This window comes from Sciurus vulgaris, assembly GCF_902686455.1.
Source record: "Sciurus vulgaris genome assembly, chromosome: 4".
NCBI classification, from domain to species: domain Eukaryota; kingdom Metazoa; phylum Chordata; class Mammalia; order Rodentia; family Sciuridae; genus Sciurus; species Sciurus vulgaris.
The window spans coordinates 2,922,071-3,066,249 of record NC_136464.1 but is presented as its reverse complement, the minus strand read 5'-3'; the positions used below and the strand labels follow the sequence as shown (position 1 = coordinate 3,066,249).

The 144,179-nt window shown below is 46.5% G+C and overlaps 2 protein-coding genes and 1 long non-coding RNA gene across 5 annotated transcripts; 1 reads left to right on the top strand and 2 right to left on the bottom strand.

Moving 5' to 3' along the window:
• Positions 1-42,058: 42,058 nt before the first annotated feature.
• LOC306659721 (uncharacterized protein C10orf143) lies at positions 42,059-86,938 on the bottom strand. Of its 2 annotated transcripts, none has more exons than XR_013763397.1 (4): positions 86,370-86,938; positions 57,292-57,456; positions 57,009-57,183; positions 42,059-42,663 (listed from the first exon to the last, which is right to left on the bottom strand). XR_013763397.1 is itself a non-coding variant. In XM_079137441.1 (4 exons), exons 1-4 carry the CDS (start codon positions 86,517-86,519, stop codon positions 42,634-42,636), a joined length of 408 nt encoding a protein of 135 aa, XP_078993567.1. In that variant the 5' UTR covers positions 86,520-86,938; the 3' UTR covers positions 42,059-42,633. The 2 variants fall into 2 exon arrangements, 1 of the variants encoding a protein (XP_078993567.1); XM_079137441.1 differs by having other exon boundaries at positions 57,121-57,183.
• A 2,180-nt stretch (positions 86,939-89,118) lies between these two features.
• On the bottom strand, positions 89,119-95,566 carry LOC306659723. 2 transcript variants are annotated; one of them, XR_013763398.1, is made up of 4 exons: positions 95,391-95,566; positions 95,028-95,151; positions 90,932-91,052; positions 89,119-90,850 (listed from the first exon to the last, which is right to left on the bottom strand). It is a non-coding gene; the product is annotated as an uncharacterized lncRNA (long non-coding RNA). The 2 variants fall into 2 exon arrangements; XR_013763399.1 differs by having other exon boundaries at positions 89,119-91,052; positions 95,391-95,565.
• A 6,290-nt stretch (positions 95,567-101,856) lies between these two features.
• GLRX3 (glutaredoxin 3) lies at positions 101,857-127,872 on the top strand. The gene is given in 14 exon segments (XM_079135982.1): positions 101,857-101,990; positions 107,458-107,474; positions 107,477-107,565; positions 114,299-114,325; positions 114,331-114,372; positions 115,057-115,258; positions 119,842-120,014; positions 120,325-120,386; positions 122,509-122,566; positions 124,300-124,352; positions 125,418-125,457; positions 125,549-125,581; positions 125,583-125,639; positions 127,625-127,872. Coding segments are annotated over 14 exon segments (1,002 nt in total). The 5' UTR covers positions 101,857-101,892; the 3' UTR covers positions 127,676-127,872.
• Positions 127,873-144,179: the final 16,307 nt, after the last annotated feature.

The window sequence follows — 144,179 nt, the reverse complement described above, 5'->3', positions numbered from 1 at the left end:
TCAGAGGGATTCTAGATAGAAAACCAGGCCAACTGCAGAGTATCTCATCAGCAGCACCCTTTCATCAGCCACAGTGGGGGGCAAGAAGACAATGGAGCTGAGCTTCAGAGTTGTGAGGAGAGCATTTTGAGCACAGAATACACGTCCAGCCAACCATCAAGTGTCTGGGGCTGAATTTCCAAATGTTCAAGTTTTGTGGAAGTTTTTCTCTTTTGTGCTTTTTCTGAGAACTTGCTTGAGGATGTGCTCCAATAAAGTCAATGATGACCAAAGATATATAAGAAAAAGAGAAATGGGATCCAGAAAACAGTTGCATTTTCCTGAGCACAATATGAAAAAAATGCTAGTCCGAGAGGCTGGAGGGCTGATGCTACAGTGGCTGTCAGTCACTCTCGCAGCACAGGAAGAAGCTAATGCAGTAAGGAACGCACATTTCTCCCATCAATATGGAAAAATAGAGGCAACTACCAAGGCCAGGAGAAACAAAGAGTCATGGATGCCATGGACCTGATGTGAGCTTGAGCAGCTCATAGATGGTTAAAAATAATCCATTTTTAGGTGGGCTCCTAGATCACCCCCTGCCAGCTGCCAGGCTGGGTAGCATACTATTTTATATTTTTCTTGGGCACAGAAAGGAATAATACAGATGGTCCCTGGCTTATGTTGGCTTGACCTATGATCTTTTGACTTTAGAGCATTCAGCAGACATTGAACTTCAAATATGACTTTTGATCTTTTCCCAGGTTAGTGATGGTGAGTCCAGTACTGTAACACAGTCACACAGTGACGGGGAGCAACTGATACTCCACAGATGGCTGTGTTGCCAGCATTTTTTTAAATATATTGTGGTTGTGTTTTTGTGTCCTGTCATGTGTGAGTACATGAGACAGTCCACATTTTATTGGAAAATAGGCTCTGTGTTAGATGATTTTGCCCAGCTGTGTCTACATAAGTTCTCTGAGCACACTCCATATAGGTGAAGTTAAGTTGCACTGTTTGGGAGGTTGGGTGTACAGAATCAATGCCTTCTTGACTTGTGACATTTCCAACTTCTGACAGGTTGTTGACATGCCCCTCATAAGTCAAGGAGCATCCGTGTTTACAAAATGATAATATGTGCTACTTCTTTAAAATTATAGATAAGCACACTGGCAATTTCAGAGTAGACTTAGTTATGGATTCAGAAGAGCATCAGTCTGTTAAATTGCTGCTCCTCACCTCTTTAGTTGTCCCCTCAGTCCTATCCCCACCTGATGACTGTACTGTCATGCACTGAGTTTGTTTATTTTCTGCCTCCTACTAACAGGAAAGAGCTCAGTAAGGCCCGGGGTACTGTGCTGTGCCCTGCCCACATCTTGCTCTGTGGCTTGCAGGTGCCGCTATTTTTTGCCGGGTGAATGACACTCAGCAATGTCAAGCTAAGGAGTATGTGACACAGGCTGGCCCAGGACATCTGAGCAAGGTCAAGCGAAGGGCACATGACAGGCCTGCCCGGGTGGGACCCTGAGCAGAACCCCACCCTGCTCCTGACACAGAAGGGATGGTGAGATGGCTCACGACAGGGGACAGAGGGACAGGGGAGGCCTCTGCGCGTGAGTCCAAGCTATTCGTGGAAAGATGGAGAAGCCAAAAATAATACAACTAACGCAATTAAAGGGACGATGTGGGAAGTGGAAATGACTTAAATGTCTCTTTCATACCAGGACATCAAGTGGAAATTGTCTAAAATTGATCAATCCAGAAACAGAAGTAAAAGCATTTTATTTAGAATTATGGTGGTAACAACAAGATCTGAAAACATAAACTGTTAAAATGGTTTTCTCCTGAGAGCCGCGCCAGGGGTGGGAAACTTTCCTTTTTCATTTAATATCAGTCTACACTGCTTTAATATTTTTACTTTGTGTGTTTATTACTTTTATAATTTTAAAAAATGTGGGGAAAAAGCCATGTACACAGACTTCAATATCCTTGTTTCCTGTAAAAATGTCTTCACTTATTTATGATTTAGTATTATGCCACTGGACTTTATAGAGGGTCAATATAAAAAACGGCCATCCGAAGAGTATATCTATACTGTTTGAAAACTGCAATAAAAGACGTTCATATCCATTATGTCACCTAATGTCCCTTACATGAGGATTCATGCTGCAAACTTCCAGAATTTCACACCTGAAAAAAGTTTGTCTCAACAGGGAGAAAATATTTGCCACAGATATGAAGGACAATGGGGTTGACATTCTCAATGTAGAAAAACTTTCTCAAATTAACAAGGAAAAGTCCTAAATACCTCAAAGGGAAAAAGAGAGAGAAGAGATACAAATGCTCTCACTAAAGAAGAAATTTAAAATAAAGTGGTCAAGTAATATTTTTACCTCTAGCAAAACTGGGGGTGGAGGAGAGCAGATCATAATGACGGAGATGGGAGGGGCCTGTCCCTGGGCTCTGGGGTGCAGGTGCTGTCCTCTGCCTGGCAACTGGATAACCATCAAACGCATGAACAAAAGATACTGCGGGTCTGGCGGTTCCTCTGTAAGAACATGGGCTCGTGGGATACTTGGGCAGGCCGGTGGACAAAGGGCCAAGAACAGGGCGACCCAGCAGCAGAGCCTGGCCCCTGCCGTCCCGGCGTCTGCAGGGTGCCTCCTTCTGCGACTGGGGCGCCCGCTCCTCACCCCCCGGAAGCGGGGGCATGTTGGCAGTGCTGGTTCCCTGCTCACAGTCTCTGGCTCTGTCTTCCACGTGTTCTCAGGAAACCAGAGGAACAGCCCCATCCAGCGGCAGCCCACAAGCGCCCGTGACCCGGAAGGATCCTTCTGCCGCTAACACAGGTGCTCTCCTTCGAACTGCTATGCTAGGGGCTCAGGGGACACCTGTTGGCATCACGGCAGGAGAGCGGCCTCTAGGGGGCCTTCTGGCCGTGCCGAGGTCTGTATCTTCCTTCCTAGTGTTTCCAGAGGTGGCCACATGACGACACGTGTCCTTGATCTTCTCAGCACCTCGACTAGACCAGGGCCCTGGAGCACCAGATCTGCCCACAGCTGGGCGCCCAGGGATCAGCCTAGAGGCCGCACTCAGCCATACACTCGCCCAGTGAAGGTAGCCAAAGCAACTGCCGCTGCCTTGGTTTTCGTCTCGTTTGTCTTTGTCTGGATTTCCTGTCTTCTACAATGAACACACATTACCACCTTCATGATGAACTGTACTGAAAGGCTCATGCTTTTTCCCCTGCAATTCACTGCGGTCCTTTCCTTTGGGAGAAGGAGTAGCTCCCTGCAATGGGCTAGTGTCTGGAAGACATCCGTGTTGATCGCTCCTCCTTCTCCAGGCGTTCGGGAGCATCCATCTACCTCAGAGGGCAGGGGTGGGTGTGAGCATCCCACCTAGAGAAACGAGTATCCTAGCATCTCGGTTCTGATGATCCAAACAGGATTTCTAGGCCACTAGTGGGTCTGAGAGCAAGTGATTATTTTTGGTGGTATTGTTTTGGTGTGTGTGTGATACTGGAGATCGAACTCAGGTGCTTTACCACTGAGCCACATCCCCAGCCCTTTTTATTCTTTTTTGACACAGGTTCTCACTAAGTTGCTCAGGCTGGCCTCAGACTTGCCCTGCCTCAGCTCCTCAGTAGCAGGTATTATAGGTGTATGCTCCTGCACCCTGCAGGATCCAGGTGTTCTTAAGAGCAAAGAACTTTCTACAATTTTTAAGCTTCTAACATGCTGAGGGTTAGGGTTAGGGGATCAGATCATGGAACTCTATTTAATGGAAGGTCCTTGAAGGACAGGAAGTAAGGGGAAGTCTGACCCTCTACCCCTGCTGGATCAAGGGAAGAAGTGGACAGAGCTAGTGAGTGGGGGAGGGGCAGTGGGCCCATACAACTTGCCCTGGACTTGGGAGGAACACTGGGAGGTGCAGAGGGCAGAGGAGCTTTACTCCAGGCCAGCCCAGGCTCTGGGAGCCCTTGGTGCCCGAGATGAGCCCTCAACACATGTCCCAAGGGCAGAGCAGCAGGATCAACAGTCCTCTGGGCCCCTGTGGTCACCAACAAGGGGGCACTGTACAGGCCAGTCACGAAGGGCAGAATATCCCCTGCAGGGTCTGCACAGGGACCCTTCTGGGCAAGAGACGGAGGAGAGACAAGGAAGAGACCGGAGGGCCTCAGCTGGGGCTGTGAGCATGTGGTTTTTTGTTTGTTTATTTATTTATTTATTTTTCCTGATAGAGATGCCCCATTTCCTGAGTTTGCCTGTCTGCAACTTAAGTATCCCTGGAATTCATGCCCATCTGAAACCTAGAATGTGACCTTACTTGGAGATGGGGTCTTTGCACTCGTGATTTCTAAAGAGGTGGTCGTCCTGGGTTAGAGTGCACCTAACCTAATGACTGGTGCCCTTCTGAGAGAAGACACTTGCCAGAGAAGGTCATGTGACAATGAGGGTAAGCCAGGGGCACTGCCACCCCTGGAAGCCAGGAGAGCCGCAAGGCAGGACTCTGACTCTGGAGCCTCAGAGGGCGCTGCCCCTGCCTACTTCGGGCCTCAGAACTGTGAGGGAAACCAGCTCTGTTACGGTAATCCCCCTCATCTGGGGTTTTGCTTCCTGTGATTTCACTGACCGAATCAACTTCCATCTAAAAATCTTAAATGGAAAATTCCAGAAAAAAACCTTTCTGAAGTTTTAATTCACACGCCATTTTTAGGAGTGTGGTGAAATCTCTGTGCCATCCCACTCCTTTCCCCTTGAATGTGAGTCATTGCTTTGCCCAGGGCATCCACTCTGTATATGGTGCCCTCCTGTTAATCATTCAGCAGCTGCTGTGGTTACCAGACTGACTGTTACAGTACTGCAGTATCTCATTTTACTTAATAATAGCCCCAAAGTACAAATATGTATTGCAGTATATTATTATAAATCTTCTATCTTATTGTTATTAATCCCTCACTTGTTTAATTTGTAAATCAAACATTATTATAGGTATACGTGTATAGGAAAAAAACAGTATATAAATAAGATTTGGTGATATATATGGTTTCAGGCGTTCTCTGGAATCTTGAAATATTTATGGATAAGGGGGAGGTCTGTATTATAAGCCACCAATTTGGGGTACTTTGTCATGAAACCCTGGGAATGGCTACACTTCTCTAACAGTCCTGAGGTGGGCAATAACTGCCACTAAGTTTCCCATCTCTTTGTCAGCAGGTGGAGGAAGAGGACATTGTTTGGGGCGAGCTACTTTTTCTTTTTTCTTTTTTTGGTGCCAGGGATTGAATCCAGGGGGGCACATCCCCAGCCCTTTTCAACATTTTATTTAGAGATAGGGTCTCATTAAGTTGCTTAGGGCCTTGCTAAGTTGCTGAGGCTGGCTTTGAACTTATGATCCTCCCGTCTCAGCCTCCTAAGCTGCTGGGATTACAGGTGTGGGCCACCACACCCAGCTAAGCTACTTTGACTTTAAGAGGCTGCTCAGGAGGGGCTGTCACTTCTGCATGGTCCCCCTACCTTGATCCTAGTACTCCAGCTACAGGGGACACCGCAAGGGGCAGTGTCAGCTGGAGACCATGGTCCCTGCAGGAACCCACAGGGCTCCATTCTGCAGAGGAGGACAAGACCTGGGGGTGGTTGGGGGCAGTTTGCTCCCTCTTCCATGCAGGCCTGGGAGATGGGTCAGGTGACTTCTGGGGTCCACTTGGGTCAGGAGGCTGGGTCTTCAAGGAAGAAGGACCTCCCCCATCCAGTAGCTGTGAGCACAGAGCAAGCACACCAGAGAGAGTGTTCGAAGTGGCCACAGAGTATTAAAACTGTGGTGTCCCTTTACTTCCTTTCTTTGAGATACAGGCCACAAAGGAACTTTGTGCCTCATAGAAGGTGATGCATTACTGTCTGCAGCAGCAAGAAAAGCGAGAGAAGAGGCAACTTGACCGTCTCTCGCAGGAAGCCACTGCATGCGCCTGCACAGAACATCACTGCCGCCCAGCGGGGGCCCTGGGGAATCCGGCTGGTTCTCAGCAATTTCCCAGGCTCAGCTGCAGGCATGTCCTTTGACCTTTGACATGGCCATGCAAAGGTGACCTGTCTCTTCCTGTCAGTAGGACTACAGTACCATTGTCCAGCCCCTTTGCTTTCTACTCTGCAGAGTGAGCTGGGAGAACTGGGCTATTCCAGCTGCTGTGATCTGGGAGCTGCTTGGAATTACCTAGCCCATCCCAGCAATGGGAACAACCTAAACTGACATCTGTCAGCAGAGGAGCCTTTAAGTCAGGATTGCAATGCCCATGCCAAGGACCCAGCAGGCACATCGCAGCCATGTGGACAGGAGAGGTGCCTCGGAGCTGCTGTGCAGCAGCCATGTCACATGGGGAGGGTTCAGGGTGGCCGCCTCTCCCAACTTTCCAGAAAAGTCAGACCTGCAGATCATACACACCACGCAGCACTGAGCAGGTGACTGGCACACGTTGGTGGTACCTGGGTGTCCCAGAGATGATGGTGGGCATAGAGGGACTGCCATAAGGCAAGAGAAGCAGTGGGTTACCTCTTTGCTTCCCAGCATGGCGGGTGCCCCAAACAGGGACACATAATCCCAGGAAAAACACACGTGCAGATTGGAAAGTGTAGAGAAAGATATGTGTCTGTTTGTACATATGTGGCTGCACCAACAAACTGTGGTCTGGCAGCTCAGTGGAAAATATTTAGCCATAAAAAGGAGTGGTGTGCTTATCAATGCTGCAACCTGGATGGGCTTCCCGAACGTTCTGCTGGATGCCAGTAAGCCAGACCATGGAGAGTGCTTATCATGACACAGGTCTATGCTGTTGAATGTTCCGAGCAGGGAAATCTGTGGAGACAGACAGTGTGCCTGGTTGCTTAGTGGCCAGGGCGTGGGGAGGGAGTGATGGCCAAGGGTGATGGGTTTGCTTCTGAGGTGCCAAGTGCTATGAATTGGCTGAGGAAATGGTGAGCAGTGAATACACTAAAAACCACTGACTTGTGTGTTTCGAAGGGGTGAGAGCCCATTAGGGGGACTGTACCTCAACAAAGCTGTTTAGAAAGAGAAGCCTGCATGTTTATGTGGACGCAGGTGAGAACCGCTAAAGCTTGAGACTGGGCTAGTCAGAGGGCCACTGCCTTACTTCTGTAATGGCTGGAGCAAGTAGTGACTGTATTTCTGCAGTAAGGATGACTTTTGTTATTTGGGAAACCAGCGGGGACTTTTTAAAGAAGATCCAGAAGAAAGAGATACACGATGGATTCCTGCTAGTGTGACGTTCGTGGGCTCACTGGCGCCCTCTTCCTGGTGTTGGGAGCAGTGCGCGCCCACGTGGATGGCTGGCTGTGAGCACCTCAGTGTCTGCTGGCCTGGTGGGGAGAGCACCTCTCCCTCTGCGGCAGGGCGGCAGGTACATCCTCGTCTCTCCTAAGTGAACACACAAAGCCCCCTCTCTGGTGTTGTGCAGCCATCCGTACGAGCCTGAGTCGAACGCCATGTCAATGGCAGCATTTTGAAAGGGGCTGATGTGGCCCTTGTCCCGGTGAAGGATAATAGAAGACAGAAGAGACAGTGCCGCTGCTCCTTCTCCGAGCAGAGAACTCAGATGCAGGCTTTGGCCGCTGGCTGGAAACCCCAGGACACGTGGGTCTTGGCCGGACGAGGCCGCAGAGCAGAAGTGAACAGCGAGACAGACCTGTGGTTGGAAAGGCGGCTGGGTCTGGGGGAGGCACCTCCTGTTCAAGAACGCAGCCCTGTCTCCTTGCGAGCACAGGCTGCGAGGAGAGCATGACCGCAGATGGGCTCAGTCTAGTGACAGCAGGACCTTGTGGACAAGCGGGAGACACTGACTGGGAGTGCAAATGGGGTCTTGCCAAAGCGTCTGTGCCCTCAGGAGGCTGAGCTCCACGCTCTGCTTTGCTCTTGCTTTTGGAGTTTGGGAAGGAAACATCTGCCGGGCGTACTTGGCACCAACGCCCAGCCCAAGGCAGAGGCAGAACATGTTCAGGAGTCCCCGAGGCCTCCTCTGGTGAGGCCCCTGAAGCCCTGGCTGACTCCCAGGTGTGCGGAGCTCCCAGCGCAGGGCCACTGCTCAGGCAGGTGGGAGCTGTGGAGGGTGGTGGGGCAGCTCTCTGGCATGACCAGGACAGGCCCTGGAATGGGAATGGGAACTGTTCCCAAAGCAACTGCCCCATTGAAGACTCCAGACCCAGCGGCCCTGAGCCCAGTGTGGAAATTCACCAGCAAAGCGATGGGGCTTCTCTTCTTGCTCCAAGTGCAGGCTCAGTGCTGGGGCAGAGCCATGGCCTGTGTCCCTTGGGATGCTACCCCAGGGGCACCAGGTGTCTCTGCCCGATCAGCCAACTGCCGCAAATGGCAGGCTGCTGGCCAGCCAGGGAGACTTCTCTCTTGCACATGGGCAGGATGTGACAGCAGTAACCCACACTGAGTGACGGTGGAGTGCTCCAGAGCTCCAAGGAAGGACACCTGTCCACACCTCAAGGACGCAGGCAGGGGCGCACACGGCATGAAGCTGGAACGCAGTGGGTAAGCCTCCACTCAGGAGCTCGGTTCCAGAAGCCACATTGCCTGTCGCCATCTGCCCTGCTTCCCAAGGAATCATTTCAAACTTAGCAAAACAAGTGGCTCATTCCAAGGCTTGCGTTTGTACCCAGGTTGGTTTTCTCCGATCACATGGTGTGTGCGTGGACGTGAATGAAAGTCTGGTTCAGAGACCAAGACTGCCCAGGAAGCCCGCTTCCTCTGGGGCTCTGTGGGGCACACAGCTGGGTTCAGGAACCACCCCAGCCGCCCGAGGTGCTGGGGGACAGGCAGCACCCGGCCAGCGGTGGGAGACCGGGGCCCTCTGGGCTGCTCTGCCCTTCCTCCTCCAGACTCTGCCCCCACCCTCTGTCCCACCAGCCCTCCACTGGCCCTTGATGGAGTCTCCCATGTGTCTCAGAGAACGTGAGCAACCTGCCAGTCAGAAGGACGGTGGTCAGAAGTGTCCCCACGCTTCCTGGGTGCAGATGCTCCTCTCCTCGCTCCACAGAGTCTCCCAAACTGGACAAGGAGGAGAGTAGACCAGGGACTAAGAGCGCAGGAGGCCATGGGCCAAGACAGGCCTGCACCTGGGCACAGGGACAATGAGGCCACCGGGGCGCCTGAAGCCCGTGTCCACCTCCTCTGTCTTCCACCCTTTCGGAGCAGTTTTGGGTGGGGCCGTGCCTGGTGTCCAGATTTGTCTGTGGCCTTCCTGGGGCAGTTGGCACAGCAGAGCAGGAGAGAATCAGGAACTAGACAGTTCCACAGAACACAGCAACGAATTCATCCAAAGTACAAGGTAGCGGGTAGCAGCACCTTGGAGGTCAACCGACTCTGTGAAGAGTGTGTTTTGAGTTCAGAATCTCCCAGGGCCTAGGTTCATTTTGACTGCTGGTCCCCGTTAGGTCCAGGGCTCTCCTCTGCATCACCCTCGTGATGGTCAGGAGCATGCCCACGTGACCTGTGGGGCTGGGACACATTCCACTCTTCAGAGGGGCCCTTCGGCTGGGCTGCAGCCGGCCGTCCTCTTTCCAGGCAGAGTCCCAGGGCAACAGCCATAGATGGGTCCTGGGTGGGAGGTGCCCCATTCAGAGAACCCACAGGGCAGCCCCTCCAGAAGGCCCCGGCCGCGCTTGCCCCAGGTCACTGGCAGTGTCATTCTTCGGACCCCAGCATCCCCCCTTGTGCCAGCGAAAGATCTGGAGACCAGGGAAAGGAAATGACCCTCCACGGCCTGCCTCGCACACGATGCTAACGGCCACGCAGGGCAAACATTCCCGTGTGCCTCTGCTGTGCCTGCCCAATCTCACGGTCATGGCAGCATCCCCCTTGGGCAGGAGGAAGCTGAGGCACAGAGACAGAGAGGCCGAGGTCCCCATCCAGTGAGTGAGGAGCTGCATCCTGCCCGAGGCCACCTGGGCTCCAGTTTTTATGAGGAGAAGCCCTCCACTGTGCCTCCTGGGCTCTCCAGGTGCTCCACAGGGACGCCTCCCTCCCTCCCACCCCACCCCACCCCAGGGTCCAGTGCAGCTACTCAGCAGGGCGTGGCCTTGCCTGAGGTCAGCCAAGGCATCACAGGGAGGTGAGGCAGCCCTGCTGCAGGGCTGGGCCAGGGCTGGAGTCAGGCTGCAGTGGTCCCTGGAAAGGGTCCTGGGGGGACCTGTGGGGCTGGGGAGGGAAGGGCCTGGCTTGCCTTGGAGCAGCCTCTGAGCCACCCGAGCAACTCAGCAGCAATGGGGTCTTCACGTCCTTTCTCACGGGCCACATGTTTGCTCTTTATTGATTTTGTTGTCTTGCTGCAGGAGACTTTCCCAGGACTTCACCGTAATCGTGTTTTCTAGTCAGGCTGATGATGTCTCCCTTAAGGGGCATTAATATTCGAATAAATTGTTCTTAAGGTGCACCTACTTATGAAATAAACCATAATAAGCGCACTAGAGTGTTCCATGGAGCATAGTATGCATCATAATACACAGAAAGCTATCGAATATTCATAACTTTGCTTTAACTTCCCGACTCAGTCTGCAGGGAGTGAATGCCTTCTAGAACAATTTCTATGAGAGAAAAACTCACCAGGGCCACTTTTGAGGGAGCAATGTCAGTGGCCAGCTGAGGTGGGGCAGCTTGCGAGGCCCTGCAGAGCCCTCCAACACGGAGGTCACGGACCCCAGCTGAGAGAGGGGCCTCTGTTCAGCCACAGCCAAGGTGCACCTCTGAGCCTCCTCCAGATTGCAGACCTCCTCCAGCTTGTCTGGACGTTTCCCTGCCTGGCCCAGGACCATGCCCGAGGAGGACTTCGCTGTGTCCAGAGCTCTCCTCTGGTGTAGGGGTCAAGTGCCTGGCAGCATCTGAAGAGTCGCTTTGCTAAGTGCCAAACATCTGCTCTGAGTGATGCTGTGAAATGTGTATTAAGCCCTGGCATGAAATCCACAAGCCACCCAGGCTTTTCAACCTCAGCCCAATGCCCCGTGCTCGGTGCTCACCCCCAGAGATGTGTCAGAGCTCCACAGACGCTTCTGAAGAGTCACAGCACTTGGGTTGTGGGTCCTACTGGAAAGATGGCAGGAGGCTGAGGCAGGAGGATGGCAAGCTTGAGGCCAGTCTCAGCAACGAAGTGAGAACTGTCTCAAAATAAATGAATAATTAAATAAATAAAAAGTCTGGGAAAGTAGCTTAGAAGTAGAGTACCCCTGGTTCAATTCCCAGTAATGGGGGGAAAAAAGGGAGGAATAAAAAAGAAAAGATTGCCAGTTATCCAGAGGAACAGAAAACCAACTTTGCTTGTTTTGTGCATCCCAAGAGAATTAGGTGTTCAGTTCAAAGAATTCTCAGGCTTCACCACACACGTAAGCCCCCTAATGCCCAGGCCCCAGGACTCAGTGGCTCCCACGGCCCGGGGCAGGGCAGGGTGGTCTGCTCATCGAGACCTGTGAGCTCTCCATTGGGTCGGCATCTACCAGGCCAAGTAGGGATTTGCAGAGGGGACTTGCCGGCTGCAGGGCCCCACCCTGGGCTTCGGGAGGTGAACCCACCATGCTTACCTGGGAATCATCAAAGCCAAGGGGACACAGGCTGGCCAGAGTCTGGAAGCCTGTCCTTCCTGCACAGGTACTCGGGACCATGTCCACAGTATCTCTGCAAAAACATGAGGGGTGCCTGGGCCCGGGCACACAGGGGCCTTGGACCCCGCTGGGTGGTAGTTGGCTGGTAGGTAGTTGACCTGGTGCGTGTTCTCGCCTCTTGGGCAGTGAGCCTCCCCCAACCCGTCTCTGCACCCATGTTCTCGCCGCCGTGCATTTCATCCGGGACACCACCTTCACGCTCCGTGCGAGTGTCACGGAGCTGGCACTTGTTCCAGGCCCTCCCCACACCCACCTTCTCCTCGGTGCGGCCTGTGCCTGGCTGTGCTCAGTAACTTTGGAACAAATGAGCACAATGCAGGCCTTTAAAGAATCCATGAGCTGTGGGCCCAGAGACCTCACCCCACCTCTTTCCGGCCGAGTTAGGAAGGAGTGGGAGCACATGACACGGGGTGGGTCTTAGAATCCACTCCGAGCACCACAGGGAGGCATGTGCTGACACAGCTGCAAGGCCACTCTTCCCCTGCCGGCCCTTTCCTGCCTGCTCCTGAGGCGGGCTGCCTGGACTGGCCTCAGGGATTGGCTGGGGAGGGCACGTGATTCCGGCTCTGCCTCCCGAGGCTTGGGGTCCTTTGCTTCAGAGCATCGTGGAAGGCTCAGATTTGTCACCGGGAGCCTTAAACAGGTACACTGCCTCTTAACGTGTTTTTGAGCACAACCTGCAGTGAGAAGCGCATTTCACATGGACAGTGCTCAACCCTGTGTCCCAGACGTGCTTCTTCTTGCTGGTTTGCTGCTGCTGCTGCTGCTGCTGTTTGTTTTGCAGTATTGGGGATTGAACCCAGGGCTTTGTGCATGTTAAGCAAACACTCCATCTCGTCACCTTTTAAAGCATCTCTGAAAATGTTGTCTTACAATTGAGACTGCCTGGACAAGGATCGTGGCTGGCTTGTAAGAACTTGGCCACAGCTAAAGCCTTGTCACCTCTCTAGAGCTCTGCCTGCTTTCAGTGCCACATGGGTGGAATTCGGATATTGTTAAAATGCCTTCCAAGAGACTCCCTGTGATTTGTACTGAAATTCGAGGACACTGCTACGCAGAAAGAGAGTAAGCAGGAATTCAATCAGTGAAGCAGATCTCTGGGAGAAGGACCCTGAGACATATGCCTTTTCCAGAACCACCTCTGAGTGTATGAGCAAGGAAAGGTGAGGGCACACAGGTGGACGAGGTCGGATTGCGTTTGGTGACAGAGACACATGCAAAGATGAGCTCCCACAACCCCATCCATGCAGCTGGAAGCACAGCAATGGCTGAGCCCCTCAGAACAGAGGAGAAGCTCACGAGGAGGCTGCTGGGACAATTCCGGCATCTCGAGTTTCTGTTGTGAATGTTTTGCATTTTCTTTTCCTGGCCGTTCAGAGGATCATGGTACATCTGACAACTTACAGTGCTTGTGTGGGTCAAACAACAGGCAGAATAGATGCAGGATTTGCAAGCAGCACCCAGTTGCAGTGTGTGATTCACAATGAACATCTTCTTTATTCTATTTCATTTTTTAAAATTTATGATCATGGTCTGCTAAATAGATTTCCTGGTCTGCTGATGGTCTGTGACCTGCACTTTGAATAAGAAGGTGTGGGTGCCATCAAGCACACCTGTGGAGGAGCCCGCTCAGTGAACAGGAGAATGTGTGGGAGAGGGCACGGACACACCTTTAGGTCAGCCCTGTCGAACAGAAGCAGATGAAACAGGAGTGCAGCAACCTGCAGCCTGTGGCCACCTCCAGGGCAGGGGCCAGCCAGCCTTGTGTGTAAGCCACAGATACCTTGGGCTTGGTGAGCCCGTGGCCTTTGCCACATCCCGTCACTCTGCCATGGGTGGGAGCAGGTAGGGAACACTGGACCCGATATCTCTGGCTGGGTCCCAACAGGCCACAGAACAGATCTGGCCTGGGGGCCATTGTCTGCCAATCATGCCATTTCTAGACTCCAGTTGCAGCCAACAAATCTTCTTTTTAAATCTTCCTTTTAAATTTGCTTAAGATGTCATAAAAAAGATTCCCAGTTAGGACAGCCATGTTTGCTCTCTCAGAGGGAGGCAGGCAGTTTCCTGGGCGCTCTCGTTAGCTCTTGGCCTGTGCCTGTGTTGGCTCCTCCACTCCCTCCATCGCGCCTTCCCTCAGCTTCCAGTTGCTGGCTAGGTCATCTGCTCTGAAGAGCATGTGGGGACATGGCGTTGCCTCCCCCGAGGCCCAGCACTGTCTACTCACGACCTGACCCTCCAGTGCAGGGAGGTGGGCAGTTGTCAGCTGACTGAGGGCAGGTGACCAAACAAGCAGAGGGGCACTCCAGGTGGCTTTCGGGTCCGGAGCAAGGCTTCCTCGGTGCCCTCTTGGGCAGGTGCAGCCCCTCCATTCCCAGGAGGAGCTGGTGCAGCCAGCACAGGGGCAGCTCGCACTTGCACACCCTGCAGGGTTAGCCAACAGGCTCAGAGGGAACCAGTTTCAAATGACAAACATTAGCCTAGGGGTGGCCAAATGCCGTCCTAGACACAGATGAATGCTGTGTAATGGCAATATGGAGTGAACCTTGAGGCTTTGCCTGCCTGTTCCTCATCCTCTCCTTGTTCCCAGCTGGCCCCTGCTGATTTGTACCTGACCAATGAGTCACCTCTCTAAGGGTTTTGGACTTGGGAGGGGGAGTCAGGCTGTTGAGCCCCTGGAGGGCCTGCTGGCAGCCATTGGACTTAGGACTAATCCAGTAGTCCTCAGTTCTCTCTACAGAACCCTTACATCACAGCACGTTCGGAGTGGACATGATCTGGGGACACTGCAACCCACTCTACACCCTTCAGGAAGTCTGTAATAAAGGGAAGCCCCAGCTCTCCAGCTGAGACCTGACATCCCTCAAGTCAGGTCTCTCATAGCCCCAAAGCATCATGTGATGCTAACAGACGTCACAAGTCACCACAAGCTGACTTGCAGTGAGAAGGCAGAAGGCAATGGCGGAGGAGCTCAGGGGAGCAACAGGTGGGGCAGGAGGCCTGGAATGTTCAGGACCTGAGATGTGGCCTGGTCTTGTTTTCCCAGAAGGGCTGTGGTTCTGAGAAACTTCTCTGAGTTCTCTCAGTGAGTTCCCTTCTGCTCTAGCCGGTTCCAATTTTTGTCTTCCACTTGCAAGCAAATACCTCCCATGAAGTCCCATTGAACAAGTCCACTCTAGATCAGGTTGTTGTTCCTGAAGGCAGGTGGGAGAGAAAGGGCCAGAAAGGAGAGTCCAGGGACCCAGGCAGCTTGGTCCTATAGCAGGAACTGGCCTGAGGCCAGCGGCTCCCTTCCTGCCCAATGCACATTGTCCTGGGTTTAGTTTGGGCTCATGAGTGGGATGCTTGCTGAGTCACAGAAAGGGGCTGTGTGTCCAGGAATTGAGGGGTGACCTGCCCACTGAGACTGTAAACCTAGGTGGAATTCCTTACCAGTGAGAGTTTTCTTTGAAAAACACTTGTGATATTCATCAGGATCACGTGATGCTTTGGTGACCTTAGAGGCTGGACTCTGGCAATGGAAACCTAGTCACTCCAAGCTGGAGCGCTGGGGGTGCTCCTGATAGCAACCTTGCTGAAGGAGTGGGGTGGGTTGGACAGTGTCTCCCACGTCACGTCCACCCAGAGTGTGGTATGTGAGGCAGGGATCCTGTAGAGCCAATTGAGGATATGCTGGATCAGGCTGGCCCGAAGTCCAAGGCTGGGGTCCTTACAGAGGAGGAGAGGGCACACACGGGGGCAGCCAGGCATGACAGAGGCAGGGTTGAGTGCTGCAGCCTCGGATGGCCAGCAAGCTCCACGCCTGGAGACAGGCGGGATGGGACTTCTGGCCTCCAGGCTGTGAGAGAATCCGTGCTGCTGTCTTAGCCATCGAGCTTGCAGCAACGTATCATGACAGCCCAGGAAGTGAATGCAGGGAGCAGTGGACACCAAGCCCGAGGCCAGCGCCGCCTCCGTAGCCCCCACCCTGCCACCAGCCCTGTGCTGCTGGTCTTGCTTTCTAAGCAGCAGGGGCTCCAGCCCTGGCTCTGTCCTTGTGCTCTGACAACTCCTCGCCTTCCAGGAAGAGCCCCGTCACCCGGGGAGGACCCCGCTCCTCCTCCAAGTCCCCTGCCCCACGGTCACACCACTTGTATGACGAAGCCTGAGGTGCCATCATCAGTGTCTGTGTCTGTCCCTCATGCCGGTCCAGCTCCCAGAGATGCCCAGGGCCAGGGCTGCCTCCACCCTGGGGGAACTACCACGCAGGCTCTTTCAGCAGAGCCAGACTCTGCGAGCAAAGCAGGGTTAGGGAGACAACCTGCAAGTTATGTCAAACTGCCCTGGACTCTGGCTGCCCAGGTGGCTTGTGTCTGCCTCCCCATAGCCAATGGGGAGACTCCTGTTCATGGCCCAGCGTGTCAGTGGGTGGTCCTGCCAGAGGGCTGTGACAGTCCCCTAGCGCCACCCCCAACTCTGGTCACACGCCTGTCCTCCCCGGAACAACCCAGCCTGCACCAGAGGGATGAGGCCAGTAGTAGTTTTCCTCTCGGGGAAACCCAGTGTCTGTCCCGGCCCCACCCTCAACAAGACAGCTGCTGAACACCTACTCATGCGACAGTTCCTGGATCTCTGAAATAGAACTCAACTTACCTAAACTTGAGTGCTTGTATGCTTCTGAAGAAAAATTGCCCAGTTGCAGAACAAGCTAGCAACACGTCTCCCGCCCTGCTCCCTCTTCACAGTGGTCCGCAGCCACTGCTGTGTGGGCAGCTCCGGGGCTGGCGGTCCTGGGAGCCTGGGTAGGCATGGGGTGCAGAGCTGAGCAGGCCATGGCACGATCAGAGCTGGGAGACTCCCACAGCTGGGGCGGGGGCGGCAGGCCTTGTTCCCAGGTTCGCTACCCACACCTGAGGCGGCTCTTGTGTCTGCCTCCTCCGAGCCCAGCCCAGCTCAGCGGTGGCCTCTCCTAGGGGATGCCAGCAATGGGGGTGGAGCTCCTCAGGGTCCCGCCAAGCTTAGAGGGCTCCCTTCGCCTTCTCTGGCTGCCCTCTGCCTCTCCCCGTCACCTGCCAAGCCCTGAGTGATCTCCCCTCCCCGATTCACTGGGGTCTCCTGGTGAGGTTAGCGAGTGTTTGTGAGGAACAGAGGTCAGAGGAGGCTGCAGCCTTGCCTTCTTTCCCATCCATCACATGACGTCACAGGACATCTTCTAAGATACTCATGTCACAGAAGGCTCCTGACACCCACCTCACACCGGTTAACATGATGTTTCACACAATCCACGGACTCATGAGGGCATGGTGCTCGCCTCTCCTCCTGGACAAGGCCAGTGAGGTCTCCAGCCCACCTGTCTCCAAGGCCTGGACACACTTGCTGGGCCTTGGGCAAATGGCCTCCTGGAGGCCCAGTTCCATCCTCTGTCAATAGGACCTTTACCCCTGTCTCACAGGTGTGGGAGGATCAGGGACAAGAGAGGGAAAACCCTGAGCATCCTACTGCGCACCCCACCCTCAGGAGTGTCACTTTCCATTCACTTGTCCCAGCTCAGTGAAAGGCGAGTCTCTCTGCAGGCCTAGCATGAGTCTGTGACCAAATCAAACCAAGTCAGGCCAACAGGGAGAGTGCCAGCAAGCGTTCCAGAGGGATTCTGGCCCCTGCTCTAAGCCCTAGGTCAAAACTCTAACTCCCAGAGTGACTGTATTTGGAAATGGGGCCTTGAATGAGTCCCTAGGGTGGGGACTACTGATGTAGTAGGTGTCCTTATAGAACGAGGAAGAGGCACAGGGACGTGTGCAGAGAGAGAAGGAGGAGGAGGTGAAGGTGGCCGTCTGGGCCAGGAAGAGCCCCTCCACAGCCAGCTGGGCCCGAACCTGTATCTCGGACCCCAGCACTGCAAGACGAGGAGAGGAGGTTGTCACGGCTGCCCAGCTTTGGCCTTCTTTGGTCAGCTTGAGCGGACTAGTACGGCAAGCCTCCTGGTGCCTGTTCGTGTGTCCTGGAAATGCTACGTGCTGACTGTTTTGTTGGCTGCCATTTCCTCTGAATGTTTTAAAATCTGTTTCAGTTCAATGACCATTGGCAGGCAGGACGTGGCACTGCCGTCCACCTGGTGCCTGCCCAAACCACACACGACCCGGGGTTCCAATCTCCAGGCTCTTCGAATCCTCCCTCCAGCATTTGGGACAATCCACGCGCCCCTCCAGAGTGTTCTCTGCCAGGGGTTTCAAGGGATATTCACGGAGAGTGATTTTTTCTCTCTCTCTTTGAAACGTGTCTGGAATGGTTGTGCTGGTGTGGCCTGGGATTGCCAGGGCGCCCAGGTACCAGGATGTTCTCCCTAATCTGAAACGTTCCCCAGCCCCCCACACTCTGTGCAGACGATCCCAGCGTGCAGCTTTGATGAGAGCGCAGGCTCTGGCTGGTGCTGGGGAGGAAGGGCAGGCGATTTGGGCATCGCATTAAGGCAGTGAAATCCTCTCTGCACACATCGGAACAGAGAGGAGCAGGGCATTGCGAGCAGCGGCATGGGCCCGCCCGCTCGCCCACTTGTACCCTGCACTGAGAAATGGGCCTGCTGCTCGGCTGGATGCTCCATGGGCCAGGGCTGATCTGCAGCAGCAGGTGACCCCCATGAGCCAGGACTGGGCCAGCTCCCTGGCACTGAGGACAAAGTGGGAGGCTTCCCTGTGTCTGGGGCTCTTTGACCATAAAGAACTGCATGCCTGGACTGACAACTAGGGACCAGTGCCCAGGGCAGACCCAGCTGCTGCAGGGGGTCCCACCTCCCAAGTGGAGGTAGGGGACTGACGTACTGGGACACCTGGCCTCAGGGCCACAGGCATTGCCTCAGCAAGGCGACCGGGTGAGGAGAAGTGCCCCCTTCTCTGCTCTCTACACCTGCTCTCACTGCGGGGACAGGTGCCGGCTGGAGAGACGTGTCCGCGCCCCACAGCCAGCACAGCCCGCCCCGGCCTGCCCTGGAGGTGCTACTCCTCACATTTCCTTTCACCTGTCCACACCGGGACCCTCTGCAGACAGCCCGCAAGTGTGGGCCCGACCTTGGGCCAGAGGAGCCCGCACCCCGCATCACATGCCCATTAATGCCCACCTACCACCCCTGTGCCACACACTGGGACAGAGGCCCGGCCAGCAGGGGGACAGGGCCACAGTTTCTGCTACCAAGGCTGCTGGGCAGGGAAGGAAGGCTACCTCCCCGCTGTGGGCCTGTTCCTTTTGGGATAAGGTTAATGGTGGAATCGGTGCAGATTCAGCAAAGCCAGGGCTAGAGCTGGGGTAAAGCTGGGTCATAGCTAGAGCCGAGTCTCTAGTAGGTTCCATTTCAGATCCTGAACGACGCCTCTCTGGGGGGCAACCTGAGTCTCTGCATGCCCCACCCCAGTCTTGGACATAGCCACCCCTGGCCTATGTGGTTTTATTTGAAGCTCTTTGGAGTGAGCAGAACATTCCTCAGAGGCTCAGGTGGTCTGGATTTCTCAGGGCATGTGCCCTTCCCTGGTGCCCTGTGGTGTCACACGCAGCCCGCCTTGTGTTTCCCTCCCCAGACTTGTCTTGGCAGGAGGGCCTGGCGAGGGGTCACCATGGCCCTGGCAAGGGGGATGCTGGACGCAGGGCTGTCCCGTTGAAGGGGATTGCTCCCGAGCATGCCTGAGTCCTGGACTGTGGTGTCCTCACAGTAAGAGTCTCCGCTCCCGAGGCCTGTGTCGCTCCAGATGTGTCAGCCCCAGAAGCCACAGACGGGACGCCCCCATCAGTCCTGGGCTTCACTTTGCCTCCCTGGCAACAGGGCCAGGACCCCCTTTCTCAGGCGAGCCTGGCCCACAGGCCGCACACCATCACCTTCCACCCTCCCAGATGCACCCACGCCAGGGTGAGAGGCGGGTCTGGGACATTCCCACCAGTGGTGATGCTGGAGCCAACCAGGGCAGGGCTCTCTCTTGGGCAGTAGGTGAATGTACGGCTCTCCCTGGCCTGGCAGGTAACCAAAGAAGCAAAGGCAGACACTGCCTCTGGATGGGTGGCCTAGAGTATGGGCCCAGAGTCCACATCCCCATGTCTGGGGCCCAGGTGACTTGGAGGTTTAAGATCTGGTGTGGCCCTGGCTGTGATGGTATTCATTCCCACAGGTGAGTTGCCCTGGTTCCTAGTTCTTGGGGCCACCATGGGTCAGGGAGAGCATAGGGCCAGAAGCCAGGCCAGCTCCTGGGCTGAGCTGCTACTAGCACTTGCTGGGGATGGAGTGAGTCCAGAGAAGCACAAGCAGGAAGCAGGTGTGAGTCCAGGGCCCAGCTTCTGCCAACTGGCCCTGGCTCAGCTTCCCCTGGAATTGCTGGGCACCTGCTTCTGGCTGTAATAATTCAGCCCAACACTCTGCCATATCAGTTTCTTGTGACTCAAAGCTCTGTGAATGTGTTCCTCACAGTTCTAGAGACTGGAAGTCTAAAGTCAAGGTATCATGGGGCTGGTTCCTGCAGGAGCTCTGGGGAGTGTCCATCTCGCGCTCTCTCCCAGTTTCTGGGGCTGCCGGCCATCCTTGGTGTTCCCTGGCATGTGGCCATGTCACTGCAATCCACGTCATAATCACGTTCCCTCTCTGGGTCTCATGGCAACATACACTCTCGCTGGATTTGGAGTCCATCCTAGTCCACTATGGTCTCATCTAGACCCTTGGATTGCATCTGCAAAGACCCTACATCCAGATGAATTCCTGTCCTGAGGTTGAGTGGACACAGAGTTTTGGACAGACCTTCCATGACCCATCACACTGGGTACCAGGAGTTCTTGTCTAGCCGATCGTGAAGTGCAGACTGCCACCCAGGCCATCCATGGCCAGCGTGGGATGCATGGTAGGAAACATGGCCCTCTCCTGCCAGACAGACAGGCCTTCAGTTGCCAGCTCTTCAAGTTTTATTTTTAATCAAGTCTAATCATTGAAACAACCCTAGTGAACTAAAATCGGGGGTCATTTAAGTTTTCTATTGCTGCCGTAATAAATTACCCAGCAACCCAAAAGTTATCATTTTGCAGTTCTATCAAGTCGGAGGTCTAAGCTGGGTCTCCTCGAGCAAATGTTCCCTCCTGGTGGCTCTGGGGAGACCCCACTCATTGTCCTCTCCAGCTGCTAGAAGTTGCTGTGCTCCTTGGCTTGTGGCCTCTTTCCCATCCCCAAGGCCAGAGCTGGCCCCTGGAGACCTTTACTACCTCAGTTCTGTGCCTCCTCTCTTCCCTCAGTCTCCTTAATGGACTTTGGCGATTTCATCATAACCCTGGATAATCTAAGATAATATTTCATCTTAAAGTCAGCTGATTAGCAGCTTTAATTCTATCCACAATCTTAATTCCCCTTTGCCATATCAGGCAACATATTCACACGTTCCGGGGATTAGGATATGGATCTCTGGGTTGGGGGGGCCTTATTCTGTCTACCACAAGGGTTTTCCTGGATATCTTATTGTTATTGATTGCGAAGTTAATTCCATTTTTATTAGAGTACACTTTCTGCATTATTTCGATCTTTTACATTCATCACGACTTGCTCGGTGGCCCAGCGTGCGGCAGCCTACCTTGCAGAATGCACGGTGATCGCTTGGAGGGGGCACTCTGCAAGCTGCAGAGTGCGGGTCAAGGTGACAGATGTTTTCGTATCCTGTGTTTTAACTGAATTTCTCTCCACTGGTTCCATCAATGGCTGAGAGTTGGTTTTTAGTTAAAACCTCTAAGACTGTAGAACTATTTCTTCTTTTACTAGACGCACACACATTTATGATTGTTATGTCTTCCTGACAAATTGACTCATGTCATTATGAAGTGTCTCTTGCTATCACTTTTAATGCCTCTGTCTTAAACTCTATTTTTTCTGATATTAACATACCCACTCCAGCTTGTTTGTGTTTACTAGTTGCAAGGTATGTCTGTTTCCAAGTATTTATGTTCAACCTATTGAAAGTAATAGATGAAATAATTATAAGAGCTACAACTTGCTTTTTTAAAAAAAAATGAATTGTGGCAGAATACACATAACATAAAACTTACCTCCTCAGACATTTAAAATGCATAGTTCAGCAGTTTCAGCTGCATTTACATGATTGTGCAACAAATCTCTAGAATTTTTTCATCTTGCAAAACTGAAACTCTCTCCCCATTAAGAACACCCGCTTCCTCTTTCCACCCCTGGCAACCACCAACCTGGTCTCTGTGAGTCTGACTGCTCCGTGAATGAAGCCACGTGTGGATCTTTTTGTGACAGGCTTACTTCCCTTGTACAGGGTCCTTCGGGTTACCAACCTTGAGCATGTGGCATGACTTCCTTCCTCGCTGAGCCTGAATATTTCACTGCATTTACACCATGCTTGATTCATCCTCTCACCGGACACATGGGTTGCTTGTGCCTTTGGTGATGGCGAATAATGCTGCTATTACCATGGGCACGACTCTCCTTATGACCCTGCTTCACAGTCTTGCTGCACACGCCCAGGAGCAGAACTGCTCCTTTAACTTTGTCAGGAACTATCATTCTATTTTCCAAGGGGGTGGCACCATTTTACATGTCCACCAAGAGTGTGCAAAGGCTTCCAAGTTCTCCACATCCTTCCTGAGGCTGTTACTTAACTCCCCCCTCTCCCTTTATCTTTCCTCCCTTTCCCCTTCCTTCCAATAGTAGCCATCCTAATGATTGTGAAGTGTAGGTCTTTTTAAAAAAATACATTATAACAAACTGCCTTTTAATTGCAGTGAGCTGACCACTAACTTTTAACATAATTATTGACATGGTTGGATGACGTTATGAATTTATTACTTGTTTTCTGTGTCTTACCTGTTTTGTTCTCCTTACTTTCTGCTTTCTTTTTGGATTGTTTGAACATTTTTAAAAGTTCCATTCTGATTAGTCTACTGTGTTTTAAAATATCTGTTTTTACTATGCTATCAGTGACTACTTAGGGATTAAAATATACATAGTATATATCCTTAATTTTTCAGCTTAATGAACCACTTTATATAAAGCACAGAAAGCTAAGAATGTCATTTGCCCATCTATTGCTCTTCACAGTTGTCATTATATATTCTATCCATGTACATAATGAACCCCACAAGTCAACATAAGGTTTTTTCTCTTTTCTTTCTTTCTTTTTTTTTTGAAGAGTTTTTGTGTTTCAAGAAATTAGATATTTAAAGTCTTCTAATTGCCCACTTCCTCTTAGTTTTGACACTCTCCATTACTTCCTTAAATTTGAATCCCAACTGGTATCATTTCCCTCCAAAATACCTCTTTCAGCATGTCTCATAAACAGTGACAAATCCTCTAAGCTTTCTTTCATCTGAATCTCACCTCCACTCTGGAAGAATAATGTCCCTGGTAGGCAACAACTTCTTTGAGAATCTTGAGTAAAAGGTTCCATGGCCTCTGGCCTCCATAGTCTCAATGAGAAGTCTGCAGTCACTTGGTCAGATTCCTCCATGGGCAACAAACTGGTCTAGTTTTTCTTCCTTCAATGTGCTCTAAGGACATCCACTTTCTTTTTTAGCAGTTTGCACATAATGCTTAGGCACAGGTATCTATATATTTGTCCCATTTGGGGTTCCCTGAATTTTTGAATCTCAGATTTATGTGTTTCAACAAATTTGTAGAAATTTTTGTCTACTATGTCTTGAACTACTTTTTCTGCTCCATTTTGTTTCCTCTACACCTGGGACTCAAATTGCATATATGCTATACTTTTTAATATTGTACTGCAAGATCCCAAAGCTGTCTTATTTTTCAATTGTTTTTCCTTCTCTGTCTCAGATTGGATATTTATTTGTATTCAAATTCACTGAGCCTTCCATCCATTATCTCCATTCTGCTAGTAAACCAATCCAGGAAGGTCTATAGTTTCAGACATTGTCTTTTTCAGTTCTAGAGGTTCTGTTTGGTTCTTATTTTTAGTTTCTATTACTCAGCTAGATATTTAAATCTTGTTTCACAGTCATCATGTTTATTTTAATAATATTATATATAATTATATGTATTATAACATCTTTTCTAAAATCCTTGTCTTCTCATTCCAACCGCTTTACTGTCTCAGAATGATCCTTGAAACCAGGGTACATGTCCCTGTTTCTTCATCTGGTAGATAGTTTTTTATTCTACTCTGAATATTAGATAGGTTATAAACCTACATTGGTTGGGGTATATTGCATTATGTTGCAGAGAATCTGGATTCTGTTCTAATCCTCGAGAGAATGTTAAATTTTTCTTTTTTTTTGCAGGTAATTAACATGTTGGACATAACTGCAAATTTGGTTTCTTTCCTTTTAACTTGAATCACAGTTCAGGTCTCTTATCCTTAGCTAAACTGCTAAAAGCATATGGAGTTCAAAGGTCAGACAGAGACTTGGGTAGAACTTCTTTTTTTGCTTTTTGTCCAGAATTTGTAGTTCTTATCTGCAAGAGGGTCAGGTCCAGTAAGAGTTACATGGCCATGCCCATGTGTTTGCTTCTGACACTCAGGCATTTTTTTTACCTGATACAAAGGTGGAGGCCTGTGTGAAGTGATTTAGGGATGGAGAATGGCACCTTCAGAAGAGGTTAAGGAAAAGAGAGGTAGCTTTAGCCTGAGGGCAGAGGCAGTTATGGGAAAACTGGCCTGTATGAGTTTGCTTAGGCTGCCGTAACAAAGTGCTGCAGACTGTGGGACTTTACCAACAGAAACTTATTTTCTTCCAGTTATGGAGGTGAGAGTCCAAGATCAGGGTGCTGACCTGACTGGACTCTGGTGAGGACTCCCCTCCCTGGCATGCAGACACTGTCTTCTTGTTGTGTCCTCATGTGGTGGAGAGAGAGGGTGTGTGAGCACTCTGGTGTCTCTTCTTATAAGAATATGAACCCTATCATGTCAGGGTCCCACCCTTATGATGTCATCTGACCCTGATTATCTCCTTGTAGCTCTGCCTCCAAGTATGGTCCCACTGGCAATTAAGGCTTCATCACATAAATTTGAGACACAATTCCATTTATGCAGCTCCCATGTCTCTGCTGAGTTGAAGGCTCAGAGCAAGTGAGTGGCACAGCCACTTTCCCATCCGAGCCATCTCACCAGGAGCCCAGTTGGAATTTCGAGCACTGTTCTTCTAAGATGGCTATGGACTTCAGGACCTCCTGTCTAGAACTATAATAAGCACAAGTCAGAGACATCTCTATGATGGTCAGAGGGGCAGACAGTTCTCTGGTTCATCTGAGGCTCAGTGTCAACTCCTGTTGACACTTTGGGTCAGAATCCTGACCCAAAGCAGGCAGCTCTGCTCAGGTCCCAGGCACTGTCCCACCCCAACTCACTGCTGCTTGGCTGCATGGCTCCAGAGAGTGTCCAGGACCTGTGGGTCTGTGCCTGACAGCCAGAGGGACACAGCCCACCTATGCACACACAGCCCATGCTGTTTTCCCTCCAGGGGACTCTGAGTGGTCCTGTCAGGGGCTCCAGAGTGTGGTCTGACTCACCCTGGGCCCCAGTGTCCCTTTGGGGCCACACTGGAGATGAAAGCCTATGCAGAGTCGTGGCCCGTGGGGTGGGGCTGGCACTTCTGAGGCACACACAGGGCATGGCAGCACCTGGGATGAAAAGAACTGGACTGTTAGGAAAGTTGGTCTTAATGTCACGCTAGAGTGCAGTGATATGAAAGCGTGTTCATGGGCCACCGCAAAGCCTGGGTGGAGACTGGGGCCAGGGAGCACCCTCCACAATGGAGGCAGTGAGGCAGGCAGAAAGCCAGGTTGAAATTAAAGTTCCCTGGCACCAGGCTGCTGGGCAGTGGCATGTACGTGTCAGGGGCCTTTTAACCTGGCCCCACCCGCTTCCCCAGCTGAACTCAGTCACTGTTTCCCTGGGTCGCGCTGAAGAACAGCTCACAACCATTAACCTCCTGATGAAGTGCTTGATAAGCAAACAAATTTAGAGAAGTATCACTCCTCACGCTGCATCTCAGCTTCCCATGTTGTGAGGGAACTGGGGGCCCAGATAGAGGGACAGGAGGCTGACCATCCTTGGTCCCGCCACCCCACAAAGGGAGATGCCATTTGCAAGCTGTGCATGCTCTGGGGAAAATAAAGAGGGCGTATGTACTTCTTGGCATCAGGTAACTGTAGCTCACACGCAGCCAAGGGTAGAGTCGCAACAGCAAGATGTGCAATTACAGGGACAAAAATACCCCAAGGAAATCAACACGGGACTTATTAATATTGGACCCATAGGTGACAACTGTCAGACAATCGGTCAACAAGGGGCCTCGTGTCTGTGTGATCCCACTAACCCGTTATGATCTTTATGAAGTGTCCTTCTGGGGGGTCCAGATCTTCAAATGCGAGGGGAGACCCTTCCCTTTTATTAGCAGCTAAGCTCTTCATACTTTTACTATATTGCAGCAGGTTAGAAGTCTAAGCTTTATTGTCTTATGTTATTGAAAATCCAGATTCCGGCAGGCTTCTCCCTCAGGTCAAGCTTTGTCTGAGAATACATTCTCATTTTCCATGTACAGAGACCGTCTGGAGAGGGGCAGAAAAGATTATGACTGTAATATACTTAAATCCAATTTATTTGCCTGGCCAGAAACTTCTACCCTCCACAATTGCTTCCTACCCAAGATGTTGTCTTTAATTCTTTGATGACAGGGAGAACATGCATCTGTGGGCTTCCAGCTGGTACAGGCTCAGAGGGAGGCCTGGGTCCCACAGCATCTGGGTCAGCGTGACAGGTGGGCCAAGAGAGGGATCTGGTCACTGGCCAAGGTTTCTGGGTCAGAACTTCCCATTTGTTTAAGAGGAATAGATCTTCAGCCACACGCTGTGGGCTAGAAGAAAAATATGTTCGTCAGAGGATTGCAGACCATGGGCCAGGAAACCATCCCCAGCCTGGGGACTCTGTTGGGCCTCCCACTTGCATGTTATTATGGGGTGTGCTGTGTGGGTGGCCTGCTCAGCTCCTCCCTCTGCTTGGGTCAGGGCTGCCCCTGCATCACACTGCAGTCTATCAGCCAGTAGACAGTCCTCACCTCTGGAAGAGACTTGCAGCCTCAGAGGGAAATGATTTGGGGGTCGTGTTCTTAATTATGCTTGGTCCGTCTGAGCCATGGGATACAAAGGCACCGCCAGGGCAGATGGAGAGTTGCGGGTGGGGCTGACAGGCAGGTGCCCAACTGCTGCCAAGCCCCTCCTCCCCTCCTCCCTGGCCAGACAGAGGGATGCCTGGCACCAGCCTTGGCCTTGGCCTGCCCAGTTAATGAACTTGGGACAGTGCTGCCCTCTTGATTATCATCTGTGGGTTCTGCTGGCAGTTGCTTCTGTGAGGCACAGGACACAATCATTAAGCACTGACAGTATGCTCCTGCCTGCTAGGCTGGAGAGGGAGGAGGCTGAGATGGATGCCTGGGGCTACTGCCCTGGGTGTTCCCTGCAGCCTGCCCCTTGGACTGGGTGTGCGCCAGGACTGGGGCTGGAAGGTGCAGAGGCCGACTGGGCTCCAGAGAGGCTTTCTGAGGCTGGCCTGAGCAGAACCCTGGGGCACCTGGAGAAGAGTGAAGTGGCCAGGCTGGGCTTCTTGCCCACACCACAGACGGTGTCACCTTGGTAACGGGAGTCTAGAAACCATACTCTTCAGTGGGTTATGGCCAGCGTTTGGGAAGAGATTTAGAACGGATGTGCTTGTATCTGACCAACTGATAACCCTCCCAATTAGTTTTAACATTTTAACAAGTCAATTCTCTTTGATTTCCTAAGAATACCAGTGTTTATAAATTTTGATAATCTATTTTAAGTATGAAACTCCTGAATTTCCTTGTTTTAAAAAGCGTCACTGTTGGTAGGTGCTTTGAAAACTCCGTGTTTCTAAGTTCACTCTGCATCAGAAGCAGAGACCAGGAAGGGGAGCCTGGCCCGCGCTCTGTCTCCCAGGCGCCCCGCAGTGTGTCCAGGAACCAAGCGTTGTTTAAGTTCATCCTGAGGTGCTCAGCCTGTGTCCTCCGCAGGTGAGGGTGTCGCAGCCGCCCTCCACGGCAGCAGCTCCCGGTGTGGGAGACGCCACCGGCGCCCGCTCTCCTGCAGGTGCGGGTTGCCCTCTTCCCCGGAGCTTCCTTCCCTGCGCCTGGTCTGCTCCCCACCTTCCCGCGCTGGCTGCGCTTGGCTTGGGGAAGCTGTGGGTGGAACGCCAGCACCCTGAGGCCTTGAGCCGCTGTGGGCCTGAGCACCACAGTGAGAACAGGCCTGTGATGTCCCCAGAGCAGCAGGGGATGATGTCAAGGGACAGCAGGAAGGCAGCAGCCGGGTCTCCCATGGGAGGGGCTGGGCCCGGAGGTAGAGGGCCAGGGCTCCAGCTCAGACACCCAACCCCTGATGGTCTTAATCATTTCATTCCGTTTCATTCTGCTAGAACACAGGTGGTGAAATCAGCTTCTTCTGGAAACGTGAGCCAAAGGAACTTATTTACCCATCTACAAACTCTTCTGAGAATGTAAATAAAATCAAATTAACAGAGCTTTTATTTTCTAATATATTTCTTTGGGTACATTAGCTACCTTCAAACTCTTCTAAAGTGGTTAATGCTTGCAAAACAATCTTGATCTTCCATCTGCCTGGCAACTCAAATGTTAGCCCAGCCTTGAGATCCAGGAAGCCACAGCTCTCCTCACAGGGGCTGGGATAGCTTGCATCTTCCCCAATTCATGCCACCACTCAGCCAGGGATTTGTGTGTGTGTGTGTGTGTGTGTGTGTGTGTGTGTGTGTATGCACGAGTATATGCGTATGTGTGCGTAAATGTGTGTGCACATGGGCATATGTGTTCGTGCTTGTGTATAAATGTGCCTGTGTGAGTATATGTCTGATTACGTGTATGATGTGTATGTACAAGTTCAAGTGTAGGTATAAGCACACATGTGTATGTATGTGTATATAAAACCTACTAAAATTACAAACTAAAACTGGGCACAGTGGTGCATGCCTATAATCCCAGTGTTTTGGGAGGCTAAGGCAGAAGGAGCACAGGTTCAAAGCAAGCCTCAGCAATTTAGTGAGACCCTGTCTCAAAATAAAACATTTTAAAGAGTGCTGGGGATGTGGCTCTGTGGTTAACTGCCCCTGGATTCAATCCCTGGTAACAGGAAAAAATTATAAACCAAGTCCTGCAATTTTTCTTTGCTATGTGTTCAGAGGTCTTTCCTGTGGACACAACTTAGCATAAGCCATTATAGCAAAAAATGCTAAAACTCATACGTCAGAATACAAATCAAATCTACAAGAAATCATTTAATATCAAGTTTGCAAAATTTTTCAAGTGTCATGGTGAAGATGTTGGGAAATAGATACACAGTGACCTTGGACTTCTGAATGAAGAGGCACAGTAGCCAGCATGATGGGGGGGCAGTCCAAACCAGGTGACTGGGGCTGGCTCCAGCTCAGCCTCTGGACACTTGTCAGCCTTGGAAATCACAGACCCTTCTGGGGAGGTGCCTTGGGCTATCTGCACCCCAGGAAGGGCCTCTTGTGGTGCAGGCATACAGGTGTGTGGAGGGCAGGTCTTCACTCAGGGAAATGAAGGCAAGGCCCAAGCTCCAGCCCACACCCATTGCTGGCCTACAGTGATATTCCCACTGAGACCTCCACAGGGGCCCCCAGGCCTGCTGTGCCCTCCTACCCACCACCTCCTACCCTTTTCCTCCTGTCCCTCTGCTCACTGGGCTCCAGGGGCACCAAGGCACATAAGTGCCTTTGGAGGTGAGCAAAATTCATCCCTGAGAAAGCTTTGGAACGACCTGGAGGGGATCTGTTGTCCTGGGGGGCAGGGAGCATCTTGGTCCACAGCCCAGGTCTGGCCCCTGGGGACCTGGAATTTCTTTTCCCTGCAGGGAGGCAGGTGGGCTCTGGCTCTGGGACAGAATCTCCCATCCACTGGGCTCTCACAGTGCCTCCTTGCCTGTGGGCTCCGCCGAGGGCAGCTTCTCTGTGCTCCCAACACATATCCTCCCAGGTCACTACAGTGCTATGTGTCCAGAGGAGCAGGCCCTGAGGATTGACCTCTGGAAACAGAGTAGGAGGCCTTAGACTGACACTGAAGACTAATCAGGCCGCCCCTGTGTGCAGACAGGTGCAGCAACATGCCCACCCCTCCAGAGCTGCCCTGTGGATTCTGGGGCTCCTCTGCCCACCCTCCCACTCGCTCCCCACAGCAGGGGCTCAGCAGCTGGATTCACACCTTTCTCCAGAAGCATTTGAAGCAGGTTTCAAAATAGGTTTCAAAGCATAAATGGAGGACCTGGGGATGCAGCTCAGAGGTAGAGAGCCTGCCTAGCATTCATGAGGCCCTGAGTTCAATCCTAGCACCACCAAAATAAAAAAGTGAAAACAAAGTCCATACACAAACGGAGCCCAGAAGGTGTCAGGCATCTGCCACAAGGCCAGTCATGACCACACGACTGGCCAGGGGGCCACAGCTCAGAGGTCACGTCGTGTCCAGTGCAAGTGGTAGGAATGCTGGCACCTCTTCGACCATCAACTGCTCTCCCCAGGCGAGGCCCACGCACGGCAGCTGGGCACAGCACGCAGGGCTCCAGATCAGGTTCCAGCGTTGCCTGGGAAATCCACCGCACTGGGATTTCTGGGCTGGGAAGTCACCTGCAGCGTGCCAGGAAGCATCGCTCCTTCTTCTCTTGGCTGGGGCACCCTTGGGTTCCCTGCTGGCCAGGCAGTCTGCCCATCTCACCACTCACCCTGAGGCCACCTCCCATGGGACCTGCTCAGGAGGTGCCAGCTGCCAGTGGTACATGGAAGGCAGTCACTTGGTGTATCTCACCACAACTCATTTTAATTATGTGTGACATAAAAAGACCACCTACGGATGAGACAATGCTGCCGTCAGAGTCTCAAGGTGACTTGGGGAGTACTTCATAACGGAAGTGTGTTTTCCCCAAGGAATTGTACACCATTTGATTTAATTTTTAATTTTTACATTTTAATCAAAAATAGATCAAATGGTGGTGGTCTCTCTGGGGAAACGTACCTCAGATAGGAAACCGGCCATGCGCCTTTTAAATATGTAAAGCTGCCATCTCCCTGAGTCACAATGGGCTGCCAGCGTCCCCCTCCCCGGCATGTGGTTCCACAGGGCTCAGGCCCGGCAGCTGCACCTGCTCCCTGCAACAGACGGGCGGCTCACCTGTGCACCTGTGCAGCCATGGGGCCACCATCTACCCAGTGGCACCTCACACCCCCAGAGTGTGCCTGACCCTGGCGCAAGGGTGCAGAGGAGAGCACGGCTCCCGCAGGCCTGTCACCTGTGCACACTCACTGCTCAATGCTCTGAGTTCTAATAAATGAACAACACTCCTGCTAAGTGGCAGGCAAAGGCACATCTGCAGGGAAGAGGTGCGTCTCCCATTCACAGAGCTCACCTGGCTGTCCTGACAGCATTCCAAGGTTGGCCCAAATGCCTGCTGATGGCCAGGTGTGCTCAGAGAGCAGCCACCCACACCACTGTGGGACCTTAGAGGGCTTCATGTTCTCATCCTGAAGTGGGGACAAGACGGGCAGGGACCCAAGGCACAACGGTGAGGAGGAAGAGCGTATCAGAGTGAAGTGCCACAGGATGCTGGCTGCAGGTGAGATGTGTGCAGCAGGTGCCTCCTGGTTCCTCTTGTTGCTGTTGCTCAGGAAATGCCAGCAGTCTGCTCCCTGCTCTCGTCCTGAGCGTGGACACTCGGGGTTCTGTGCAAGTCATGGAGAGGACTGGAGGCTCCCTGGACGGCCGCTGGAGCACAGCAGGCCTGGGGCCTCGCGATGCCCCACCGAGGCTGCCTTCATGCCCTGACGGTGCCCACCACTGTCAACCTACAGCTCCTTCCTCAGCTACCTGGATCTCCTTCACCAAGTAACCAGGGCCTGCCAAGTTCCTCCAAAACTGACTGCAGAGTGGGGCAGACCCCAGCAAGGCTGGAGGAACTGGATGGGCGGGCAGGAGACCGGATGGTCAGCCCTACCCCAGCTCTTCAGCCTAGACCCAAGACGTACTTTCACATAGGTACGGGCTACCTGTGGCCTTGGCCTCAAGGGCCATAGGAGAACCAGGCCTGGCAACTCAAATGTTAGCCCAGCCTTGAGATCCAGGAAGCCACGGCCCTCCTCACAGGGGCTGGGATAGCTTGCATCTTCCCCAATTCATGCCACCACTCAGCCGGGGATTTGTGTGTGTGTGTATGTATACACGAGTATATGCGTGTGTGTGTGTAAATGTGTCGGTCAGCTTTTTATGACTGACAAATGCCTGAGATGAACAACTCAGAGCGGTTAAGATTTATTTTGGCTCACGGTTTCAGAGGTTGGCTGGCTCCACTGCTTAGATCCCGAGGTGATCTGCTTCCAGCAGCTGGGTCCCACCCCCTAACATTTCCACCAACCCCCACAGTGCCATCAAGTCATGAATCCACTGACTGATTAATCCACTAATGCGGTCTCAATGCCATCGTCCCCCTAAAGCTCCTCCTCTAGACCCTGCTCCATCGGGGACTAAGCCTTCAGCACAGGGGCCTGAGGACACTGCAGACCTAAAGCAGAGCACCCCCGCCTCTCACCAGTGCCGTTCACATAAAGATCTGCGCAAGTCCTCTCCGACCAAGCACGAGGAGGAGCACGGGTGCTCTCCCAGGACAGCTGTGCCTCCTTCTGCGGGACACTCACTTGCATACCCGCTGCTGCAGAAGCTCAAAGACAAACAGAATGCTTGGCCTGGGCCTGGGCTTTGGCCCAGTTGTTTCACCCCAATACAGTCTAGTGTCTCCTGCCTCTGCCCCTGTGGTCGTCACTGGTGTCACTGGAATTGGCTGGCCCCCATTCCTGGACAGGAGCAGATGAAGGCTGGCCTGGCTTATTCCTTCCTGGCCCAACCGGCAGTGGCCCAGGGTGGGGCCTGGGTCTGTCTACCCCAACCACTGGCCAGAAGGGTGAAGACTGGTTGGAAACAGGTGCCTCCTTCCCTGACTCAGTACTCTCCAGCACCCCACTCCATCTGCACCATTACCCTGACCCATGGCTTGGCCAGACGCAGAAAGTACCAGTGCTCCTTAGCAGGGGCATAGGTCCCTTCCATTTGCGCTGGTTGGGACTTTGGGACAGCTGTACCAGTCCTCAACTCAGGATGCAGTTCCCAATTCTCAGGAATCCAAGGAAGTGAAGACTGCAGGGACCTCTTGTCTCATTCTTGCTCCAAGGACCACCTGTTAGCCCCACGGTCACACAAATCCCAGAGCCCTCTTCTGAAGCTCACAGGAGAGGGGACAGCTAGAAGACTTTTTCTTAGTGTACTCCATTCCTGATTCAGAGCCCTGGAATGTGCAAGGACATAGCTAGCAGGGGACTGCTGTCCCAAGTGTGTCTTAAAGGGTGGGACTGGGGGCAGGGGTGGACACCATCCCGGCTCATGCTGCAGCTCACCACTGCCTGGGCTTCACTTTGCGGAGTCAGGTGCAGCACGCTGCGACTCTCAGTGCTCCCGTGTGTTTGATCTCAGCCCCCTAGAAAGTCATCCAGGGGGCTCAGGGGAGGAGCAGGCACCTTGCAGCGAGTGGGGCTGGGGCAGCACCTCCTCTGACACTGGAAGGAACAGCAACACGTGTCCAAGGGGTGGAGAGAGGGTGTCGGGTCTGGCACAAGAGTTCCCTTCCCACCATGGTGGCTACTTCATTCATTTGAGGACCGGACACCAAAGGATGGACTCCCAGGTAGAGCCTGCAGGATGCTTGGCGTGTGGCAGGCTGCGCACCTCCTGGGAGGTTCAGCTCCCTTCTACCCTGAGGCCCTTGCTGGACCCAGTTCCTGGAAGATACTAAGTGCCCCCGTGGCCCAGGGCAGGACCTCAAGCAGGGGGTGCTCAGCAGGGTGTCCCTGTTCGGGAACCTGGGCAGCTTTCGGGCTACACTACAGCCAATTTGAGGTGACTGGCATTGCAGTCTCTTTTTTTGTTTGTTTGCTGCCCATGTGACAACTCTGTCACCAGTAACAGGTAGTAAGGGCCTCCTCCAAACCCAGATTCCACTGGCAAGGCCAGCGTGGGCTTTGGAATTCAAGCATCCCTCAAACATAAATAGCATTTAAAGAGTTTTGAAAGTCACGGGACATGCTGAAAGTGTGAAGAGAAAAAACACAAGATGTGAAGTTGTGCATGCGACACTGCTTGGCAATCAGAGGGAAGGCACCACAAGTCCACCAGGAGGCCATCCCTCAGGTGGCCTGGGTCTCCCTGTTCCCAGGGCTCCTGCAGGAGGAAACCCTCACCTGTGCGAGAGAAACTCGGCCGGGGCAGGACTTGGAAGAGAACAGCAAGGTGGGGAGCGCCTTCCGGGAAGCTCAGGCACAGGCACAAGAGGCACAAAGGGGACCCAGGAGGCCCCCTCTGGACGTCAGCACCTCACCCATACTCCAGCCGGCTCTGGCAAGGGCACCGCATGCCCGCTGAGGGCTGCTGTGGCTCCCAGGTGCTGGAGCTCCTTAAACATCAGTTCAAGGAGACCGGTAAGTAGGCGTGGGACTCTCCTGGGGAGTCACCAAATGGTGAAGCCTGCCCCTGCCTTCCACTGAAGTCCAGTGCCCCAAGGCTGCAAACCTACAGAGCTCGGAGTTCAGTCTCACCATCGGATTTTCCTCGTCCCCCAAATCAGTGGCTGCTCCAGGAGCTCCAGGGGACTCTGGGAAGCGGAACTTGAACACGCACAGCAGGGGAGCAGTGGTGACTGGAGGACGCGCTGCCCCACAGGGCAGCCTCCCTGCAGCGCACGTGCAGGGCCCAGAGGAGGGGTGTCCTGGGCCTGCACAGACCAGGGCAGGGGTCCCAGGAGGGCCAGTGTGACTAGTGGGGGGCATGGCGACGTGACTGTCTCACCGCCTGAGTGCACCACATCATTCAAACACGAACATCACCTCAGTCACAAGAGCAGCACAGAAAGGAAACTATCAACCATAATCGCAGTAGAACTTGAAAGAGTCATGTTTTGTAAAGAAATGAAAATCGACACAGGGCATTTTCTACCTCAAATAAGAGGGGGGACATTGGGATTACTTTCATATAAGCAATCAAGGAAACACGAGTTAGTTCTCAGATGCTGTTTTTAGAGCTTTCTCATGTGGAGAGCCCGAGGCAACACCTGGAACACAGGACAAAAGTCCAGGGCCCCTTGGCAGTGTGGCGTTGGCACCAGACGTCCCCATCTCCCAGAGGGATGCCAGGCTGTGACAACTGGTCTCAGACTGCGCTGCCCTGGCAACCCGTTCATCTGTGCAGAGTTAATTGTTTAAGAACATTTTAAGAAACAGCAAAACCCAGAAAAAACACAAATTAACCAACACCCATGTTCTCATCAGAATGAACCGCTGACACCTGTTGTAGGTGCTGCTTTTCTTTTATTCAGCAGGAGACTGTGCTGCCCCCAGACTCCTCCTCTGCCTTGCCCCTCACAGCAAGCTGGAGCCCCAAGGCCACAAGGCTCTGCAGAGGCTGAGCTCCCGAGTCAGGGCGTCTGCCGTCAGCACAAGTCCGGCCACGGGCAGCCTCTGGAAGGTGGCATGGGAGCCGGCAGCACCCAGTCAGCCCCTGACACTCATTGGTGCCCCTCACGTGTACTGCCCAGAGGATGTACTCAGGACAGAAGTGCTGCCGGGCCGGGTGCAGCCCACGGCAGCAGCGCCGTGACGCCACATGACGGCATCTTCGCACCCTCGTGCAGTCCGAGTCTCACGACGCCTGTCTACTCACACGTCCGAGTTGCTATTCCAAGGTTAGGAGCTATTTTATTAAAATATGAGACTAAGAGCTCAGACCAGGATACCAATGGATTAGACCAGTGGCCAACGCATCTTCGATGCTCTCTGGTGAGCCTCAACAGCCTCGTGGATAAATAAAATTAGTAGGGCATTTCAAAATTCTTGCATTAACTTTGAGGGAAAATACCTGTTCTAAGAATGTTTTCTAGGTGTTGCTAACTATTGTTAAATATTGGTAAAGAGCATTTGCATAATACACCTTTGAAACCAAAACAAATGCCACATCTGGGGTACAGTTTTACACACTTATGTGACTGTGTACAGAGAGGAAGTACGAGGCAGCGGCAGTAAGTACAGGGCTTCTGTCATGCCAGAACCTAGACTTTCTAGGACCAACGTGCAGCGTGCAAGGAAGCAGGAACACCTTGTCACCACCAAGGCCGGGGCCCTGGTCAGACCTCCTGGTTCCCACCTGTCCATGGCTGTGTTGCTGCTCTTCAGAATGAGGCCCAGCACAGAAGGGCCTCCCAGGAGGATGGCCACTTGTGCAGGAGTTGCTGCTGAGCATGGGACTCGAGGGGACAAGTGGCCCACTAAGGGATTCTATGACGTTTGGAAGGAGCCCTGCAGCCAGCGAGGCCCTCTCCAAGCCTCGACTTTTGGACAAGGGATCTGGAGTGCATCTGTCAATCACCCCAGATGCCAGGGGAAGCACACGGAAGGACAAGCAGCTCAGTCAAGGCCTCCTCCTGCCTCCTGTTCAAGAGAACTGCCTCGACACCCTTCCAGGAAGAGCCACTGGCCTGGGAAGCCAAATAGCCTCGAGCAGCTGCCAAGGAACAGGGGTCTTCCCAGCAGTGGCAGAACTGAACCCTGGGAAGAACCAGGCCAGTGAGACCTCTCCCTCCAAGTGCCACTGGGGCCACTTTGTTTTTAATTTTGTGATAAGGACACTAGACATGAGCCAGGTGCAGTGGGGCATGCCTGTCATCCCAGCTGCTCAGGAGGCTGAGGCAGGAGGATGGCAAGTTTGAGGCCAGCCAGGACAACTTAGTGAGACCTGTCTCGAGCTAAAAAATAAAAAGGCTGGGGCTGCAGCTCAGTGGTAGAGCACCCTGGTTCAATCCCCAGTACCATGGAAACAACAAAACAAACCACTGGACCGCGAACCATGGGATCTACTGTCCTCACACATTCTGAAGTGTGCAGTGTGTTATTGTCACCTACAGACAGGATGCTGCACAGCAGACCTCCACAATGTCCTCGTCCTGCAGAGCTCCATGGCATCCCACTGACTACAACTCCCGGCCCCACCGGCCACAGGCACCCCCATGTGACCCTGTGCCTCCCCCCAGTCAGTCTCCTTGGAGCTCTGTGCTCTGCAGCCTGTCCTGGGAGCTCGTAGCGCCCACCCCCAGCTCCGCCCGGTGCTCCACAGGCTGCAGGGGAGTAGGGTCTGGAGGAGGAGGAAGCTGGAGGCCCAGAGGCCAGGTGGGGATCCAGCAGTCCGACTCTGACAAGCGGCTCAGCCTCTCTGTCCTTATTAGTACAAAGAAGGAAGTTCTCTTAAGGGTTTCCTGAGTGTTGGCTATGACCTGTGCAGAGTACTCAGCACAGTCAACAGTGGTGCTGCTCAGCAAAGACAGGCTTCCTGACTTCACACGGGGACAATGCACTCCTGAGCTTTAAAAAGCAGGGTCTCAGGAAACGACCTGGTGTTCGGCATTACAAACAGAAGATGTCATGGGGAAAAAGGATACCTGAGATCCAGCTTAAAGTGCAGGACATGTGGTAAGGACACGGACAAAACTGAGAAAACCGAGAAAACCGGTCATTGTAGCAACATGTGCTCCTCATTGTAGCAACATGTGCCCCGTCTGGCTAAGCTTTAGAACCATAAAGCTACTCTGTATCCTGCAATTGAGCAATAAATGCAGCACCAACCCAATATTTAATGTGGTTTTCATTTTTAAAATTTGACAAAATGGTCCCAAAGTCGATGTGGGAGAACACGCATGAGAGGAACAGGATTGTTCTGATGAGGAAAGCCCTGGGGAGCGGGCAGTGCTCTCCCCACGCATGCGCACTGGGCCTGGAGCGCACGTTCACTTTGTGCATGTGTGCTATATTTTCATAAAAAGGCCACACACACATATGTGCACATGTGTGAACGATACGGCCATTGAATGAGAAAGATCCAAGAACAGAAAAGGAAGTGCAGAAACTGTCCCATATATGAAAAAAAAAAAAGGAACTTACAGTCAGTGGGGTGGTTAGACTAACTGGTAAATACCTGGGGATGAAGTTTAGATATATTGCCGCTTTCCCTGGGAGTTGCAGGTGGACCAAGTGCTCTGTCGGTTCAAATTATGCAAAGTGTAAGCGTGTAATTCACAATCAACTCACATCATGTACACGATCTTGGGAAAAGGAGGGCCTTTCCTAAATGATTACAAGGCTAGAAACTCTATGGTTCTCTGCCATAGAGAAGAGTAAAACATCATCTGTGGCAAAGACAGGAACACACTGAACACGGAAAGTGGAAATGACAACCTGGAAGGAATATTTGCAACATAAAATGGAAAAAGCAGATTGGATAGCCTTAATATATAAAGGACTTTTAAAAAGTGAATGATGAAAAGACTCCCCAATGGAGAACAGAGCAAAGATGGGACGTTCACAGAAGACACACACGGGCCGTCTAAATATCAGAAATGTTGTGTGCAATATGCAAATTAAAACAGCACAGTCAGTAGAAAAGGTCAGACTGGCAAGGATCAAAAAAGAAGTCTCCCCCCCCAAAAAAAAAAAAATTGAATCTTTTTAAGTTTTGAATCAAGTACCAATGTATAGGAAATACAGAGGTCAGAGCAGCAAATAAAACATGAGATGCTATTAACAAAATCTCAAACTATAGTTTACCAACTACTTTTTTAATTTTTTTTTTTAGTTGTCAATAGACCTGTATTTATTTATTTTTATGTGGTGCTGAGAATTGAACCCAGTGCCTTACACATGCTAGGCAAGTGCTCTGCCACTGAGCCACAACCTCAGCCCACCACCTAGTTTTTGAAAAATAAACTGCTAGGGGAAAAGATGCTGGGAAACCCTCCACTGGAGACTTCAGAACATATTCTCTAGTTACAACGTACACACCGTGCCTGGATCACAATCCGAAAGCTGTAAAGAGCAACACAAAACAAATGATCTTTTGTAAAACTGATGAAGTGTGTAGAAATTGGATCCAGGACTGGACACTTCATGATAAAAGGAATTATTGTAAATTTTATGTGAAGGATGACAATTACACTGTGGCTATGCTTCCTCAATATCTCGTGGGACATACAATAAAGTGATCATGGATGAAATAATATCAAGTCTGGTATTTGCTTCCAGTAGAGGGGAGATGGGGATGCAGAGTGGCTGGGCAGGACTGGCCATGAGTTGACCACTGATGGAGGTAGTTGAGTTAAAATTACACTGGTGTGTTAGAAAGATTCCCAGTTTAAAAAAAAAAAAAAAAAAACAACTCTGCATAGTGCTAGAAAAAGGAAGAGATATGGGTTCTTGGTACCCCCTTTCCAGAGAGCAGAAAACCAGAATGTACCCTTTAGCAATTCAACTTTTGGAACGATCTCTATATGATTGTAAAACTTTCTAAAACTTTATAAAAATGTGTGTAAGAAGGTTTATAAAGCAGGTTTTGTGCTAATAAGTAAATATATACATGAATACAACCTAACTGCTCATTATGAAGGGCCTAGGTAAAGGAACTAACCATTTAAAATGATAATAAACATTTACTGACATGAACTATGCTCATGACCCTAATGGTAAAGTCTGTTTATGGGTATGTATGTTTGGATGAAAAGTTTTGTAAGCATGTACCTTAAAATGTTAACTGTTATGGTTTAGATATGAAGCATCCCCAAAAAGCTCATGTGTGAGACAATTCAAGGATTTTCAGAGGTGAGGTGATTATATTATGAGAGCTGTGAAACCGGGTGGTAACTGTGGGCAGGCAGGTGTGGCTGGAAGAAGCCGGTCACTTGGGGTGTCCCTGGTGAGAGCTCTCTGCCTCCTTGTTGGTTCTGAGCAGCTTTCCTCTACCGTGCCCTTCTGCCATGACCTTCTGCCTCACCTTGGGCCAGAGCTATGGAGTGAGTCCATCATGGACTGGACCTCTGCAACATGAGCCCTTTCCTCCTCTAGTTGTTCTTCTCATGACTTTTGGTCACAGTGACATAAAAGCTGATTAAAACATTAATGTTAGTTACTTTTAGTAATGAGGTTATGGGTGACTAATTTTTCATTTTTACTTATCTATATTTTAAAATTTTTCTTTAATAAGTATGGATTTCAAGTACAATGTTTAATGTTTTAAAACAAATCTGGAAATAAATTATTTTAAAAGGAGTCAAGATATTTCAAATATATTAATAGATCTATCTTTATTAACAACTTAGCATGCAAATTTTCTGAAATGCGTTTTATACTTTGTTGGTTTAGAAGCATCCATAAACTTATTTTGTGAAATTATTAAAAGGTATGTACACTTCAGTTTTTTCAGCCCCACCACAAAATAAACAGTAACAGATTATAAAAAACAAACTGCAAAATGGAAATGGAAAATTTATCTAATGGAATACAAACAAAAATGCTTAGTCTGTTTCCTCAGGGTGTGAGAAAAGGTCTTTTCCTCCTTCTTGACAAGAAAACAAAGAGGAAGTGCTTTAAAGGGATGATCCCATTTCATGCTCGTCATGGGCTGCATCAAAGCCTAATTTAGCAAGACTCACGCAGGTCTGCCTGTGAGCCGATCTGCTTTGGTATCTGTGGTGCTGACCAGAGTGTGGCTGGGAGAGTGGTCCTGGTGAGGACCTGCCCTGCCCACAGGGGCCACCCAGGCCACCCCAGCAGGGTGCAGCCTATGCACACAGCCTGCTCCAACAGGGCACAATGCTACTCCAGGGAGGGATGGCCAGATGATAGCCACTCAAAGGTGGAGCCTCCTGCCGCCTTTAAGGATGACAGCTGCCTATAGTGATGTGGGGGTGTCAGTACGCAGCAGCATTAAGAACCATGCGGGAAGTCCACATCGGAGGGCCCTGTGCTAGCAGCCAGCGGTGGCCACTGGGGATGCATACTTTGTTTCCTGTCTGCATCTTCTGTGTCCATCCGTGATGGGCAGGTGTTATTTCCATGAGGGTAAAAAGACACTTGAAATGAGGAATCCTACCGTGCCTCGCAGCTTTAGGGCTACAGGGCCTTAAAGAGGAAAGCTGATCAGGGAGCAGATGCTGTGCTGGTGGCTGGGGTGATTCTGGAGCGGGTGAGGTGGGTCAGAGGCTGGGGGCATCCGTGACAGCCAGGCAGGTGGAGGTGGGCTGGAGGTTGTGCTCCACGCTGCCACGCCTGAGGGCAGCACGGCCAACGGTGAGGCGGTGGCACAGGGTAGCAGAGTAGGGTGGGTTTGAGGGGCACGAGCGCAGGAGGGGCGGCCAGTCCGGGCCTTTAGAGCGCTCTGCCGGTCACCTGCACCGCCCTGAGAAGGCAGAGGAAACACGGACGCCACCCCTTCAGGGACCTGTCACAAGCCGCTCTGTCTAGGCTCTTCTGCCACCTGACGCGCGGGCACTGTGGTGAGCCGGGCAGGCCCGCCCGGGCGGTCTCCTTCCCTCTGGCCATCTCCACGCTGCTGCACCCGCCAGGACCCGGCTGTCAGAGGACACTGCCTTCATCTGCAGGGATCTGCAGCAGCAGCAGCCACGCCCTCTGGCTGGGCTCTCATCTCCAATGCCCAGGCGACCCGTGGCTTCCACCCGCACCACACAGATGGGAGACCAAGGGACACACCAAGGTCCCACGTGTGACCCGGGTCTGCAGATTCTGGCGTGGGGCACCTCTGCGGGGAAGGATGATGCCGGGGGGCTGTTTCACACATATCAACCACCAGGGTGATTTCTGTGAGGTTGCATTTGCCAAAATACACAGCCATGGACACACGGGCATCTCTATGAGTTTGGGGGAAAAGGAAAAGTTTACACACAAAAATAATGCATTTTTCCCCCCATAACCATCATGATGTGTATCTCATTTTGAAAAGATAACAAACTACAACTCTTTGAAAAAATTGTGCATAAAGAACAAATCCCAACACCTTTTCCTGCTCTGGCAAAAAGCTGTGGATGTTTGGGCATGGGCTGGCATTGTCTAGGCTGCTCTTGGCCCTGGCGCCTTACTCAGCTTCATGGCAGTGTGTCCTGGACAATCCACCTGCAAGGGGCACTGCACTGGTGACCCTGCACTGCTGTGTCTTCCCCGCTCCTTCTCTGAAGCATCGAACTCCCCCCAGGACCACACAGCACATCATTTACAGGTTGGCTCTTCCACAGGTCAGTGCCGAGGACGTTCCTGGCAGGAAGCATGGCCTGTGGAATAACGTGATGAGAACATGGAGTGCACCAGGGACACGGGCCCTCCTCCAGCTTTAGAAGGTTAAAGAACTCGAGATCGATTCTCCAATCCAGTGATTTCTTTAGGACCTTGTCGATCACGCAAACAGGCCATCTTAGGAAGCTTTCAAACCCAGAGAAAATAACACTAGTCTCCACAGTGAGATGATACATTGAAAACTCAAGAGAAAATGAACAATTTCCATTTTAATATAAAGTGGGTCCTGTCCCTGTTAACTTCAATTGGAGAACTACACAGAACAGATTGGATACTAGCATTTAATAAAATTCACTTCAAGATTATAGAGCATTTTACATATAAAAATAAGTTTTCAATTAAAAGGAGTTTATGAGTAGCCCTGAATATATCCACAAAACAATTCCAAAGTATAAAAGCAGGGCGACATCTGGATATGATTCCCTAAGCCACAGGGCTCCCAAACCTCACAGGGTGGTTGATACAAAACTTCTTTAACTTTTAAATAATGCAGCTGACATCCCTCTCAAGCAAGACACATTTGAAAGGTAGCTGTAGTGAGTCAAAATGACTTGGGGCCTCTCTAGAAGTAACACAGGCTATGCCAGCTCTTGTGCAGAGGATGCCGGGATTACCTGAATGAGAGGCAAACAATCCCACAGCAGAGAGCGCCAGGCTGCTGTTTGAACAGGTGGGCGCCCAACCCCATCTGTAAGGGATTTACATTTGCTGTCACATGGAGGATTCAGAGCAGAAATTGGAATCTTCCCTTTTCCAGTTTGCATCTTCTAACAGTTCTCAGTGTGGTTAAAATGCCCCTGAAACGATAAAAGAGCACCTCGTGCAAATTAATTGACCTTGGCCAGATCCATACACTTTGGCACTATGTTCACCAACACAATGTACTACATTTAAAGCAATGGCACTAACCCCTGTAACTTCTGAGCTGACTGCATATTTATAGGTGTACTAATAGATACACATGACAATTAAGATACTTAAAGCATTTCCAATACTGCCTGGCACATACAAGGTTCTCAATAAATATCATGTCCCTGTTCTCCTACAGAAAGAAAATAAAAAATCATTTTCTAATCATAAAATAAATTTTTAAAAATGGTGTTGCCTAAATGCTGGATCAGGATTCAAGACAAGAGCAGCAGAGCATGCTCCTCACTGGGGACATCTGGAAGGGGCCCAAGTGCACAGCCATCCCTGCCAGACCCTGCCCTCCCGCCCTGCTGCAGGCCTCCCACCTCTGCACCTTCCCCACAAGAATAACTGGGAGACCAGATGGCTAGGACAGAGCTGGCCTGAGGCTGTACCGCCATTCAGGGAGAAGTCTTGCCAGCAGCCAGGGATCTCAGTCACACACAGCAGTGTGGCTCCTGGCCCACAGGCAGAGGCAGGCTGGGCATCCTTGCCTAAAGGACTGCCCTGGAATGACAATAGGCTCCCTGGGCTGGCTGAGGCCCAGGAAGGCTGGGGTAGGCTAGGTGGTGAGGGGAAGAGGTAGGCCAGTCCATGATGGCACCCATTTCCCAGAAGGCAGGTCCTCCCCTGAGCCACAGGGGCCTGACAGGAGACTCAGGCCTTGCCTGGAAGACTCACAGGTGGCAGTGTAACACTACACAGAGGGCAACTGGAACAAAGTGCCATGGGAGCCAGGGAAGGAAGCTCACGCATCTACCGGATGAGGGCGAAGAAGGCTTCACATAGGGAGAGGTGTCTTGGGTGGGCCATGACAGAGCAAGAGGATCTTACAAGGCTAGAGGGGCCTCCTAGGCAGTGAGAAGAGCCTGAGGTCAGAACATTCCAGAATTGGAGAAGCAGTCATAACAAGGGCCGGCGGTGCTAGCACGTGGTGGGGACAGGCTCCGTCTGCAAGGTCAGGTGTGCTGAGGCTGTGAGTGCTGCGCTCCATGAGGAGTACAGGTGTCGACTCGGCCAGGCCGTGTTCCCGCAGCATGCTCAAATCACAGAAGGGCCTTCGGAAACAGTCTCAAGGTCGTTCACAGACCTGTGGACATGGTCTCCTGCAGTGGGGCAGAGAACACATTTCCTGGACTTCCCTGCCAGGAGACTCCTCAGCACAAGCCCCTTAGGGCTGTGAGGACAGAGTGAGAGGAAGCAGGGACCATGCTTCTTACTTGATTTCATCCTTGTCACCCACTGTCATCACCACCAGGAGGTTCAAGCAACAATTTAAAGGTATCCACAGAGACCTGTCACTCCTGCCCCCGCCCCATCTCTTCCTGCCCCAGGAGGAGGGCATTTGGAAGACATGCTGGGGGCAGAATGGAAGACACCTGGGTCCAAGACAGACAGCCACATCTACATGAGGCCTGCTATCTGAAGAACCCTTAGAAATTGCGTGTGTAATCTCACCCCTGCCCTGGGCCCTCTTCACTCTGCTCCACACATGCAGTGTGCCACCGACTCTCCAGCCTGGGGCCCACAGGGACACCTCAGAGCAGCCTGATGTCCTTGACGAATGCACAGGTGACATACACCAGCCACTGGAGGCACATCTGATGACCGCCTAGGCACAGGGTCAAGATTTGCCAAGTCAGGGAAGAGTGCAGGGTCCTCTGCCTCGAGCACGACCTACTCCAGGTGATTGAAAGGCCTTGCCTTGTCTGACTGCCTCCCACAGGGACCAGATACGCAGCATTGGGAAACACCGCTTTTGGTAAAATGCAATTCCATCATTCTCCTACCAAGCAAGCAAGGAAGATGCTTTTGGACATTTCGATCTGCCTCTCCTGGGGCTCGGGCTGCTTCCAGCCATGTTCCCAGCACAGCCCTATCCTCCCTGCTTCCTCATGGCAGCCCGTGCAGCCTCAGGGTCTCCCTGCTCTGCGGCGATCTCACTAGGTGCTCACCACAACTCACATCCCTTTCAAACTTTCCACTTCTTGTTCTAGAGAACCGCCTCCGCAGGGGCCTGCAGAGCAAGCAGGGCCAACAGGAGCCCACCTTACTCCACTGACATCTTCTTCCACGATGAATCCAGTTACACTGCCACCTGTGCATACTGGGAAGAGAGGCTTTGCCACATACCATTCTGCCCATTGGCTAAACCATTTTTCATTAATGTGTAGAATACTGGCTTTGAGGTTTTCAGCTGCCCCTGAGTTACTATTAATGTGATAAAACAGCTGTGAACTAAAACTGTCCATGATTCCTGTCATTGCCTAAGGAATCATTTCTTTCTTTAATAGTAGATTTGTCTTTAGTGCCACAAACCAGGTCCTTCCTCAAAGGCCTGGACTACTTCAAAGGCTACAAGGAAATCTTGACTTCTAAGACAATCATCCTTATTTTGCTGGCACGAGTCTTTGTATAATGAAATATCTTTATAATACCTACTTCAGTCCATGCCAATTTAACATGCATTATACATGTGTCCCATCTTCCTCCCTTCCTTCTTGGAGGAAATTGCTACTCTAAGAGAGCATGCATGCATCCTTCTGTATCAGTTATTTTCAAAAGGAAGTACATGGTAGTCTCAAAGGGGTTACTGCAAAGGGATCACCCACAAAGCTGTACAAGGGAGCCACAAGAGACAGTGTAGGGTTTGAGCAAAGTGAGGGGAGGAGCAAGCAGTTACCAGAACCTGGACAGAGAATGTGTTATGGATTGCTGGCTGCTTGAAAGAAACAGTGACATTGGTCATGGCACACCTCAAGTACCCTACCCTCCCTCTCCAATCTTCTGCTGCCTTCCTGACATGTCCCCAGTGGCTGAATTCACAGACAAATAAGAGAGTCCAGGTATCGCACTGACATAGACCATGCAGCCTGGCTCCTGGATAGAAGGCAGAGAAAGATGGAAAGAGGATGTGGAGAGGAAAATGAAATAGAAATCCCAGTCATTGAACATACAAGATAAAGATTTTAAATCAGCTACTTTAAGTATGTTCAAAGAACTGAAGGAAACCACAGTTAAGAACTAAAGGAAAGCAGAAAAACAATGTTTCACAAAATAGAGAAGAATTGTCAGTGAATAGAGAGAAATCACACACACACACACACACACACACACACACACACACCAGAAATTCTAGAGTGAGATATATAACTGGAATGAAAATTTACCCAAGAGAACTTGAGCAAGCAGAACAAGAGCCAGCAAACCTGAAGTCAATTGAAATTATCTAGTTTGAACATTAAGAAAAAAGACTGGAAAAAAAAAAAAAAAACAGAGCCCAGGGACTGTTGGAACACCATAAAATGTACCAATACGCACATACACAGGAGTCTCAGAGGGAAGAGAGAAAGAGGAAGGTGAAAATAATATTTGAATAATAGCCCCAAATTCACCAACTTTGTTGAAAACATTTATTTATACATTCATGAAGCTCAATGAATTACAACTAGAATAAGCCAAAAGGGATTCTTAGTTAGACACATCATAATAAAATTATCAAAAATCAAAGAATCTCGAAAGCAGGAAGGGAGAAATAACATATTGTGTACAAGTGATCCTCAATGATATTAACAGCTGACTTCTCATCAGAAATCATGGAATCCAGAAGGTAGTAAGATAACACAATTCTGAAGTACTGAAGACTTGTCAACCAAGAATTCTATACCCAACAAAACGATCCTTTAAAAATGAAACATAAATTAAGACATTCTTAGGCAAACAAAACCGGAAATATATCACTTATAAATCTGTACAAATACTGAAGGGAGTCCATAAAAGGACAATAGATAGTAACTCATGTCCACTTAAAGAAATAATGTGAATAAGATATTTTCTCTATTTGATTATCATCAGAGAATAAGATTGTTTTTGCCTATTCCTCTTCTATTCAACAACCCTGCTGAATATTAGTTCTAGTAATTTATCTGTAGATTTTCTTGAACATTTTATGTAGATAATTATATCATCTGGAAATAACAATTTAAATTTTTTTCCTTTTCTTATTTCTTTTTTCTTGTCTTATTGTGCTAGCTAGGAACCTTGGTATATGGAGGGGAAGTAATAACAACATGCATCTTCTCTTTTTCTCTTCAACAATAGAAACATTGCAGTAAATATCTTGTTCCTTAATCTTTACCAGGACAAATTCTTCCACTTATGATCTGCTAAGTTGTTGTTGATGATAATAATAATAATAATAATAACAACAACAACAGGATTTGGAACTAAGTGCGGACTGTATTTGTATCTATTAAGATAATAATTTAAAAAAATAACAGAATGAATCAAACAACATGGCCCTATGTAAATTATGATTTTTAATTAAAATTTAAAAAAGATAATAATTTCTTTTTTTTCCTCCCTCGATCAGAAAATGTAGTCATTTTTCTATTAAATGATCCAAGTGTTCTTTCATATAGGGTCTTTTCAACCTGTAGAAACAGGTAGCTTCCAGGTCTCTTATTCTTCTAGATGAAGTTCATAATTGCTTTCTCTATTTCTATGAGGAATGTCACTGGGATTTTAATTGGAATTGCACTGAATCTATATAGCGCCTTTGGTAGAATGATCATTTTGACAATATTAATTCTGTCTATCCATGAACATGGGAGATCTTTCCATCTTCTAAGGTTTTCTTCAATTTCTTTCTTTAGTGTTCTGTAGTTTTCATTGTAGAGATTTTTCACCCCTTTTGTTAGATTGATTCCCAAGTTTTTTTTTTTTTTTTTTTTTTTTTGAGGCTATTGTGAATGGAGCGGTTTTCCTAATTTCTCTTTCAGAGGATTCATCACTTATGAATAGAAATGCATTAAATTTATGCATGTTGATTTTATATCCGGCTACTTTGCTGAATTCATTTATTAGTTCTAGAAGTTTTCTAGTGGAGTTTTTGGATTACCTAAATATAGAATCATGTCATCAGCAAATAGTGACAGCTCAAGTTCTTCTTTTTCTATTTGTATCCTTTTAATTTTTTTGGTCTGTCTAATTGCTCTGGCCAGTGTTTCAAGGATGATGTTGAATAGAAGTGGTGAAAGAGGGCATCCCTATGTTGTTCCAGTTTTTAGAGGGAATGCTTTCAGTTTTTCTCTGTTTAGAATGATGCAGGCCATGGACTTAGCACAGATAAGACTTCACAATGTTGAGGTATGTTCCTATTATCCCTATTTTTTCTAGTGTTTTAAGCGTGAAGGGGTACTGTATTTCATCAAATGCTTTCTCAGCATCTATTGAAGTAATCATATGATTCTTAACTTTAAATCTATTGATGTGATGAATTATGTTTAATGATTTCCGGATCATCTGGAAGAATAAGAGACCTCAAATAGCCAAAACAATCCTGAGCAGAAAAAGTGAAACAGGAGGTATCACAATACCAGACCTTAAACTATACTACAGAGCAAAAGTAACAAAAATGGCATGGTATAGGGACCAAACTAGACAGACAGACCAATGGTACAGAATAGAAGACACAGAGACAAACTCACATAAATACAGTTACCTCATACTAGACAAAGGAGCCAAAAACATACAATGGAGAAAAGATAGCCTGTTCAACAAATGGTGCTGGGAAAACTGGAAATCCACATGCAGTAAAATGAAATTAAACCTCTATCTCTCCTCAAGTCAAAAATGGATCAAGAACTTAGGAATCATGGGGGGAAGGGAAAAAATAACAGAATGAATCAAACAACATTACTGTATGTGGATTTATGATTACACAAATGGTATGCCTTTGCGCCATGTACAAACAGAGAGGCAACATGTATCCCATTGTTACAATAAAATAAAAAAAAAAAAAAAAAAAAAAAAAAAAAAAACTTAGGAATCAGACCAGAGACCCTGTACTAAATAGAAGACAAAGTAGGCCTGAATCTTCATCATGTTGGCTTAGGATCAGACTTCCTCAACAAGAGTTCAACATTTCTAGTAATTAGAGAAATGCAAATTAAAACAACTCTAAGATTTCATCTTACTCCAATTAGAATGGATATTATCAAGAACACAAACAATAATAGATGTGAGTGTGGAGGCAGGAAAAAAGGCACACTTTTACATTGCTGGTGGAGTTGCAAATTGATCCATCCACTCTGGAAAGCAGTGTGGAGAATCCTCAGAAAACTTGGAATGGATCCCTTTTGACCCAGTTATCCCACTCCTTAGTTTATACCCAAAGGACTTAAAATTAGCATACTACAGTAACACAGCCATATCAATGTTTATAGCAGCTCAATTCACAATAGTTAGATTGTGAAACCAACCTAGATGCCCTTCAGCAGATGAATGGATAAAGAAACTGTGGTATATATACACAATGGGATATTATTCAGCCATAAAGAAAAATAATATTATGGCATTTGCAGATAAATGGATGGAATTGGAGAATATCATGCTAAGTGAAATAAACCAATCCCAAAAAACCTAAGGCCAAATGTTTTCCCTGATAAGTGGATGATGATATATAATGGGGGTGGAGTGGGGGGGTGAGAGAAAACTGGAGGAACTTTATATTACATAGAGGGAAATGAGATGGGGGGGTATGAAAAATGGCAGAACGAGACAGACATCATTACCCTATGTATATGTATGATTACACAAATGGTGTGACTCTACATTGTGTACAACCATAGAAACAAAAAGATGTACCCCATTTGTGTACAATGAATCAAAATGCAGTCTGTAAAAATGAAAAAATAATTAAAAAAAAAAACAGGTAGCTTTTCGATTACCTTCCTGGTTTCTTATATTATTGTTCTGCCTATGTTTTCTGCTAGTACCAATTTTGGAAACTACATTTCCTAGGTTGGGGGACAAGCCCCACAGCATTGGTCCTCCTAGCTCTAAGCCTAGCGTAGCTGCCTATGTGCTCACACGGCTGCATGTTTCTGCACATCCCAAAGTGTGCCGGCATCTACTGTTAACAATGAGAGGCTTATTGAGTCAAACTATTATTCCTCCATGGATACTCAATCCTTTTCCCCTAGCAGCACTACAGAATTTTTTCTTTGATCTTCATGCCCAGGACTCTCTGTGATTCTTCAGACATGCAAAAAGGTACAGAGAACAATATAAATAACCCTCACAAACCATCACATAACCTAAGAGTAAACATTTCAAATCTAATTGAACACCCTCTGTATCCTAAGTCCTACTCCCAGGAGAAATAACCTCCTTATTACGAGCTTGTTATTTACCATTCTCATAAACCTTTCTACTCTTTAGTAGATAGGTATAACCATTTTCCATTTTAAAAGTTGTACTAAATGGTATTGAATAATACACACACACACATATAAATGCATTGGGGTAACATATATAAAGTTGTAGCTAAATGGTATCATTTTATGTAAACTTTATATACCCCAATGCAGTTATCCATTCCCCTAAAAATGGACATTTGTTTCTTGCTTTTTCCTGAGCAAACAGTGCCATGACAAATTTTGTGTATATATTTCTTTAGGCATCTATTAGGGTATATAACTAGGACTGCATCTTCTAGATCACCAAGAAGATTCACTGTCACCTTTCCTTGATAGGTGCTCTATAAAGTCACTGTGACAATTTATATTTTTTCCAAGGAAGTGAGCAGATCCTGTAACTCCACAGCCTCCCTCACACTTATCACCCAATATTTTTATTTTTTGCCAATTTGATGGTTTTAATTTGCAAGCTCTTAAATTACTAGTGAGGTTGAACATCTATTTATATTCATAGGCTATTTTAGGTTTCCTCTTCTCTCAACTGCCAGTGTGTCTACTTTGCCTATTTATCTGTTGGACTCTAATCTGCATGTTTATTCAAGACACTCATCTTTTTATTTTGTGCAATGCAGATGCCTTTCCTGCTTTGTGACCTCTTCTTCAGTAGCAATGTGGAAATTTTGGTATGCAATGTGTCCTAATGTATGTAGTTATACTCTACATTTTCTACTCAAATTTTAAGTTTTTTTTTCTTTTCCTTTGGTGCATTTAGGTTTGTTAACCCTCCCCACACCTTATAGAATTGAATTTTGTGTGAGATAAAAATCTAATTTTATTTTTCCTCACATATGTGGTCCTAATACAGTTTATAGTGTAACTTTATCATTCTCAATTGATTTGTAATGCCTTCAAACTACCATATATGAGTGTTTAAAGATCTCAATTTTATTTCATTGGTCCGTCTTTCTGTCTCTGAACCAATAACATTATACTAATTAACAAAGCTTTGTGATATATCTTGATATCTGGTAGTTAATCTTAGTCACCCTGTTCTTGTACTTCAAAATAGTTAAGCTACATGCTTTTCTCCAATTCTGGAATGTTCTCAGTCATTTTCTTTTCAATCTCTTCCATTCTCTAGATTCCTTCCTTTTGGGTTTCCTATAAACATCCCCATTCTGTACCTTGCATTCCTAATTATGCTTTCATAACCCATCCCCTGACTGTGATTTTCCCAGATCTACCTTCTAATGTACTAATGCTGTCTGAAACTGTGTCTGAGGTTTGTTGTTTTTTTTTTTAATTTTAACTTCCATGACCATTTCATTCACTTTTAGGAATTTGTTTTAATCTTCTAGTTCTTCTTTCATATTGCCTTCCTTAATTATGGTTCTCTTTCTTCTTTAATAATCTTTTTAAAAAATTAACATAGTGAGTTTCAGATCCTTCTATTATTTCAGGATATTGGAGATTTGGGTTCTCCTGTTTGCCTTACTTCCTAACTCCACCCATTACAGCTTATGCTTATGTGGCTTATACTTTTCATTGTTATCCTCAGTGGAAGTTATCTTGAATCATGTATGTACTGGATGGTGGAAGGGTGTCTATAGGATAATTCTGTACTTGTCTTAAGCAAGCCAATGGTCTGGATTTATTTTTATGTTAATGCTTTGACTTTTGGTTCCTATACTATTAAGACATAATAAACTTGGAACCTGCATCCATGCATGGCTTGATATTTTAATTTCCAATTCCCTTATAAGGTACAGTCATATCTTCAACTTCCTTAACTTTATGCAAGGGTTCAAATTCTAGCTACCACACCTTTTAGAACAATATTACATCTCTCTTTGGATACTGGAATTCTAAATCCCAGACCCTGGGTCCACTGTAGCCCCTACCCTCACAATGGCCAAGAACCTACAATTGCTACCAAGGAATGTGTTTATACCTACTTCACTGATTTTGTCTTTGCTCCTCATTTACTACATGGTTAACTATGCATTTAGTTTTTCAAGAGTTTACCCTGCATCTCTGTAGCAGGAGACAGGCCCAGCTGCATCAGTTCACTCTGTTCATAGAAGTCTACACTGAATTTTGTGTGTTTTCTTCTAGACACCTGAAGCCCCTTAAAACCTTTAGAACTCCGAAATGACCTCAATAATACAGGCCATTTTTAAGTAGTTTTCTGATACCCAAATTCCAGAGAAAATATTTAATGCCAGATCCTGTCTGAAGCAAGACTGAAGATTCATCAGTGGCCTATTCAAACTCATCTGGCTTTGGGCCTCATTTCTGACAGCAGTGACACAGCCGAATGCTCTGTGGCCAGCTTATTCTCTCAGCTTGAATACATCATCCTGGGTCTTCACCACAGGCCTCTCGTTTGCCTGGGGATGAAGCCTGGAGAGACCATGACATGCTGCCTCTCTTCTCCTGGTGCTGAAGCCTGGAGAGACCATGACATGCTGCCTCTCTTCTCAGTGGGTGAGGTGGGCTGCGGCACCAGCAGAATGAGCCAGGGAAGCTGGCATGAGAGAGCCTGAGCCTGCCCTCCTGGGGGCCATGGGCTTGCCGGCCCACCGCTCCGCCCCAAGGACCACATCCTTCTTGTCTGTAACCCGGTGGGGTGCGGCTAAAGAACTCAAGGCCCAGGGCACAAGTTGGTTCTTGCATGATGATCAATGCAATTCCTGCTGCTCCCTCCATGGCTATTCCTACTCTCAGGGCGTAGGAGTAAAGGGCTGCCAAGAACGAGCTATTGCTGAAACAGACATGAAGAGTGAGCCACTGCCTATCGATCTTCCCAATCTATGTCAGAATGCTACGTGTCATCCCTGGCCTGCATCCCAGGCTGACACTCAGCCTGCTGCAGAAGGCACAGGCAGCAGTTCTCTGCAGCACAGGAGGAAGGCAGCCATCCAGAGTCTGGAGAGGTCTGTTTCAGGGTGGCACTTGTGGATGATACAGATGTAGGAAGCAACCACCAGTACTTTACAGACATGTAAATGAAATGAACCCAAATATTTGAAGGTCACTCATTTGGAGATAAAGAAAGGTACAAAGAAAAAAAAGTAATTATTCAGAATTAGAATAATCGTACTTTTGTTCCTCTTGCTGTCCCTACAGTGGAAAATTGAACGACAATGGGTTTGTCTAAACACCTCCCTTCCCTGCCCTCTATTTCTCCTTCTGCACTACCCTCCTTTCTGCACACAGACACCCCACAAACACACACCACACACATGCAGGTGCAGACATGCATGCATGCAGGCACGCACACACACACACACACACACACACAGTTGTCAGCAATGGAGTTCAGTGTCAGATAGTGAATGATAAACAGTACAGAGCCCTTAGTATTTGCACTTAAATGAAAAGGGGAGGTTTGCTAACACTAACGAATAGGCTGGGCAGAGTAAGGAGCTCCACAATGCCTAGAATCATCAGGCTTTGCTTGCTGACCTTTACAGGGCAATTTACCACCAGGGTCATAAAACCCATAATCCCAGATTCAGGACAGCAAAGGAACACAGAGGTAGGCCAGCTACAGCCTTGTCTGCATGACTTGTAACTGGCTAGACTCTGCCTGCATTTCCAAACGCTGAGCTGCTGCACTGAGGACCTGAGCCCCGAGGTTGGATAACAAGACCTACAGGCCCATGTTGGAACAGCAATCTCTTCTTTACCCTAGGAGAATCTGTCAGTTCATCAGTTGACTAGCTCAGGCAGGTAAGGTTCAATCAGAAAAGAGGGGCCGGCCCACTCAATGAAGGGAATTTAGCATAGGATTTGACCATACTAGTGCTGGAATTGATGAGAGGCCACACAGGGGAGGTGATCCAACCCACGCTTTGCCTTAGGAGGAAGCTTCCATAGTTCCAGAGGTGGGGAGGAAAAGGGAGGAGGCAGTGGGATCACAGGGCCCAGTGAGCATGCACCAGTACGAGACCTGGAGAGAGGGCTGAGGGGAGAGGGAGAGGGAGAGGGAGAGGGAGAGGGAGAGGGAGAGGGAGAAAGGACCAGATTCCCTGTCCCTCCCCAGGCACCAGTGCCTGCCCGGGCCTCACATGGGCCGGATCAACCCAGAATTCAGAGGCTAGAGGGTCCCCTCCACTCAGAAATGGGCGGAGAAGTGGGGAAGGACAATAAAATGGGGGAAACCGCTGAGAAAAAATAGCAGGTGACCAATAAAATCTGAGGGTGCACCCCAAAGGAGGCCAGCACTAAGGTGCTGTGGAGCACCAGAGACCAAATGCCATTTGGCAAACATGGAGCTAGGAAAGCACTGCCTCTGCTCTACACACACCCAACTCCTTTCTTTCTGGTCTTCTTCCTTGTAAGTCCCCTCTCCTTCTTGGGGATCTTCTTTGGATTATTTTGGAGGGCCCTAGCAGCATTGTTGTGTTTTGTTTAATTGGTCTGAATTTGTAGAGAACAGCATCATTTCCAGAGCCAAGCTGCCCCCAGAGAGGAAGCCTAGTACCCAGCAACAATCCACTTTAGGGCCATTTGAGAAGGAAGGGAAGTGTGCTGGTCAGGGCCTCATGCGCACCCCTTCTGCATGTGCAGCCAAGGCAGTGAGGACTGTGAGAGCAGGCAGCCAGGGGCAGGGCAGAGCACCCACGTGCAGGGTAGAGCATCCACTTGCACTAATCGTCAGAACATGAGCAGGGAGGTGCAGGGCTGAAAGGAGATGTTCCTAAATAATGTCTACCCTGAGTTGAACCCTGACAGCAATTACTGCAAGACAGGGACTCCTGAAATGGAAACAATGAACTGTGAGCTGGACTGGATCAAACAGAAGACACGGAAATGCAAAGTTGGAAAATGAGTATGTGAAGGTCTCCAGAAAAAGTGTTCGCATATGAGAAATAACTCAGTGATAAGAACTAATAAACAGAAGGGCCACAGGAGCTCAGGTGCCAAGCCCAGACAGTGATATTGAAAATTCAAGCAGAACCCACAAGATCAGCGGCTGTGCCAGTAAGTTCAAAAACACACCCAAGGATCAGGGTGCCAAGGAGCTTTCAGGGAAGCTCCCCCAAATAAGCTGACAGTCACAGGCAAGCCTCCTGTTAGGAATTCCTTGGACTTTGATCCACGGTAGCTGTTCTGAGTCACCTTGGAAACAAGAAGCTGGGAGAGGGATAAGCTCATGGGCAAGTGGGCAGGAAACTGTGAAGGGAACCTCAAGGTTGATAGAGTCTTCTGGAATTTGGAATTGTTGCCCATTGGTGACTTATTGTTAAGTACTACTCCCTGGGATCTTGCATTTCTAAAAATACTATTTGCTTTTTATTTAACACTGAACCTTTGATGTTTTAGAATATAAAAATAGTAAGTCTTATTATTTTAAAAGCTTAGGAAAGAAACTAGCCATATTATTAGAAAAAGAAGATATATGCAGCTATAGTCTGTTCAAATATCAAGAGGTGTGACTTTTCAAACTCACATTTCAATCTTTATTTACATAAGACTTTTAGAAATAGTGGGTGTAAATATTAAAACGCCCAAGCCTGGGTGAAATTTTATTGAGAATAACTACAAATAAAAGGAAACTGATTTTTTAAAGTCATGTTTCTGAAATTTAGATGAAAAGAATATTCAGCATTAACCAAAAATGATATTTACATATCAATGTAGTTTTTCTGCTCATAGACTCATTTCCTATGAAACTAACAGAGGCAAGCTCAGGGAATTACAAAGGAAGGAAAAACCTTAATCAAACAGGTACTGTTGTTCTAACAGGATATTAGCCAAAATGATCCAATCAGTTGCTTGAGCTAAAATTTTTTTCTTTGAGCCATTCATGCCAGAATACAACCTCTGAGAGCATTAGGAATTCACATTACATTCCAAGTGTTTGCCTCCAACAGATGGGGGATTTGAAAGATACATTCCATGGAAATGGGAGGCAGCAAGGAGGGGTCCTAGGCAGTCACTAGCACACAGGTGACTCAGCCACAATGGGGTCATGTTTCTCAGAGTCAGTATTTTTTATTTGCATTCCAGGTATATTTGGCAGCTATATGAAATCAACCTAAATGCTAAATTCAAATTGCTAGATGTTTAATTTCACCACAATTCAGAATTATGCCATAGAATGCAACATAATGTGAAAAAATTTCCAAAATGTACAAAAAGTAGCAAAGTACACCTTGAAGGAGTGAGTTTACATCAAACTTTGTTCTCATATTTGTCTAATGACTTAAGATAATCAGAGGTTCACATGAATGACAGCTGTCATGGTGTTGGGTGTTCACTTAGAACAGCATCGGTGTGTCTCCTCTGTAAAACACAGCCTGCAACATGTCAATTGAAAATCTCTATAACTTAATCTCTCACACATCAAAAACAGAGCAATATACTTCTCTGAAGATCTTTAGGGGGCAATCTCAGAAACACACACACACACACACACACTCTCTCTCTCTCTCTCTCTCTCTCTCTCTCTCTCTCTCTCTCTCTCTCTCCTGGTTTCTGTGTGGAATTTAAATACGATTCTATTTTATTACAATATTAAGATTTCAGATTTAAAATAAAAAAACCCAAGAATTATAGAGGTTATCAAAAACATATTAACTTGTTCTTAGAGTAAGTTCAAAATTAATAACAAAGGTATTATTATGCTAATATATACTTTATGATATTCTGCCCCATAGAGGAGACTGAGAATTGACTCTGGCAGTTTTTGACCTCCCTTTACTTTGAATTTATGGTGTGAACACTGTGTTTCCTTCTGAAATCTATGACTTATGTAAAGTTTATGAAACATGCAAGAAAAACTTAAAAAGAAAAGAATAATGTTGATTCCTATTTGGGTAATTAAATAATATGGTCAAGACACTTTCTAGATGTCATTATAGGACTCTATCTTAGCCAATTAGAGTGGGCTCTTCCCTTCCTAGAAACTGCTATTTAGAAGATTTTAAATGAATTTATAATTTCTATTTCTGATCTGAAGCTGGAAACAAATTAGTCTGCACCCCAATAGAATGCTAAGAAAAGCTCAAATCAACTGTTACCTTTATTTACCTCCCTCACTCCTCAGACCCGGGGCTGCAGGTTTTACTTTGTTTTATGGATCTAATATTTAAGAAGTCTATCTCTTATGTCACAGGAGGTTAGTGAACTTACAGACTCCCCCGCGATACATCTTGGGCAAGGCTGGGCTGAGCTCCTTCCTCCATTTTGAGGAATCTATTTAACAAATCACAGGCACAGATGGATCAGAACAATGATTATTTACAATTTTTATTAAAATATTTAAATGGGTTCGCAATTGGTTCGGTGGCAATGGGAACCTACCACTGAGCGTTGCCTGCCCTGTCCACCTCCTGGCTGCAGTGCAGAGGGGCAGCCTCTTGATGGAGGGCCCTGGTCCTCTGTGCTCCAGGATGCCAGGGTGCATGTGCTCTCCTGGTGGCAGCCACGCTCCTGCCCAATGGCTTCTGACCTCCTGCATGCCCGTTTCTGAAACAAACAGAACTTCACTTGAGATGGCCTCATAAAGCACACAACACTCTAATTGAATTTGCTTTCAGAAAACTTCAGCTCCATATACAGACCCCTGTGGAGCTGGAAAACTTTATAGGACATTTGAGGAGATGACTTTAAATTTTACCTGCTCAAGAATAACAACCATCAATTACGTTTAACCTCATTATTTCTAGCATTGTCTGATAGTTACTTAGCCTCATAGATTTAAAATAGTCATTTTAAACAATTTTGGCCGAAACTCTTGTAATAAACTATTGTGACTGGTTTATTGAAAATGTGCAAAAACCTATAAATTTTGTTCAAGAAACTAGTTATATGCTTCAACACATTTTGTTTAGTATTAAGTTACGTACTTTCTTAACACAATATGAATAATTCACATGTGAATAACTCTCCGTCTTACTGGCACTGAAGAGCAAATTAATTTTATTGATTTCAAAATCCGCACACACAGTCCATAATGGGTAACCTCAGGGAAAGACAGCATTTGGTTTTTGCTTCCACATAAACTAAAGAAAGTAATTACAAAAGAAATCTCCCAATGCTAATGAAAACAGTATTCCGTCCCCGTGTCCCAGACTTGATGCATTTCCAGGGTTAGGGTGTTTCCAAGGGCATAGCATTCCAGAGGGGAGGACCTCTGGGTGGTCACCCAGTCCCCCTAGGGAGCCGTGCTGGTCACTCTGGAGGCCTGCTGCTGGACACTTCTCAGGTGCAGTCTGCTGGTGTCACCCCAGTATCGAGTCGCTTGCAAACCACTGTCTTTGCCAAATCTGATTTTCACCAATGTGGTTTATTATCTATAGCATTTTTATTTAATACAAATATATTACTTAATATGAATGAATAATCACTTCTTGCACTTAATGGATTTATTCAACAGAGAAAACTTATATCATGGGTTTAAAGTGCTAATTTCACCATTTTCTAATACTCTGTTGAAAAAATACTCAAGGACTGAAATTGAAGCTACTGAACTCTAAATCACCTACATAAGTCCTTGGCACAGGCAGACCGTGCCTCCCAAGAGGTGGAGAGGACATGGCAGCTGCCTAGCTCCCTGACCTCCCCACAGTCCGCACTAAAAGGACATGAAAAAGGACAGGGGAGAAGTGAATTCTGCACCCAGCACACCCAAGGCAAAACCTGATGATAAGGAGTGCCCGAACCTGAACAGGACCCTGGCGCCAACCCCAGGGGTGCTCCCTGGTGCTGTCAGCCCACACCCTGTGACAGGGTCAGCGGGCAGAGGAGGAGCTTGGGCCTGACCTGAATTTAGAAGGGCCATCCACAAGGGTGAAAAATAGGGCGGCTACTGCAGACTGGCTTAGATACAAATAATCACTAGAAAATACGATCCAAAGTTTTAAAATCTCGATTGAAGAGTAGAGAATATGCATCTCACAGAGAAACAGAAAATGTAGCAAAGTATACATGACTATGAAATATTATGATAGGGTTGCAAGCACATGTCAGTCACAGCAATACATACGAACGGCCTTGGGGCTAGAACGTAGCTCAGTAGTCAAGTGCTCGCCTGGCATGCTTAAGACCCTGTTCAGTCCCCAGTACTGCATCAAAAAAATGTCTACAGTGTGGGTGCACTTACATATATGTGTGCGTATGTGTGTGTGTACACACATATAAATACGTAAACACACACACACACACACACACACGTAAAACATAGTGGGCTAACTCATCTATTTCATGGCAAAGGCTCCTCCTTTGGCTTTCAGAACAAGACCCAACGACACGCTGCCTCCACGGGCACACCTGGGATGCAGTGATGCTGAAAGGCCAAAAATGAAGAGATGGACAAAGTCTCGGCAAGGCACCCAGGAGCAGCAGCAGCCCACTCTCAATGCTGAAGGCCACAATTCAGGTGAAGATCTGACACTCAGGGACATCTGTAAACTGAGTAACCACCCACCACCCTATGAAGCGAGACTACAGAGAAGAAGGCCCACAGACACACCACAGGAGGTTCAGCACGCCCTTCTCATGCAAGAGGCACCATGCAGACAAGAGAACAGAACTAACACAACCACCAGCAACAAATCAGCAGCCGACAGAATGTCCAGACACACTCCGCCAAGGTCGACCCTGGGGACTCAGGTGGAGCTTCACCTGAGAGTGCACGTTCTTCCAGGAACATACAGCAGTCCCAACAACCCAGCAACAGCGTCCTAAAGGCAGGAACACCGCACCCAGCACCTCTGGTCACAGGGAATGTGCTGATTTTTAACTAAAACAGCTGGGAAATCTGAAGTCCTATGACTGACTCATGTGAAAGAGGGAATGTACACTGAAAAGCACAGAATTAAGCAATCACAATGAAAACATTACAGAGCAGAATCTGTAAGACGCATGTAAAGCAATAAGCAGAAAAATTCACTGCACTAATAGTGAATTTTTTTATCAGGAAAAATGAGGAATGAAAAATGAATGAGTTAAGCATTCCCAAGTTATAAAAACTAAAAAGAGAACAAGAAAGTAAACCAAAGGAAAACTCGAGGAAGGAAATAGTCAAGACAAAAGCTTCAATTAATGAGGTAGAGAACAGAAAAACAATGTATCTAATGAATAAATCTAGATCCTGGTTTGGGAAGTGAATAAAATAGACAAACCACTAGCTAACTGACCAAGAAGGCGGACACACAAATACTGAAACCAAAAAATGCCACGGGAAAAACATCCAACCAAACAGAAGTTCTAAAAGCATAAGAGACAACTTTGCAGACCTCACTGCAAATACATTCAAAATGCAGATGAAGTGGATAACTTCCTAAGGAAATCCAGAAGACCGAAACAGACCCCAGTAGAGTTCGAAGCTGGAACAGACCATTTCCATGGAAGAAACAGACAGCCAGGAAGCAACCACAAGAAGAAGCAGGACCAGGGGCTGTCTCCAGTGCCTCCGGTGCTCTGAGGAGGAAGGGAAACGCCCTGCCCTGGCTGTGACGCTGGCAGCCAGACTGAAATAGGGGGAAAAGCTACAGACCAACACCGCTCCTGAACACTGGTACAAAAGAACCGGACAGAACACTAGGAGTCAGAATCTAGCATCTCTTCAAGAAAAGCAGACGCCATGACCAAGGAGAACTTCCTTCAGAATGCGAAGACAGGTTCACTGTCAGGAAGCCCATTAGCATCACTGACATTAGCACACATAGTACAGCTGAGGAAGACACAAGGTGGCCATCACCATGGAGGCTTAAAACCCTTTGACAGAGTTGAAATCTGAAACAAGGTGGCTTGAGGGCTACACTTGCTCTCCCTTTTTTTTTTTTTTTTTTTTTTTTTTTGGTGGGGAGGTACTGGGGATTGAGCTCAGGGTCACTCGACCACTGAGCCACAACCCCAGCCCTATTTCGTATTTTATTTAGAGACAGGGTCCCACTGAATTGCTTAGGGCCTTGCTTTTGCTGAAGCTGGCTTTGAACTCATGATCCTCCTGTCTCAGCCTCCTGAGCCACTGGGCGGACAGGTGTGCACCCCCACAACCAGATCTACTCTCTCTCTCCTTCCGGTACTGGGGATTGAACCCAGGAACTCTTAACCACCGAGCCATACCCCCAGCCCTTTAAAAACATTTTTTTTTTTTTTTTTAATGTTGAGATAGGGTCTTGCTAAGTTGCTTCGGGCCTCACTAAGTTGCTAAGGCTGGCTTTGATGTGCAATCCTCCTGCCTCAGATTCCTGAACTGCTGGGATTACAGGCAGGGGCTACCACACCTGGCTCCAGGGCTCTACTCTTAACCATGACAAAATATACACACCTTAATCTTAAACCAGTATCTCCTAAAATGGGGAAAGACTGGCAGCATTCCTACTAATGTTGAGGGAAAGGGAAAGAGGACCCTGTCCTCATGTCTATCCACTCTGTACCAGAGTCTGACCTGATATGAGAGAAGAGAAATCAGAGGCAGAGGAGTAAGTACTAAAACTATTTCTGTCTGTAAATGTCATCATAAAATACATCTAGAAATTCCAGAGAATCAATGATAAAACTAACTCAAATCAAATGAGAACTTACCAATATAAAATTAATATACAAAATCAATTCCTTTTGCCAAGCACAGTGATACATGCCTGTAATCCCAGTGACTTGGGAGGCTGAGGCAGGAGGATCTCAAGTTCGAGGCCAGCCTCAGCAAACTGGTGAGATCCTATCTCAAAATAAAAAATAAAAAAGGGCTAGGGATGTAGTTCAGTGGTAGAGCCCCTGGGTTCAATCCCCATTATCACAAAGAAAAAAAAAATTAAAAATCAATAGTTATCAGGGGCTGGGGATGTAGCTCAGTTGGTAGAGTGCTTGCATCTCAAGCACAAGGCCCTGGGTTCAATCCCCAGCACCGCAAAAAAAAAAAAAAAAAAAAAAAAAAAAAAAAAAAAAAAAAAGTTATCAAATAGAAAAAAATAAGCCATGAAAAAAATCCAGTTTAAAATAATTGCAGAAGACTAAATATTTGGCTGTAGAGCAGCGGACTAGAGGGAGGCTGCGTTCCTTGTCGCTCCACAATGCCGGATTCAAGCAGAGGATATCTGTTTCTCGGTGAGCAGTTTTTGCTGCTTATCGATCCCCTGCTCTTTACCCCATTTGTCTGCTGTGATGACCTGCAGTCTGCCAGCATATCGACGCCTTTTTTGAGAGCAGATTGCTCACTGTCAGGCGTCTATCATCCGCCATTTGCCTGCCTCTCGCCTGTCCATCGCCTGCCTTACCCCTATCCATCACCCAACGCTCGAGGTTCACCTACGGATTGTCCGACAGCTGCCAGCAGACTGACCGCAGACCGCCAGGAGAGAACCAGCTGCCTGCTGCTGCCTGGAAGTTCACTGTCACAGTACCTGCAGGTTTGATTACACGTGGCTGCTGCCATTTTGAGACAACAGCCAGGCCCTGTAGGACCCCTGGCCGGACCGACTGAGTCCCGTCTCCAGGATCCCTCGGCCCGACCGATCACTCCCTGCCTCTGGGGCCCTCACATCAACTGACTGCTCCCTGCCGCCAGGACCCCCAGACCAACTGACGGCGCCCTATCACCGGGAACCCAGACCGACTGATTGCACCTGGCCTCCTGGATCCCACAACCACACCAAACACACCCGACCTCCAGGACCACTGCCGGACCAACTGCATCCTGTCTCCAGGACCTCCAGCTGACCACGTCCACCCCTGAGCTGCAGCTCCCCATTTACCAACATATTTGAAAGCCAGAGCACCCATCTTGGATAATCCTGGAAGCCGTAGCTCCAATCTTCGGGTGGGGCAAATCCCATCCTGAGATGCCTGCTGGAGGCTTGAAGCTCATTGTCAGGTAGCTCTCATGCATCAGGCTACTGAACACTGGGAGGTTTCATTAGTTTATGACTGTTATACAGTAGATTTTATTTTTTCTCCTTTTTAAAAAATTTAAGTTTTTATTTCTTTATGTTTCTTGCTTTCTTTTCCTTCTGTTTACCTGTTCCCTCAGAGTCACTTTCTCCCTTATTTACATGCTAACATCCGATTTCTTTTGATTATACTCTCACCCTTTCTATTTTCTAGAACTTCTGAATATTCTTTTATTATCCCATTAACAGCCATATTCTTCATCCCTCTGCATCCTCTTTGTCCTCCATCAGAAACTGCAGACATTATTGTAAACCTGTTTGTTTTACCGAAGATAACATTTGACCTCATTTTGTTTATTATGGCAAATTTGTTATTGTCCCCATAGGGGCTATTTGGTCTAGGATTGCATAGTGTCTGAATTGGGCACTGCTAATATTGATCTCCCCTTAAAGAAAGGGTTTTGGAAACCTATAGGGCCACTATAAGCCTATAGGGGGAAATCCGCAATACCCCAGATCTGCACTGCTAGAGGGGAAGATACATGAACAGCATGAAAAAACAAGGGAAGAAAATGATCCAAACAAATCTAGATTCTATATTAATAGAATTCAATGACAGTATGTTAGAAGAAATGTCAGAAAAGGACTTCAGATTATACATGATTAAGATGATTCGCGAAGCAAAGGATGAGGTAAGAGAGCAAATGCAGGCAATGAATGATAATACCAATAAGCTGAAAGAGCACCTGCAGGAAGCAAAAGATCATTTCAACAAAGAGATAGAGATTCTCAAAAAAAAAAAAAAAAAAAAAAAACGGAAATCCTTGAATGAAGGAGACAATAAACCAAATAAAAAACTCAATGGAAAGCATCACCAACAGACTAGACCACTTGGAAGACAGAACCTCAGACAATGAAGACAAAATATTTCATCTTGAAAATAAAGTCACCCAAACAGAGAAGATGGTAAGAAATCATGAACAGAATCTCCAAGAACTATGGGACATCATGAAAAGAACAAATTTAAGAATTATTGGGATTGAGAAAGGCACAGAGATACAAACCAAAGGAATGAACGACCTATTCAATGAAATAATATCAGAAAATTTCCCAAACCTGAAGAATGAAATGGAAAATCAAATACAAGAGGCTTACAGAACACCAAATGCACAGAATCACAACAGATCCACACCAAGGCACATTATAATGAAAATGCCTAACATTCAAAATAAAGATAGGATTTTGAAGGCCGCGAGAGAAAAGCATCAGATTACATATAGGGGGAGACCAATATGGATACCAGCAGACTTCTCAACCCAGACTCTAAAAGCTAGAAGGGCCTGGAACAACATATTTCAAGCTCTGAAAGAACATGGTTGCCAACCAAGAATCCTATACCCAGCAAAACTAACCTTCAGATTTGAAGATGAAATAAAATCCTTCCATGATAAACAAAAGTTAAAAGAATTTACAAATAGAAAGCCTGCACTACAAAATGTTCTCAACAAAATATTGCATGAGGAGGAAATGAAAAACAACAATGGAGGTCAGCAAAGGGAGGAACTACCTTAGAGAAAAACAACTCAAAGGAGAAACCAAGGAAACTTAAAAACCAAAAATAAGCCAAATGACTGGGAATACAAATCATTTCTCAATAATAACCATGAACGTTAATGGCCTAAATCCTCAATCAAAAGACACAGACTGGCAGAATGGATTAAAAAGGAAAGACCCAACAATATGCTGCCTGCAAGAGACTCATCTCATAGAAAAGACATCCACAGACTAAAGGTGAAAGATGGGTAAAAACCTATCATGCACATGGACTCAGTAAAAAAGCGGGGGTTTCCATCCTTATAGCAGATAAAGTGGACGTCAAGCCAAAGTTAGTCAGAAGGGATAAAGAAGGACATTTCATACTGCTTACAGGAACCATAAATCAGGAAGACATAACGATAGTAAATATTTATGCCCCAAACAATGGTGCATCCCTGTACATCAAACAAATCCTTCTCAATTTCAAGAATCACATAGACCACAACACAATAATTCTGGGTGACTTTAACGCACCACTGTCACCACTAGATAGATCTTCCAAACAAAATCCCACCAAAGAAACCATAGAACTCAATAACACAATCAATAACCTAGACTTAATAGACATATATAGAATATTCCATCCATCAACGAGCGGATACACTTTCTTCTCAGCAGCACATGGAACCTTCTCGAAAATAGACCATATGTTATGCCACAAAGCAGCCCTTAGGAAATGCAAAAAAATAGAGATACTGCCTTGTGTTCTATCAGATCATAACGGACTGAGAGTAGAAATCAATGACAAAGTGAAAAAAAGGAAATTACTCCAACACTTGGAGACTAAATAATATGCTATTGAATGAAACATGGATAAAAAAAAAAACATCAGGGAGGAGATTAAAAAATTCTTAAGAGGTCAATGAGAATGATGATACAACATATCAAAATCTCTGGGACACTATGAAAGCTAGTAATAAGGGGAAAATTCATTGCCATGGAGCGCATTCCAGAAAGAATGAAAGTCAACAACTAAATGACCTAATGTTACAGCTCAAAGCCCTAGAAAAAGAAGAACAGAATAACAGCAAAAGTAGTAGAAGGCAGGAAATAATTAAAATCAGGGCTGAAATCAATGAAATTGAAACAAAAGAAACTATTCAAAAAAATTGACAAAACAAAAAGTTGGTTCTTTGAGAAAATAAACAAAATAGATAAACCCTTAGCCACACTAACAAAGAGGAGAGAGAGAAGACTCAAATTACTAAAACACATGATGCAAAAGGAAATATCACGACAGACACTACTGAGATACAGAACATAATGAGAAGCTACTTTGAAAATCTGTATTCCAACAAAATAGAAAGTACCGAAGACATTGACAGATTTCTAGAGATATATGCTCCTCCCAAACTGAACCAGGAGAACATACACGATTTAAACAGATCAATATCAAGCAATGTAATAGAAGAAGCCATTAAAAATCTACCATCCAAGAAAAGCCCAGGACCAGACAGATTCTCAGCCGAGTTCTACAAGACCTTCAAAGAAGAACTCATTCCAATACTTCTCAAAGTATTCCAGGAAATAGAAAAGGAGGGTACCCCTACCGAACTCATTCTATGAAGCTAATATCACCCTCATACCCAAACCAGGAAAAGACACATCAAGGAAAGAAATTTTAGACCAATATCCTTGATAAATATAGATGCAAAGATCCTTAACAAATATTGGCAAACCGTATCCAAAACCTATTAAGAAATTGTGCACCACGATCAAGTGGGGTTCATTCCTGGAATGCAAGGATGGTTCAACATTCGTAAATCAATAAACTTAATCCATCATATCAATAGACTTACAGATAAGAATCATATGGTTATTTCAATTGACACAGAAAAGCGTTTGACAAAATACAACACCGCTTCATGCTCAAAACACTAGAAAAAATAGGGATAGTAGGAACATACCTGAACATTGTAAAGGCTATTTATGCTAAGCCCATGGCCAACATCATTTCTTAATGGAGAAAAACTGAAACCATTCCCTTTAAAAACGGGAACAAGACAGGGATGTCCTCTTTCACCACTTCTATTCAACACTGTCCTCGAAACTCTAGCCAGAGCAATTAGGCAGACTAAAGAAAGTAAAGGGATACCAAGAGGAAAAGAGGAACTTAAGCTGTCACTATTGGCGGATGACATGATTCTATATTTAGAGGATCCAAAAACCTCCTCCAGAAAACTTCTAGACCTCATCAATGAATTCAGCAAAATAGCAGGCTATAAAATCAACACGCATAAATCTACAGCATTTTTATACGCAAGCGATGAAACAGCTGAAAGGGAAATGAGGAAAAGAACTCCATTTGCAATAGCCTCAAAAAAATAAAATACTTGGGTATCAATCTAACCAAAGAGGTAAAAGATCTCTACAATGAAAACTACAAAACACTGAAGAAAGAAATTAAGGAAGACCTTAGAAGATGGAAAGATCTTCCATGTTCTTGGATAGGCAGAATTAATATTGTCAAAATGGCCATGCTACCAAAAGTGCTATACAGATTCAATGCAATTCCAATTAAAATCCCAACGACGTACCTCACAGAAATAGAGCAAGCAATCATGAAATTCATCTGGAAGAATAAGAAACCCAGAATAGATAACACAATCCTTAGCAGGAAGAATGAAACAGGGGGTATCGCAATACCAGAACTTCAACTATACTACAAAGCCAATAGTAACAAAAACAGCATGGTATTGGCACCAAATAGACAGGTAGATCAATGGTACAGAATAGAGGACACGGACACAAACCCAAATAAATACAATTTTCTCATACTAGACAAAGGTGCCAAAAATATGCAATGGAGAAAAGATAGCCTCTTCAACAAATGGTGCTGGGAAACTGGAAATCCATATGCAACAGAATGAAACTAAACCCCTATCTCTCACCCTGCACAAAACTCAACTCACAATGGATCAAGGACCTTGAAATCAGACCAGAGACTCTGCAGATTATAGAAGAAAAAGTAGGTCCACATCTTCACCTTGTTGGCTTAGGATCAGACTTCCTTAACAGGACTCCCATAGCACAAGAAATAAAGCAAGAATCAATAACTGGGATAGATTCAAACTAAATAGCTTTCTCTCAGCAAAGGAAACTATCAGCAATGCGAAGAGAGAGCTACAGAGTGGGAGAATATCTTTGCCACTCATACTTCAGATAAAGCACTAATTTCCAGAATATATAACTCAAAAACTCTACACCAAGAATACAAATAACCCAATCAACAAATGGGCTAGGGAAATGAACAGACACTTCACAGAAGATCTACAAGCAATCAACAAACATATGAAAAAATGTTCATCATCTTTAGTAATAAGAGAAATACAAATCAAACTACCCTAAGATTACATCTCACCCCAATTAGAATGGCAATTATCAAGAATACAAGCAACACTTAGGTGTTGGAGAGGATGTGGGGAAAAAGGTACGCTCATACATTGCTGGTGGGACTGCAAATTAGTGCAGCCACTCTGGAAAGCAGTGTGGAGATTCCTTAGAAAACTTGGAATGGAACCTACCATTTGATCCAGCTATCCCACTCCTCCGCCTATACCCAAAGGACTTAAAATCAGCACACTACAGAGATACAGCCACATCAATGTTCATAGTGGCTCAATTCACAATAGGCCAGACTATGGAACCAACCTAGATGCCCTTCAATTGATGAATGGATAAAGAAACTGTGATATATATATATATACACACACACACACACACACAATGGAATATTACTCAGCTATAAAGAATAATAAAATTATGGCATTTGCAGGCAAATGGATGAAATTGGAGAATATCATGTTAAGTGAGATAAGCCAATCTCAAAAATCCAAAAGAGGAATGATCTCACTGATAAGCAGATGATGACACTTAATGGGGGGTGGGAGGGGGACAAGAATGGAGGAAGGAGGGACTGTATAGAGGGAAAAGACGAGGTGGGAGGGGTGGGGGAAGGAAAAAAATAACGGAATGAATCAAACATCATTACTCTATGCAAATATATGAATATGCAAATGGTATGCTGTTACTCCATGTACAAAGAGAAACAACATGTATCCCATTTGTTTACAATAAAAATAAATTTTAAAAAAAGACTAAATATTTAAAATAAATTTAATAAGGACTGCACAAAACATACATAGGAGAATTCAAAGCATTCTTGAAGTACACAAAAGAATATTTATGTGGGCAAATGAAATGACATTCTCCATTCTTGGATAGGATGACTTGGCATTACCAAGATGACAGTTATAAGTTAATTTAATGTAATACCAGTAAAACATCAATAAACTATTTCAGTTATACAAACTGATACTAATAGTCACACGGAAGAGCCAACATGCAGGTATAGCCAGAAGAACCCTAGAAAAACCAGCCCTGAAGAAGGAAGTATGCCAGGAAGACTAGATACACAGGTGGTGGTGGAACCTGCTCACACTCGAACACACAGACCAGCAGGACAGAGTGAGGGGTCCAGAAAGGAACCAGTGCATGTGACCGTGGGCATTTCAAACCACGGGGCTAAAGGTGGACTTGTTAACAAATGTATGGCACCAGGAACCTAGGTAGCCGTTTGGAAAAAGAAAAATTAGACCTGAGTCTCACACCGTACGTGAAAAATGACCCAGCTGGCCCGGGAACCTCAGCGTACGAGAGCTGGGCAGATGGAACGCAGCAGGCCCGAGAGGAAAACGTGCAGCAATGCCCGCTACATCTGGGCAGGAAAACTTTATAATTATGACCCCAAACCAAGAGGCAATGAAACAAAGATTGATAAATTTGACTACATAAAAATAAAAATTTCTACAAGACAAAACAAAACAAAAGAACCCTAAAAAAAGGGCTCAGTACCTGAAAAATTAGATGAAAATATTTGGAACATATACCACAAAAAAAGGGATAGATAAACCTAACATGAAAATCTGTTGAAAGCTGAGGGCAAAACCCCAAGAGAATAATGAAGAAAAGATAAAAGAGTTAAAAAAAAAAAAAAAAAAGATCAGAGTGGTCCTCACGTGTGAAAGCACGTTCGAACTCACCCGTGTTGACAGACATGCAGATGGAGACATCAAGACATCACCTGTCGGCCATCAGACTGACAATTTTACACGCGACCAGATCTCTCTTGGCAAGGTTCTGTCCGGCCAGTGGGAATGCAAACACAGTGAGGAAGGCCTGGCGACACCCGACAAAGCTGGGCACGCTCCAACCCCAGGCACCCACCTCCGGGCACCTGCCCTCAAGCCTATCTCCAGCGACGGGGAAGGGGCAGCCTGCTGAGACGCAGTGTGCGGGGAAGAGGCAGTGCCCTGTGCAGGAGAGGAGACAAAGTCTGGACACACAACAATGGGCCCTTCGCTATAAAAAGGAGGACATTTCTATGGACCAGTCTGCATGATTTCCAGAGCACACTGTTAAATTAAAGGGTCAAAGTGCAAAAGATAGTCTATAACGTGTTATCCTTCAAGTAAGCCATAGAAAAAAGACCCATGGCACTCACAACAAAAATAACTGAATAAATAAGTGGGAAGAAAGGACAAGAGTTCCTTAAGGCAAATTTTAATTAATGAATGTAAAAAAGAGGGAATTACAAAATTTTTATTAAGTAAATATGCAGTGATCATCATTTCAGATAAGATGTATCAACAGACGCAAAAAACTGGTAGGCAGAAGTTTTAAGGAGCAAGGGGGATATCTGCAATCTGTCTTCCCAAGATTTATACAAATCAAAAAAAGAAAACAGTAACATTACAGTGGCTAAAACACCTTAACCAAGTGACAAGGCTGATGCCACCAGCAATAAGACACACCGACATCGTGTGCCCACAAGCGGGACATACCAAGAAGGAAGGGCCTTGGCGGGGAGAGTTTGGTGGGAGCGCGCTTGCCTAGCACAAGCAAGGCCCTGGGTTCCACGCCCAGCAGCGCACACTCACACCACACAAGGCACAGCACCACTGCCACGGTGCTAATGCCCAAACACACCACCTGTGCCAACCCACGAGGAAACACTAGGCACCAAGCACCTGACCCACACTCAGGAAACCCAAAAGACTGATGCGGAGTCACAGGTCACAAGGGACAACTAAACGTGACATGGGACCTTGGGTTTGGCTCTGCTGAAAAGGGGCACAGTGGAAACCTGGAAGAGCTCAGCGACAGCACTGCACCAGGGTTAATTTCAAGGCTTGCGATCTTAATCTAGCTTGCGGGTTAGGTGAGGGGTACACTTGAACTTGGTACACTGTTCTTTGCGACCTGACAGTCTAAAACTATTTCAATATAAAAAGGTTTTTTTGTACTAGGGATTGATCCCAGGAGTGCTTAACCACTGAGCCACTTTCCCAGCCCTGTTTATTTTTTTATTTTGAGACAGGGCTTCACTAAGTTGTTGACGCTGGCTTTGAACTTGTGATCCTCCTGCTTCAGTCACCCAAGTCACTGGAATTAAAGGTGCCCACCATCACTTCTGGCAAAGTTTTTCAATAAAACAAAACAAAACTCTCATACTCCCAGAGTATGAATACCACACTCTGGAAATACTGATTTAAACCAAATTCCTTTCTCACAACTCCACCCATGATCCTTACTTTTCCCTCTTGGGCAACATAAAATAAACAGCAGCTCCTTTTGGACATAAGCATCCTCTCAGGTTTGCAGAAAGCACTCGGGCACTTCCGAGGCCTTCTCTCCACCCATGTGTCCCCTAGTCCCCTCTCCCCACTCCACTTTAGAGGTGCCTTCACAGACTTCCATCCTACATGCCCTTCGCAGTGCTGCTTCTAAATGGCCCACGTCCCACTTAAAATGAACCACGTGAAGCGCTCCAATGCCGTACAACCAGGGTAGTCCAGAATCCACATGCCAGGAGTTGGTACCTGGGTTCCAAGAAAACCCGTGCAGCCTAGCTGTCTCGACAGCCGCACCACGTGGCGGAGTCCACCGCAGGTTCACTTCCTCCACAGCAACCCTAGGCTCCTCGGTGGGAACCAACTCTCCCTCCCAGGGCCTGCTTCAGTCACTGTGGCCGTCTCTTCCCATTGATGAACTGCAGAGTTTCCCACACCACTCATTTAACTGAAGTTCCAGCTCACATTCCAGTGTATCAAAGTACGTCTACCAAATGTCTGTGGGACTTTTTTGTACAAAGCAACCTTCTTCTTCACCTAAGTCAGAAGAAAGTCTGAAGAAGGTAAGATCAGCGCCCTTAATATCTCAAGTTATTCAAGTTATGCTCCACCTTTGCAATGCAGAAAAGAAGCATGTCCTGTTAAAATCAGTTTGCTGTCAACTTTAAAAAATCTAGGCTGAAGGGAGGAAAAAACAGAAATTACTGAATGTTCTCAGAACATTTAAGCCCACGTGTTTTAAGGTCTTCCGCCAGCAGCCATAGTTGACAACGTCCCTCAGTAACCTCACACTTACTGAAAAGGAGGCAGAGGCAAACACAGAGACTAGAATCTATACTCCTGATTGAACTTAAGATTCTTCTGGAACTGTGTTTTACACCATCTCTGTGTGGTTAAAGGACCTGAAGGTCAGGAGACTTGTGATCCTCCAAGGTGATTGAACCAACATTCTTCAGGTGGCCGAAGGGGCTGGGAGCCCATATCCTGCGGTGGGAGAAAGGGAAGCCAGGCTCTGAGCGTCCAGGCTGGCAGGTGCTCCTCGGCAGATAATGAGGAGATTATGCCTTGGTGACCCTCAGTCAGCAGAGTGGATGAAATTACTCATATTTTCTGCCTATTTACTGGGATTATCGAGAACTGACCACATATGACATTTTACCAGTTTTTTCTTTATTAATTTATTATATACATGATATTGGAATTCATTTTGACATGATTAAACAAGCGTGGATGATAATTTGCTCCCGTTCTGTCCCCAGTACACCCCCTTCTGCTCCCTCTCCTCCCCACCCTCCTATTCCTTTTCTCTACTGATCTTTCTTCTGTTTATTTGTAGTTGTTTTCTGTTAGTGAATAATGGATAGACATGACGGTGAAACTCACTGTGGTATATTCACACATACACACAGGAAAGTCTGATCAGACTAACTCCACCATCCGTCCCTCTCCCCATCTCCCCTCCCTCCCCTCAGCCCCTTCCTCTACTCCATTGCTCTCTCTATTTTCATGGGATTTCCTCCTTCCCTCTTCTCCCCACCCCAGCCCCTTGTTTTGGTCTAGCTCCCAACACATATGATATTGATCTCTACACTTACTTGGCCAATGAACTACTAGTCAGTTATCATGGACTGGTCCAGACCAAAGAAAACTGAGTGCCATGGCCGCATGTCACTGTGGGACTGCCTGCGTGAAACGCTCCACTCTCTGCTCCTCCCGTCCAGAGAAGATCTGTCAGCCTGCATAAGGCAGATGAAGATTTACCACCAAGCTGAAAGACACTTGCACTGTATAAACAAAATTAAAACCCAGAATGTACACAAAGAACCCATTACTGAACACTAATTGAAGCAGATCAAGCACACAGCAGCCTCACAGCTGAAGCAGGAGCACAGTTCAGAAGGAGCAGCCTCTTCATAAGATGTGTAAGTCAAACAAGATTATGTATTCTGTGGCTTCAATGATGGAACCAAGTTGGCACAAGTTGTCTCAGAAGGACCAGATACCCTGCCCGAGGAAGTAGGACCACTTCATTGACATGAACTTTTCCCTTTATTGGAGGTGATGGGCCCACCTGAGATTAAGAAGGGAGGTGTCCAGGAGAGATGGAACTTCCATACTGAGGAGAGGAAGCTCTTGTAGAAACCAGTCTGTGGCATTTCCCTGTTGCTCCGGGGGAATGCACCAGACAACAGGCAGTTTGGCAAAAGACCAAGTGGCAGCCCCACCACTGGGGACTCAGCTATGCTGACCACCTCTAGAAGTCCCCCTCTCTGCTCCAGGCCTCTGGGGAATGGAGAGAGTAAAGTTGTGCAACCCTGGGAACTCTGCCACAGAAACGCACTGTGGACACACGTCAATCAGCACAGCAAGAAAATGACATATTCTTCATTCACATCAAACACCCCTGATTAAGCACACACACTTTATATGTGAGTTAAGTATATATACTATATATTAGAATACCATTGTAAATCATTAGATTTTAGTAATGCAAATGATGGGAAGTCCACAAGAAAAATATATTTTATATAAAAATAAACAAAATAAAAATAATTGAATCCTTCATCTTGAAAGTATTTTGAGAATTTTTATTGACTAATGGCCTTTTCCTGAAGATCATTTGTATTATAAACGTACGATACTGGTTGAGTCCTAGTTACAGGAAATAGTTTGCTGAGTTTGGTTTTCTTGAGTTGAGTTTCATTTTAATTCTACCATAATAAAGAAGTTTACTTTTGCTGGAGTTGCTGATATGGACGACCATCGGTCTGAATATAAAACAGGGAGTGCTGAATAGATCAAGATTAATAAGGCCCCACAGACTGCCATTTAGAAAGAACGCGTGGTTTCCATCAAGTAGATTCTTCCCAATGACATTTTCATTTGGAAAATGACCTTGCACTCTCAGAAGGGGTACTTTCTATAGCACATTGAAATCTGGCACAATGTCAAGCAGAGAGAGGGCAGAAGGTAGGATTCTCACACTCAGCTCCCAGGTCACCAGGGCAAGCTCGTGTCCCCGAGGGACCTGAACCTCTTGATGCTGTCTCACTGAGCCCTGGCCATTTTTAAGACTCCTTAAATCGTCATGCTAGGTCTTTCGGCCCACGCTCTTAACCAAGTCTAGCTCGGCAAAGAGCAGGCACCTTACGAGATGAGAGTCACAGAACGAGGTAAAGGAGCAGGCGAGCTAAATGCTGGGGAGATAGTGAACGAGAGCACAGGAAACCCGCCACATCTGCCTAAGGAAAGCGAAGACGAGCCCGTCCTGAGCTGCCACCAAGGTGCTCGCCCCTTTGAGGAAGCGGAGTATGCGTGGGCTGCGGCCCTCGCCTCGCACTTAAGTGTGCACGTCCAGCCCTAGAGGTGATCACTTAGCCATGAAAAGGACGTGCTGCCAAGACAATTTCATCACAGGGGAAATTCAAACCCATCGTGCTCAGTGAAAGAAACCAGACACAAAAGACCATACGCTGAGATATTCCACTTGCATGAGATCTCCAGAAGAGGCAGATCCAGAGGGGGACGTGGGCATGCAGAGGTGTCCCTCTGAGGTGACGAGGAAGTTTCAAGCCCAGGTGGTGATGGCTGCACTTAAAGAGACCCTAAGCCTAAACACCATCTCGATGACCGCGAGAGAGCAATCCAAGGAAGGGCGAGCGCCTGGCACCCTGGTGCGGTCTTCCCTGAATAAATGTTCTGGAGATGCCAACAATTCTCACGTTCACATGTTCACTCCCTTCCTTTCTTCTCAGTTAAAAGCACAGGCATCTGCATAAGTTGATCACCGAGAGGTGCTTCCTTCATACCTACTATGCACCTTGCTTGGCTCGGGGCACTTGGTTATTGAAGAAGCAGCCAAGTCACTGTCCTTCCAGAGTGGCTGCTGAACACAACAGGTGTATAAAGGAACTGTTCCAACCAAGGAAACGACCTTCCTGATGATCCTCGCCTCATTCTGACTCTCTGTCATTTACAAAGAAATCTGCCACAAAACAGAAATGATTGAGGCTATGTGTAGCTGACAAGGTAAACATCCGCATTAGGGCTGTAACAGAGATGAATTATCATTGATTTCCTTTTCCAAGAATGATAGCTGAATATATTTAAGTTAAGCAGAACACAGTATAAAGTAGCCCAGCAGATTCTTTCTAGAATAAAAACTGGGTGCAAAAACTAAATAACTTGTTTCCTGAGGAGCGGGTCACAATTACTTCAATGGTAAGAGTAACCCCTGGAAGGCACTGGGGCTTTGCCAGGGGGCTGCTTCATCAGATAGGATTCCTGATGTTTCACCAGGGATCTCAGCTGATGAGCTACGAAATTTGGGTGAAGCTAGCAAAGTTAACTCCCAATCTTCTTGCTTTCTAGGTTAGACTGCTTAGGGTCACTGAACGGAGTTAAAGTCATCAATATGTCTAAGGTTTGCTGACAAAGGACTACAAGCTTTATGGGATAATTTCCCAAGAGTAGCAAAGGCAGGTCCAGAAGTTATCCACATAGTAGAGTGGACCCAAAATATCCTCAGCCCGTTTTTTCACCAATTCGTATTACCAAGGACTGATGAAAATATCATGTAGCACTTTATTCATATCAAAGTTTGCACGGTTGCATCAAAAACATTCCAGCCACTGGGGCTGTGGCTCAGTGGTAGAGCACTCACCTAGCACACGTGAGGCCCCGGGTTCAATTCTCAGCACCACATAAAAACAAAATAAAGGTACTATGTCCACCTACAACTCAAAAGTATATTAAAACAACAACAAAAACATTCCAGATGGAGACAAGGAATTACCCACCCTTTGCACAGGCTCAAGCTTGCTCATCTCTGGCCTGGAGGAATGACCTGTGAAGGTGTTGCTGTAAAAGCATGTCTGCTAATGGACCGCGTCCAGACTGCTGCCCATCTGCAGAAGAGTGCAGAGGGGTGACGATGTTCCCAGATAAACAGACCCCTCAACAGCAGATGAGCTAAACTGCACAGAAAAGTCACAGTGGGTTGTTTAAGTGAAGCTGCTGCTGTGTGCACTACCTAAGAGTGTCCGTCTTTTTTTTTTTGCAGTACTGGGGATCGAACTCAGGGACTTGTGCTTGCGAGGCAAGCACTCTACCAGTTGAGCTATCTCCCCAGCCCCAAGTTTCTGTCTTTTTAAGACAATCTTTAAAACATTCTAAATCAAATCAGGTAGAAAACATTTAGAGTTAACATTCCTGAACACTTTAAGAAGGCCTTCAAACTTTAAACTTTGGTGTAGGTGTATGTGCTTTGCCTTTTGAAACTCTGATCAACATTGCTTATCCAATTTCTTGGGGCCAAATTGGAGCAATAGAATTTACCCTCCTTCATGAAATCACCAAACACGGACAAAGTAAATTGAATAACAGACTTTAAGACACTGACAATCAGAAACAAAGACTGCTTACCCCTGAGATATGGGATGCAAATGAGCCCTATGACTGCCCTACCACATTGCCTTGACAGCTTCCAGGCTGTGGCATGGGAGGTGGAACCCAGGTGGGGCCTGCTGAGCTCCCTGAGATGGGGACACATGCTGAGAGGTTAGGGAGGCCAAGGATACTGGATGTCTCACAGGGCAGACTACCGCAGAAGACAGTTGCTTGGAGAGAGAAAGATGCACTAAGCTGAATATTGATCAGCATAGGTACGGGATGAAATTACCCAAGGCTATGGAAAGAACCACCTGGAAGGATTAGAAATAACAATGTTTGGTGCTCACACATGGCTGGGAACACTGCCTGACTCTACCAGTAAAACCAGAAATTCTCATGATTTTAATCACAAGACCCAAAGGGCTCAAGTACTTCCAAGTAGCTTATCTGTGTTCCAAAGCAAAGCTTAAGCATATTCATAGGAATCCCAAAATGTCCAGCACCCAATATATAAAATTGACAATGTCTGACATCCAAACAAAAATTAGTAGACCAGCAAAAAAGTGTGATTCATGAGAATAATCCATCATAGCTGACAGAAGTCACACAAGTGCTAGAATTGGCAGAGAAGAACATTAAAGATATTATGAAGATTACAGCTGATCAGCCACCCTTTGCTGGTTTGCCAACCTTTTGCCTGCCCGTCACCCACTACTTCATGTTCGCCCGCTGATTGCCCTCGGATCTCTTCCTGCCCATTGCTGCCTGGAAATCCACTGTCAGGGGTACCTGCAGGTTTGATTACATGCAGCCACCACCACCTTGGAACACTGGCCAGGGCCTGAGACCAGGGCTAAGGTTTGCCACTACCACTGCCACCATCTAGAGGCATGGCTGCTTCAATCTGGGGATATCGGCCACAGCCTCGGGATCTATTGTCAGGGTACCTGCAGGTCTGGTTGCACCTGAGGTCTTCCTGCTGGGTGTGCTAGTGACTGCCATCTGGCTGTTTCTTTGCAGGTTGATCCCTTGTGTGAGACATTCCTGGTGGTCTCTGCAAATTGAAATGGCACTGAAATCTTGGAACTGCAGCAAGGCAGAATCTGGGGAATCTGAAGCCCAGATCCATCAGATTGCAGCTGGGTCTGTATGGGCCAGTCTGGGCCTGGCAGCCCTGTGGAAAGCCAGAGATGGGGGCATTTCCCCAGGGAGAGCACAGGCTGAAGAAATGAGAAAACCAGGCTCTCTCCAGCTCAGTGAGTCCAAAGTGTATGGGGATGGAAGGGGCCAGCTACAACAAGTGGGAAGACTGGAAGAGGGTGAGGGTATCTTGCTACCGGCTTGCCCAGCGTCCACACCCACCTGACTGGTGTAACCATCAAATTTCAGACAACCCTACCTCAGGGGAGAAGGGAAGTTGAGAAAATTTTTGAAAGTGAATGGAAACAATCATTCAATTTTCCATTGAGACTTCTCCCCGCCCCCACATCTCACATCTCTACCATCTGTTTTTTTTTTTTAAATATACTTCTTAGTTGTTGATGAACCTTTATTTTATTTATTTATATGTGCTGCTGAGAATCAAACCCAGTGTCTCACACATGCCAGGCAAGTACTCTACCACTGAGTCACAACCTCAGCCCACATCTCTATCACCCTTGAATCCAAATATTTTTCAAGCATCAATTTATTGAGGAATGGGATATCTGAACAGTATATTAGAGTTTTGTTGTGTATTCTTATATTTTTACTTTTTTAAAAATCTGTATATATTTTTCTCTCACCAACCTGTCTCCTGGACTGTCTCTCTCACTTCTCTCATACTAACAGCCAACCTCTATTAATTCCTCCTCGTCTTCCTACACAGTTGGACCATCAGCTATCTCTCTTCTCTTCCCTCATTAACATCACATCTTACACTACTTCTGTTCCATCAACTTGAAACAGTACACCCTTTTAAAGCAAAACTTACTGTTTTCACTGTAGACAATAATCGAACACAACGGGGAGGAAAAGAATCGGTGCAGTTTATTACGACAAAACTGTAGACGACTTAATAGGAGGCTATTCTTGGTGTCAAGACACTGGTATATTGGTTATGCACTGGGGTATAGTTAATATGGTCTCCTCTCCCTTAGAGGCGAGGTGCTGGAAGCCTTCCAGGGATAACTATGAGACTACAGGGTAGAAACTGTACTGCCTCAGATTCCATACGGCTAGAGATGAGAGACACAGAAACAACATGAAAAAAACAAGGGAACAAGGCACTTCAAACGAACCAAGATGTTCCAACAATAGAATCCATGGACAGCACAGTAGAAGAACTGTCAGAGAAGGAGTTAGAAGGTACATAGGCTGATCTTTGAAATAAAGGATGGTATCAGAGAGAAATACTGGAAGTGAAAGATTACTTCAATAAAGAGGCAGAGATTATAAAAAGTTACCAAGCAGAAATCCTTAAAATGAAGGAAACAATAAAGCAAATTAAAAATTCAATGGAAAGTATCACCAACAAACTAGACCACGTGGAAGACAGAACCTCAGGCAATGAAGACAAAATATATACTCTTGAAAATAAAGTCCACATACAAGATGGTAATAAACCATGAACAGAACTTCCAACAATATGAGATAACATGAAAAGACCAAATTAAGATTTATCAGGATAGATGAAGCATGGAGATACAAACCAAAGGAATGTACAATCTTTTCAATGACATAATATCAGGAAAATTTCCTAAATCTAAAGAATAAAATGGAAAACAACTACAAGAGGCTAGCAGGACCCCAAATGTACAAAATTACAGCAGACCCCACCAAGGCACATTACAATGAGAATAACTAACATAAGGAAGAAGGACAGAATTTTAAAGGCTGAGAGAGAAAAAAATAAAATTACATATATAGGAAAACCAATTCAGATCTCAGGGTATTTCCCTACCCAGACCCTCAACACCAGGAGGTCCTGGAATAACATACATCAAGCTCTAAAAGAAAATGGATGCCAACTAAGAATTTTATATCCAGCAAAACTAAGCTTTAGATTTGAAGATAAAATAAAAACCTTCCATGATAAACAAAAGTTAAAAGAATTCACAACTAGAAAGCCTGCACTACAGAACATGCTTAGTAAAATATTCCATAAGAAGGAAATGAAAAAAAAAAAAAAATGAAAACCAGCAAAGGGAGGAACTACACTGAAGGAAACATCAGTCAAAGGAGAAAGTCAGTCAAGTAAAAAAACAAAAATAAATCAAAATGATCAGGAATACAATTCATATCTCAATAATAACCCTAAATATTAATGGTCTAAACTCATCAATTAAAAGGCACAGACTGGCAGATTGGATTTTTTAAAAAGACCCACAATATGCTGTTTTCCCTCTACAATGAAAACTACAGAACACTAAAGAAAGAAATTGAAGAAGACCTTAGAAGATGGAAAGACCGCCCATGCTCCTGAATAGGCACAATTAATATTGTCAAAATGGCCACACTACCAAAAAGGTTATACAAATTTAATGCAATTCCTATTAAAATTTCAATAACATTCTTCATAGAACTAGAACAAGCAATCATGAAATTCATTTGGAAAAATAAGAGACCCAGAATAGACAAAATAATCCTTAGCAAGAAGAGTGAAGCAGAAGGCATCACAATACCAGACCTCAAACTATACTACAGAGCCACAGTAACAATAAAGGCATGGTATTGGCATCAAAACAGACCTGTAGACCAATGGTACAGAATAGAAGACAGAGACAAAACCCACCTAAATACAGTAGTCTCATACTAGACAAAGGTGCCAAAAACATTCATTGGAGAAAAGATAGCTTATTCAACAAATGGTGCTGGGAAAACTGGAAATCCATACATAGCCAAAAAAAAAAAAAAAAAAAAATTAAATCTCTCTTACCCTGCACAAATATCAATTCAAATGTGAGCAAAGATTGAAGTTTGAGTATGTAGTGTGTGTGACAAAGTTTGATTAGTGGGTTCTAATAACAGCAGCATTCAAAGAACTGGTACTTGATATTCTATTAAGAAAAATTTGCCTCCAAATTTAAAGCCAGAAAGTCACTGGATAACTGAAAAGGAATCACAGTAATAGGCTTTTTAGATTTCCGGTATGTGTGTTAAGAATGTGTACAAAGTGAAATGTCTGTGTACTGATTCTCAATACACCAATAAAATCTCAAATATGAAAAAAAATGGCAACTATCAAGAATACAAGCAACAGTAAGTGTTGGTGAGGATGTGGTGGGCCTGCAAATTGGTGCAACCCCTTTGGAAAGCAGTACAGAGATTCCTAGAAAACTTGGGAACCACCATTTGACCCAGTTACTCCCGTTCCTCAGTTTATGGCCCAATGGACTTAAAATCAGCATACCATAGTGACGCAGCCCACAATCAATGTTTATAGCAGCTCAATTCATGATTCCATAGTAAAACTATGGAACCAACCTAGATGCCCTTCAACAGATGAATGGATTAAGAAAATGTGGTAGATATACACAATGGAATATTACTCAGCCTTAAAGAAGAATGAAATTATGGCATTTGCAGATATATGGATGAAGCTAGAGAATATCATGCTAAGTGAAATAAGGTGAAACTCCCAAAACCAAGGCAGAATGTTCTTTCTTTGATAAGCGGATGGTGATCCAAATGGGGGGGAGGTAGGGAAAAATGAAGGACTTTGGATTGGGCAGAGGGGAGTGCGGGGATGGGAGGGGTGTGGGGGTGGAAGTGCAACGAGATAGACATTATTACCCTATATATGTATGACTACACTACTATGTGACTCTGCACCGCGTACAGCCAGAGGAATGAGAAGTTGTGCTCCATTTGTGTACAATGTATCAAAATGCATTCTATTATCATGTACAACTAATTAGAACAATTTTTTAAAGGGTTATTATAACTGCATATGTTCAGGATGTTAAAGGGAGACATGGATCCAAATTGAAGGCTATGATATCTGAGATGAAACATGCACTAGATGTAACTAATGGCAGATTAGACACTGTAGAAGAAAAGGTTGTGAACCTGAAACAGCAATACAGGGTATTAGAAACTGAACACAGAAAGGCTTTAAGTAGGCAACACAGGACGACTTCAGGAGCAGATGTATAATTGCAGTTCCTGAAAGACAGGTAAGGGAAACAAGAAAAATATTTGAAAATATGATAGATGAAAATGTCGCAAATTTGATGAAAACAATGAACTCACAAGTTCAAGAATCAAAATAGCTCTAAGCACAAAATCTTAAGGATTTACTCCCACAAAGCACATGATAAATTGCTCAAAGCTACTGATAAATGTTTTGAAGTAGCCAGAGACTAAAGAAATGTAAATATTGAGAAACAAAGATACAGTGACTGCAGATTTCACCCCGGAAGCAATACTACAAAACAGGGAGCAACACCTTTATAATACTGAAAGAAAAAAAACTATCTTAGAATTCTGTGCACAGTGGAAATACTTTCCGATGATAGTGAAATAAAAACTTTCTCAGACAGACAAAAATTGAAAAACAATTATCACAAGTCTACCGTCCTATAAGAAATGCTAAAGGGGGCTGCAGGTGTGCGTAGGTGGTAGAGCACATGCTTAGTACAACAAAGCCCTGGGTTCTATCCCCAGCACCAAAAAGGGTGGATTAAAAAGAAGGAATTCCTTTAGGCAGGAGGAAATGGATGTCAGAGGAAATAAGGACCAATACAAAAGAAAGAGTTGTACTGGAAATGGAAACTATGTATACAAATATATTCTCTTGTTATTGAACCTTCTTCAAAATATGATAGACTGTTAAAAACAGAAATAGTATCAATATAAATGAAATTTACAGCATATGTCAAAGTAAAATACAGGTCTACAAAGCATAAAGTTGAGAGGAGGGAAAAGGGAGGTTCTCAGATGTGAAAGTGGGACACCATCACCTGAAGCTGACTGAAGACGGACACTCTAACTCATAAAGCAGACAGCAAAGCTACAGCTAATAAGGCAACTAGAGAAGTATGTACTATCATAAAAAATGTCCCTTAAACCAAGAGGGAAACAGCACAGAGAATGAATAGGACAATCCAGGGCCCAAGAGCAGAGCTGCTCTGGGAGGACAGTCCTAGCAGAGATGGTCACTCACGACCACAGCTTCTGGTTTGAAAGGCAGGCACCATCACTCTGAGATGCTGTGCTGGGCGGGGTGTGAACAGAGCTGGGCCCTGCGCACTGCATAAGAAATCTTGCCAGGAGTTCCAAGGTGAGCGTATCCAAGGCCTTCATCTCCTCCTGCCAGGCATCACACCTCCTGTGCCCACACAGGACCCAGGACACAACAGAAGCTCAGATGTCTGCAGGGGGAGATGATCAACACAGTTGACAGGCAGCTGACAGTCCCCACACTAGCTAACTGCACTGCAGGGAAACGTTGATCAGGACCAGGAGGCACCTGACTGGCTCTGCCCAGCCATCACCTGCCAGGCAATTTTCTAGGCTCTGCTGGTGGCTGTATGCACTCAGTACAGAGGCTAGGCTGCATGCAAACAGGCGGAGGAAACTAGCTGGAGTTCCCCAGAAATCAAATTCTGGAGAATCAGGGAGGTGGGGGAGAAAACTTGGAGAGAACAAAAAACTTCATACAAGAACTTGGATACTCGAACTCAATCTGGATTATTAGATCTAAGACTAGGACACAGTACAATATAAATAAGAACTTTATCAAATTAAGAGGCATACACACCATGGCTATAAGATACCCAAATCATCATTCTTTGGTAACAGGAAGCACAGCAACTGCAACCTTGTACTCAACTTCAGCAATTCCAGTCTGATAGCTCATTCATGGTTTCTTCCATTAAGTCTCCTCTGTTCTCTGGTCAATAATGACCTCTGGCTCCCCTTCCCTGACAGACCTCAGCATTACACTTCTCATCACCTTATGAGGGCCAATTTAGGACAGTATTGTCAAACCTTGTGTTCCAGCACCCTGAGCCCCACACAGAAAGCTGTGTGGCCCAGTGGTTAGGGGGGGAAGCTCTACAGACAGCTGGAGCTTAGCTTAGTTCCACCTCTGGCTTGCTGTTGGCCCAGAGGACAGCCAACAAACCTTCCTGCACCTCAGTTTCCTCATTTATAATATGGGAATAATAAAAGGTTGTGAATCTTCAACTTGTTGGCTTAGGTTCAGACTTCCTTAACAGGACTCCCATAGCACAAGAAATAAAAGCAAGAATCAATAACTGGGATAGATTCAAACTAAATACTTTCTCTCAGCAAAGGAAACTATCAGCAATGCGAAGAGAGAGCCTACAGAGTGGGAGAATATCTTTGCCACTCATACTTCAGATAAAGCACTAATTTCCAGAATATATAACTCAAAAAACTCTACACCAAGAATACAAATAACCCAATCAACAAATGGGCTAGGGAAATGAACAGACACTTCACAGAATAAGATCTACAAGCAATCAACAAACATATGAAAAAATGTTCATCATCTTTAGTAATAAGAGAAATACAAATCAAACTACCCTAAGATTCCATCTCACCCCAATTAGAATGGCAATTATCAAGAATACAAGCAACAATAGGTGTTGGAGAGGATATGAGGAAAAAGGTACGCTCATACATTGCTGGTGGGACTGCAAATTAGTGCAGCCACTCTGGAAAGCAGTGTGGAGATTCCTTAGAAAACTTGGAATGGATCTACCATTTGATCCAGCTATCCCACTCCTCCGCCTATACCCAAAGGACTTAAAATCAGCACACTACAGAGATACAGCCACATCAATGTTCATAGTGGCTCAATTCACAATAGCCAGACTATGGAACCAACCTAGATGCCCTTCAATTGATGAATGGATAAAGAAACTGTGGTATATATATATATATATATATATATATATATATATATATACACAATGGAATATTACTCAGCTATAAAGAATAATAAAATTATGGCATTTGCAGGCAAATGGATGAAATTGGAGAATATCATGTTAAGTGAGATAAGCCAATCTCAAAAATCCAAAAGAGGAATGATCTCCCTGATAAGCGGATGATGACACTTAATGGGGGGTGGGAGAGGGACAAGAATGGAGGAAGGAGGGACTGTATAGAGGGAAAAGAGAGGTGGGAGGGGTGGGGGGAAGGAAAAAAATAACGGAATGAATCAAACATCATTACTCTATGTAAATGTATGATTACACAAATGGTATGCTGTTACTCCATGTACAAAGAGAAACAACATGTATCCCATTTGTTTACAATAAAAATAAATTTAAAAAATAAATAAAAGGTTGTGAAATCCAGATGATCCACATGGTAACTGTTCAGTGACTAGTAGTATTTGCCACATCACCACTAAATGTCCCAGAGTCACAGAAAGCCTGGAACAGCCTAACGGGAACTCCATTTTCTCCAAGTACCGCACCAGCTTTCTCTCAACACACTGTCTCCCAGGTGCTGGGGGCCCCTGAGGGTCAGGGTCATCTGGACTCCACCTTCCGCCCTGCCCTCCCATCACTGTCAGCAAGACCACAGCAGGCCGCTCTCCCCACCAGCTGGGGCTGCACACCACAGCAGCAGCCCTCCCTGGGACCCGACCCCACGGGGCAGGGCGGAAGCTCTTGAAGGTCCGTCCGTGTGACCCTGCCACTCCAGTCTTGCTTCCCTACTGTCTGAGCGAGTGCTGCGGTGGCGAGCATCCACACAGTGAATGACAACAGGGACAGCAACACGCAGGGGATGGCTGCATAAGACCTCGAGGTCCCTGGATGTCCTTGGGCCTGGGTACCCCTGCCTTACACCTGTATTTAGGGAACCTGGTTTCCACCACGCTGGACTGCTCATTTCCATACTGTTATGTGCGTCAGAACCAAACTCCATTTGTCTGCACCGACAATGGAGGCTCTCGGCCTCCGGTGCAGAGGAGTAACCTACAAGCTGGTAATGAAGTAACTGGCACCTAGAGGTGGGGTGCTGCTGTGACAGAAACACAGATGGCACTGGTTTCGGGTAGTGGCGGGATGGAACCCAAGGCCTTGTGCATACTAAGCACTCACTTTACCACTGAACTACCCTCCGACCCCGCTAGTCACTCGTGTGGAGGGGGGACTGGGGAGTGAGCCCCGGCCTAGTGAGTTACGCCCCAAAAGTCCTAATCACTTTTGCTAGTCTACAAAACGTCTGAAAAAACGTTGCCTGCGTTACTGAAAAAACAGATCTGGCATTTATCACGCCTGTAGCTCTCCAAGAAGTAACTGAGAAAGGAAGGAAATGCGGGTATCCTGGCAGCTCACTGCTGCTCCGCGCAAGGAACCCCGAGCGAGGTCAAGAAGTAACTGCGCACTTCGCAAGCGGGGGGAGACCACAGTTCTGCTAAGAGGCTCCATTCCTCTTCCAGCTCCAGCCCTACGGGATTCTTCGCGACCCGCGGCGGTGCTGGGCTTTCCTCCTGGGCGCTTCCTTCGGCTCCGGCCGGCCTCACCCTGCGCTTTCCGGACTCTCAGACACGCCTTCCCAGCTCTGCGCTGGAGCACTCCGCCCCGAGCACTGGCACGTGAACCTGTCCCACAGCACCCCAAGGACGCTAGAGAGCGGGCAGCGGGGGCCATCTGATCCAGACACCTAACACCCGAGGTCTTGGAGAGGGTCCTCAGTGCACAGCTCAGGAACCCCGGCCTCCGGTCCTGGAGAGCACGCGGGTAGGGGACGCCCGAGCTCCGCGACTCTGCGCAGGCGCGGAGGGGGCGGAGCGAGGTGGCGGCCGCGCATCTGACCACGCCCCCAGACACGCCCCGGGTGACGCGCAGGCCGCCAGGCCAGGCTGCCTCACAGGCGCTCCTCCACCCCAAGCCCAGGCTGGTTGAGGCCCGCCCAGGGGCATGCGCCTTCCCGTTCCCAACGCCCAGGCCCCGGGGCTCACCGCGTCCCCCGGAACCGGCAACTCCTCCGGCTTCCGCCGTCGCCACTGGCCCAGCGCCAGACTCTCCATGCGGCCTCGGGGCCGAGTCAGGGGCCTCTCAGGCCCACAGGGCGACCGGGCCGCCAGGCTGGCCACGCCCGCCACGCCCATCTTCCTTCGCACGTGCGCCGGGGGAGCCTATGAGGAGGCGGGGGCGTGGCCTGCGAGGGGCGCGAGCGCCGTACAGGGCCGTGGCCGCAGGCCGGAGTAGCGGAGGCCAGAGCTTCTCGGAGACCAGGGCTCGTGGGGTTTTGTCCGCGTGCCCCCGCTGCTGTTCCGCAGGGGAGGTGGCTTGACGCTTCTCGGGTCCTAGAATCGGCTGTGGGGCCCCGAAGGCCCATCCGTTTAGGATCGGCCACGCTCCATCCACAGCCCCGGAGGCGGCAGGAGGAGCGCCCGCCTCCTCTCTCTCGCAATTGGTCGTGGGGCGCCGTCCCCCGCCCTTCCTGCATTTGGTGGGCTGATAGATGGCGCCGCGGGCCAATCAGCATGGCGATTTTGCGGCGGTTTCTGGGAGTTGTGGACCCGTTGACGTGGGGAACCACCGAGCTCATGCCTGAGTGCTGCCCTGCGTGCGGTCGCCGCCTTTGGTGGCGTCCTGTGGATAAGCTCGGGAGCGCCCCACTCTGCAGACTGGAGGGCGCAGGCGCCGGGACCCACGGGCTGCGCAGGCGGAAGCCAAGGCCCAGAGGCGGGGTCGCTCTGCGGGCTCGGCGCCTACGCCCACGCCTGAGACCCCTGCTGTAACAGCCTGCCCGACTCCTGCCAGGCAACTTCCTCCGGCTCCGCCGCACAGCTCGCGACGGTTCTGCACCACGGCGCCCGGACCCAGGGCCCGCTTGATGAATTGAAGCAGGGCATTTCTTTGCCAACGATTGGCTGGCGGTGGGCTTGTGACCTGGTTTTGGCCAGTGAGAAGTAGGGGGTCCATCGGGTGAGTTGGGAAGGACTCTTCTTCCTGTTAAAGGTGGAGGTGGATGTCTGGAGCTGCCTCCTCTACTGTTGCCCGGTGTAACTTTATGGATCTGCTGCAGCCTGGCCGCACCAGGAGCTGCTGGGGCAGCCCTAGTGGAACGTGGGAAAGCACCCAGGGCTGGAACGACGTGCGCTTCCAAACCACCCGACTGCCTGAGTCCCTGAGAGCTTCCCATTCTGCTGCAGTGGAAGGCATCATTTGTCCATAGCCCTGTTCTTAACCTTTACAGTGAAATGCACGAAGCTGTACTCAGGCTACTTGCTACGTGACCTTCAAATTAAGGAGCGAACCTGCCTCAGTGTCCTGACTTGTGAGAGATGATGATGATGACGACTGACAGGGAGTTGTGAAGACTAAGTTAGATATTTACCTATTAAGTACTGAGCACTGCCTGACACAAGTGCTCTATTAAACAGTACTACTACTGTCCTCAGGACTGCTGCCACCGCGGGCTCAGGATTCGGTATCAAAACCCTTGGGGCCAGATGTGTTTTTTAGAATTCAGAAATATTTGAATTTTGAAAGGGGTAGTGCATATACTACGTTTTCTGCAACACCTCCAACAGGATCTCGGCCAGCACCCTACAACCAAGCATTTCTACAGCACCAATGTGTGACTGGTTACAAATATTTGCCCTGAGTGTGATATATAAAGATTATAGTCTCATCAGTTCAAACAAGCCTGCTCCAAACATGGGAGGGGGAAAACGAATTTTCAGAACCGTTTGCATTTCAGACTTGAATTAGCGCACTGTGGTGGCCCTATACTACTTCCCTCTACTTGAAAAACATGTTTTGTCTTGCTCTTTAGGTTGAGTGACTTGCTTCGTTAACCATTTTCAGAATCATCAGTCTTTGTCCTTCGGGCTACTTTTCAGCTGTGGATAGAACAAAATTTCAACAAGTTTAGTTCCAAGATCTAATTGGTTCTTACTAGGGAGTCATGAACCAGGCAGCATGTAGTCTACAAAATAGAAAGGTGTACCGATGAGATAGAGGGGATGAGTTTTACAGGGAGAACAAGAGTGGAGGAACCAGGAGCAGTAAACAGCAGATTGGTTTATTTCAAGATTCCTTATGGGGGTACAAATGAAATCTTGTTGGCTTAATGGGATTTGGCTCTCTGATCTCTTAGGTCTGATTTTACCGTAAACAACTTGGGTTTCTGTGGTGGCGTGAAGCTTGGAGTGCACCACAATGTTTGGAACACACTGTCTTCTCTAGCAGGTGCTTGAACCATCCCCAGAGCCATTCCCCCAGGTAAGGAAAGAAAGAAACTCAGTCCGTGAGCCCATATGGCAGTGGGTGTATCTAGAAGGAAGCAGTTTAGTCTGCAGATGTAGCTCAGTGAGGGAGCACTCATCTTACTCTGCAGGGCCTCAGGTTTGATCTGAAGTGCAGTTTAGCTTGGCATGCTCTTTACCAAACGTCAGTCATTTGGGAGCTCACTGCAAAGGGTGTATTAAACCTCTCCTGTTGTTTATGTAGTATATTAATTTAAATTCTCAACATCTTAAATTTTTAAAAAATTTAAAAATAGTACATTGCATTTATGAAATGGTTTAAAATATTCATTGTTTAAATATGTTAAATACATAACCTATTAGAAGAAAATGTAGGAAAAGCTTCATGACTTTGAATTCTTGCATATGATACCAGAAAAACAATGAACAAAAGAAAAAATAGATAAATTGCACTACATCAAAATTTAAAATGTCTGATTTTTAAAAAATGTACATCAAATGATATTATTAGCATGGTGAAAAGGTAACTCATGAAATAAAATATTTGTGAATCCTGTATCTCATAATGGGTTAATATCCAGGTGGGCACAGTGGCACATGCCTGTAATCCTAGCAGCTCAGGAGGCTGAGGCAGGAGGAGAGTTCAAAGCCAATCTCGACAAAAGCAAGGTCCTAAGCAACTCATGAGACCTTGTCTCTAAATAAAATACAAAATAGGGCTGGGGATGTGACTCAGTGGTCCAGTGCCCCTGAATACAAAAACCCCCCCACCAAAAAAAAAAAAAAAAAAAAAAAAAAAATCCAGAACTTAAAGAATGCTTACAAATTAACAGTAGCAAAAAATAACTAGTAAAACCTCTCCCTAAAGAAGATATATATAAATGGTCAGTCATCACTGAAAAGATAATAGCATCAGCTATCAGGGATATGCAAATCAAAACTATCTTGACATATCACTTCATGTCCATTAGGATAACTATCAAAAGAAAGAAAATGAAAATAACAAAGTATTGGATAAGATTTGAAGAAATGGAAACCTTGTGTGTTGTTGGTAGGAATATAAAGTGCTATAGGTACTACTGAAAATATGTTGGGCTGGGGTTGTAGCTCAGTGGTAAAAATAAATGAATAAAAGGTCCATCAACAACTTACAAGTGTGTTTAAAAAAGAATATGTTTCCTCAAATTAAATATAAAATTACCATATAAGCCATTTGTCTATACAAAAATCACTGAAAGCAGAAACACCCATGTCCATAGCAAAATTTGCCACCATATCCAAAAGATGGAAGCAACCCTGGCATCTACTGGTGGATGAGAGAGTGCGCAACACAGTACACCCAGCCGACGGGAGGTTATTCTGTCTTACCCCATTTTGTTGCATCATCCCAGATGTGGAACTCATATGCAAACTTTAAAATTTATAGTGTACAATATGTAATTATATAATAATGATAATATTGGTAACATGTTAATGTATGATATATGGACTATGAAGCACCAATAAAATATGGAAAAATAATATGATTATGATTTCCATCCTATTTTAATGCATCGTCTGTTAGTTTCACCAAAATATTGGCAGAGTGGTAAAACTGGGACTTAATGGGTTTAAAAGGGAAGAAACGCTGAGGCATGGATGAAGACTGAAAACTCCGTGAAGTAAGCTATTCACAAAGTCAGGTCTGATTCCACTTACGCAGGGCACCCAGGGCAGACGGTAGAACGGTGGGTGCCAGGGCTTCGTCAGGGGAATGGAGATCCATGTTTAATGGGGAGGATTTCAGTTTGTGGAGAGAAGCTGTTCTGGAGGTGGTGGTGGTGTGGTTGTGCAGCATTGTGAGTGTTCTTAACACTACTAGCCACACACCTAAAGATGATTAAGATGGCAAATATTGTGTGATACATATTTTGCCACAGTAAAAATTCATTCTTAAATAGAAGTAACTTCTCTGTGCATCACGAACTCACCTTGCCCCCACCTTCAGGGGAGGTGTCTCAGGAAGAAGGTGACTGGAGTCCCAGTCCTTCCTTTCTCTATTTCCAGTCCTGAGCATGCTGCTCTAACTGCCAGACCACCATCTGCCTTTTGCTTTATGAAACTGCTCTGTGTGAGGTCCGTCTGGAGTGGCCAGCACTCCGTGAGGTAAGCTCTCAACTGCATCTCTGCTGCAGACAGCATGGTTCTTCATTCTGGACACATGCCTTCGGATTTGAAGTGGCCTGCACAGCAACCTGCAGTTAAGGGCTTCCCCCTCCCTAAGAGTGGGTCTCTGCCTCTCTCTCTTCCCGGGCCACACTTACCTCCTGAAGTTGGCCAGCACCTCCAGTAACCATTTTGATGTGACTGTTGCAAAGACATTACTTCTGTTCTTCCTCTTTCAAACTCCCAAGGTCTCTTTAGGAATTTCTACCTCTGCTCATCCTGTTGGAAGTAGAAGACAGCTTATGAAGAGTCTAGTGCAGACTCTGGCTCACAATAGGTGTGCTGTAGAGCGCCTTCCCTGCCCTCTTCCTTCCTAAGAAATTCCCAGCCCTTCCTGGGCACTGGTACAGTGTCATTTTTATCTTTGAGCTCTCTGTTTCTTTAGCTATGATGTAATACCGATGGTCATCTTGGTGATATAATACCGATGGTCATCTTTGCTTGGGATGCTGGCCTATGCTACCCCTGGTCTGCTTCTTGCTTTTCAGATTTCCACTGAAGTGTCTGACCACCTAATCTAAAGCAGCCACCTGGTCCTCTTGCAAGTGCCTACTCCCAGTGTCCAGCACTCCCTGCTGTGTGGTAGTTTTCTTTTGACTGATTGATGTTCTGCATCCTCCATATCCCAGAATGCTTGTTCTCCACTGACCAGGACCAGGCATACTGTTGGCATTCAGGAAATATCTGTCTGAACTAGAGACTGCTGGTCAATTTGCTGTCTTTGATCTCACTTAATCCTCACAATGACACTGCAGGGCTATCTTTGTGTTCAGATAAACAAAATGGAGTCACAGAGATGTTGCCTATTGGTCAGGACTGCAAAATGATCAAGTAGCCTGCCTGTATGCAGACCACACGGTCTCCTTTTCTACCTTTCTGCTGCTCTATGGCTTCCAGTTCCTGTGTGATGCCTTCTTATTAAGCGGCAAGGTGGCTTAGGTAAAAATAAAAGTAGCTCCAACTCCCTCCATTTCTCCAAGGGCCAGAAGGCCCCGGGTGTTCTGGGGAGTGTAGATCAGGGAGTGGCTTTCTCCAGTGCATCTCTGCTGTGGACAGTGTTCTCCATTGTGGATGCATGCCTTTGGGTGTGAAGTGGCTTGTACACAGCAACCTGCAATTACAGACTTTTGCCTTCCTAAGGGTCTGCAGGTCACGGCCTCCCTCTGTCCTGCTGGCCTTCACCTGCTTGGAGCTGGCATGTGCCTCCAGGGCCAGGAGCTCTTCCCACACAAGGCTTCTCCCACTCCTGTGTTTACCTCAAGTCAGCCCGGCCCTCTCCTCCTGCCCTGTCCATTCTCCTTGCTCAATCCAGACAGCGTCCATCTCTCCCTGGGGCCTTTTCCCATGGAAGATCCATGAAGGCTCCAGGCCCTGGATGCTCCACAGAATCTACTGGCTTTCCTTGTGCTGTCCCCGCCTGCTCATCTGCCTTGCTGGTGAGCCCCAGTGAGCCCTGTGTCCTTGCCCAGCACAGGGGCCCAGTGTGGGTGCTCAGCACAAGGCTGGTGAGTGAATGATGTGTCTGAAAGGCCTCTGGAGAGGGTGCCCTGTCCTGCTACCCACTCTGCGGCTGCTGTTGGCCAAGGAGGCCCTGGCAGAGCGAACACAGATGGGACGTAAAATGGGAACCCACACATTGAGAACGCACAGCCGTACACAGGCCACCTCTCCTCTTTGTAATTGCATCTTATGTATGCAAATCGAGATTGCCGAAGAGGGCTGCTTGGGTTGTCTCCAGGGGCCCCAAGTTTTGCTGCCCCTTGTCTCTCACCTTGGCCTGGTCTTTAGCACTGTCCTCTCACTGTGAACGGTCCGGTTTTTCTATCCCAAGAGGATTAGATCGGAAGAATCCCATCTCCCTAAGTCAGCCACATGCTTGGGTTAGTCAAGGTCAAGGTTTTGTTCCAATGTCATTTTAGCTTAGGCTGTATTTCCTTTGATTGCAAGACTCAATACAAGATTGTTATAAATGCAAGTCTTATGATAATCTAGACTACTTCATTAAGAAAAAAATGATAAAATAGCAACCCATTGTAAGTGTACTCTATAAGGATGACCAAAACAGGTAGGAATTTAATATTGACTTTGTGACTCATGCAAATTAGAAATTTATATGATACTATATAATGCATCCCACATCCAACCCATAATGTCACTTAGTACATGCAGTAGGCAAGAATTTTATAATCTCTTGTCTTGCATTTTCTTCATAGGCACTGTAGATAAATTAAAAAATATTAATACTCTGCAAATGTGCTTTCCAAAATCAAGAGCTTCACTTTCAAATGGAACTCATTAATTGTATCTCATTTTAATCTATTCCCACTTCTAATAGCCTGGTAATGTTTGCTAAATGCCACACACAAGTGTACTTTCCGTTAGGCTTTGTTTTAACAATAGATTGAATTTTAGCATGATGTTTTATATTTCATCCTAAATTCCAAGTGTATGAAGTCACATTGGTTATGTTTGATAATCCATTTTTGGTATGCATTTTCGTATAAATTAGAGGGTGTTTTTGCCTTTCAGCTTTCATAACATAGTAAGGAGAAAAAAACCCTGTATGTGGAAATATGACTGATGCCACATTAGTGTGTGGGTTGGAAATAATAAGGATTATAAATGACTCACTAGGTATAGAAAATAAGAGGAGAAGACTTATTGGGGGAGAAGTAAAAAGCTTGCTCTCTTTATGCACAGCCGAAAGAAGGCACCATGAAAGATATATACTGTTCACCTTCTTTTTATTTCTAAGGGAGTTTTTATTAACCCCTTTTTATCAATCAAAATAAATTGATTGCCAGTGAATGCAATATTTCCTGACTATTTGAAATTATAAAACAAAAGCAAAGACATGCAAACTCACATACCACGTCCTCCAGTAAGTAAGAGATCAGCCCCTACCAAAGGGATTGCTAAATAGTACTGAAGATCTTTATTGCCACCTTTTAAAATGGAACATTTCACTGAAGGAAAAGATTAGGACTTGGGATTCATTTGGAATCCCACTTCATCCAGCTGTGTGAGTGACCAGGTATTCATTCCAGAGCATTATTATTTAATATTCATACCTGTCATAAAAGGACATGTTTCTGAAGGGTAAATACAGTTATGGCCAATAAGAACTCAGCTCTGGGTAAGGAATGATATAATGTAATAACCTGATTCAAGAGGAGAGGGACCTACAGAGCCAGGAATACATCTGTGAATCTCCCCCCACAGAGGGAGCCGGATCTGCTCCGGTGTCACTGTGATGCGGTGAGATAGAGTGTATGGAAACGAGAAAATAAAGTGCCCAGCAGTCAGGAGAAGGCTGGAGGGTTTGTGACAACAGGAACAAAACAGTGGTTTAGAGAACAGGGCCCCACACACAGGGCAGGCGGGCTGACGGGCCCCTCAAGGCCCCAAGGCTGCAGGCAGCCCTTTGCCTCTGGCAGCAGCCCCTTGCCTCCAGCAGCAGCCCCCAGGGCTGCCACTTGCTCGCAGCCAGACTTCTGATGGGCTCTGGCTGGTAGAATTGTCACTGTCCTGGCTCCGCAGAGCCAGCCAAAGACGGCTGAGCATAGCTTCCTCCTTTAGCTCCATGGAGAAAAGGGCCACCCATTTTGGGGTCTGGTCCATCTGCCTCAACCTAGAAAGGTGACTGTCTCTCCATTATCATCTCCTCTTCCTTATTTCTCAGTCATTTCAACTAATGTGAACTTAAAAAAAACAATGTTATAACTGAAAAGTCCAAAGATAATGTTGCCACCAAATATTTCAATATTTCTTCTGATGGAAATAAGCCCTATGTCGTATGAAGGATCAAGTAATGATACCAACTCAAACTTAGGCTCTTTGTTAAGTCCCAACAGAGTTTTTGCTTTACTCTCACCAAATCAGCGACTTCATCATGAGAATATTAATACCAACCCATTTATTTATTCAGACAGATTCTATGGTCAGGGAGCCTATGTGGCCCTTAAAATTCAGTGTTTTGCTTTTTCCTTTCTTTTTTGTTTTGCCCTAGAAGAAGAAACAAAGCCAGCCACGGTTTTGCAGAAAACTCATCCCAACCATTTAAGTTCCAGGTACGAGATGCATCTGAAACCCGTTCTGTATGAAGCAAGTCCAAATGTACTCACATCTTCCAGGGGCATCTCCTGGTTTCCCACCTCCTGATCTGCCCCAGCTTTGGTTAGAGTAGCTACTCACATGCCACGGGGCTCCAGGGTTGGATGAGGAGGCGGTACTGAGAGAATGACATAGTCCTGCCCCGCTGGACTCCACAGGTCTGGTCATGGTGGGACAACACTCACACAGCCCCAGCTGGACCACTCTGGAAGAGATGAGAAACGAATTCAGATGACAAGTCATAATTGGTGCTCCTTTTTCTGTCCCGGGAGGAGAGCCTCTTATATTTTAGAGGGCAGAGAACGGGGAAGATGCCCCGTGGCTGTGGCAGACGTTGGAAGAAGTTTGGCCGATATGACTGTGGTCACTGATTTCACTACATTTCAATGGATTAGCCTTCCAGGCTCTGTTGGTGTCTGCCACACGTCAGCACCAGCTACTTACCCTGTCCTTTGGCCAGAGAGGAGCCGCGTCTCTAAGGGGTGTGTTTCCCTGAATTCTATCCAGGATCCCTTCTGCAGAAAGGAGGGGCAAATGTGCTTGGTGTCTGCTGGTCACTCCAGAGGTCCTCTGGGTGGGAACATCTCCAACCCAAAGCAGTCTGTAAAAGAGGACCTGGGTCAGTGGGATAGAGGGGCCTGTGCACCCAGGGAAACAATGGGGTGGGACCCTGCGTCTGGGAAGGGCCCAGGAAGACATGTGAGTGTTGGAGCCAGCCGCCTGAGTGTAACTGGCCAAACTTCTTGATCCCTAAGAAATTATTTCTGATTTTACAAGTGGTCTTATTTGTGACCTAAAGCAAGTTCATCTGTGTCCTTACTTTCTAAGATCGGCATTAAAAATTAAAAGTAAGAGGAGAAAATTGACTACCAGTGGACTTGTAGAATAAATACACAAGCACACACAAAGCAATGTACTTGTGAGACATTCTGACTCAAGAGAGGATGTAGCTGCACATAAACACAGGCGGCGCTCTGCGTGCTTGGTGCAGTGGACTGTGGTAGACTGTGTCTGGGCCATCACATGGGGACTGGCTCCGGGGATGTCCCGGGTGGGTGCGTGATCCTGTGCAGAGCTCTTCCTTCCCTCTCTCCTGTCCGCCCTGCTAGCATGCTTCCGTGGGCACAGACCAGGCTAGTGACATTTACAGGATCTCAAATACACAGCTGGTTGGAACGAAAAGGGTGGGGGAACTGTTGAAAGTTTGGGGGTTAGGGAAAAAAGCGGGTATTCTGGGCGGTTCAGCAGAGCCTCCAGGGAGGCCGCTGCAGCAAGCTTGAGTTAATTCTCAGCTGTGGTCTCTCTGGGGTGCATAAAGAAACAGCTCAACAAAGGCACTCCTTCTCCAGCCTGGAGAGGCAGCTGATGCCACCTGCAGCCTGGAAGCTGCTCTACAACCCACCACAGCGACCAGCTCCCTGGCTGGTCCTTGCTGGGGGAGAGGAGATGAGAATTTATGCAGGGAACAGAAAATGGGTGGTCAACTACTGAGATGAGTTTTTTCTTCCCCGATTAACTGTAAACAATTAAAAACACGTTTAAAATTATTTTTACTGAAGAATTTTCAGAGACTGCAGTGATTGGGTTCAGATTTATGAATTACATTTTTCTCACAATGCATTCCTTCCAGCTAATGCCTTACGGGACTTTATGGGACGTGATCACAGTTTTTTTTTTTTTTTTTTTTTTTTTAATTTTTTTTCCTGTATAGCACTCCCACAACATTGAACCCAAAGCTGGAACTAGATTAGGTTAGTGGCACATGCTTATCCAGTCAGTCTTATCTTCTTAGGAGGAAAACCAGATTACTGTGAAAACCATCAGATAGCACATACTTCTGAAAAGAAATGGAATGTATTTTTATTGGCAGAGTCAAGATGAAGTATGTCTTGAAATCTGTTTTACAAATAAACTTGCACATAAATTGTCCGTTCACTGCTTGGAAATCTTTTTTCACGTTTGAGGAGCTGTCAGAGGTCCCTAATAAACAGTGAGTCTTATTTAGTTTACTGGATATGTAATTCTTCTTTTCTTTGAAAATAATTATTTTTCAAGCAAGTGCAGCAAAAATACAACCAATAAAAATCTAGCTATGACAGAATAAACAACCTTTATAGCAAGCATACGCATCAGGTTCTCCCAATAAAAACAGTTTCTGGTAAGGAAGAGAGCACAGGAAATTGGTTGACTTGTCCCCAGACTGAGTTTCCCACTGTGAGAGTTGAGAGAGAAGGCAGGGCGGCCCACCCCACCTCCATACCCTAGGTTGATCCTTGGTTATCAGAATGACAGGAGGAAGGTTCCAATTGCCAGGTGGCCCTTGGGCCAAGGGTAAGGAAGGGGCTGAATGCCTGGTTGGACCCAGTGTCCAGTTTATCTCAGCATGGTTTAGTGAGATATACCTCCCAAGTCCCATACTTGAGGCCAGAGGAGCTGAGGGGTGAAATTCCCTGTAGGACTCTGGCGACAAGGGGAAGGTGGGGCAGCCATTCATGTCTGGGTTCCTCCATTGTGGGTCCAGGTTCGTTGTCTGGGGGGTGGGGGTCATGCCAGGCAGGTCGCAGTGCTGGGGGCTAGGATGAAGGCCAGGGATCCCTTCTAGGCTGGGTCAGCCTCATCTGGGGCAGGGCAGGTCCTTCGTGGGGACGCATATTTGCTTTGGGCCTCTCCCAGGCCTGCACCCAGGCCATGGTCACTGCATCTTCAGCACCTGCATGACCCAAGTCCAAGCTTGGCAGCATGGGGGATTCGTCTCCCGCTGGGCCAGGTGGGCTGGGGCTCCCCCTAGGGAGCTCTGTGTGAGCAGTTCTCAGCAGACGTGCTGGGGCTCATTTATGCTTTTATAGTAGCTCAGAAGATGTTATCGCAGCTTGAGAACTGAAATTAAAATATGTATCCTTCAGGTGCAAATCTGCGGTACTTACAGCTTTGCTCGTTCTCTGCAGGGGGCTCCATTAATCTTGTACCAGCGAAATTCCTAAGGAAATTAATTCCCTCCAGTTGGGGTTATTCTCCACTGGTCTTCAGGGGCGGAGTAATTGGAATTTAAGAGCCTTAAGAGAAGGGAGCTGTTGGCCATCTGACTGGAATGACAACGTGTTTTCATGCTCTGCCCTCTCATCTTTCCCTCCAGCACCCTTCCTGTTGCTCAGCGTCTCTCGGTGGGGCTTGGAGACCCCCACCTGGTGGGAGTTGGATCCCAAGCCTTCATTTAAGCTAAATATTCCTCTCCATGACAGGTTGTTTGGGCCCCCACAGTACCAGGCCCTGTATCCACTGAGTAACACACAGTCACAGGCATTAATGACGCATCAGAAGTTCCCGATTAAATATTTCCTCACCTGTTTAGGAGCAGTAAATATTAGTTGTTGTTATCCAGCAAAATAATCACACCACACACACACCTTTGAAACAGTCAATTTGCAGACATGAGGTGGTGCCCCTTTGTTGCCCCAAAGTCTAGGACATCCCTTTCCTGCCTTCCCCACTGGAGCTTGGGCCCTCCCCGGCCAGGACTTCAGTCCCTAGGCCCAGAGCCTCAGGTCCTGGTTCTCACGCTCCAGTCCCCTGAAGTGTGGTACAGCACCCTTGGGCAGCTTAATTGTCCCCACTACAGCCCTTTGGAGGGTGCTGTGCGGGACGAGCCATTCCTCCCCTGGCAGGGCTGTCTCAAGCGGACCTCCCCAAGGAGTGGATAGGATACTGCTGAATAAGGGCGTATACGTGGGGTCAGCAGAATGTCAGTGGTCCTGGACGAACACATAGGGTCATGGACCCAGATTAGCTTACTCTTTTGCTCTGTTTCTGAGCTTTTGGGTACTAACGGGGCAAAAAGGAAAGGCCAAGTCCATGGTGTTCTGAAACAGGTCAAAACCACTGAGCATGGAAACGGCCAGCATTTCTTCTGGGCCCTAGTGTGCTCCGAGGGAGATGACTAGACGCTCCAGAGGGGTGGTGGGCAAGAAGAGCTCATGGCAGTGCCTGGGTGAGCCCTGGGACTGCCTTCCCCTGTGGGGTGTCTGGGTGGGTTACTTAGGTATAAGCTGGGGGTTAGGCAGTGATGGGTTTCACATCATCCGCTGGAGGGATTCTGAGTGGAGAATATGGATACTGAGCAAGGGCCAAAAAGCACTACCTATTGGTTATCTGTATACATCTGTAACTTGGGTATGCCAGCTCCCCAAAATGCAGCTTGGCTCCATGTGGAGTCAGCAGCTTTGCTGCTGAAGTCAGTGCATTTTAAAGCCAAGAGGTTGTCTGCCATCCCCTGGGCAGCTGATAGCAACAGAGGGTAACTTCAAGAAAGAGCAGCCCTGGGCCCTCATCCAGGAGTTCTGCACTGTTTCTTCCAGTAGGGAGCCCTGGCTCTCTCCCTTCCTGGGTGCCACGTTCTGAGCAGCTTTCCTCGTGTTCCCCTTCCCACACCTCAGCCCTAGAGGCTACATGGACTGAACCTCTGAAACCCTTCGTTAAGATAAACTTTTCCTCCTCTACGTTGTTTCTTATCAGGTCATTTGGTGACAGTGATGCGAAGCTGACCAACACAATGAGGAAAGAGGAAGTGGTCTATGGTTTCCTGCATTGCCACAACGCCTTTAAATTGCACAGAAATCCTCCACTCTTGTGTAGCAGTCTGCTCTTTCTCCTGAGAGATCTACCTGGATGTCCTGGTTATACTTCTGGAGAGTGCCTCAGTTTTACTACCTCTAGGCCAACACCTGAGCAAGGGTAGCACATGCCTAGCTAGACAAAGCTGATGCTTTTAAAGTGTAATTTGAAATTTGAATAAAGTTACATACAATATGAAAAAAAAAGTAGGGAGCCTTCTCTGCAGCAGGGTGTATGCTACTTTCAGCAAATTCCATTCAAAGGAACAATCAGGATTTATAAAAATAGTCATGTTAGAGGGATGATTGCTCCTTTCTTAAAAAAATACTCATTATAACATATTTCCTTCCTCCATTAAAATTTAATTAAATTACAAAGGCAATCCATGCTCTTTGAACACATGTACATGACACAGAAGAGTGGACAACTTCAAAAGAGAAAGGTCTCACCTTAACACTCCTATCTTCACTTGCTGTGGCAAGTTCTCTAATGCTTGGGGAGCATTCTTCTGGAGACCTTCTATGCCACATTCAGCTACATAATTATATATTTTATTTACATATAATTCTATGCTTAAAAATGGTAACCAGAGTAGGATCCTGTTTTTACAACATGATTTCCCTGCCTCCTAATGCATTTTTCCCCACAGTGGTATCTAAGTTTTTATTTACATTTTTTGTTTTCTATCAGCTAAAGTATTTATTTAAAAATAATTGTAGATTCATATGCAGTTGTTTAAAAATAATACAGAAATTCTGTGTACACTTCCCCCCATGGTAACATTTACAAAATTACAATATAGTATCACAATCAGGATGTTGATATTAGTATACAATCCACCTGCCTTTTTCAGATTTCCCCGGATTTATTTGTACTGCTGTGTATTTATTTCTACACTCTTGCCAAGAAACAAAACAGATCCATATTGGTTTTCTTGTTGCATTTTTAATAATATAACTGACGTTTTTAGTAACATGTATTTCTCAGGGTGAGGCACATACGTAAACAGGGCTCCTAAGGCTGCTTTTAATCACTAGAACAGAGCTGCCAATAGAAAATATAAAGTGAGCCACAGTGAGCGTTGTCTGTAACTTACAATGTCCTCGTAACCAGAGGTAAAAAGAGAGACATTTAATATAGTTCACAAAACCCAATATATTCAAAGTGTCATCATTTAAACATGTAATCAATACAAAATTATTAGTGATATATTGTATTCCCTTTTTTGTGCAGTCTTTGAAATCCGGTGAGCTGGGTTCTCCACTATCTGCTGGCAGGGAGCTTGGATCTGTGACTGGCTCCAATGCAGGCCCTTGGGAGGGAGACTGAGCTTCGGTCCTACCTAAGAACGCGGCCCCAGGAGGAGACAAGCATAGTTTAGGACATGAAAATGTCCATGCTAGAAGCAAGCACAGGTGGGCCCTGGGTCACCCAATTAGACAAGACTCCACAGTGCTTGACTCAGAGGGCAGTCAGAGCAGGAGGACCGGGCAGGAGTCCTGAAGGTCTGGGTGGGTGGCACGGTGTTAGGGGAGATAGAACCCTAAAGGAACGGGGCTTTGAAGGGAAGTACCCTCCCAAAGCAGATCGATAAAGGGTTCTGGGCTGGCTGTTGAGGTTTCCTTGGAGCTTGAAAAAACTAGGAGCATGCAGGAAATTATCCAGGCCAAGAATTTGTAGGAAGCGCGGAAAGACCGGTGCAGAGGACTGCACCTGGAGGGCCACCTGTGTGGGTGACCAGAAGGACCAAGGGAGGTCAGGAAAGTCCTGAGGTGAGAGGGCTTGCAGGCGAGAAGGGCTGAGTGAGAGGGACGCAGGGTCCTGGAAATATGCGGGGCCACCCAGGTTCTGCGGCACCAAGGTTGCAACGGGTGATGGGTCTGCGCAGGCCTCTGCCGAGGGGGTGGCATACGGAGGATGGGAGTCGCCCCGAGCCAGACACAGGGCGTGGGGTACCGGGGCTGCAGGACCCAGCTGCAAGCACCTTGTCGGTGTTGAGGATCAGAGACCGCTGCCCCTGTTCCCAGACTTCCCACTTCATCCCCACCTAGATGCAGTTTCCTTGCTGATAGATCCCCGCTTGTTAACGCTGAAATCCACCTTCACTTGCATTCACAGACCCGAGGTCGGCCCGTACGGTTACAGGAAGAGCAGGAAAGCTCGGAGCCCTGCGACGGAACCCCCTCACGAGCCGGGCTTCCGGGTCTTCTGCGCTGTGGGCGGGGCCTGGCGGGAGAGGCGGGGCTTCCAGCGCGCAGGCGCCCCGGCCTCCGCCCCGCCCCATCGAGCCACCAATCGAGCCGCCTGCGCTCGACTGCTCCTGGCTGGCAGCTACAGCATGGCGGCGGGGGCGGCTGGGGCTGCTGAGGCGGCGGCGGCTGTGGTGGAGGTCGGCTCGGCCGGGCAGTTTGAGGAGCTGCTGCGCCTCAAAGCCAAGTAAGCGGGGCGGCGGGCGGCCGGCGGCGGTGGCGGGAGGGAGGCCGGGCCGCAGGGCGAGTGGCCCCTTGGTGCCCGGCGGGCCTGGGCCTCGGGCGGCGCCCGGAGTCGCTGGGATCCCCGGAGCCCGCCCCGCCCGGGACGGCGAGCAGGCGGCCGCCCGGCCTCACGGCGGCCCGGGCCTGGGACCCGCCGCCGCCTGGCCTGGCGGCCCGGGGCGGGCGCAGACCCGGCGGAGCCACCGGTGCCGGAGAAGGGCGCGTCGGGCCGCCGCGGGCTCTCGGGCGCCCGTGGCCGTTTGGGCGCCCGGGCTGCGCACGTGCGCCTCGCCCCGCGCGCACTGCGGAAGGAGACCCGGGGGCGCGGCGCGCAGCCCCGGGCCGGTGTGGCCGGGCTCGGCGAGGCGCGCGGGCCGCAGGCAGCAGTGCGGCGCGGACGCGGCCAAGTTCAGTGCGAGCCCAGGCGGCTCCTGGGGGCCGGGGTGTGGCCCGCGGGCTCTGGGTTCCTCCCCGGCGCCCAGCACCAACGAAACGCCTACGTCAGGTCTGCCTGGGAGCCTTTTCTCTCGTAGAGGGAGGGAGGACATTTACTCGGCCGTGGGAGCTGGGTTCTGATTCACCCGACTACCTCGCAGGTTCGGGCAGCGCGGCTGTAGAGGTCGCCCACCTCGTTGGACTGCCCACCTGTTCTGCATCTGGCGCCACGTGAGAAGACTGTGTTGCACGGTCCTTAGTGGAACGGTTCCAGTTCCCGGGCCTTCTGGATCTGTTCTTGCTTCTGGTCTGCACTGGAGATGACCCGGGGGACAGAGTACTTACTCTTCAAGGTCACCAGGCCAAATGGGCACGTGGGACAAAAAGTGTGGCATCTGGGAAGGAGGGAACCTTCGCTGCTTTTTGTGAAAATAGAAACATTTGAGAACATTAAGTAGTACTCCATGTAACAATTTAAACCAACTTGTCAAGTCATTGTTCTTCAGTTTTAAAATTCGATATGAATTGAAGTATTTTCTTGGCTTACGCCACTTAATTAGATGTATATGTAAGTTACTGGAACATCAGCTGGTTATGTGTACAATGGGGATGTTTACACATTTGCAGAGTAATGAAGAGGTTTTTTTTCCCCCATTTGTTAAAGTACTTGAGTCTAGTGTGTGATAGTGATAGTGTTAACTGCAGGTGAAAAACTGAAGTATCAGAACACTGTAAAAATATAAAATATCTATTTTATTGATGAAGAACCAAGGTTCATTATGTGGTCTAAAATCATGTTAGGATTTCACCCTGATCCTTCTCTAAATGTTTTCCTCAAACAATGCATTAGGCATATTGAACTATCCATGAAGATGGAGGGAATACTGTTACATATAACCCAAAAGAGGATGACATCATTTTGTTTGTTTCAGGTATATATCCTTATAATATTGGATGTATACATGTATATGTAATATAATATGCTTAATGGATAATGAAAGTTAATCAACTAAATATGTGAATATCATGGCTAACTTAAATAACCAACATTAAAATCATGCTTTTAGTATAACCAAGACACTTCTTATGTTTTGTTTGCTCTTCTCAACATCCCAAGGTGTTAGGTAATGCTTATTTACAGATGTGAGAGTGCAGGGAAGTTAAATTACTCTTCAAAACCATATTAGTGATAATGGAGCTGAAACTTGAATTCAGGTTTGTATGCATACTCTCCTTTTTTTATTTTTTGTTTGTGTAAACATGTGGGCTTATACTGTTACAAATCTTAGTTACCTATTCCACAATCCAGATTGTGATATTTTCCCTATGGCATTAAAAATTCTTTGAAAATTTAATTTTTAGTGGCTTTATATTTTGTTATGACCATTAAAAAACTAATTGTTGAACATTAGATTTTCCCAGTTACTTGCTGTGTAAAGCAATGGGAAATATTCATATTCATAAATCTTTGTCTTTTTAATTGTTTCCTTGGGATAGATATCAGAATATGTTTGTGAAATTTTTTTGAAGATCTCAATTTTTACCAGCAGGATATAGAAGTGCTTCTCTCACCATCTTTTTTATCTTTGCATATTGTGATTTTAGAAATCCTTTTGTCAATTTGGTGGAGATTGATAAACCAGCTTTAAAAGATTGAGAATCGATGCACAGATCTTGATTGTCAGATGTGATGAATTTCAACAGTTGTGTACATATCAGCAACCACCATTCAAAATAGGAAAATAGAACACCAGGAGTTCCCTTAGCCCCTTCTCCAAACAGATCTGCCTTCTGTCACTATAAATTGGTTTTCCATGTTCTTAAACTTTATGTAAAAGAGTCACAATTTCTGCCCTCTCTTCTTTCCTCCCTTCCTTGTCAGTACTTTTTATTTAAGGAGCTTCACATCTTGTGATTCTTCTGTTGTCCAGCAAGGACACCTTAGTTCTGCTAAAACTTGAGACAGGATTTATCTCAAGATGATCTTGCCACAATTCTTTTATTTGGCTTCTTTTATTTCTACCTGAATTATGCAAGTACTGATGATAGTTTCAAAATCCCCACCTAGGATCTTTGGGATATAATTTCTTGAAGCAATTCAGGGTCTTTTTTATTTTATTATGTTTTTGGGGGAGTGTACCGGGGATTGAACTCAGGGACACTCAACCACTGAGCCACATCCCCGGCCCTAATTTGTATTCTATTTAGAGACAGGGTCTCACTGAGTTGCCTAGTGCCTTGCTTTTGCTGAGGCTGGCTTTGCCTCCCGAGCTTCTGGGATTACAGGCATGTGCTACCATGCCCAGGTAGGATCATTTTTAGAGTAGATGAATCTGCCTGATTCTCATTTTCTGACATCCTGTCGAAACAAGAATGAGTTATATGGTATTGTTCTAGCTTATCACACTGAAGAAAAACACAAATCTGGGATATTCTAGTACCCTCAACTTCAGTCATGTTCTCCAGATAAAACCTTAAAAGACCATCTTGATGTATCATGTCAACTTGAAAATTGTACTACTAAATCAACATAGCTGAGATTTTCTCATGTCCTATCCTTTTTAATGATCAACTCTGTAGTCCTGGAGCTGACCTTTATAGTTGTCAATACTCACATCATTTTAAACTGTTAGGTATCAGTATTCTTTCTTAAATTTCAAAACCCATACTGAACACCTGCTCATCCTCCCCTGCTGCTGCCACCATCTGCTGGATGCAGATCATGACCTGCTTGGATGGGGGCCCCACAATATGTCCTTTGTTGCCTTAGCCAGCTTTTCCTTGGGAGCCCCTACTAGACTTTTGTGTAGGGACAGTTCTCCCTTCTTCACAGTCCTACCTGTGATTCCTGTCCTTCAATCCCTTGTTTCAACAGATGACCTGATTTGTACCTGAGAGAAAAGAACTTTAAGCAGCATCTGCTTGATCCCTCCCACTCTGTTATACCTGGCTTTACCCATTCTAATTCTTGGCTCTGAGAAGAGGACACTACCACTTTCTCTACTCTAGGACTCTTTTCCTGCCTCTTTGCAAACCTAGCATTCTCAGCTGTCTCTCAGGTCCTCAGCCTCTCCCTCCCCATTTGAATTGTCCCTACACAGAATAAGCATATGAAGGTTTCCTTATATCAACAGTTTTTAAAAAAATTAATTCCTTAGTTGGTCCTGTTGTTTTCTTCTGCATGGTACAAATCTCTTGAAATAGATTTCTGGCAGCCTCTACTTTCTCACCTTCAGTTCAGCCTCTGTGCTGACTCTGTGTCTGACTTTGCTTTTCCATTAGCCCATTCACATTCCTCTTGGTAGTTTTAGTTGCCCTTTCCTGATGCACTTAATGGTTGTCATTCCTTTTTTGTGTTTTATGGTGCTGGACATTGATTCTAGAGACTTTTGTATGCTTGGCAAATGCCCTACTAGTGAGCTATACTCCCAACCTGGTCCTTCCTTCTCACCACTTCTGTGAGACCCTTTAAACTCGCTCTACTCCTAGGTCTCCTGTTCTTTTCCTCTACATGGCCTGACAGTGTTGATCAGCTCCTGAGATCTGACCTTGGGTCCAGTCTGTCTCCTCTGCAAAATGGTGTGGCTCTGCCTTTCCCCAGATCTGTAGGTCAGGGCACTTGGACTTCTCTCCTCCCAGGAAGATAGTTTGTGCTAGGGTTCAAGGCCAGTGCCACCAGTAGCCATCAGTCTCTAGCCACAGCTGAAGTCAGCCTTGGACTTAGCCTGTTCCTTGACTATCATCACACCCTGCTTCTGAAACTCCCTGGCTCCCTGTGCTTTCCACTTTCCTCACACTTTGTCATGGGCCTGCTCCTTTCTCAACCTGTTATTTCATTGACTTTTATGGTTGTTACTTTTCCTCAAAAGTTGGCTGTCCTTGGTTCTTTCCTCTGTGTAACTTTTTTCTTCCTGATTTTTTTTTTTTTTTTGGAGGAGGATTATGTTTGAATTTAGAATTCTATAAAACTAAGTGCATTTAGGTTGGATGTGAGGCTAGACATAAAGATAACTATTTGCCACAATAATTTTGTATGAAAATGATTAAGATATGTAGGCTCCTAAGAACATAGCCAATAATTTACTAATCTATCTGTTCATCTTAGACTACTTAGAAAATCATTTGTGGTATAATATTAAAAGGCTGTTTTGCAAAAGACTTTTTTTTCCTTGTCTTTGGCTGTTTATTCACTTTCAACATTTTATTGCTGTTCTTATGGTCACAATACCCCCCTCTGTCAACACAATACCATGCATAAAAGTAAATGCATTAATAATAATATGTCTGCAACAGTTTTTCACAAACATTGTGCCTCTAATACAGAAATTCCTCAGGGGTCTGAAAATAGTTGATTTACACATCTATTAATTGAGATGTGTGGATGTTCAGAACCACTTTATGCAAGCTAATTTTTTTTCTTTTTTGGTACTGGGGATTGAACCCAGGCGTGCTTAACCACTGAGCTACATCCTCAGCCCTTTTAAATTTTAAAAAATTTTTTTTATTTTGAGGCAGGGTCTTGCTAAGTTACTGAGGCTAGTCTTTGAACTTGTGATTCTCCTGCCTCAGCCTCTCAAGTTGTTGGGGATCACAAGCATGCACCCCTATGCCCAGCTACATGGGCCGATTCTTAATTTAAGAAGTATCATTGACTTGAAAATTCATCCAAAAGAGTTTCAAGACCTTTCATAATGTTCTTGTGTTTTGGTCTGCTTAATATAGCAACATCCTAGCAGTATAAAACAATTCAGGCAGTTTTTTTTTTTAAAGGTTCTATTTTGGTAGTAGAATTGATCTACATTAGTATTTACTTATGGAAAAAGTAAATTTACTTTGGAAAAAGTTAATTTTTTTTTTTTTTTTTTTTTTTTTGCGGTGCTGGGGATCGAACCCAGGGCCTTGTGCTTACAAGGCAAGCATTCTATCGACTGAGCTGTCTCCCCAGCCCCAAAGTTAATAGTTTTTTTAAAAAAATTGTTTTCATTAACTCACAGGTCCCTCCTTGTGGTCCATTCTGGGCGCCATGGGCTCCACAGTGTGCACAGATGAACGATGTAATGGCAGAATTGGCTAAAGAACACCGTGAAGTTTCATTTGTGAAGGTATTGTATTATGTGTTTTATTTTATGAATTTGACTAGATTTTATTAACTAAATGTAAAGGAGTATTGTGGAATTCCAATATTTATAATTGGTGTTGGGATCTGTTAATTTTGCAATAGAGTATTCTTAAAAATCTTAGTCATTTTGCATTTTCTCAAGTTAATATAAAAATCACCACACTTTCCCCAACGTACGTGGACAGGAAGGTTCAGGTTGGACAAAGGCAGAGTACTTGAGAGCAAGGGCAGACGAGATAATTCTCTGATAATTGTGACTTTAGGGTGGTTAAGTGGGATGTGGAAAATGGTTCCTAAAGGTTTGTCTGTATAAGCTATTACAGCTGGGGGAAAGAATGAAGTTGCTGTCCTGGACTGGGTAAATACCAGCCTTGTGGAAGCTGAAAATCTAACCCTGTGCAGGATGCCGAGAAAGGGGGAAACAGTCCTCTTTCTCACCTCCCTTTCCTCACCTTTTGGTGCTGGGCATTGAAACCTGGGACCTGCTACACACACTGTGCTACTGAGTTATGCCCCCAGTTCCCTCCTCTGGTTTTATTCTGTTTTTGTTGGACTTGCTTTTGAGCTAACAAGTACTAGGAAAGTGATAGTTGTGACTGGATTAGCTCACTTGATTTAACGCATTTAATATTGTCATTCAGGACTTGGTACTGGTGTAGGCAGCAAGACTAAAATATGAGTTGAGAATAATGAATTATTGGGAATAAGGAATTATTGTATTCAGAGATTCATCCTTAGGATTCAAAGCAGGCTGAAAAACCAAGGCCTTGTTTTTTAAACCAGAATTTCTGAGTTCTGACTCTATATAGAAAAGTATACCCATGTGTAGGCTTAAAAATGATAGGAACTGTTTGTATGCCTCTTTTTATAAGGATGGAAAACAGAATTCTGTATAGTTGGTGATAACATTTTCAGACAGTTTCTGTATAGATAGATGTTGGCTTTGAATAGGTACTGTGCTCTGATGGCTCAAAAATCCAGTGTAGAAGGTGCTCATTGAGAAGACTCTCCCGCTTCTTCCCTGTCGGCCCTGTTGTCCCTTCCCATATGTAACTGCTTATGTTAATTTTGTATGAGTCTTTCCAGTGTTTCTTCATGCATATGGAACAAATACGAATATAATAGTTAGCTTTTTAAAATTTAAGGACTTATTTAAAATTCTGATGAAATGTGTAATGTAACCTTAGGATGTAACCCTGAAATGTCCAATATAAATAATCGAAGGAGACATTAAAGCTGCATGTTTGGTCAGTGATAAAAGATAATGATTACTGGTGAAATGAATGATTTAACATTCAATCGTAAGATTAATCAAGGTGATGGTAATTGTTCTAAGTTTGCTTTGTGTGTATAGTGTTACTGGTTTAGGTAACACGTTGTTCTCAGCTGCCATCTGAATGATTTATCTGAAGTGACTATAGAATTACTACTCAAATTGTTATCAGACTTGACAGTGAGATTTTAAGTTACTCAAGTGCTTAAGTGTGTCCGTGAGCCAGGATTGGAAGCCCTCCTCGGTGCTGCTGGGTCTGTTGGGGCACCTGAGCCCTGACTGCACTTGTTGGGTGACAGTAGTGCTAAGCTGCTCATTCTTCCAAGAGCCACCACTTTCCAGAATCTCATTCTGTGGCGTTTCACTAGACAGAGAGGGCAAAGATAATTTGCATGGAGTTTGTAAGTTAGGTAATTAAAAGGCATTTGCCAAACTACAATGAACAATTGAGAAGCGAAATATTTGAGAAATCATTGGCCTTTTCCAGTCAGAGTCATGCAGTTCATTTAAAAACAGCTTTCTTTTGTTAATGGGAGCTTCTAGAAATTTCTAGGTTATAGGACTAATGTTCTGCCACCCTTATCTGTGCCTCTGTGTTTTGAGACAGTGTCTCAGTATGTTCTCCAAGCTGGTCTCCAATTCCTGGGCTCATGTGATCCTCCTGCCAAAGCCTCCTTAGTAGTTGGGACTCTAGGGCATGCTGCCCAGCTTCCCTGTGTCTTCTAATTTGATTTATTCATTTTTTTTTAAATAATGCAATAGTTTGACATTTTGACTTGTAAAATATAGGGATTAGTTCATTTTGTGAATGAGATTTATAGAGTCACTTAAATAAGTGATCTTTTTACAAAGTCATTTAAATAAGGTGGCTTGTCAGGCTTAGGTGCCCCCGACACCCAAGTAGCACCAAGGGCTTCCAGTCCTTGGCTCACTGAGACATTTAAGCACTTGAACAACTTAAAACCTCACTGCCAAGTCTGATACCAATGTGAGCAGTAATTCTATAGTCACTTTAAATAAATCATGCAGTTGGCAGATTGTAAGGTCTTCTGACTGCCAATAATTTCTTATTTTGTAGGAGAGAATGAAATATCACCTTAGAGAAGTTTAGGTGGTGCATAGTTTTGGTGTTGAATGCTGAAAGGCAAGTCTTTTCCGTTCACTGCATCTGAATCCTTTGTTGTCCTGATGAAAGACTAGGAAGTTCACTAATGCTCCTCTGGGTGCCACGTCTGTCTGTCTGTGATAGGTGGTCTCCCTCCTTCCTGAATGGCTACTGGTATCTGGTTGGATCCTAACGTGTGGGGCCCTGCTCAGGCCATCAGACCTCCAGGGCTTAGAGGACAGAGATGAGTTATTTCTCTTATAGAAACCTTATGTTTTTTCAGAATAGAATTAATAATGTGTCAGGTATCTTTTCTTTTCAAATAACAGATTTTATTTGTTAGTACTTTACCTAAAATGGGCATATACATTTATCATTTAATTAATTAATTTATAGAGTCCTTCAGAATATGGTATCTGGCAGAGGAGGTGGGAGCAAGGTGATGAATTTCAAGTTGTGTACTGCTGGACATATCTGAGAAACAAATCAAATGGATTGAAAATGGGGTTTCTCCCTGTGGTTCTCTTTTGCCATATAATGTACTTTACTACAAAAATTCCCCAAATCAGACTTATTAGCCAGCCGGTTGGTTAGATTTTATACTGTTGCGTTTCATTTAATATTAATTTTGTTTATATAGTAACTGCTGTAATTAAGTCTGATGTTCATTGTAATTTAAGGTAAAGAGTTAAGGGCATTGAGGAGTTACATACTTAAATTTGTATTTTTTGTTTCTTAAAAAACAGGAATCTTTACAGTTTGATTTATTTTTATTCTGAAATAGGCAACTATCTTAAAGGTAAGGTTCACACTGTCTAGTTTCTAAATGTCTACACAGTCACTATGTAAAATTGGTCCAGTGATGTTATTGAGAGGATATTGAGTCAATACATGAAACATTTGGAACTGTGTCTGGCCTAGAGTAAATTGCAGTGGTGAACAATTACTGTCATGCCAGTCTTCAGTGACCCTGCTAAATTGAAGTGGAGTTAGAGAGAATTCCCCACCTCTGATTAACCTCATGCATCCCCTGCTTCATCCTTTCTCACACATACACAGAATGCTTGGTGGGAAGAATCCAGTGTTTGAGATTCTTGGAGTATAAGCAAGTGTTTCCCCCCAGAAGGATTCTGTCTAATTTTCATTCTGAAAGTGTTCATGTTTGGTCTAATAGGCATATATAAATCCAGTCCTTAAAATGTTATTTTTTTTTTTTTATGGTAGTAGTAGAAAAAGTTAACTATGGTGTAGAGGAAAGAAGCACTGATTTTGTGGTTGGACAAAGCTAGTTCCTCAGCTCTGCCACTTATTTTGTTTGTTTACACTAGTGGGTATAAATCTCAAAGATGCTTTATACTGAACTACACCCCCAGCCTTTTTTATTTTTATTTTGAGACAGGGTCTTGCTCAGTTGCCAAGGCTGGCCTGGAGCTTGTGATCCTTCTGCTGCAGCCTACCTGGAAACTGGGATGACAGGTGTGCACACTGTGCCCAGCTTAGTTCTACCACTTATTAACTGTGTGTCTTTGGACACAAGTTACCCAGGTCACCTTTGTGTTAGTCAGGGTTTCTCCAGAGGAAACCAGCTTGTATATATCTAACTCCTACAGCCTATTGATGTATGTGTGTGTGTGTGTGTGTGTGTGTGTAGAGAGGGGGGGAATTTATTATACATAATAATAAATACAGGCAGATTTTACTGTGGAAATCTGCTCACACTGATTATGGAGACCGAGAAGCTGCACCACTTGCCCTCTGCAACGTGAAGAAGAAACAGAGAAACTGTTCAGGTCTGGAGACCCGAGATCCAAGGAGCTGATGATATAACTCTTAGTCTGGGCCAGAAGCCTGAGAACGTGGGGCCCACTGGTACAAGTACTAGAGTCCAAGAGCCAGAGAACCTGGAATTCTGATGACCAAGGGTTGGAAATCGGTGTCCCATGACTTAGCCTTTTCTTTGCCTTTTTGTTTCTCGTTGGGGTTCTAGCCTATTGTGTGGCCCTCACATTGTGATGGTAGACATCCCTTTCTTAGTCCACTGATTTAAATGCCAATTTCTTTAGGAAATACCCTTACAGACACACCCAGAATAATGCTTTATTAGTTATTTGGGTATTCCTGAACCAGTCAAATTGATGTCTAAAACTAATCACATCCTCCTCTTTACCTTCCCACCTTTAAAGTTGGAATGATAATATGCTGTGCACCTTTCAAGTAGTGGGCTAGGAGGCCTATCGTGGTTTAGAGTAGGCTGTCTATAAGAGGTAGCCATTGTTGGTTATCTTTGAGTTCTTTTGACTGCAGGTTGTTGAAAGAATATGTATTTTGTATTGTCATTAAAATTGTTATGTTGTATTAGATCCAGTACCTCCAAAGAATTTTCCTGTTGCACAGTGTTTTTTTTTTTTTTTGAAACAAAAAAACAGTTGCTGGGGATTTAACCCAGGGTCTATGCATGCTAGCCAAGCACACTGCTGCTGACCTGCATCCCCAGCCCTGCTGAGGGACTAGGACTTCAGATGTCCTTGATGTTCTGGAGGATGTTTGTGCCTTTCTCTGTATTCCTATCCTTGTTCTGGAGGAATTATTTATTGCCATTGCCTTAGTCTTATGAAGATCTTGTTTTCTGGGAGCCGATTTGAAAGGACGCACTTGTGGTGATCCTTTGACTTCAGCAGGAACAGCAAGTGATTTGCTTCAGGAAGTACTGTCATTAAGACGCTATGGGAAACCAGTAGGAAAATGAGAAGACATCAGATTTTGAAAGCATATAGGAGTTTGTATGAGTCAGATGCTGCCTGTATTTTTCTGATTTAAGACCACACTGCCTTTTAGCTGCATGGCATTGCTTGGTGTTAGGATGTCTGTCTTTTCTGTTAGCATCCAGCAGTAATAGAGTAGGAACCTTTATGGCACTTAGCCAAATATCTAGCGTGTGGTGGGTGCTCTGCAGATGTTAGCTGAAAGGAAGGGCTAATGAGCCCATGTGACACTGTGGACCTGCCCTTGTCTTTAGCCTCCGTGGCATCCTTGGTCAGAGTTTGGAATTGCATGTCTGAAAGAGAACGGCACACACATTTCTAAAACTTCAGAAAAAGTGTGTTCTGGATAGCTGTCTCAGAAAGCTTCACCTTTTTTTTTTTTTTTTTGCCCCTTTTTTTCAGATTATTGGATGGTTGATGTTAATTTCAGATACAGAATACATTTTAAAAAAATGGAAATAATTTAAAATATTGTTGCAGAAGAGTGCTCTAAAGAGAAAAAAACAAGGTAGTGGAACAGCACCTTAAAATGTGTAAGGCGGAAGGCATAGAGCACGACAGATGGCTGCCTCCCTCTGCACCAAGTTTCATTCTAGTAGAGACCACTTGACTGGTAAAGCTGTAGATAAAAATAGTATTCCAGGCCCAGTGGAGATCTCTCACTCTTGCAGAAATTCAGTATATATATTTAAGCATTTTTTAACAATATATCAATAATTTTTATTTCCTATAGGTATAATGTGAATACAGGTTTTTATTGGTTTCAAAAAGTTTTATTAAATTGACAGTCCTGTGAGAGAAAAATATATCTTGTTTTTTCTCAAAGTATAGTTTATGAAGACCTACATAAAGGGCTTATAGTAATTGTGTTCTAATTATTTACAAATTGTGTTTCTAAATGTCCTTTAAATCCACATGTCAGATATCACATCATACTTTGTTGAGGGACCTCAAGGAAATCATCAGTGTAATCATCTTACAGTGAATTTACATGTATGAATAGACCTGAAGCAAGTAGCTCAGCAAGATATCTGCCTAGTATCCAGCAGCCTTGCAGGAGTTAAAAGTAAAATTTATCAGACATCAATAGTTTATTGAAGAAATACTCCTTTTGCTTCATAATTTGCAGAAGGCCGCAACTGTCAGTCATGATGTACTGCCTCTTGAAATTAGTCAATAGAGCAAACAGCAAGAATTGCTGTGGGCAGAAAATAAGCACTGTAATCATGACATAACTGGGGTCAGTGATTTATGGATTTCAATATAGTAGTAGCTGCATATGATTGAAAATTTACTAGGTCACTAGTGCACCAAAAATTTTATTCACAGCCTCCAGGCATCTTTTGAAATGTGCAACAAAATAAAAACCTCTGAACCTGTTTTGACACTGCAGACTCCGTGGATAGCATGCCAGCCCAGTGAGTCTCATTTCAATGTAAATGTGTCAAAGACTTTTCTACCATCCTCTTTAAAGACTTCAGCTACTCGAAGGGGTTATACATGTGAAACTAATTTACATTGAAGCAGTAAAAAAGAACCTTGTAATAATTAAGCTTAAATTCTTTTTATTTTAAAGTTGGAAGCTGAAGCTGTTCCTGAAGTATCTGAAAATATGAAATTAGTTCTGTTCCCACCTTTCTGTTTTTCAAGGTAAGGATAAAGGGTGGTTCAAGACCACCCATCTCTGGTTGACCCTAGGACTATACATTTTGGTTCCTTTACACTCTTTCCTGATTCCCTTAACCTGAGGCTTTTGCTTTTTCCTGGTCTTGCACCTTTTCCCCAGTAGTCTCATTGTTTGCACTGATGCCGATGAGAAGGACCAGAAAAGCCAGCTGGGAGCTTCTTAACCAAAGTACAGACCCTTGGCTGTATATCCTAGTGTTCCCTGAATTGAATCAGAAGTTGGTTGGTTAGGGCATGTGCCTAAACATTATGAAGCATGCAGCTGGTTCTGGCTTGATTGATGACTTGTAGGAAGCAGGGGCAAATCTCTGCTTCAGGGCACCCATGGCTGTTACCATAGTTCTCCACATACTTTGTACTCAGTAATAGATTCATCCCAGTGACTGGAGGAAGATCCTTTTGGATGGAGGTTAGTCTCATTTGGTTTGACTGAGATGGTGCAGTGTTTTCCTCACATGTTCTCAATAAAAAGGATTATGCATTTCTAAATTGAGATGCAGTGCAGGCAGTTGGTAATCGGGTTTTTATTTTTTTGGTAACAGCATTGATTTGTTTAAAAATTGGAATTATGTACTTGATATAATTTTAGAGTCTAAAGTCTCTCTGAAAGAATGCCACATGTATTCTAAATGACATTTTAAACTTCAGAATTCTCAGAAAATTGACCGATTAGATGGTGCACATGCTCCAGAGTTGACCAAAAAAGTGCAACGACATGCATCTAGTGGCTCCTTCCCACCCAGTGCTAATGAGCATCTTAAAGAAGATCTTAACCTTCGCCTGAAGAAATTAACTCATGCTGCCCCCTGCATGTTGTTCATGAAAGGAACCCCGCAAGAGCCACGCTGTGGTAAGAAGCTGTGTTTGAGATGGTGTAAGCCATGCGGGCGCTTTGCCAGTGCAGGGTGCAGTTGCGGTGGGCATGCCCTTTCCAAACTGTGCTGTGCATCTTTTGCTTCTGTTCCCATGCCTGTAGTAAGCCAGGCAGGTGATAATTCACACAGGCAGGCATCACACAAATAGATGAGAAGAATTAGTTTGCATTGTAGACTCAGAGAAGGTTGGAACCAAAAGGTGTCCTTAGAAATCATCTAATTCAGGACCTTTGTTTATCCATGAGTACTTGGGTCAAAGATGGGAAGTTGACTCAAGTTGACTCACCCAAGGTCAACTGGTGGCAGCATTGGAATCAGGTTCCTGCTGCCATGTTGCTGCCTCTGTTGATGGGCCTTTGGCCTGTGCAGTTTTGATCTTAACAGTTATCTTCTTTCTTGGCAGCCTCCTTTTCTTTACCTCATCAGACTCAGTAATTTTAGAATCTGCAATATTTTCATAGTGTTCCTGTGCCCGCCTTGTGTATTCTTGCTTTTCCCTGTTGTTGATGTCTAATGATTGCATTATTTGCCCATTGCTGTCATTTCCAATTTATAGCTGCTAGTAATTTAAAGATTCCCAGTTCTTGGCTTGTAGTACCCTTATTTTCTATACACATGGATGCTTGTAATTGTGTCCTTAAGTAAGTTTGAGAGTTATTTGACCCCTCTGGTATTGGGTTTATGTTGTTTTCTTTTTACTATGCCTGGTACAACATTATTATTCTGCATAATTGAGCATTTAATGACTTTTGATGATGCTATTGAGACTCTTAAGAGTATTTGTTTCAACTACACGGGAGGGAACTTATTAAGATAGGTGGCCATAAAATTGAGTATGCAGTTGATATGATTTCTACATGTCCAGTGTGACTTTATAAAAATAGCCAAGCTTCCAATGTAAATTTCAGTTTTAATTTCTTCCCTATATGGTCATCAAATTATATATTAAGTTATGAAAAAGTCTACTTTTAATAGTAAAGTTTCATGATAAATTCTGTTTTAAAAGATGAAGAACTGATTCCTTTATTTCTTAGTTCTGTCTCTACTTTTCCCGTCTTCCGTTTCAGGTGATGCCTGTTCTGACGGGATGCAGGCTCACTTGTCTGTCATAGGGTTAACTAAGGCAGCGACAGGCCATGTTGCCAGTGTTCTCATTCACCTTCCAGCAGGCATGAAGACCATTTCTGGCACTTTACGAGGCCACCTAATAGGAGGACTCACATCAGTCTCGTGGATTTTATTCAGTACATTCATTCCAGTCTGAAGGGCAGTATAACTGGCTGTAAAATGTAGGTGAACCTGTATGATAGTTTTTACATAGCAAACCTAATGCAGTGTTCTCCTCTTTGGGATCTGAATGATGACCTGGTAAGATTGGCAAATGGCAAAACTGAAACTAGGGGAAGGGACGCTTAGCCAGCAGAGGAGAGGGTGTGCTGAAAAGAGCGATGGACACTTGTCAAGTGAGTGAGATTCATCTGGTCCTGCTCAGTAACTGGGCACAAGTCAGCTACCCCCATCTCCTCCTCGGGGTGTTGGGGTGGAGTCAGTCTTGGAGGGCCTTTTTAATGCAGTATATTAGAGGTAAACTTAGAAATTTCTTCACTTCATTAAACTCCATTTATGATATATTAACTGACATTTAGAAGACTACACAAATAAGAATCAAAAAGTTTAACACATTTCAGGGAATCTGAAAAACACAGCATTATAGACATTTAGGGAATAAAAATAAGTAATTAGGGAATTATAAAAGGTTTTTAGATGCAGATGGTGTAACAGTACAGTTTCTTCTGTTCTAGTGCTTGTTTTATCCTTTGTGACTTTGTAACTCTGTTTTTAAAGGGCTTTTCTGTTTCCTGATATTTTAAATGTTGTCTTCCTACCTAGTAGATAGTGAGCAGATTACCTAGGGTGTTGGAGTTTTTAATAAGGTGTCTCCTTAAGATCACTTAGAAAGCATTTCCTTTGTGACTGAGACCTTCTGCTTTTTTCCCTGGCTGTCCTGTGTCTCTGTTTCTCCTTTCTGTATCACTGCTGCATAACTTCATCCTGAAGCTGCTTGCTTCTGGGAGCATAGGCCTTTCACCCTCTGCTGTCTTTCTGAGCCTGCCTAGCAGAGAATTGTTTTTGCTCCTTTGTTAGCACCTCAGAGAAGAGGTGTAGGTGAGCTCTCGTGATTAAAAACCATGGTGGTTTCATCTTGTGAACTCAAGTGTCCACTCTCCTCATTTGGCAGAGTTCGCTTTGAAAGTACTGCCTTCTAGTACCACTGCTTTGATGTCCATGTGGAGTATGGCTACACTTGATTTTTAAATTAGTGATCTCCATCTCAATTTCTGAAAGTCAGAAAAACGTGAGTGAATAACATTTAAATTTGTATCCTGGAAGCCGTTTCCGAAGCCTGCCTCTGGAGCCTGTGCAGGCTGCAGCTCTGCCTTCTCATCCTCTTCTGCAGGTTCTGCCTTTAGAATCCTGTGGTGTATTACGAGAGGGCCTCCGTTGTCAAAGACTTGGGTTGTCCCTATTCTATGCAGCTCTGGGAGGATAGACAGAGGACACTTAGGTGTGAGGGAAGAGTTTCTAGAAGCACTGAGATGCCTATCTTAAACAGAATTGTTAAGTCTTAGAGGAGGTTAATTAAGTAATTGGGGAGTTCTTACATCTGTTAGACTTACAGCAAAGCAGGTGTCTGGTCATAGAATTTCTTCTGCACTGAGAGTCATCTGCCTTGTTTCAGACATGAAAGCATCATATTGCAGAAAGATTCTTAAGGGGTTTATTGTTAGATAGTTATTAAATGTGGCAGTTAGGCTTACTCATGTCATGAGTAGAAAGGACTCCACATAGAAATGGTGATTCTGTGGCAGTAAACTTATTTTTTTTTTTTTTTTTTTTTACTTTTAAGTATTTTTATTCCTTGCATGCATTTTTCTTCAAAACTGTGTAAATATTTTGTCATTAGAATAAAGCCTTCTTACTACTTTATCCTTAAGGATAACATTTCTAGTCTGCCACTTTAACCCTTAAAAATGAAATACTACCAATCAATCTTTCTAGTCTGCATGTAATTGCCTAAAGCTAAAATAAAGCTCTTTCTCAGCCAGTTACAGTAGAAATGAGTTAATATATTGGCAGCAGAATAACCATCAGCAATCAGCCGTTAGCTGTTTACTAATGAACTCCCAGATGAATGAAAAAATTTCAGAATCAGTGTTTTACTGCAGGCTGTACATGAACTTAACATTTCAGTTGTAGGAAAAGCAACTTATAGCTATACAAGTAAACACTAGTGCTTCATCTTTCTGCAGATCTAGAAAATGAAGCTCAGTTGTAGATCTGTTTTAATACTAAACATGCTTTTGGGTGATATCAGGTTAAGCCTTTCAGTTAATCTTATGCTGAATTTATGATTTGATTTTATTTGGAAATAATTGCTAGTGCTGTTAAGTCTTATAGGAATTTTAAATCTGAAGAATAGGTTATTTTCTAGTGAGTTATGACTATGTTTGGAAAGAAGAATGATGAGATGTGAAAGAATAGTGTGACTCAAATATAGGAAAAAAGATTGGTAAGAATTAGTTTATGGAAAGAAAAATATCCTTTTTTCAGACTGGACTAACAGGTTTATAAAAGACTGATTCACACTCTTATTCTTCAGTACTAATGTTATAATAAGATGATGATGTCAAGAAAGTACAGAACAGAAATGTGTCACAAAAGTATAATAAAATCATGGAACATAAAATTGTCTCTACAGTGTAGCAAAAAAATTACATTACATACTTTAGGGAATGTAAATAGTTTTAGAAAAGAAACTGTCAAGTGATGACATGAGATGAGAAAGAACACTGTCAATCTATTGACAGTTCATATATAATGACAGAGAAGATGGCTTTAAAATTCAATGTGCTGTGCTCATTTCAGCCTGAGAGAGAAGACATCCCTCCTTGATTTCTCATCTGTCCTTAGAGATGGTGAAGACTGAGAACTGCTCAAGTGGGCACTCAGGACGCAGGAAAGTGGCGGTGGAAGTGCACAGTTGGGTTAATCGTAACTGCCGTTGAGTCTTCCCGCTAGCTAGACTGACTCCTAGACTCACAGTGCAGGAGTTTGGGAGGGACTGTGCAGGCCGTCCAGGTCAGTCCCCCGATTGGGAGGAAGTACAGTGAGGTGTCTGTCCAGGCCCTTCTGTCCCCATGGTGGACGAATGGTGCCAGGGCTTCAGAGCTCTCTGCTCTTTGGCCACTACATTTTCCTTCCACAAAAAATGTTCCTAATGTTGGTAAGAGCAATTTTGATAAGTACAAATCCACTATATTTTAAAACTCCCAGTTATGTTAAAAAGTTAAGTCATACCTGAAGATGGGCGATTCAAGGTCAAATGCAGGTTTGTTGGAATGTGTCTTCATGTGTTCATCTGTGTCAGTTAAATCACTGGTAAAATAAAGGCAGGCATCTGTGTCCACTAGGTGATATGGACTCTGAATTAATTTATAATTGTATTTATGTATATGAGGAGACAGGCTAACTCTTTGTTTTCTTTTTCTGTGTGCAGGTTTCAGCAAGCAGATGGTGGAAATTCTTCACAAACATAATATTCAGTTTAGCAGTTTTGATATCTTCTCAGATGAAGAAGTTCGACAGGGGCTCAAAACTTACTCCAATTGGCCCACCTATCCTCAGCTCTATGTTTCTGGAGAGCTCATAGGAGGCCTTGATATAATTAAGGTTAGGATTGAGAAATCTGTACCTTGTAAAGAAATCCCACTTAGCGCATACTTTAAATAAGTCTAAAATATGCATGAATCTGTACCTTTACTAATATGAATTTGGAATAATAACAGTATTTCTGAATAGGTAATTGGTCAGTACTAAGATATGATGGCGATTTATGTCATAGTAAATGTTTCTTGAACTGATGTGTAATGGGTCTGGGGATATAGCTCAGTTGGTAGAGTGCTCACCTCACATGCACAAAGCCCTGGGTTCAATCCCTAGCACCACACACACACAAACTGATGTGTAATGTTTATTTCAGGAGCTAGAAGCATCTGAAGAACTAGATACAATTTGCCCCAAAGCTCCCAAATTAGAGGAAAGGTAAGTGTTCTAGAAGTTTCTAACAGTTGACTCTTACTTTAAAAATATCTTTAAATCCTGTTTTTTGCATTGCTCTTTCTATATTGAAATCAATGATTTGGTGTTTGCCTGCTGGGGGTCATTGTTTGCTGTCAAACTAGTCGTGTAGACATGGGAAACTAATTTGGACTGGAGAAGCATTAGCATCAATTTAATGATTGCATGGAGGATATTCTTTGCTTTTCTGGAAAGTCGTGGTTTCAGTGGGTCAACCAGGTTTTCTTCCCTCTCTGCATTTGGGAGCCAGGATCCTGTTTGGTTCCTGCCTGAGGGTGTCAACACAGCCCTCTTGTTTAGAACCCTGAGTGTGTTGAGTATGAGAAACTGATGTTCCGTGTGTTAGACTTCTCATTAGGCCCTGGGTATTTCACGTTGCCTTTCTAAACTATGATAACTTAAAATCCAGCAGATTTGGGAGCTGGAAAATTTTTCTGTATTTTATGGAGGATCGCAGTCAACTTTAGAAGAAACTCATAGAAATTTTGGACTTTGGCATGTAGGAAGAATTAAAGGGACCTTTATTCAGATACATGTGGTTTAATGTAGAGGTTTAAAAAGGAATTTATTTTTTTATTTTTATTTTTTTGTGATGCTGGGGATCGAACCCAGGGCCCTGTGCTTATTCGGCAAGCACTTTACCAACCGAGCTATCTCCCCAACCCAAGGAATTTATTTTGAAATACGTCAGCACATCAGCCATTTGCAGTTGAGCTTGAGTTTGTAAGATAAATCTCCCTCAAAGTTTTCTTATCATTTAACATTTTGAAAATTTCTGATAGTATTTAATAATAAATACCTTGTTTAATAGTTGTCTTCCATGTATGGTAGGACTGTAGTAATGCTCTCCATGGGTGTCCATCTGACCTAACTGCCGGTTTCCTTGCAGCTGGCACCCTCCCTGCATCTTAATGAGAAAGTGCTGTCGTTTTGTTGACCACATGTCCTCACTTGTTCTTTCCTGTAGTGTGGTGATGCCCTTGGCTTGTGGCATCTGTGGCCTCTGAAGACAGCTGTTCTTTGTGACTAGATTTGCTGTTCAGTGCATTTTCCTTCTCTCAAATAGGTGCTCATTGCTGTTCATGCCCTTCTCTCCATTGGAACCTTCTGTTTTCTGAATGTGCTGCTTCTAAATCTCCTGTGCTTTTAGACACCAAAACAGGCTAGAATTATATAGGCTAGCAGAGTTTAGTGTATTTTGAGTAGTAATTTAAATAGTACCCCAGGAGCAGAGTTTGTGGGCTTATGACACGTGTTTTGACAGTACAGAGTGGTCTGGGTCCAGCCAGTTGGTCACTGGATGAGTGATTTGGGCCAGCGTCATGTGTCTGTGTCCCATGCTGTTTCTGAGAATGTGGGCTAGTCTTCTGTTGGAGGTGAGGTGATGCAGCCATGCTTATGATCTGTGCATTTCATTTATGACTTGACTATAGGGAGATGATGAGCCTTGGTTTATCCATAGTCCTGGTGCAGTGAGAACATGATGGTGTGACCCATTGTCCCCAACTGACTTTTTTTGGGATTTGTGTGACTAAACTTTGGGCTAAATATAGATGATTAAAGTTCCTGACAGGAGTTAGGTTATGTTGTTTGAAAGGTGGTATAAAATAATTATTGCCTTGATTTTTAGCAGCTAGTTTTAGTTGATGTCCTAAGATTAACACTTTCATCCTCCTGCTCTGCCTTTGGGAGCTTTTGGAGCAGAGCTCTGCAGAGTTGTGGTGAGACATAGAGCTCATGGATCTAGTTCTGGAAATTTGGGATGGGCCCAATAGTTGGGCCCCCTATTGAATAATTCCTTTCTGAATTGGTTATTATTATTATTTTTTTTAGTACTGTGAGTTGATGGGCTTAAATTGCAACTTGAAGGAACATTCGTTGTCTAGAAAGCCATATTGTGTTTTACAGTGGCTCAGGGAGAGAGTGAAATAAAGGAAAATGTCAGTGCATTTGCTTGTTTAATACCACTCAAAGCTGTGAACTATCATCCTGCTATCCCTCAAATATGCATGTTACTCATGATGCAGAGCAAAAGTGGTGTTTAATAATTGAGCTGAGCCATTTTATATCAATTTTCTCTCTTCAGGCTTAAAGTGCTGACAAATAAAGCTTCTGTGATGCTCTTTATGAAAGGAAACAAACAGGTAAAGAACTCAAAAATGGTTTTATTTGTAATTTCTTTTGATGTTAACATCTGCAACAAGGGGACAGTTAAATCTTCTTTCCTAGCTTTAGCTAATGAAGCTGTAGCAGTATCAGGAAGTTATCCAGGCCTTAATTGGTGCTTATGGAGATCAAGCAAAGTAATCTGCATTTTGCTTGACTTTATCATCAGCGTCTCAGCAGGGTGCATTTCTTTCTGCTGCCAAACTTTGTCAGCTAACATGGTCAACACTGTTTTAACACTTGCTGGTTCTGTTAGTTGCTATCCCATTACCCTTTGTTTGAGTGTGTGGACTGCTTTGGTGTACTTCCTGAGTGTGGGAACCTGGTAGTGCTGGGTTCTTGCAGTAGAAGTGTCCACAATGGGAAGTAAACCCTGACCTTGGTGTGAGTGCTCCTTATATGTTTGATGAATGAGTAACATTATCAGTACTTCTCATTTGTAATGAGATAGTTCTTGTCGTATTTTTGATGAAAGTACATACTGATTTTACATCAATTTGAATATCAAGTTTGATAGATCATTCCCACTGATGGCTTGAACAAAACTAATTAACTTTTGGATTGAGATGAGGATGGTAATTTCCCAGAACTAGTCATTGCATTTATATGGTATTTTACAGTTTTTGTAGCAGTTGCATCTTTCTTAAGTTTCCTTAATTCTCAGCCAGTTGTTAGGATAGGCAAGGCTGGACAGGGTTTGTCCTACATGAGAGGTGTGGAAACTACTGGTAGGCAAGGTGACAGAATGGAAAAAAACTGCCCACACATTGGACAGGAAACCTTGGGCAGGTGACTCAACCACAGAAAACTGCTTTGCTCCTTGTATGGGCTTCACAGGACTGTTTTGAGAGTCATGTCTCCACAATGAGTATGAAAGCTAATATTATGAATATAATGAAACTCATTCGTTAACACAACTAATTAGTTAACGTAATGAAAGCAGTAACAGCAAGGAAGATCATATGAATGTTAGTGTGTGGAAATCACTGTGTTAGGACTTAGATTCTTTCACTGGTTTAGTGTATTTGTTAAAAATAAATGGAGGAAATGAATAATTCCTAGTAGTGATAAAGTGGCAACCCCCCCCGCCCGTGATTGTTTAAAGTAGATTTTTAGTCTCAACACTTTTTCTGAAACTTAGAAAGAGTTCACACATTTTATAAACGGTTTTGTTGGAACTTCTAAAATGTTGTATGTAGTATCGATTTTTTTCCACAAGATTGTTAGGATTTGGGGTCCTGTGGCAATGAAAAAAAGGGCATAAGATTTCCATAACCTCCAAAAGTTTGGTGCTACATAATATAAAGGTAAATTTAAAAAAATGGGGTTAAAGTTCACTTGGGAACATGAAAACGATTATTTTAGTTATTGCAAAAAGGTTAAGTGTGGTGAGATCATGTTGTGTAAATCAAGTAAAGAATGAATTCCTAGAAGGTCTAGGATGGACTCGGGCACCTTCTTGACCACACAGACCATGAGCCAATAGAGCACATGTCACAGCCTTAGGAGGCTGCACGCCTGAGCAGGTCCGTGGGCCATGTCTGGGAAGATGTCTAGAGGGTCAGCGCTTAAAGGAGAGGGCTGTGGAGAGGCACAGGAGCTGAGCAGATATAGTGGCCGTGACGTTGGACAAGTGCTGCATTGATTGACAAAGCATTAGCTGCGATCATGACAGTTGGGACATATAAAAAATGTAATTTTTTAAATTTAGGAAGCAAAATGTGGATTCAGCAAACAAATTCTGGAAATACTGAATAGTACTGGGTATGTAAATCTTGTTTTCAAATGGTGTATTTAAAAAATTCTAAGTTTAGTTCTCCCACTAATGCTTTTCAGTTTTAATATCTGAATTTGTTCATACTTTTAAAATCTATTTATTTTTGTTATAATGTTTTGTGACTGCTTTAATGTAGACCAAAGTAGAATTTTTTGACCAGTGTTCTCACCATGCATAAAGATAGGACAGGGAGAATATTATAGGTTGTTTTAAAATTTCTTTTAAAAAAGTTGTACTTTCTAAACCACGTGAAAACGCTTGGCACACATAAGGTCCCTCACCTGGATCTGAGAGGGGTCAAGTTGAACTGACATTGCAGCAGTCCTGCTTCTGTTATGCTCAGTGGTGAAGCTGCCAGGTGAGAACACTGACATTGATTTCTATGGTTCAGAACAAAATCACTAACCTGGAGATACGTAGCTCATATTCCGTTGGGTTTGCCAGATGCTTTTACTTATTTATCTTCCTTATTTCACAATTGCTTTTTTAAAATTAAGTATTCAAATCATAGCTTTAAATAGATTGCACTAGCCTATGAAGTTACTGGGAAGGTAATCTTGAAAATATTTCAGCACTCTTTAGCAGGATTGAAAGTGGTGAGTTGAGCAGCATAGACCAAATATAACTTGAGAGATGAAAAGAAAAATGGTTAATTTCTTCCAATTATTGTGGCATTTTTAAAGAAGCATATGGTGAAGTTATTGTAATTACTGCCTCAGGCCTATTCCCATCTTCACCTCTTTCCTGGGCCTGGAGGGGGAGGCTGACTGGTTTTAGACTTTTTTTTTTTTTTTAAATGGTACCTTTCTTTGTTATTTAAGAACACTTTTCTAACCCCGGGTCTAACTGTTATTGTCTAGAGAAAAATTCAGATAAATTTGTGCCTTATGGTGACTTATTCTTTGTCATATCAGACAGATTCTATTGGTCTATAGTAAATTTTGTTACCAGTATCTACTTTCTAGACTATTTTTAAAATACCAAATAGGTTTTACAATTTTTTTTTTTTTACAACTCTGGTTTCCTGTTTAAAATGTTTTCTCCTTTTGTAGTGTTGATTATGAAACATTTGATATATTGGAAGATGAAGAAGTAAGTTCTGGGGTTTCTGTTTTGTTCTTTGATTAGCTTTCATTGTAGGATCTTAGTAGGAAGGTTTCAGGGGTTATGTTTTTTCTGTTAGGTCCGGCAAGGATTGAAAGCGTACTCCAATTGGGCCAACATACCCACAGCTGTATGTGAAAGGGGAACTTGTTGGAGGATTAGGATATTGTTAGGTAAGGCCTCTCTTCATCCACTGCCCTCAGCACTGAAAAGTTGGACATGTTCGAAAACCATGATTTCACATTTCATGGAAACTTCAGGCTTGTCTGACTCCTCTTTTCTCTAGCCTCATATTTTGCCTCTTCTGTTTTGGAGTTTACGGTGTCTTATCCTTTCCGTAGTCTTTGCTGCTTCAGATTCTTCTTATCCCCTCCTGCTTGGACTAGCCAGTGATTTCCCTCCCTGTTACTCTGGGCCCTCTATGGAACCTCCTCAGCTTTCAGCGAGCTGAGACTGTAGCCAGGCTCATAAAATCACAGAGCACTAAGTCCACAGAGCACTAAGTCCATATATTTCTTCACCTTTGTCTTCTTGGCTTTAGATTTTCTTGCATAGTGTGTAATTAAACTTGTTTTCTCTATCCTTTAAGACTCATTGGTCTGTAAACATATAGACCCCTCCAGCAAGAGACACTTGCTCCTACTCGTGAAGTTCTTGTGTGCTTTTTTATGTTATTGTGATTATTTCCTCTTGCATTTTCTTTCTCCTCCCTCATCCACACATGGTGCATGGAGTGAGGATGAGGCACCAGAAGCAGGAGGCTGGAGGCCCAGAGCTGTCCCTGCCCTGCCCTCTGCCGCAGTGGCTACAGGTCACTGATCTCTTAACTGTTGGATTGTAAGCATGTTGAGAGAGAGTACTCTTATACACTCTGAATCCCTCCTGATGCTCTGTATATTTTAGCTCAGTAAATGATTGATGGGTAGATAAAAGACTAGTTTAACTTTTTGGCTTATTTTAAGTAAACTCTTAAGTATGTTTCAAATGGACATAACTTTTTTCTTGCATTTAATGTCTAGAACTTAGGGCACCCCCACATCTAGCACCTGTATGCCACATAGCTCTGTTGATTAGCCCACAACAGTAAAGGGAAGCTGCAGCCTTGACACCCCAAAACCTTCAACCGATAGGTAGTTAAAGTGGAGGGGCTAGCTGTAATGCTGGTTCCTGAGAAACTGGAACTGTCACAGAAGGTGGGCTGCCAAGCTTCCTCCAGGACCCAAGACTACCCCTAGGCCTTTCTCTTGCTTGCTTTGTTAGCAAGGCTTCTCTGTCAGATGTCTGACTTTGAAGTGGAAGACAGGTAATAGTATGCTACTTCTAGTCATATTGTGAAGGAAAAGGTTTTTAGCATGCACTTTCATGATGTGGAGAGCCCAGTCCAGCTGAAGTGGCACCAGTGCACTTTTATAAAGCCAGGGCTTGAGCGTCTTGGTTGTGGGGGCTTTGTATGGAGGTCACACTCGTGCCAGCTGCTCTTCCTGCTGAGTGCTGCAGTGATGGAGCCTCTGAGAAATGTCTGAGGTAGTTTTGCTGGTCTCATTCCTGGAGAAGAAAATGTTTTAACACTAGACTTTTGAATAACCCCGAGCAACAAAAATAGATCTACATTTTTCATTTACATGTGTGCGTGCATGCATGCGCACACACGGCGCGCGCACATACACACGTACACATTGGGCCCTCGTTACCTGTGGTTTCACATGCAGAGTCACCAATGCAGGATTGAAAATACTACTAAAATGCATCTGTATTGAATGTGTACAGAATTCTACCCCTTGTCACCATTCTCTAGACATTCAGTACAGCAGCTATGTATATAGCATTTCCCTGGCATTGGTATTATAGGTCCTCTAGAGATGATGCAGTTGCAATGGGAATGTATATTTGGTTGTATGTGAATGCGTGCCATTCTGTGCAAGGGACTTGAGCATCCGTGCCTCTGGCACCCTGTGGAGCCCTGGACCTGCTCCCTGTGGATGCCAAGGACAGCTGTATTCAGTTTTGTGACATGATGCTTAGTTGGAGAATATTGAAAGACTTGTGTAAACGCAATAGGTGTTTCTTTTTGTTCTCAGATGTCAATGTAACATCTTAAAGATGTTTTTATTTTTTATATGTGCATTTACATTATTGTTACTGTTTTTATTTTTAGGAACTGAAAGAAAATGGTGAATTGCTGCCTATACTGAGAGGAGAAAATTAATAAACGTGGTGCCCGACTATAGTAAGAAATATTTAATTACAGTGGAGCAGTTCATGATTTAGTCCTCAGAAATGGACTAGGAATAAAAAATGCTTCTTACTCAGTTATGCTTTGTGCATTTCACAAGGTTGTGCTGAATAAATGTTACATTTTTTCCACCAAAAATAGAATGCAATAAACATCTTCAATTAAAATAAGTGTGTAAAAAGGTGTATCTTTGTAGGGATGTTATCGTGTAGTCACCATAATTAGTCTCTTTTAAATTTCTTTTCTTAGAACATACGGGCTCTTGTAGAAACGGCAACATCAGCATTCAGAATTTGGGAGCTTGATGAGCTCCTTTCCCAGCAGCCTTTTAGCAGCTCACATACCAGCCCAGCAGCTCCCCTTGCTGGCGAAAGATGTCTCTGCAGCTTTGGGAAATTCATCTGAAATCCTTGTACTGGCATCTGAGCTCCGCACTGGTGAAAGCCGGGAGGCAGTACGGGATGTCTGCTTTCAGACCCGCTGCTCAGAACCAGGATGCATACTCAGTAGCATTCAGGAGGCTTGTGATTTCTCATGGAGCATGTTGCAGCAAGCGCTTTTCTCATAGTATGTGGAAGAGTGAGTGGTCATGGCAAAGCAGAAAAGTAAGTGTCCTCAGTTTGTTTTAAGCCCCACAGCTTTTTTTTTCCTGGTGCTGGGGATTGAACCCAGGGCCTTGTGCTTGCAAGGAAAGCACTCTACAACTGAGCTATATCCCCAGCCCCCACAGCGTGTTTTATCCATTGTATGAATACTGATTAGCTCAGTATTTTCAGGTCTGTTGAGAGCTTTCTCAGGGCCATGAACATTGTCAAAGGTGTTTTGATCCTGAATCTAACATTTGGGATAAAAGCTGTCCCACTAGGCTTTACTGGTGGAGACCTTCATCAGATGTCTGATTTCACCTCGGCGAGTTGTAGTGTTTTGGTATGGGTGGCACATGTTATCTCCATCAAATTCTCCCAGCAGCTAGGTTGCATGACTGCCTGAGTGCTAGGAAGGTTGGTAATTGAGGTAAGTGGATGGAAGAAATGCATATGTGGCCATCACTGGAGTACTGCTGCCATCTCTTCACTCAGGTTGTGTCTCTGCTCTTTTGATGGTGTAAGGACCAGAGAGTTGATTGATGGTCTTTGTGCATTGCAGAGGTTAGTCTGCAAACTGGAAAGGTGGATGTGGCTTTGTTTCCTGCTAGGACCTGGATGCCTGTGATTGTAAGATTTCTTGATTTCTTTCTGTAATAGATAAGGCTTTTTTTTGACAATTACTTTTCTGTCAAAATGAAATCACTGTATAAGCAAAACTTTTAAGATTTAAGTGGAAGTAGAAATCAACAGATTCTAGCCTTTAGCTTCAGGGCTGTGTAAGTCATGGAGGAAGGGGTCTATAATTGTTTTGTATGCTTCTGTGAAACTGAAATAATTTTCATATGGCTTTTATGGTATTTCTATATGCATGGGGCCTCCTGTTTTCTGCTTTGTCAACTTTTAACCTCACTTTTCTAAAAGCAAGAGTATCTTTGCTACTATGAATTTGATAGGCACACCACTCACCCCATACACACTCAAAAAACAAAATGCCTTTTAACACGAGCACCTACCTCCTGCTTGGGAACACTTATGGCCAGAGGCTGTCGCTCTGGTGTCACAGGGATATGCACTTTAGGAAGGCTCCCACCTCCTGGGTTGATGGGTGAAAAATGGGTGTCAGAGACATCAGCCTTTCTCGGCCTCCTGGGCTTGGTCAGGGTAAGTGAGGGAGTTTGTGAGTGGTTACCTTTGTGTCCTGCATGGCTTATTCTTTTTATCAAATTCTTTTGTTGGTCCTGTTGACTCCAGGTACTTTGGGGGTACAGAGGCATATTTATGTCTACAGGTGTTTGACCACGTTGCTTTGACCAAGGAGATCTTGTTTCGTGCAAAGCTGATTTGATAGCCATTGCTAGCCTGGTTTTATTAAGTAGATTTTAAGAAACGAAGTAAGTTTCTTGGATCCATTTAACCCCCTCTCTCCCAATTTCTAACGAGAATTTGTGTGTGAGTTTATGCTTGAGCCTGGCATTGTAGAAATTTTCTCAACATGAAATGCTCTCTGGTCCTCAAATCCTAGAGACAAGAGTTGTTCCCAGCATTTGAGAAATCCTCTCAGTTCATAGGGAAAAAGTCTTTGGGAGGTCACCACACCTGTAATCCCTCATGGCTGGCTCATTGGGTAAGAAGTTGCATGTAGGTGCTGTATGCCTTGTTTAGTGAATCTGGGTGTGCCTGAATGTTCTCCTGTGCTGTGGGTGGCGGAGGAAGTGAATTCCCTGAGGTGTTAGGACAGCTGGCCTTGGAGAAGGCTTTTGGTGGAAACATCTGCCACTGTTACCTTATTTGCTTGTAACTGGGAAAACCAAGACCCCATCAGCAGGACTGCCCCTGTAGAAGGGCCTGTGAAAATAGTAACCAGAGAGACCCCTCAGACAGAAGGGCTGCTAACTCCTGGCTTGTGGGTTTGTGCCTGGACATACTTCTTGGCAGGGAAAGGTTCTTAGGAATTGGTGTCCAATTGGGAAATAATGCAGAAATGGATTTTTCTTTTTTCTTCTTTCTTTTTTTTTTTTTTTTTTTTTTTTTAAACTCTGCTTTGTAATTAAAAATAGGACAAGTTGAAGCCAATGAAAGAGTCTAGTTAGGTGGTGAGACTCTCCCTTTGCAGGTGAGGAACTGGGGAAAGCTAAAGTAACTTGCTCAGGAGCCCACTTGTACAAGCAGAGGAGGCCCCTCCCTCAGAGGGGTGGGGCTAATTGTCTGAACCTGTGGTAAGGACCTTGCCAGAGTGCCAGACAGAGTTGCTTGTCTTTCCAGGCCTCAGTCCTTCTGATTCAGTCTAGTCGACTTCCTGAAGCTCAGCAGTTGTTTGGAGATGCCTGTAAATGAAGGTGTTGAAAGTTGATTGAGACTTTAAAGTAACAGACATATTTTTATAATTAGAAGTCTCATTAACTTAAACTGCATTCTAGTCATGAAAAATAATTTAATTTCTATAACAAGTGTAGTATGATCTTAGCTTTGGTAGTCATTACATCCTTATTGGAAGAATTATACAAATAAGGCCTATCCAGCAGTCATTAGAAGTTGAAAAGCTTAAGATTGCGATATGAAACATGATTTCTGATTTTAATTTTAAAGTCGGTTTTCTTAAATTTGACAATAGGAACTTAGTGTCAAAATTCAAACATTTTCTAATTATTGGTTCTTCGCAGATAAATTTGTTTTTTAATGCAAATTTCAGATGTTAAGTCCTAGGAATGGATACAGACTGATGTGGCTATTCCTCATTCATCAAAATGGACAAGTTTGTATAACTGTTACCCCCTTCTGGTGTCAGTCTTGGCATTTTCCACAGTTATGTCTTAGTTACAGATCTTGAGATGTGGAAGATAACAGTACAGCCAACTTAGAGAGTCAAGGGCTGGGTGTGGGCTGGGCTTGCCATGCAGCAGCAGCAGTGGCAGAACTCCAGGGCAAGGAGCTGGGGTTGGAACCAGCCTCCAGTCCGCCCTGGCACCATGCTCGAAGTGCCCTGGGTACCTGAAGGAGACCTGTGTCATCTAGCTGACTTGGAGTTGCCTTTAGCTTCTGAAATTTTTTTTTTTTTTGTACTGGGGTTTAAATCCAGGGGTTCTTTACCCCTGAGCTACATCCCCAGCCCTTTATAATTTTTTTTTTTTTTTTTTTTAACTTTGAGACAAGGTCTTGCTAAGTTGCTGAGGCTGGCATTGAGCTTGAGATCCTCCTGCTTCATCCTCCAGAGTCACTGGGATTACTTGTATGTACCACAGTGCCTGGCATGTTGTGGCTTTTTTACTTTTGTGTTAGGATTAGTGTGGCTTTTAAAGTTTCACAGCATGGCAAATTCTGACTATAAACGCCCCCCGCCCATTCTCTCCTCCATTGTCTAAATTGTTATCAGTAGTAATAATGTATTTATAAATTCTTATGAAATACCATGTTATTTAAGGAAGTTGCAGATTTCCCACATGATCCCTAAAGGTCAGGAGAGATCCTGACCTTTGTGGGGTCTGCCTGAGGGTGCCTGCTTCAGGGTCCCAAGGTGGAGGGTCAGGGTGTCTGTCCCCAGGACTGCTGCTCCTCAGATGTGTAACTTTACCTGTGCAGGGAGCTGTCTATAGGAAGAAGGGAGGGTTGGTAATTTTTCATGGAAATTAAAGTGGTTCTATGCTGTTGTTCCATGTTTGTGCCTTAAAAGGAAGAGCTGTGATATAATGGGGGGGAAAAGCAAAAAGTAAGAAGCAGCTTGGGTTTCCTGAGAGCCCAGCCACCTGTCCCTTCCTCTTCCCGCATTTCTTGAGTTCTAGATGAAAGTGCCCAGGCTGTTGACCTTGCCAATGCTGTAGAGAAGAAGTGCTCACTGGTTTGGGAGTAACCTAGGGCACTTGCCTTTCCTGTGCTTCCTTGTGTCACGCCAGGAAGGTCTGGTCCTGGAGCCATGAGCTCCTGGTGGGCAGGGAGCTTGTCCCACAGCCAAGTTTGGAGTGGTGGCCTGTGGTTACTGTGCGGGGTTCAGGCCAGCCTTCACAGCACTCTTCTGTCCTTCCCTTGCCCCATCCCAAGGCATGGTATATAGTTCTGCAAGTCTGGATGAGAAAGCACGTTGCTGTTGATGAAGAAGACACCCAGCAAGGTAGGCTTTGGTAGTGACTGGTGGGTCCTGCTCCTGCGGTGCCCACTGCTGGGACCAGGTGCCTGGAGCCCCTGTTCTGATCCAGGGTGAAGAGCCTAGGCTGCTTTGCACTGCCCGGAAGAAGTAGGTTTTGCGTTGCCTCCTGGGTCTGCATACAGGGCTGGCTGTCAATTGTGGGGCCTCTTGTTCAGAAAGCAGTAATGAAATGCTTTAGAGATAATTAAGGAATAAGCATCCACTCAGGCTCTGTACTTGTCCTGGTGGTTTTGATTTGCTACATACTGTTCATCTAAAGAAACATAAAAAACCCTACCTTATAAGTTAGGCAGGAATGGCAGGGACACCATGTGGAAGGGAGCAGTTTCACTTGATCCGTGACATTCTCCCAGCACTGCCTCTGGCTTAGGGTGATGGGAGTGCGGCGCCCCGCTGTAAGTGGAGGGCTTGTCAGGCAAGGAGTATGGTGGGTTGAACGTGGGGGGTTTCTTGGTCACTTGGGTTTCTTAGGATGCTCTTACCCTCTGTTGGAAGCATGTGCCTGCTTAGCTGGGGAGCTGGCAGGGCTGGCACCTGCTTTTTTTGGCCATGGGTATGCCATGCTGCACTGTACTTGTTTTGGTTCTCTGAAGTATGCATTCATGTCCACTGGGATCTGTGTTCTGGGGCATCAGGAGCACCATGTGCCCATGGGTTGGCCTCTTGTGCTCACATGCATGCTGTTGTCCCATCAGGCTTAGAGAGTTTGAGGATTGGCGCTGGGCACAGTGGCTCATGCCTATAACCCCGGCTACTTGGGAGCCTGAGGCAGGATTGTAGTTTGAGACCAGCCTGTGCAACTTAGTGAGACTGTCTCTCAATTAATAAAGGTGGGGGTGGGTGCCAGAGATACAGCCTTGTGGTAAGCACTCCTGGGTTCTACCACTAGTACCACAAAAGAAAAATGTTTTCAGGTATCGACAGCATTACATGAGAGTCCTGTCCTGAGGCTGTCCAGGTCAGAAGTAGGTGAAGCAGCTGTGCTAGGGTGTGGTCGGGGATGGCTGGGTAGGGGCCAGCAGCCTGCCTGGGTGTCCTCTGGACATCTGTGGAAGCACTCTTCATTCGCCTGGTGCTGTCCCAGTGTCTTTCCTGGAGCTTGATCAAACTTCGCTGGAGAAACTTCACATTCCTCTAGTGTCGGCAGTGTCGGCATCATGAGCACTTTTGTGCATGCACTCCTGCCAGGACGTGGTTCACACAGTGCTGAAGTGGGTCAGTTGGCATTCCTGGTGCTTGCCACGTGCCAGGCACCAACCTAAATAGGAAGCCATCAGTTATCTCAACAGACTGGTGGGGTTGGGATTTTACCCTGGGTCTCCTCTGGCCTCTCCACCCTCTCCTGTGGGTTGGGAAGAAGACAGCCCCCAGTGGTCGGGTGGGGGAAACAGCACAGGATGGAGGGGAGTTGGTTCTAATGTGGAGAGGATGAGGCTAGGGCAGCTCTTCTGGAAGGAGAAGTGACCAGAACGCTGCCCTCTGAAGGCCAGCTCTCCAGGAGCACAGTACTAGAAACTAGGACCCACTGGGCTCAACACTAGTATCTTGGGTGCTGTTTGTACCTGTGGCAAAACAGGCTCACCTAAGGAGTGTCATCTGGGTTTACCAGGCTGGGACCCTAGGCCACTGGGCCACAGGGAGTGGCCGTTTTCCTTAGCAGGCGCTGGGGTCAGTCCTGATGTAGGAAGATGGAATTCCCCCCCTCCTGAGCAAGTCTGGCACGGAGCTGGGTTTGGGGGGTGGACATGATGCCGTGGCCCTCCACTGTGGGTCCTGGTTGGGTGGTGTTTGCCAGAACCACAGGTGGGCGCTCCCTGGGAAGCTGGGAGAAGCAGGTCCACGCTCACCAAGAGAACGTTCGAATGGAGACCCTTTTCTGTGTGCAAACACTGCAGCAAAACGGTACGATCTGTCCTGTGTTCTTACCTTGACAAATACGCCTGCCAACGACCTGGAAGACTGCCTCGTGAATTTAGAATGATTAGGCGTTGGGGTGCTGTTCTGGATCAGGGCAGGCGCAAGATCATCCCATCACTTTCCACCCTCGCTTTCCACCCCCTCATCTCTGACTGAAGGGGCCTGGTTAGCTGGATCTGCAGGTCCTGCTGATGTGTGCGCTCTGGGAGTTCATGCTGGTCAAGCTCCTGGAGGGGTGGCCCCAGCACACTTTTCTCACTGAAACCCTGGTGACGCTGGACCCACCCGCTCCCCGAATGTCTGCCACGGGAGGCACACAGGCCCTGCTGCCTGAAGCAAGGGTGGCGTTGCTGGGGAGGGTGCTTACAGAGACCTGCCAGGGACCCAGATGCCAGTGTCCTCCTTCTCAAGCTGGGGCTTGGATTGGGCTCCTGTGCCTGACAGCTGGATGCTCAGTCCACAGGGCCCTGCAGAAACACCCCTGCAGCATTCATCCTCAGCCCCAGGGCGGAGCTCTTAGGCCACCCTGAACTTTCCTGACGCTGCGTCTGGCTGAGGCCGCGAGGGATTTGGAGGGACTGGGCCAGTCCTCTTCTCCTGGTCTGGTCTTTGCGGGGCGGCGTGTGCCCACGCGAGGGCGCTGCTCACCGCTCTCACCTGCCGCGCTGCCTGCAGTGGCAGTCTCCGGACGCCAGGGGGCGTGCGAGGACTGAGGATGGCGCCGGAGCCCGGAGCGTGCTGATTCTTTTGTATCCAGTCCCGTGAATCTTCAGTGGTCCCTGAAAGCAGGGAGCCAGAGAGACCTTGGGGGACAGCAGTCACAAATGGGGTTTATGTGTTGTCATGTTTTTAAAGAATACTTTTAGATTTATAGGAAAATTGAGCAGGTAGTTCAGAAAAGTTTCCTGTATCTCACTCCAGTTTCCACGTTAACACCTTACATTAGCATGGTGCCCTTGTTACAGTTATTGAACCCATAGGAGCGCATTGTCATTAGCCCAAGCCCGTATTCATATCAACGCCCTTAGTTTTGTCTAATGCTCTCTTTCCGACCCAGGGCGGCACACTGCATCTCGGTTGTTGCCATTTCTCAGACCCGCTTGTCTTTGTTGTCCCCATGGTTTGAGGAGTCACGGGAAGGCATGGGGTGTTTCTCTGCTGGGATTTGTCTGAGGTTTTTCTCATGAGATGGGTGTTGATTTGGGGAGGAAGGCCACAGAGGTGACGTGTCCTTTCCTCATCTCCTGTGAAGTGGACCCATTGTCAATGTGACCTGGCACTGTTGCTGTTGGTCTTGATCATTTGGCTGAGAGATTGCTCTTCTTCCCCCTCCCTCACTTCGCTCCTTGGAAGTCACCGTTTGTAGCCTTCACTTAAGGGGTAGCTTTGAGGGGGAGTTTCTGTATAAATTACTTGGAATTCTTCTATTTCAAGAGTCTTGGATATTTGTCTCTTCTCTCCACTTATTTATTTACATAATCACTTGTATCAGTGGGAGGCACAGGTGTGGGCATCTATTCTGTGGGTTCCAGTTCTTGTCTGTTTGAAATATTTCAATTAAGATGAAAAAATGATGGCTTAGGCTAGCCCTGGGGGTGAACAGGCTGTCACTCACCATTCACCAGAGCCTGACCACATGGCCAGGAGGACTGGCTAGGTGGGTGCTGCTCCAGCTGTGTGTACCCCCTACCCCACCCCAGCTCCGAGTCTGTGCTATGGCAGTGGTCATGTCAGGGGCTTCTGGGACACAGGGGTAGCTCCTGCAGGCATCTAAACCAGTTCTACCCAGTGACCTTGCTTGGCCAATACAGATCAAAAGGTCACTTCTGGAACCCACTGGGTTCCCTGGCCTCCCAGCTGCGCCAGCTGGGCACAGCTGCATGTTTTCACTGTCCTGTCCTGGGCGATGTGGTTCCACAAAGACCTGGTCTTGTGGGCACTGGCTGGGGCCACCCTGTTTCCTGCAGGAATTTCCTGGTGTGCCTCTAAACTGCCCAGCACTTGGGACCATGCCCATGGTTCCAGTGAGGGGTACCTGTGGGGCCTGGCTCCCTTCTCCTGAGCCTACCCTAGCCTCTTGGATGGCACCTGTCTGGGACGATGGATGTGAGCTCATTATCTTGTCTGTCTTGGAGATGGTATTAGCTTGGCAGTTAACAAAGGATTTTAATTAAGGAGGGAAAAATCATTTTGGCAAACCGGCCTTGTTCCCAAACTCACCTGACCTGTCAAAGTTATAAGTTTGGCTAATTTCCACAGAAGCTGTTTTGGTGGAATTCAGCTGGGAGTCTAGGGAGGTGCAGCCCTGGGGAGACTGGCTTTCTCCCGCCTTCCCTGTGAATGCCCCCAGCAGCCTTCCCCTGTACCTGTTTCTACAGGCTACCCTGCACCCTCCACCAGGCTGCCAGCAGGTCCCAAGCTTACCCCTGAACTCTTCTCCATGCATGTATCCCCAGCTGGGGCCCAACCTGCTGCAAAGTGACCGCCATCTGTGCATCCTCTTGGGCTCTTCTGTGCTTTGTCCCTGTGCCAGCCAGTGGGACTTGAAACAAATTTTTGAGATAGTTGTAGGTCCACATGAATTGTAAGAAATGATCCATAGAGGTCCCAGGGAGCATTATGCAGAACTGTAGCAGGAGATGGGGTGTATCTCCACAGAACAGTGTATCCAGCAAGTTGGAGGCTCTGTGTTCGATTCCCAGCACTGCACCAAGGAAGGAAGAAGGGAAGGAAAGAGGAAGAAGGAAGGAGGGAGGGAGGGAGGGAGGGAGGGAGGCTGCAGCACAGTAGCACAGCCAGGATAGCCAGGACAGCGACACCATGCCATCGTTAGCTTTACTCAGATTCACCAGTTTGTGTACTTTGTGTGTGTGTAGTTCTGTACAACTTTACCACACGTGTAAGCTCATGCCCCTCACTCCACAGCCAAGGGGGTCTCTTTTCCATTGGCACCCACAATATATCCGGGGGGAAGAACATCACCTGGGAAAGATGCTAGGTGATCTGGCTGTCCTTTAAGTCCAAATGTGGTGGCTTATCTTTCCTCCTAAGCACCAAAGTCAACCTAGTGACCAGGACAAGTGGCAAGATTTTTCCTGGAAACATGTTTAGTTACCTGTACAAAAATGTGGGTAATTGAAATTAAAAAGAAAGACACCAAGTTTTTGACCACTAGAAAGTTGAGTGTCCTTCTCCAGCAGCCCTCGGATTCTCTGAGAAATGTGCTCTGTTTTATCCCGGCAAGTGGTGGGGAAGGGACATTTGCCTAGGGTTTCATGGCACGCTGGATTCATTGTAGCCACAACCCTTCAAAGAAGGTGCTCACCAAGATGATACTTCAATAAAACCTTGCTTGCTGGTCTCAGTGAGAAGTCAGAGCTGCGAACGTGAGAAAGCAATTGGCTTCATTACCTTTAAGAACACTCTGCAATTACAGACAGGGGTGGGGACCAGAGGCACCATGTTCAGCTGATGGAAATGCCCTTTTACACAGGGCCCATTCCATGCTTTTTCATAAGCATAAAATATAGAAAATCTTTTTTTTTTTTTTTTTTTTTTTTTTTTTGCAAGCGCTGGGGTATCGAACCCAGGGCCTTGTTGCTTGCAAGGCCAGCACTTCCACTGACTGAGCTATCTCCCAGCCCTGAAAAATCTTATTACTCCTGAAACAGTCCTCTGCTTTTTAATTGTGAATTCCCTGGAGTCCAGGTCGCAAGGAAGCACTGGCCCCCAGACTGCACTCCCAGGTTGGTGGTGGGCCTCCAGTATCTAGGTGACTCTGACCGGCCCTTCTGGTCTGAACCCAGGACTGTGGGCCAGGTGACCACTGAATGCCCAGCCCCTTCTCCTGGCTTCACTTCTGGAAGCACCGTTTGCAGGGCAACCGCTGCAGTCTGGGCTTCCCTGAGTGTCACCGGAGCCTTGTAAGTCATGCACATGCCTCAGAGGGAATCACAGGAGCCCTGGGGGTTGAAATCAGGGCACATTTCAGTCGCTTGTACCTAGAGGGATGTCAGGCTGTGGAACATTTGCATGTCGACCTGGGTGCGGTTCTGAGGTGCCGTTCATGGTCTCCATTCTCCCTGTTTCCTTCACCTGGCTTCCAGCAGGAGTCCTGCCTTTCCTGGCTCCCTAGGAATGCCTGTCCCCGGAGGGTAGCCCATTCTGCTTCCCCAGGGTGAGGAGAAGAGGAAGGAGAGCAGGTCGTCTCATGATCCTCACGGCAGGGGAGGGGATCCCGGGGCCTCCCACCTGGTGGCAGGACCCAGGGGGAGCGGGAAGACTGGGGCGGCAGCACCGGGGGCACGAAGCCTCTGTGGGCAGGTCAGGGATGTCCCCAGTGGGGCTTGACACGGAGGAGCTTCTTCCTCCAAACATCTGGGCATCATCTGACTGGGAAACCCCAGAAACGAGGGGAACTCTCTTGCCTCGGGGTCCATGCTAAAAGACTGGGGATTGTGGCCTCACAGCTGTGAGCTGGGTCCGGTCCCCATGCCCACTGGCCAGGGCTGGGGCTGCTGCTTGGCTCTCCCCCCACCTCCTGCCTGAGAATGTGGAGGCACAGTGGACTCTGGCCTCGCCTGGGCCATCCTTGCGGACCTTGACCAGGCTCAGCCTCGGTCTGCTCATCTGGAAATGGGGATGAATTCCCTGTGGACTGACAGGCTGGGCCCCTGTGAGAGCTGGGTGCTGAGAGGGACTCCCCGGGGTCCAGTTCCTGGAAGTGCCAGGGAAGACCATCTGTTCTCTCCCAGGGAGGGGAGGTGACTCTGGAGGGAAGAAAGTGCTGGCCCAGGAGGGAGCCAGGGAGGCAGAAAGGGCTGGGGTGGGACCCAGGGCCTGGCAGTGGGCAGGTGCGCCAGCCAGGGGGGCCTGGCCCTTACTCTGCCGCCTCCCACTGTCAGTGGTGCATGGGGTTTGGGCGGAGTGGGGCTGGTGCCTGTGCGCTGGGCTGTTCCTTGGAAGGTCACAGGGACAAGTGCCGTCTTTCAGAATTAACTCCTTCCAGCCCCTCATGGTACCAGGAGCAATCTAAAACTCCATGTGCTCTGATTAGGTTGGAAGCCGCTCTGAGGCTCTATGTGCAGTGGCCCTGGAGGACAGGGTGGCTCTCAAGAGAGGAGGAAGGAAATCCATCCCAGTGGCCTGCAGCCTGCCTGCCTCTGAAGGCTGCCTGTTGAGAGTGTCCTTTCCGCCTCACCTAAAGATGTGCAGCCTGCCTGGAATGTTGCTAAGCCTCCCCTCCCGGCCCCTGGGGGCTGCTCCCCTGGGGCTGCAGGCTGGTCAGGCGGTGCTGTCGGGAGCTGGGGAGGTGCGTGGGCTTGGACACCTTGGCGAGCCCTGGGGAACAGGGCAAACACACACATGGACACCCCCAGGTGGCTCCGGAAACTCTGAGAGAGGAAGGAGTGCCAGAATCACCGTGGCAGACCGAGCGAGCGCCGGATCACACGTGAGAGTGGAGGCTCCTGAGGCCAGGAGGCCCAGGCACGTTCCACGAGGTGGGCTGCTGGTGAGGGCCAAGGCCCCGGAAGCTGGGCTTGCTTGTGGGTGGGCGGGAGAGATGGCTATCACGCTGGAGCATGGAGGATGACACCTTCACCCAGGAGTGGCAAGCGTGGGTGGCAGCTGCCCTGGCCCACAGCCTGCCACCGGGGGTAGAGAGCACAGGTAACTAGCTGGGCACTGCTCATCTCCATGACCACAGGAAATCAGGAGCCTGGGGGCCTCCCAGGACTGTCACTGTCCTCGGCCAATTTTCCAGCCAGAACCCACTGGAGAAGTCTGGGCTCCAGGAGGGGAGTGTGTCCCTGCTGGGCTGCACTCTTGGCTCAGAGGGTGGGGTGAGGCCAGACCTGGGCCATGACCCTGGGGAACTGGGCTGTTGGCAAAGCGACTCATGGAAGAAAGTCAAGGCCCAGTGTCCTCCCTGAGCTGGTTCTTCCAGTGAAGGAACACACCTCAGTCCAGAGGGAGGGAGGACTGGGCCCCATGGCTGGGGAGACATTTGTCTTTACTTAGCTGGGGACACCAAGACTGGGTAAGGTAGAGGAGCCAGAACCAACCCACAGGGAGCCCATACCCATGGCAACGCCTGCGATATGGACCGTACAAGGAAATTAGTGTCCCAGGCCTTGAGCATGGATGGTGAGGGATACCATGGGGGCTGAGGGTGGGAAGCTCTGAGAAGGAGGCCCAGAGAAAGGGCGACCCTGTGTTGGTTTGCTGGACCCGAGGGAGCTCCTAGGATAGGGACTTTCAGTGCCTAAACCAGGACAGTCTGCATCAGCCAGGACCAATGGTTCCACTGAAGAGGGACGGAGGTGGGTGGATGTGGTTTGACAATATACACATAAAAAGCCACTGTCATGCCGATGTTTGAGAACCCAGTTGTGCCATTTTAAGCCTGTTTGTGCTGTTACACTGTCTCAAGAACCTTCCAGAAGCCTCTGCGAACCCTGCCTCTCGTGCCTAACAAGCTGGTGCCCTCTGCTGTGGCTGAGCTGGCTGCCTACCACCACAAAGCGACATGCCATGTCCCCCAGTCTCTCCGTGCTCCCTCAGTGAAGGTCTTTCCGGTGGAGAATGAGAGGCACCCTTCACCCCTGGCTCTCCGTCAGATTTCAGCGTGTGAGAAGATCTTGCGGCTCGCCTTCCGAGAGGGAGTTCTCATCCCATCGCCTTAAAGAGGCCTCTTGAAAGTCAAAATGATTCCCACGGGTTGTTTTTAATGCTCTTATTACATGATTTGCACAGAAATATTCAGCAGATGAGTGTACTTGTGTTCTTTTCAGCTTCCGGGTTGTGACCCTGCCTGTCCTTTCTGTCCTGTCCATCCCCAGCTGCTCTGGCTGCCCCCCTGCCAAGTGCCCAGTGGGTGACAGGTTCTAGCAGGTGAGCTCCAGGCGTCCTGCACCCACCAGCAGACGGCCCTGGTTTGGCCTCACTGACAAGGCCTCCGCCTGTTTCTTTAGGGGATGTCCACTGGGTCTGGGCACCTGCCCTGCTGCTGCCAGGGTCCTGTTCTTCCCAGGGTCGCTTTTCTGTGATGATGTCACTGCCAGGGGCTGCAGTCAGGCTACGCTGAAGTCCTCAGATGGTGGCATCCCCTGAGCCAGACTGGGCTCAGTCAGGTCAGGGGAGACCCTCTGTTCCAAATGTCATGCGGGCCCTCCATCCTTCCTGGTGGAGGAAGACCCCCTCTATGTCAGTAGGCTTGACTGGGGGTCCCAACTGACTGGATTCTGTCACCTGCCACGTCAGGTGTCTAGTTCACAAGAGAGGTAATGGTGAAGTCAGAAATTTATTTACAGTTCAGCCAAAAAGCCTCTGCCTTCCTAGTCCACGGAGCGCTGGGATTGCATGCGTGGGGGAAGACAGGACAGGAACGTGCCCCGACTCTGTGGCCAGGGCCACCAGGCGCAGGCTTGAGGGCTGCAGAGGGGCTCGTGATTGTGAGCCTCCAAGACTGGGGTCGGGGAGCCTCGGAGCGAGAATAGAAAACCTTCCTGTTACAGTAGGGGACAAGTGGACACAGCAAACACCGGGGGCCTGGCTTCCTGATGGCAGAGGCCGTGGCTCCGGCACCACCACCCCACGCAAGGCAGGGCCAGGCCCTCTCCGTCTCACTCGCCTCTGCCTCCTGCAGCGCAGTCTCTGGCCAGGCAACTGTGTGAGGGCTTGGACATCCCTCCAGGCCAGGGTCCCCAGCCCTGCCCTGAGGATCCGATACCAGTTTTCACTCACAGGCAGTGGTCCCAGAATCCCAGGGGGAGGCCTGACAGACCCCAGCTCTTGCCCTCCCAACCCTCAGGGTCTTCTGCTTTTTTCTTTTCTTTTCCTTTCCCTCCCTCTCCTCTCCCCTCTTCCTTCGTTCCTCCCTCTTTCTCTCCCTCCCTCCCTTCCTTTGGGATTGAACCCAGGGGTGCTCTACCACTAAGCAACATTCCCAGCCCTTTTTATTTTTTGAGCCAGTGTCTTGCTAAGTTGCCCATGTTGGCCTTGAACTTGCAATCCTGCCTCACCCTTCCAAACTGCTGGGATTACAGGCGGGTGCCACTGTACCTGGCTCTATTTTTTTCAGTGACATTAAAATTATGTAACAGAAGTCACCATCTTAAAGTGAACAATTCAGTGGCTTTTATGCATATAAAATGTCCCCTGAGCTCCGTCCCTCCAGGTGTGTGGCAGTACAGCACTCCCACAGATGCCCATGCCCGCTAGCAGATCCCCTGGTGGCTGCTGGAAGCTCTTGTCTGCTCCTGTCTCTGTGGGTTTGCCTGTTCTGGTTGTTCCACGTCAGAAGGTCACGCAGCGCGGGCTGGGTGTCTGGCTTCCTTCTCTGAGCATCCTGCTGTCAACTGAAGCACACGTAGGGTTCATTCCTTTTGGGTCTGTGCTCCCCAGGCCATGGTTGGGTGACCCATTCTTTGGCCCTGGGTGCCTTTGACCTCTGGGTGCCAGGTCTGGTGCAGGCTGGACCCCCTGGGGCCTTCTCCCGGGGAGGCGAGTGTGAGGATTTCCAGGGGGTCTACTGTCCTCCTCGCCATTGCTGCCTGAGGTCGTCCCATTCCTGTCTGTGGTACATTTTTCCTTTCTTCCAATTCTTTCATTTTATGTGATCTTCATTTACTTCATTCATGTTTGGGGAGAAGTGCCCTCAATGCCACTGGCACAGTGGGCAAAGGGTAGGGCAAAAGACACCCTTTGCTGCTTGGGGCCAAGGTCATGGCCTGTTGACCAGCCCTAAGCTTCTGGCCAGGCGGAGTCACACAGCCACATGCGGTGTGCCTGCAGACCTGGGTCTTGCCCCAGCCTGCCCCTGGTGAAATCGCTCTGGCGCTGGGCTCCTCTGCTGCCTGACCTTCTGACTTTGTCAGTCAAGGCTATGAAAACGTGCTGAGAATTCAGCACGACGGAGTCCTTAAGTAAATTTCACGTCCAAAATCCTGGCCAGTACTGTGGCCTCATTCTGTAAGGCCACAGAGGGTTTATGAAGCCAACTTAAAAGGACAGTGGTCTTGAGCACACGTAGAGGGGCACTTTTGTTTTTCTGTGGATTTTCACTATTCAATGGGCACTGAGATTCCTCTCACGGTTCTGTCCTCATTTTTCTGCGAAGATGGTAACGCGGGGCGTGCCTCAGCCTGCTGTGCTTCCTTCCTGTGTTCCTTGGCTCTGAAAATGCGAAGGTATTATAAATAAGTGCAATAAGAAGCTGATTCTGCATGAAATGAAACAAAAGTCTCTTTCTAATTGCGTCTGTTAATCTTATGCTCATCTTCATTAGGGTCTGGGATATTGGAAAGATGCGTCAAACTTGGCAGTTTCAGCGTCCTCGTCAATATGGGTTCTGTCGAGGGAGGGGGCCTCAGGAGACCTGTCTCCCTGCCTCCCTGCCTCTCTGTGCGTGGACCATGCCAAGTATGCACTCAGGGGGCAGGGGGCACAGACTTGGTCATGGGCCACCTCGGGGCCAGAATGTCCCAAGCACCAGCAGCTGACATGTGCTTGCCTTGCGGCCAAGCTGAGGGCAGTGTGGACCCCTCTCTGCCAACGGGCCAGCAGTTTGGGAGCGAGGATAGGCATGCAGTGAAGGGTGGGCACTTGAGCCCAGCCTGTAGGTCTGAACCCAGGGTCCCTGCTGTTTCCCTAGAACACAGGCCTTCCTGAGCCCAGGGGAGGTGGGGGCGAGTCTGGGCCGTGTGCAGACCTGGGAACAGTTTGGATTTTGTAAAGCATGGCTTGTTTGTAGCACTTCAGGTGTTGCCTGAGCCCCCACGTCCTCATGGCAGGCCTGGGCATTCTGCCCCATCTTGCCATGTGGACTCATGTT

Bases quoted from the DNA above. Each gene is read 5' to 3' on its own strand.
- LOC306659721 (XM_079137441.1), bottom strand. From the start codon at position 86,519: ATGGGCGTGGCGGGCGTGGCCAGCCTGGCGGCCCGGTCGCCCTGTGGG. The intron at 57,457-86,369 runs GTGAGCCCCGGG...TGTTTGTTTCAG, and splicing joins TGCCGGTTCCGGGGGACGCG to AAACGGGCATGCAGGAGGTC. The intron at 57,184-57,291 runs GTAGGTTCCCAT...TTTGTTAAATAG, and splicing joins AGGGCAGGCAACGCTCAGTG to ATTCCTCAAAATGGAGGAAG.